Source organism: Coregonus clupeaformis, unplaced genomic scaffold (genome assembly GCF_020615455.1).
Source record: "Coregonus clupeaformis isolate EN_2021a unplaced genomic scaffold, ASM2061545v1 scaf0715, whole genome shotgun sequence".
Taxonomy (NCBI): domain Eukaryota; kingdom Metazoa; phylum Chordata; class Actinopteri; order Salmoniformes; family Salmonidae; genus Coregonus; species Coregonus clupeaformis.
In genome coordinates, this window is record NW_025534170.1 from 135,550 (window position 1) to 258,447 (window position 122,898).

Here is a 122,898-nt window from a genome sequence, read left to right on the forward strand (position 1 = left end):
AGTATGCACATCTTAAATATTTGTTCCTCTTTAATTTGCCCATATGAAGTCTGTTATGGCATAGTATCATTTTTAAAAAGAATGTCTTCGGTGGAGTAATTTGTATTACCGAAAATAAATATAAAAACTTTGAGAGCCATGCCATTCTAAAGAGGTTTATTCTACCTGGTAGATTTATGGGGCGATTGTTTCAATTAGATCTGCTTTCATGTTGTTGAGTAATGGGGTAAAGTTATCTTTATATATTTGTTGTTTGTCATCACTTATTAAGCATCCTAAGTATTTAATATTTTTGTGGTCCACTTAAATAATTGCTGTAGATCATGAGTTATTATTTTTATTTTTCCTATTGCCATGATTATTTTTTATACGTGTTAATTTTATATCCTAACATTTTAGAGTATTCCGAGTTCTCCCCACTGTATGTAACTTTCAAAATACAGAAATCATCCCTATATGATGCATTTTGCAAATACCAAAATATAGTTTTTGGGTGGAGTTTTCCTTTAATAGAAAATGACTGAAGTAAAAGTGAAAGTCACCCAGTAAAATACTACTTGAGTAAAAGTCTAAAAGTATTTGGTTTTAAATATACTTAAGTATCAAAAGTAAAAGTATAAATCATATCAAATTCTTTATATTAAGCCAACTAGAGGGCACAATTTTCTTGTTTTTTAAATTACGGATAGCCAGGGGCACACTCCAGCGTAATTTACAAACTAAACATTTGTGTTTAGTGAGTCCACCAGATCAGAGGCAGTAGGGATGACCTGAGTTGTTTTCTTGATAAGTGCGTGAATTTGACAATTTTCCTGTCCTGCTAAGCATTCAAAATGTAACAAGTACTTTTGGGTGTCAGGGAAAATGTATGGAGTTTTAAGTACATTATTTTCTTTAGGAATGTAGTGAAGTAAAAGTAAAAGTTGTCCAAAATATAAAAAGTAAAGTACAGATACCCCCCAAAACTACTTAAGTAGTACTTTAAAGTATTTTTATTTAAGTACTTTACACCGCTGGTATATCTGATGTACTCTAATGACACAGATGTCTTTGAATGGCCATTCTGTATATAGGCTACCCCACCTAGTGGTTGATTGGTGAAACAGCACATTATATTTACAGTTTCAGTACATTATAAGGAGTAATATTCAAATGAGACTCAAGAATAGGACAAAGTCTACAGTCTACCTTCGGCCCTGTGTCTGTCATTTGATGGAGGGGAGATGGGCAACTCCTGAAACCGACCGTCATGGGTGGCTGGGACATCAGGACACCTGTCATCTGTCACCTCTGAGCTTGTGTCATTTATAACAACAGGGGCCTCCGCCTATATGACAGGTGGCACAACACAGGAGCATGAAAAGTATCTTTAAAAAATATTATTATCTTTAAAAAATAAAACTGACTAAGAATGAGGAAGTTGTAGCTTACTGTAAATACTGTATCTGGGAAGTTTACCTGTTGCTGTTGAATAGTACTTCCAAGCTCAGATGGTCTGTTGATATCAGTCTCTTGTGAGTGTGAGGCAACACATTCTTCAGCTTTATCCTCTTTGAAGTCCTGGCAATTATATAATGTAATATCATATAATATTCTATAGTTGTGCACTTTTTTATTGTAAAACATAAAAAGTGTATCCGCCAAACTGATTTATTCCTATTTAGAATTCCATGTACACACAGGTGTTATTATGTCGCGACGTTGATGGTGACAGGAGTCAATAAGCATACTTTTTAACTTACCACTTCCATTTCATGTCCTTTTGTAGATTCTTCGTTGGATAAAAAACGTTTATGGTCGCAATGAACATTAACGATGTTATAAAGTGTAAAATTTCTAGGCAGTTTTAAACCTGGTTTAATTTTACCTCTGCATTGGGGACATTCCTTCTTCCCATTCGCTTTTCCACGTAGATAATCATCTAAACATTTCATACAATAACTGTGCCCACAAGTTAAAGTCACTGGATCAGTGAAAATGTCAAAGCATATTGAACATGTGAGACATTTTCCTATATCTGTAAGAAGTCCTTCAAGTAGTAACGCCATTGCGGTTTGGTGTGTAGGCTAGAATGCCTGAAATGAAACCGCAAGTAAAATAAAGCCGATTGCAGATTGCTGAACTGGATTTTCCCTCTCGAAGAAAACATATATTTATTTGTCATTACATATTGTTGTGCCGGCCTGATTAAACTGGGAGCTTTACCACTGACTACACAACACCTAATTAATACACAACACCTAATTAATTATCTTCTCTCTCTCTCTCTCTCTCTCTCTCTCTCTCTCTCTCTCTCTGTGTCTGTGTGTGTGTGTGTGTGTGTGTGTGTGTTTAAAAGCAGGGAAATACAGTGTGTGAGTGTGTGTGTGTGTGTGTCATGAGGCTGTTGCTCATTGCTGAGAGAGAGGTTTAATGAGAATGTAAATGAATGCAACTGTCGGCTTGTAGTGTATGACATCTGCTGGTTGTATTATAATTGTTTAAAAGATAGACACTTTCCAAGTCTGCCATCTTTCTGGTTAATATATTCACTCACCCCAAAATTCTCTATAACCAGAAGTTTCTCTCCTACTGAAAGCATGGTAGAATTGCCACCTGATTTTATTTTTTTGCACAACCTGGTATTCTCAAGTGTAGGATGTGCAGATCACCCTCCTTTTCTGCTTTAAAGGCGCAGTGCAGTCAAAAACGTGATTTTACTGTGTTTTATATATATTTCCACACTATGAGGTTGGAGTAAAACTGCGCAGTTGTGAAAATTATGATAATGCCCTTTTAGTGTAAGAGCTGTTTTAAAAGACCGCCTGAAATTTAAAAGACCGCCTAATTTACCGCCTGGTGACATCAATTACATTTACATTTTAGTCATTTAGCAGACGCTCTTATCCAGAGCGACTTACAGTTAGTGCATACATTATTTTATCGAACCCACAACCCTGGCGTTGCAAACGCCATGCTCTACCAACTGAGCTACATCCCCTGCCGGCCAAATCCCTCCCCTACCCTGGACGACGCTGGGCCAATTGTGCGCGCCGCCCCATGGGTCTCCCGGTCGCGGCCGGCTACGACAGAGCCTGGATTCGAACCAGGATCTCTAGTGGCACAGTTTAGCACTGCGATGCAGTGCCTTAGACCACTGCGCCATTGACCAATAAGAAAGAAAGTTCCAAATCTCTCTGCCAATAACAGTTAGTTTTCAGTTTTCCTCTCCCCACTCAGGCCACTCCCAGACAGTCCTAGCATAATTGTTGCTTGGGAAATTGCTCTTAGCTAAGAAGCTATTTTTGTTTCTTTTTGACCATTTTCATTGAAAACAATCATAGTAAGGTACTTAATTGTTATCTAGAAATGATTTGATATTGAGATAAAAACAGCTGCATTGGACCTTTAAGATAATCAGAGTGGTCTTACATTGGACCTTTAAGATAATCAGAGTGGTCTTACACATTTGGCACAGTGTTCACTTTGTGTTCACTTTCCCCTTGACAATTTTGCCATCATTGTACATTTTCCATGTTGTCAATGTCACAGTTGCCCCCCTGCTGGCTTCTTTGCCTTGGTTCTCTCACTTCTGAGTTGAAAGTCAATCAGTGATTTATTGACATGTACTGAAGTTGAACTGCTAAACCCCTTCATTTGTGGTTGAATTCTACGACATTTGATGATAAATCTATATCTGTAAAGTGACTATGAAAGTGGCTCTCATGAGACATAATTAATTATATTGTGGTTACAATGAAGATTAAAAACACATTAAAATGAAATGCAAAACAAGTTTACTGAAGACCTAAATTGATTGGTTCGGGATGGGGGGAGGTCAGGTTGGGATGGGGGGAGGGGTTGGAGTGAGAAGAAGGATGAAGAAAGGAGATGAGGAGAAACAGAAGCATCATCGTTGTGGATGACGTCAGCAGTGAGGCTCTCAACCACCTGGATGTCCTCCTTCTTGGAATCCATTTTAGCCAACAACAACAAAAAACAAGTAGAGAAAAATCTTTGAAAACAGCCGTTAACGATATCAGTATCAAAATAGTTCATATTTTTTAAATACATTTTATTTTACTTTTTTGTTGTTGACAGTAAACAAAAACATACATAGACAAAAACAATAGACAACTTAACATTTACATACATTTCAACAAACATTAATGACATCACACTTGCTCAGACCCTCATGTTCCCACCTTATCCACACCCAATGTTGTGTCCAATGCTTGTAAGACTCTGTCCCATATGACTTCAAATTGTGTTATGTTGTTTCTGTCTGTAGCCAGATTTTATCCAATATTTAAATAATAAAGCATTTGATTCTTCCATCCTCTTAACGTTGGAGTAGCATTTGACTTCCAGTATTTAAGTAATAGCTTCTTCAATATAAGTGACAAAAATAATATTGTTGAACTCATTTGGTATCTCACCGCACCCTCATTTGACGTCTTGAAATATACAGATAGACTGATTAAAAGTAAACGTCCATTTTAAAACTTCTGACAGCCAGCTTTCTAACTAACATAACTTTTGGACTTTATGGCACTCCCAGAAGACATTAATTATTGAGTCATTGTTAGTTTTACAAGTAAGACATGACTCTGCCATTGTGCTGTCGAATTTGTGAATTTTTTCTCTTGTATAATAAATTCTGTACATTAGTTTATACTGGATTAAGCATATATTTTTGTTAACTGTAATGTTCCAACACTCCCTCCATCTTGTGCCGTTATCAAGGTTTTGTATATCTTAACATATGAGTATATTTTTCTGACTCAAATAGGCTTCCCTCAACATTGCTCTGATCTCTAAAAGCTTTTAGGTCGACATTTCGTGATGTACAACATTTAAGTTGCATATACTGTATTTGAAATGGTCTACATTGGTCAGTCCAAAATTCTGTCATGGAAATAATTGTACTTCCTATTACCACGTCATTTATGTTTTCTATGCCTTTAGTTTTACATGTGGGCCTATCTATCGGCGAATTCTGAAAAGATTTCCAAGGATTGTTCCATAAGGTTGTGTTTTTAGGGAGTGATATTGGTTCTTGTAGAATCTGTTTCATTTTCGTCCATGTTGTTATAGTGTTCTTAACTATGTTGTTCTTAACATGTTTTTTTGTTTTTTTTGTTTTTTGGGGGGGTAGATCAGCTTAATATTGCAGATAGATTGTAACTTCCATCAATGTAATTGTCTGCATCACTTCCAATCCCCGATGTTTTATATATATATATATATATATATACAGTGGGGAGAACAAGTATTTGATACACTGCCGATTTTGCAGGTTTTCCTACTTACAAAGCATGTAGAGGTCTGTAATTTTTATCATAGCTACACTTCAACTGTGAGAGACGGAATCTAAAACAAAAATCCAGAAAATCACATTGTATGATTTTTTTATAATTAATTTGCATTTTATTGCATGACATAAGTATTTGATCACCTACCAACCAGTAAGAATTCCGGATTTCACAGACCTGTTAGTTTTTCTTTAAGAAGCCCTCCTGTTCTCCACTCTTTACCTGTATTAACTGCACCTGTTTGAACTCGTTACCTGTATAAAAGACACCTGTCCACACACTCAATCAAACAGACTCCAACCTCTCCACAATGGCCAAGACCAGAGAGCTGTGTAAGGACATCAGGGATAAAATTGTAGACCTGCACAAGGCTGGGATGGGCTACAGGACAATAGGCAAGCAGCTTGGTGAGAAGGCAACAACTGTTGGCGCAATTATTAGAAAATGGAAGAAGTTCAAGATGACGGTCAATCACCCTCGGTCTGGGGCTCCATGCAAGATCTCACCTCGTTGGGCATCATTGATCATGAGGAAGGTGAGGGATCAGCCCAGAACTACATGGCAGGACCTGGTCAATGACCTGAAGAGAGCTGGGACCACAGTCTCAAAGAAAACCATTAGTAACACACTACGCCGTCATGGATTAAAATCCTGAAGCGCACGCAAGGTCCCCCTGCTCAAGCCAGCACATGTCCAGGCCCGTCTGAAGTTTGCCAATGACCATCTGGATGATCCAGAGGAGGAATGGGAGAAGGTCATGTGGTCTGATGAGACAAAAATAGAGCTTTTTGGTCTAAACTCCACTCGCCGTGTTTGGAGGAAGAAGAAGGATGAGTACAACCCCAAGAACACCATCCCAACCGTGAAGCATGGAGGTGGAAACATCATTCTTTGGGGATGCTTTTCTGCAAAGTGGACAGGACGACTGCACCGTATTGAGGGGAGGATGGATGGGTCCATGTATCGCGAGATCTTGGCCAACAACCGACCCAAAACACACAGCCAGGGCAACTAAGGAGTGGCTCCGTAAGAAGCATCTCAAGGTCCTGGAGTGGCCTAGCCAGTCTCCAGACCTGAACCCAATAGAAAATCTTTGGAGGGAGCTGAAAGTCCGTATTGCCCAGCGACAGCCCCGAAACCTGAAGGATCTGGAGAAGGTCTGTATGGAGGAGTGGGCCAAAATCCCTGCTGCAGTGTGTGCAAACCTGGTCAAGACCTACAGGAAACATATGATCTCTGTAATTGCAAACAAAGGTTTCTGTACCAAATATTAAGATCTGCTTTTCTGATGTATCAAATACTTATGTCATGCAATAAAATGCAAATTAATTACTTAAAAATCATACAATGTGATTTTCTGGATTTTTGTTTTAGATTCCGTCTCTCACAGTTGAAGTGTACCTATGATAAAAATTACAGACCTCTACATGCTTTGTAAGTAGGAAAACCTGCAAAATCGGCAGTGTATCAAATACTTGTTCTCCCCACTGTACATATATATATATACATACACACACATATACAGTGGGGAAAAAAATTATTTAGTCAGCCACCAATTGTGCAAGTTCTCCCACTTAAAAAGATGAGAGAGGCCTCTAATTTTCATCATAGGTACACGTCAACTATGACAGACAAATTGAGAAAAAAAATCCAGAAAATCACATTGTAGGATTTTTAATGAATTTATTTGCAAATTATGGTGGAAAATAAGTATTTGGTCACCTACAAACAAGCAAGATTTCTGGCTCTCACAGACCTGTAACTTCTTCTTAAAGAGGCTCCTCTGTCCTCCACTCGTTACCTGTATTAATGGCACCTGCTTGAACTTGTTATCAGTATAAAAGACACCTGTCCACAACCTCAAACAGTCACACTCCAAACTCTACTATGGCCAAGACCAAAGAGCTGTCAAAGGACACCAGAAACAAAATTGTAGATCTGCACCAGGCTGGGAAGACTGAATCTGCAATAGGTAAGCAGCTTGGTTTGAAGAAATCAACTGTGGGAGCAATTATTAGGAAATGGAAGACATACAAGACCACTGATAATCTCCCTTGATCTGGGGCTCCACGCAAGATCTCACCCTGTGGGGTCAAAATGATCACAAGAACGGTGAACAAAAATCCCAGAACCACACGGGGGGACCTAGTGAATGACCTGCAGAGAGCTGGGACCAAAGTAACAAAGCCTACCATCAGTAACACACTACTCCGCCAGGGACTCCAATCCTGCAGTGCGAGACGTGTCCCCCTGCTTAAGCCAGTACATGTCCAGGCCCGTCTGAAGTTTGCTAGAGTGCATTTGGATGATCCAGAAGAGGATTGGGAGAATGTCATATGGTCAGATGAAACCAAAATATAACTTTTTGGTAAAAACTCAACTCGTCGTGTTTGGAGGACAAAGAATGCTGAGTTGCATCCAAAGAACACCATACCTACTGTGAAGCATGGGGGTGGAAACATCATGCTTTGGGGCTGTTTTTCTGCAAAGGGACCAGGACGACTGATCCGTGTAAAGGAAAGAATGAATGGGGCCATGTATCGTGAGATGTTGAGTGAAAACCTCCTTCCATCAGCAAGGGCATTGAAGATGAAACGTGGCTGGGTCTTTCAGCATGACAATGATCCCAAACACACCGCCCGGGCAACGAAGAAGTGGCTTCGTAAGAAGCATTTCAAGGTCCTGGAGTGGCCTAGCCTGTCTCCAGATCTCAACCCCATAGAAAATCTTTGGAGGGAGTTGAAAGTCCGTGTTGCCCAGCGACAGCCCCAAAACATCACTGCTCTAGAGGAGATCTGCATGGAGGAATGGGCCAAAATACCAGCAACAGTGTGTGAAAACCTTGTGAAGACTTACAGAAAACGTTTGACCTGTGTCATTGCCAACAAATGGTATATAACAAAGTATTGAGAAACTTTTGTTATTGACCAAATACTTATTTTCCACCATAATTTGCAAATAAATTCATTAAAAATCCTACAATGTGATTTTCTGGATTTATTTTCCTCATTTTGTCTGTCATAGTTGACGTGTTCCTATTATGAAAATTACAGGCCTCTCTCATCTTTTTAAGTGGGAGAACTTGCACAATTGGTGGCTGACTAAATACATTTTTTAAAAGAATGTCTTCAGTGGAGTAATTTGTATTACCGAAAATAAATATAAAAACTTTGAGAGCCATGCCATTCTAAAGAGGTTTATTCTACCTGGTAGATTTATGGGGAGATTGTTTCAATTAGATCTGCTTTCATGTTGTTGAGTAATGGGGTAAAGTTATCTTTATATATTTGTTGTTTGTCATCACTTATTAAGCATCCTAAGTATTTCATATTTTTTGTGGTCCACTTAAAGGATTGCTGTAGATCATGAGTTATTATTTTTATTTTTCCTATTGCCATGATAATTTTTTATACGTGTTATACCAGGCTCTGAGGGGTGGCCTGTCCCGTTCTGGCTGTGCCGGGTGGAGATGTGACACTCTGGCTCCGGGACTTTTGTATTTGAGCCAGGGTGTATTTGTTTTGTTGGGTTTTGTTGTGGGGTTTGTTGTATAGGGTGTATTCGGTTGGTTGTGTTTTAGGTGAGTTAATTGTGGTGTCGTGTGACTCCCAATCGGAGGTAACGAGTGTCAGCTGTCGGCTCGTTATCTCTGATTGGGAGCCATATTTAAACTATTTGTGTTCTCATGAGGGTTGTGGGTTTTTGTTCCGTTTCAGTCATAGTCACTGTTGGACTTCACTATCGTCTTTTGTTTTGTATTTACGTGCTTTATCATTAAAGTCATCATGTTCACTCAACGCGCTGCGTATTGGTCTGCTCCTGTTTTAGACGATCGTGACAGGAGATTATAACAGTACATGGCCATTAAAGCCAGATTTTTCTCCAAGATGTTCAAACGTTCATAGATGACCAGCAGGGTCAAATAATAATCACAGTGGTTGTAGAGGTTGCAACAAGTCAGTACATCAGGAATAAATGTCAATTGGCTTTTCATTGCCGGGCATTTAGAGGTTGAAATAGCAGGTGCTGTAGAGAGAGAGAGTTGAAAACAGCAGGTCTGGGACAAGGTAGCACGTCCGGTGAACAGGTCAGGGTTCCTTAGCAGCAGGCAGAAGAGTTGAAACTGGAGCAGCAGCACGAGCAGGTGGACTGGGGACAGCAAGGAGTCATCAGGCCAGGTAGTCCTGAGGCATGGTCCTAGGGCTCAGGTCCTCCGGGAGGGGAGGGAGAGAGGGAGAGAGAATTAGAGGGAGCATACTTAAATTCACACAGGACACCAGATAAGACATGAGAATAACACCAGATATAACAGACTGACCCTAGCCCCCCGGCTGAGACAGGGGGGGGGGGGTCGGGAGACACTGTGGCCCCGTCCGACGATACCCCCGGACAGGGCCAACCAGGCAGGATATACCCCACCCACTTTGCCAAAGCACAGCCCCCACACCACCAGAGGGATATCAACAGACCACCAACCTACTACCCTGAGACAAGGCTAAGTATAGCCCAGGAAGATCTCCTCCACTGCACAAGCCCCAGGGGGCGACAAACTGGACAGGAAGATCACGTCAGTGACTCAACCCACTCAAGTGACGCACCCCTCCTAGGGACGGTATGGAAAGCACCAGTAAGCCAGTGACTCAGCCCCCGTAATAGGGTCAGAGGCAGAGAATCCCAATGGAGAGACGGGAACCGGCCAGGCAGAGACAGCAAGGGCGGTTTGTCGCTCCAGTGCCTTTCCGTTCACCTTTGCACGCCTGGGCCTGACTACACTCAATCATAGGACCTACTGAAGAGATGAGTCTTCAGTAAAGACTTAAAGGTCGAGCCCGAGTCTGCGTCTCTCACATGGATAGGCAGACCATTCCATAAAAATTGAGCTCTATAGGAGAAAGCCCTGTCTCCAGCTGTTTGCTTAGAAATTCTAGGGACAATAAGGAGGCCTGCGTCTTGTGACCGTAGCGTATGTGTAGGTATGTACGGCAGGACCAAATCGGAGATATAGGTAGGAGCAAGCCCATGTAATGCTTTGTAGGTTAGCAGTAAAACCTTGAAATCAGCCCTAGCCTTAACAGGAAGCCGGTGTAGAGAGGCTAGCAGTGGAGTAATATGATCACATTTTTTGGTTCTAGTCAAGATTCTAGCAGCCGTGTTTAGCACTAACTGAAATGTATTTAGTGCTTTATCTGGGTAGCCGGAGAGTAGAGCATTGCAGTGGTCTAATCTAGAAGTGAGAAAAGCATGGATTTAGCATTCCTGCATAATTTTTGGACAAAACATTTCTGATTTTTGCAATGTTACGAAAATGGAAAAAAGCTGACTTTGAAATATTCTTGATATGTTCGTCAAAAGAGAGATCAGGGTCCAGAGTAACGCCGAGGTCCTTCACAGTTTTTTTTTAGATGACTGTACAACCATCAAGATTAATTGTCAGATCCAACAGAAGATCTCTTTGTTTCTTGGGACCTAGAACTAGCATCTCTGTTTGGTCCGAGTTTAAAAGTAAAACATTTGCCCCCATCCACTTCCTTAATTTTTGAAACACAGGCTTCCAGGGTAGGCAATTTTGGGGCTTCACCATGTTTCATCGAAACCTCTCTATCAAGTATTTTAGCTACTTTTCAGATGCATTTTATACCTCAATTCCACTGTTTTGCCCTTGTCCCTGACCCAGACTTTTGAGCTTCTACTATGTTTTTCTATGAGAAAACATGAATAATTACACATTATAATGTTATCTACTAGAGAAAGAGTCAATGAAATAAAATCTATATCAATATTTATTGTGAGCATGCCCTTTATATTGTTGTTTACACAAAATATACCTGTCCTTTGGTAGTGGTGTCATTTCCACCACTGAGGACAAATTACTCATTAATAAAGTTTTTTCAAGAGAATGTTAATTTAGTTACCATGGAAACCTATTGTGACACTGAAGCACATGGCTGCAGCAGACAGTTGTTCCAGATGTGATGTCCAGAAGTTGAAGAAAAATCTAGGTAAATATTGCTTGTGTAGAGAATATCTTTATTGTCAGTCATTTCCAAACAGGCTATAATTTGTTTAATTTGTGGTAGAATTTAGTAAAAGTTTGTCTGTTTTATGTATCTAGGGCGTTGAGTCGGGTCACCATCGAAATCCACCCTGAAAGAAACACAATGACAACACGGGGTAAACAAAACTGAATTTTAGCAACATAAGCAAGGGATATTCTCGTTTTCACTCATGGCAAACAATATGTACCTTCTCCTGAACTGTGCACTTGTTCACTATTTCCCACAAATCTAAAAACATTGGATTGGTGGAAGCATGGGCTAGTGGGAGTTTCAATCATATTTCTTATACCAGACATTTCCTTTCAAATCAGTGAATTGAAGTGAACGAGTGCTGGCTTTGGGAGGAAGGAGAGATAATTGGGACATAGGGTATTTTCATTTACAGCTGTAAAACCTAATTTTGCATGGTTACATTGCTTGGTAACTAACAACAAATGCCTACAGCCATATTCTCTTAAGATTTGTTTTATTATTTCATTTCTAAGAATGAAATCTTCAATTAATATTTGACTTTAAAGAGGAAAATGTTTTGTATTGTTCTTACCTGAATTGACTTCATTGTCCTTAAAGGAACAATGTCTGTCTTCAGTGAGGATGAATGAAAAGCTTGCCATAATGCTGTCTCTCTAATTGGTTGTCGATCAAGAAATTAAGATTTCTTGAGAGTTCTGAACATACAGTGGTGGAAAAAAGTATTTAGTCAGCCACCAATTGTGCAAGTTCTCCCACTTAAAAAGATGAGAGAGGCCTGTAATTTTCATCATAGGTACACGTCAACTATGACAGACAAAATGAGAATTATTTTTCCAGAAAATCACATTGTAGGATTTTTAATGAATTTATTTGCAAATTATGGTGGAAAATAAGTATTTGGTCAATAACAAAAGTTTCTCAATACTTTGTTATATACCCTTTGTTGGCAATGACACAGGTCAAACGTTTTCTGTAAGTCTTCACAAGGTTTTCACACACTGTTGCTGGTATTTTGGCCCATTCCTCCATGCAGATCTCCTCTAGAGCAGTGATGTTTTGGGGCTGTCGCTGGGCAACACGGACTTTCAACTCCCTCCAAAGATTTTCTATGGGGTTGAGATCTGGAGACTGGCTAGGCCACTCCAGGACCTTGAAATGCTTCTTACGAAGCCACTCCTTCGTTGCCCGGGCGGTGTGTTTGGGATCATTGTCATGCTGAAAGACACAGCCACGTTTCATCTTCAATGCCCTTGCTGATGGAAGGAGGTTTTCACTCAAAATCTCACGATACATGGCCCCATTCATTCTTTCCTTTACACGGATCAGTCGTCCTGGTCCCTTTGCAGAAAAACAGCCCCAAAGCATGATGTTTCCACCCCCATGCTTCACAGTAGGTATGGTGTTCTTTGGATGCAACTCAGCATTCTTTGTCCACCAAACACGACGAGTTTAGTTTTTACCAAAAAGTTCTATTTTGGTTTCATCTGACCATATGACATTCTCCCAATCCTCTTCTGGATCATCCAAATGCACTCTAGCAAACTTCAGACGGGCCTGGACATGTACTGGCTTAAGCAGGGGGACACGTCTTGCACTGCAGGATTTGAGTCCCTGGCAGCATAGTGTGTTACTGATGGTAGGCTTTGTTACTTTGGTCCCAGCTCTCTGCAGGTCATTCACTAGGTCCCCCCGTGTGGTTCTGGGATTTTTGCTCACCGTTCTTGTGATCATTTTGACCCCACGGGGTGAGATCTTGCGTGGAGCCCCAGATCAAGGGAGATTATCAGTGGTCTTGTATGTCTTCCATTTCCTAATAATTGCTCCCACAGTTGATTTTTTCAAACCAAGCTGCTTACCTATTGCAGATTCAGTCTTCCCAGCCTGGTGCAGGTCTACAATTTTGTTTCTGGTGTCCTTTGACAGCTCTTTGGTCTTGGCCATAGTGGAGTTTGGAGTGTGACTGTTTGAGGTTGTGGACAGGTGTCTTTTATACTGATAACAAGTTCAAACAGGTGCCATTAATACAGGTAACAAGTGGAGGACAGAGGAGCCTCTTAAAGAAGAAGTTACAGGTCTGTGAGAGCCAGAAATCTTGCTTGTTTGTAGGTGACCAAATACTTATTTTCCACCATAATTTGCAAATAAATTCATAAAAAATCCTACAATGTGATTTTCTGGATTTTTTTCTTCTCAATTAGTCTGTCATAGTTGACGTGTACCTATGATGAAAATTACAGGCCTCTCTCATCTTTTTAAGTGGGAGAACTTGCACAATTGGTGCCTGACTAAATACTTTTTTCCCCCACTGTATCCCTTGAGTTCTGGAGTTCCCTATGAAGCGTCAGCATTGTGACCATCTCGGTCGCTTAGAGATGTCATTATTTATGCTGAATGGCATTACACAGTATTTGGAATCGGACTGGAATTTACATTCTGTTTACCACACACTCTGGCCATAAACAAAATGGAAAGAATACCTAATCCTTGATGTATTTGAATTGATTATACAATATCGATTAAGCTAGTGTCTTAACAACCTTACAATGTTTTTGCATTACTGCAGAGACCTTGCGTAAAAGCGTGGCACGCGCGCACTGCCACCTAAATGCGTAGATCAACCCAATCAACCAATGAAATGTTACTCATTGTATTACAATTAAGTACAAATAAGTTATTTTCTTGTTTAAAACACACCATATGGTGATTGCAAATTTTAGAATATTTGCATGAATATTGCATGAAAATCTGTCACCAATTGGATGGAAACCTAGCTATAGACACCCTAATACTCTGGTAAGTGCTCTAGTCCAGTGTCACTTTGATTTTGCCTGCACATCATGGTTCACCAGCAGCCCCAAACATCTAAAGAATAAGCTACAGACCAGCCAAACAAGCTTGTAAGATTTGTACTTAAACTCCTCCCTCATACTCATCTGGAGGTTGAGCATTTTTTCGTCTGTATCTCTGTAATGTGTTTGTATCTATGCAGTTGTATATGTATTTATGTAAAAAAAAAAAAAGGAAAATAAATAATATTGTAAAATCCCGGTCACTTTTAAAAATATTTGTGTACATATGTATTTTTTTAACTGATCAAATCAATCAATCAATACAAACTGTGCAGTGGCTATTTTATGAATGGAAAGGGACATCTGTTACAAAACACCAAAAAGGTTAATGACATTTGGAGATTGTTACTGGGTAAGCCTACAAGGTAGGAAGTAGAGCTGTCCCTGTCTTGGTTGACCGAGAGTTGTCTGTTCTTTTGACCAATCAAATTTTAAAACGTGTATTTTTCCATAGGTCTATAAAAACACCCTATGTGTTTTAATAAAATCAACTACAGTATATAGTATGCACTGAGCTTGTCTGATACTTGAAGCACACTGTTTGATTAAATAATTAAGACACACAAATGACTCAAGAGGTAACCCCGCAGGACGCTCTCTCTCGCTCCTCCCTGCAGCAGCGACCAGGGACCATAGCATAGCAAATGTGCTTATCGCGCTGCCCATGGTGCTGAAGCTGCAACATAATTACAGCCATTTCTAGTATCTTACTTGTTTTTTCTCTCTCTGAAAAGTTCTGTTACCGAAATCCCTCATTTGTTTTGGAAAAACATTCCCTATTCCCTCAACCCTTGCTCTCTTTAGGTGACACGTGTGCATGGCATGCACGTGACCAATAGGGCCTGACCTATAACATATCATAACAGTGGCGGTTGGTGCCGTTAAAGATTTTTATGAGCATGGCCTTATTTCTATTATAGCATATTGGATGACTGTTATTCATATTCCATTCACCCAGTTCGATGTAACATCGATAGGTTTAGGCTACTACATGATACTCTAATTTTCTCTTTACCCATTATGAGGTTGCTACAACCTAGCCTATAAATGAAAGTTTACAATGTAGGTGCACACAGGTCTAGAGAAAAAATTGAGGTGACAGACAGTGACACATGGACAGACAGTGACACATTCAATACCGCCTTGCACACTCTTGCCTGCATCTAGCATCTTGGACAAATTCAGGTATGTTTCTCTGCGTTTTGTTCCGTTTGCTTCCATTTAAGAAAAGGTTTTCAACAGAATTGGCGGAATGAATAAACCCCTGATCACAGTTCACTTTCATAGCAGCCACGTTGTATTCCTTCCTGCATCTATGTGCTCTCCCCCTCTCACCTTTTCCCTTCGTTTTTGGACTTCAACGCACAACACATCAACTGTATGTGACCAGGCAAAAAAACTTTCCAATCCAAACCATATCATAACCGCTACACACAGCCTACATCGTTGTCACCATATTAGCTAAAGTAATGTCATAGTAAACATAGCTAATAGAACTGACGGGTTAGTAAACCCGCTACAATCATGCAGTAACGTTATAGTGCATAGCAGGGGCGGTGTGTTCAATAGGGCGATATGGGCGACGCACTGCCAAACGGGAAAAGGAAGGGATTTTTTTTCTAATCAATTATATCACGGCAACAGTAGTTATCAGTGTTCTAATCTGATCTGACTGCCACTAAATGTCCAATCAGGCTAAAGTTGTGCTTCAAATGGCCCCCACCCCTTTTGGGGCGATTTCAGTCAGGTTGAAAATCGCCCAGAAGTCTGTCATAGACTCCCATGTAAAATCTATTTTTTTCAAATTTCAGAGCTTTCAATACAATCTCTATGGGTTTCTGAGGGCTTGCACTTACGCGCTTTCGTCATACGTAACGTAACCATGAACGTAACTAAGAAAATAGCGGGTAGCAGCGTCTCTGTTGCGACCTGCAGTGTGGCGTTATCTTATGTTTTTAATTTGTACACTTAGTGGCGTTATTTTATGTTTTTAATTTGTACACTTAGTTTACAAACATTCTGCCAACCATGGATTTCCAGTGGTGGGTTTTGGACTGATCTTGTTGATCGTGTACATACCCGCTACGGAACGGACTAAATAATGAAAACGCTGCTGGCAGCGGAATCCAATACAGCAGAACAAACTTCCCTTACCCACCACCTTGCTGATTAATGCCCAGTCACTGAGGGGGAAGCGGATGAGTTGTCAGCGAATCTGCGCTTCCAACACGAATATCGGGAGGCCTGTTTGCTGGCATTTACTGAGACTTGGCTGGATGACAGAGTCCCGGACAGAGAAGTGGAGCCGGCCGGCTTCACCCTGGTCAGAGCGGACCGCGATCTGACAGTCACAGGGAAAATCGATCCTGGTAAGAGAGCGACTCTGTACCCCGACATTGAACTGCTTTCTGTGTCACTGCGACCTTACTATCTGCCCCGTGAGTTCCCCCAATTGTTTGTTACCGTTGTGTACATTCAACCAAAAGCTAATATAACAAAGGCATCAGAGATTATTTATAATCTGTCACAGAAACTGGAATCCATCTCCCCAGATCAGTCAATAAATGCTTCTGGTATTGACTTATATGCTGCCCCTGTCTTCATGTTGTTGCTGGACATATCTTTTTTAAAATGTGTGTAGGTCACCTAAATCATCAGAAAAATTGCCCCCCCTGAGAATTTTTTCAGGAGCCGCCACTGGTGCATAGTCAGTAAGCAGTTTAGCAGTTACACTGGTGGCAATAAATTAGTAAAACCAAAAGTTTACCTTGACTTGGAAGAGTTCCAGTGCTGTGTTGGATAGTCATAGCCAGCTAGCTAACATAGCATCCCTCTATTTGAGCAGGGTGTTTGAGTAGGCTAAACTAGCTAGCTGCATTTGCTAGCTACAGTGAGGGAAAAAAGTATTTGATCCCCTGCTGATTTTGTATGTTTGCCCACTGACAAAGAAATGATCAGTCTATAATTTTAATGGTAGGTTTATTTGAACAGTGAGAGACAGAATAACAACAAAATAATCCAGAAAAACGCATGTCAAAAATTTTATAAATTGATTTGCATTTTAATGAGGGAAATAAGTATTTGACCCCTCTGCAAAACATGACTTAGTACTTGGTGGCAAAACCCTTGTTGGCAATCACAGAGGTCAGACGTTTCTTGTAGTTGGCCACCAGGTTTGCACACATCTCAGGAGGGATTTTGTCCTACTCCTCTTTGCAGATCTTCTCCAAGTCATTAAGGTTTCGAGGCTGACGTTTGGCAACTCGAACCTTCAGCTCCCTCCACAGATTTTCTATGGGATTAAGGTCTGGAGACTGGCTAGGCCACTCCAGGACCTTAATGTGCTTCTTTTTGAGCCACTCCTTTGTTGCCTTAATGAGGGAAATAAGTATTTGACCACTCTGCAAAACATGACTTAGTACTTGGTGGCAAAACCCTTGTTGGCAATCACAGAGGTCAGACGTTTCTTGTAGTTGGCCACCAGGTTTGCACACATCTCAGGAGGGATTTTGTCCTACTCCTCTTTGCAGATCTTCTCCAAGTCATTAAGGTTTCGAGGCTGACGTTTGGCAACTCGAACCTTCAGCTCCCTCCACAGATGTTCTATGGGATTAAGGTCTGGAGACTGGCTAGGCCACTCCAGGACCTTAATGTGCTTCTTCTTGAGCCACTCCTTTGTTGCCTTGGCTGTGTGTTTTGGGTCATTGTCATGCTGGAATACCCATCCACGACCCATTTTCAATGCCCTGGCTGAGGGAAGGAGGTTCTCACCCAAGATTTGACGGTACATGGCCCCGTCCATCGTCCCTTTGATGCGGTGAAGTTGTCCTGTCCCCTTAGCAGAAAAACACCCCCAAAACATAATATTTCCACCTCAATGTTTGACGGTGGGGATGGTGTTCTTGGGGTCATAGGCAGCATTCCTCCTCCTCCAAACACGGCGAGTTGAGTTGATGCCAAAGAGCTCCATTTTGGTCTCATCTGACCACAACACTTTCACCCAGTTCTCCTCTGAATCATTCAGATGTTCATTGGCAAACTTCAGACGGGCCTGTATATGTGCTTTCTTGAGCAGGGGGACCTTGCGGGCGCTGCAGGATTTCAGTCCTTTACGGCGTAGTGTGTTACCAATTGTTTTCTTGGTGACTATGGTCCCAGCTGCCTTGAGATCATTGACAAGATCCTCCCGTGTAGTTCTGGGCTGATTCCTCACCGTTCTCATGATCATTGCAACTCCACGAGGTGAGATCTTGCATGGAGCCCCAGGCCGAGGGAGATTGACAGTTCTTTTGTGTTTCTTCCATTTGCGAATAATCACACCAACTGTTGTCACCTTCTCACCAAGATGCTTGGCGATGTTCTTGTAGCCCATTCCAGCCTTGTGTAGGTCTAGAATCTTGTCCCTGACATCCTTGGAGAGCTCTTTGGTCTTAGCCATGGTGGAGAGTTTGGAATCTGATTGATTGATTGCTTCTGTGGACAGGTGTCTTTTATACAGGTAACAAACTGAGATTAGGAGCACTCCCTTTAAGAGTGTGCTCCTAATCTCAGCTCGTTACCTGTATAAAAGACACCTGGGAGCCAGAAATCTTTCTGATTGTGAGGGGGTCAAATACTTATTTCCCTCTTTAAAATGCAAATCAATTTATAAAATTTTTGACATGCGTTTTTCTGGATTTTTTTGTTGTTATTCTGTCTCTCACTGTTCAAATAAACCTACCATTAAAATTATAGACTGATCATTTCTTTGTCAGTCGGCAAACGTACAGGGGATCAAATACTTTTTTCCCTCACTGTAAGTAAGTGAAACTGAAAAAACGATTGTCTTTCTCTCTCTTTGAGACAACTGCTCACCACATGTTATGCACTGCAGTGATAGCTAGCTGTAGTTTATGGTTTGGGTACTAGATTCATTCTCTGATCCTTTGATTGGGTGGACAACATGTCAGTTCATGCTGCAAGAGCTCTGATAGGATGGAGAACTTCCTCCGGAAGTTGTCATAATTACTGTGTAAGTCTATGGAAGGGTCCGATGTGTGGAAGACATTTTACTTAGTTGTGGAAGCTTACAATTATTTTTAAAAATGACCGTTTGGAACAGTGTAAACAACACTAAATAAATGATGTGGTACACATCATTTATTTAGTGTTGTTTACACTGTTCCAAACGGTCATTTTTAAAAATAATTGTAAGCTTGTTCTAACAAAAGAAACATTGTAAAGCCTGTAAGACTAAAAACAGTTGCATCAGGCCCAGCGCCAGAACGAATCAGTTGGACTGGCATTTGATTTCCATGGCGGGCCCTTTTCTTTTCAGGGCGGTGCCAACAGCCTTCTTTGTTGAGATGTAAAAATAAAATGTATACAATGGGTGGGGTTGGAATTCGAATTCCCATTGTTATAGAGCATTTCAAACCCGTAATATAATGCCTTGTTCCAGTGTTGACATGGCCTGTTGGTTATCAGTAGGCTTCCTCATTAACTTCCTCATTAACAGTACATTGATCTCTAACTTCAGTGCCATGGACAGCTCCATATATTTGTATCATGCATGGCCTACTACATGAAATAGCGAAATACAGTACAATTTCAATGAAATTCGAATACTTTTAATAACCACACTTCTCTTAGCTGTTCATATTGATATGGCCTTTATAATAGGCTAATACAGATCTTTGATCACATTTGCAGACCAAGGCAAGATAAATTCCGACAGCAATTAAGTAGATTGGGAAGCATCCAAAATAGAATTGCCTCTATATAACTACCTAGTTCACACAGGAATTTCGGTATGTTGCCTGTGCGCCAACGATAGGCTGAGTAAGTCTAAACCACGCTCAGTCTCTACTCTGATAGGCCAGCAGGGAGCGGGAACTATCTCTGTCAGCGTATTTAGGGAAGAACTTAGAACAATGGACCAGTTCTCTGAGTGCCCTGCATGGTATTTCAGTGGACCCGTATATACGAACATCATATTTACCATTGAAGTGTTTGCATTAATTAAAATACTAGTATATCTTAGAAGTCGTGTTGACCTCTTTTGTTCCCAATACCAGATTTGAATTGACGCAACTTAACAATTGGTGACCACCGACTGTGATCTGGTAGAAGGGACTTCGCTGGGTATTGTCCGGCCCATTGGACATCTCTGTCATTGGACGGTGTGTTTCACAAAGAGTCCGGACTACTAAAAACAGGTAAGCAGACACCTATTGTTATATAACTAAAGTTCTGCACATTGGCTTCATCCAAATTAATTTTGTGAAACACCTGTCTGATGTAAGTGAACTAAATTATGAAATTATTATGAGTAGATAAGCACAATATTGTGACATGCAAACCTTTGGTGAATGTGATGTTAAACCATGGTACCATAGAGTATTGTTCTACCGGCAAGGTCCGTAACTGTGGGGGTACGGCTAGGTTCGGGGAAAACACTGAAATCTATTGGCAAGGTCCGTAACTGCGAGGGTACGGCTAGGTTCGAAGATACAGGGAATAATTGACTTAGTAATTGCTATCGGCAAGGTTCGTAACTACGAGGGTACGGCTAGGTTCGAAGAATTACACCGGCAAGGTCCGTAACTTCGAGGGTACGGCTAGGTTCGAAGAATTACACCGGCAAGGTCCGTAACTAGTACGGCTAGGATCGTAGGAGCACTTTAAAGTACACTATAGTGTTGCGCTTCGGCAGGGAGCTGTACTTGGGGGTTCCGCCCAGATCGGAGGAGCACTTTAAAGTATAGGGTGTCGTATGCATAAGAGTGTGAATGATCCCAGTGTAATAAAAGAGTGTTTGCAGACGAAATAAAAGAGGGAATGCGGGTTACTAAAATTAATAAACCTGTATACCTTGATAGAAAACTAATTAGGAATTAAAGATGTCTGTGGCTGTCCAAACTGTATAATTTGTGAATAACTGTTGGGTTTGTGGTTGCTTAAACCGTATAACCCGTTAATAACAATTGGGAACATAAAGGTAAAATAATGAATAACTAGTATGACTAAACTGAAACGTTTGAACTGATATGATTGAACTGTAACGTTTGATGTTTGACATAGCATAATACTGGTTTTAAATAATTATGTTGAAGCAATTTGGTTTATTATTTGATTTAATGTTTGATGTTTGACATAGCATAATACTGGTTTTAAATAATTAAGTTGAAGCAATTTGGTTTATTATTTAATTTAACGTTTGATGTTTGACCCTGCAAAATACTGGTTAAATAATTAGACTGAAATAATTTGGTTTATCGTTGAAATATAAATATGCACCGACTTTAACTAATTAGGTGGGAATAATTTGATTTAAATAAATAGATGTACTTTAAATAATTAAATAACGGACGAATATTACAAATTAAAACGAAAAACAGACAAAACCTGATCCGACTGGACACAGGAGGGAGAAACGCGAGGGGAGGGGCTGGAGACAGCGAGAGTGTGGCTTTTGGAGAGTCAGGAGAGACTGGGGGGTGATTTGTGTCGATTGGGAGTTGGCTGGGAACACCACGGGGCGATTGTTTGAGAGGTACCTATACATTTCTAACGATATAAACGTATGAACTTTCTCACCCAAACGTAGACGTACGTCATGGGTGAGAAAGTAGAGAATATTTACATTTACAGTCATTTGCAGACGCTCTGGTCCAGAGCGACTTATGGGAGCGATTGGGGTTGAGTGCCTTGCTCAGGGGCACATCGACAGATTTTTTGCCTGGTCGGCTCGGGGATTGGAACCGGCGACCTCTCGGTTGCTGGCGCGGCGCTCTTGGTCACTAAGCTGCCTGCCGCCCCATATGAGTTTAAGGTTGTGCCGTTGTTTGATCATGTGATAAGGTTTAATGGGTAATCGGACCATAACTAATGTGGGTATGGAAGTAATGTATAAACAGTGGAGAGCCAATAGGGGGCTCCATTGAACTATTATGTTTTTGTAACGATCCCGGCAGTCTGAGTCGGGTCCTGTCTGTGGACTAGTTGTTATGTTCGTGATCTCCAGTTTCCCGAGGGTTCTGGAACGCTCCGGGGAGCTCTCTTGATTTCCGCACCTGCATCCCATCAGCAATCTGCACACCTGGTCCTGATCATCACCCTTCTTAGGCTCTGGCCTAACATCCATTCCCTGCCGGATCGTTGGCCATGAACAGTAGGTTTACCAGAGTATCAGTCTTAGAGCCTAGCGTTAGTTTTGTTGTTTTTGCACCTTGTTGGTTTGTTGCTTACTTACCCCGTTTTGTTCCATCTGCAGTCACCCGTCCGGAACCTTCATCCAACCTCTGCCTGGTGGTCGGCGGCTGCCGACCCAGGATGGGATCAACCACTGCACCCCCAACAACTAATCAACGCCGCCCGCTCTGTTCCCTGGATTATTCAGCATCACTCTTGAACTTGTAAATAAACACTCACCTTCGTTTCAACTTACCTTGTCCTGGTCTGCTTCTGGGTTCTGGCTTAGCAACTCGTGACAGAACGATCCGGCCAGTAATGAACCCAGCGGACCTGGACTCTGTTCGCCATGCCATTACCCAGCAGGAGAAGATGTTGGGCCATCATAGCACGGTACTACAGGAGATCGCGTTGTCAGTTCGGAACCTTTCTACCGGTCTGACGGAGGTCCAGAACCAACGCAAGTGTCCGGTGGAAGATCCACTACCGGTTTCACCCATCTCGCCTGCCGCTTCTGAAGCTGTGTCCTTCCGTGAGCCCAAGGTTCCGACACCGGATAAATATGAGGGGAGCTGGGAAGATGCCGTTCCTTCCTTATGCAGTGTGGATTAGTGTTCGATCTACAGCCCTACTCTTATGCCACAGACAAGGCTAGGATAGCCTTTGTGATTGAGTTGCTGCGTGGTCGAGCGCTGGAGTGGGCTTCAGCCGTTTGGGAACGACAGGATCCCTGCATGGCTTCATACCAGGGGTTCACGGCCGAGATGAGGAAGCTCTTCGACCATTCCGTCCGAGGGAGGGACGCAGCTAGGCGCCTGTTTTCGCTTCGCCAAGGAACTCGCAGCGTGGCCGACTTCGTGATCGAGTTCAAGACGTTGGCTGTGGAGAGTGGGTGGAATGAGGAGGCTCTGCAAGCGGCCTTTTACCAGGGTCTGTCGGAGCAGCTCAAGGATGAGTTGATCTCCTATCCGGAGTCTAGTGACCTGGACAGCTTGGTAGCCTTGTCTATTCGGGTGGATAATCGAGTCCGAGAGCGAAGGAGGGAGAAGCAATGGGCTCCGTCCAACCGATCAGCTTCTCAGGTTCCAGTCGGGTCGTCAAACTGCGCGGCTCGCTAAAGTTGGGAGGACTTTTAGCGAGCCAGTTTCGACCTCTCAATACCTCTGTCAGACCCCGTTTCCGGCTACCCTTATGAACAGGAATCAGAGCTTAGCGATTAACGCTTTTATCGATTCAGGTGCCGATGGAAGCTTTCTAGATGCCGAGTTGGTGGAACAGCTGGGGCTTTCCAAGGAGCAATTGCCGGAAGCCATTGAAGCTACCACTCTGGACGGCAGTAGTCTGGCACGTATCACGATGAGGACTGAACCGGTTAAGATGCGGTTGTCGGGGAATCATTCTGAGATGATTTCATTCTTCATTCTGCCGTCTTCCCAGGTTCCTCTGGTCCTTGGATACCCCTGGCTGAAGGAACACAATCCCACGTTCGATTGGGTGACGGGCAAGGTAACGAGTTGGAGCCTTGATTGTCATGCTAACTGTCTCAAGACTGCCTGCCCCCATTCGGTTCCCAGTCAGGTGATTGAGGCTAAACCCCCAGATTTGTCCCTGGTTCCCGAGACATATCACGATTTGGGGGAAGTTTTCAGTAAGCAGAAGGCTCTGTCACTCCCTCCCCACCGACCATATGATTGTGCCATCAACCTGTTCCCTGGAGCTGTCTACCCCAAGGGAAGGTTATACAGTATCTCCCGACCTGAACGTGAGGCTTTGGAGACCTACATCAAGGAGTCCCTAGCTGCTGGTCTCGTTCGTCCCTCGTCATCACCCCTGGGGGGCAGGATTCTTCTTTGTGGGTAAGAAGGATGGCTCTCTTCGACCGTGTATTGATTATCGGGGGTTGAATGACATCACGGTCAAGAACAAGTATCCCCCTGCCCTTGATGAGTTCTGCCTTCGACTCCTTACAGGGTGCTACGGTGTTCACCAAGCTAGACCTACGCAATGCGTATCACATGGTCCGGATCAGAGAGGGGGACGAGTGGTTGACGGGTTTCAATACACCGATGGGTCACTTCGAGTATCAGGTGATGCCGTTTGGACTGACCAATGCTCCAGCGGTATTCCAGAGTATGGTGAACGACGTCCTGAGAGATATGATCGGTCTCTTTGTGTTTGTTTACCTGGATGACATTCTGATCTTCTCGAAGGAACCTTCCGACCACGTCCAGCATGTCCGGCAGGTTCTGCAGCGATTGTTGGAGAATCGCCTGTTCGTGAAGGCCGAGAAGTGCGAGTTTCACGCCCACACGACATCCTTTCTCGGGTACATCATCTCCAGGGGAGAGATTAGGATGGACCAGGAGAAGGTTAGAGCGGTTCTGGAATGGGCCCAGCCCGGTACGAGATTGCAGCTCCAGAGATTTTTGGGGTTTGCGAATTTCTACCGCAGATTCATCCGGGATTACAGCCGTGTGGCCGCTCCGTTAACTGCCTTGACTTCCAGTATCAGGACCTTCAAGTGGAATCCGGAGGCGGATCGAGCGTTTCTGGATTTGAAGAGGCGATTCACCAACGCACCGATTCTCTCTCAACCGGACACGGCCCGTCAGTTCGTCGTTGAAGTGGGCCGCGTCTGATGTGGGAGTTGGCGCCATCCTGTCGCAGCGATGCTCCACGGACAGTAAACTCCATCCCTGCGCCTACTACTCTCGTCGCCTTTCGCCTGCGGAGAGGAATTACGATGTGGGTAACCGGGAGCTTCTCGCGGTGAAACTTGCCTTGGAGGAGTGGCGCCACTGGTTGGAGGGGGCGGAGCAACCGTTTATTGTCTGGACTGACCACAAGAATCTTGCTTACGTGCAATCGGCTAAACGTCTCAACTCCCGTCAGGCCAGGTGGCGTTGTTTTTCGGACGATTCAAGTTTTCCCTGACGTTCCGACCTGGATCTAAGAACGGCAAGGCGGACGCCTTGTCCCGGATGTTCTCCAAGACGGGGAGAGTGGGTCCAAGACCGAGACAATTCTCCCCCGGAACTGCGTCGTGGGAGCAGTTATGTGGAAGATTGAGGAGGAGGTGCTGGCGGCCCTTCGGACTCAGCCCGGTCCCGGTAACGGTCCACCCGGTCGGTTGTTTGTGCCTGAGTCGGTTCGTCCTGCTGTCCTCAAATGGTCCCACGCCAGCAAGATGGCTTGTCACCCTGGCGTGGCTCGGACAATGGCGTTTCTTCGCAGACGTTTTTGGTGGCCTGCCATGGCCGAGGATACTCGGGGTTATGTTGCTGCCTGTCCAGTGTGTGCGCAGAATAAGAGTACCAATCGGCCCAGCTCTGGACTACTTCACCCCCTTCCTATTCCCCGCGACCATGGTCGCATCTGGCCCTGGACTTTGTCACTGGGTTGCCCGCTTCTGAGGGGAACACGGTCGTTCTGACTATCGTGGACAGATTCAGCAAGTTCGCCCACTTTGTGCCTATTGCCAAGCTTCCCTCTGCCTCGGAGACGTCCGAGATCCTGGTTAGGGAGGTTTTCAGGGTCCACGGGTTGCCCAGTGATATCGTTTCCGACCGTGGTCCTCAGTTTACCTCTGCTGTCTGGAAGTCCTTCTGTTTGGCCATTGGAGCTACAGTCAGTCTCACATCTGGTTTTCACCCCCAATCTAATGGTCAGGCGGAGAGAGCCAACCAGAAGATGGAATCCACGCTACGCTGTCTGGCCTCTTCCAACCCCACCTCCTGGGTCTCTCAGTTGCCTTGGGTTGAGTATGCCCACAATACTCTCCCTACATCTGCCACTGGGATGTCTCCCCTTCCAGTGCCTGTATGGCTACCAACCTCCCTTGTTCCCTTCTCAGGAGAAGGAGCTCTCAGTGCCTTCTGTTCAGGTCCATATTCGTCGTTGCCACCGGACCTGGCATCGGGCCAGAAAAGCACTCCTTAGAGTTTCGGACCGGTATCAGCTCCAGGCGAATCGTCGCCGGATCCCCGCTCCCACCTACACCATCGGAGATAGGGTCTGGTTGGCCACACGGGATCTTCCTTTACGGACTGAGTCTAGGAAGTTGTTACCGAAGTTCATTGGTCCGTTTGTGGTGGAGAAGGTGATCAATCCGGTGGCAGTTCGACTCAAACTCCCGAGGACGCTCAGAGTCCATCCCACCTTTCATGTCTCCTGCCTCAAGCCTGTTTTCCTCAGTCCTCTGTTGCCTCCCTCCGCCTCCTCCTCCTCCTCCTCGGATGATCGGAGGTGGTCCTGCCTACACGGTGCGTCGCATCATGGATTCCAGACGGCGGGGCCGGGGTTTCCAGTATCTCGTGGACTGGGAGGGGTATGGTCCTGAAGAGAGGAGTTGGATTCCGCGGCGACAGGTCCTAGATGCTGACCTCATCAGTGACTTCTACCGCCTCCATCCTGGCGCTCCGGGAGTCCGCCCGGTGGCGTTCGTCGGAGGGGGGGTACTGTAACGATCCCGGCAGTCTGAGTCGGGTCCTGTCTGTGGACTAGTTGTTATGTTCGTGATCTCCAGTTTCCCGAGGGTTCTGGAACGCTCCGGGGAGCTCTCTTGATTTCCGCACCTGCATCCCATCAGCAATCTGCACACCTGGTCCTGATCATCACCCTTCTTAGGCTCTGGCCTAACATCCATTCCCTGCCGGATCGTTAGCCATGAACAGTAGGTTTACCAGAGTATCAGTCTTAGAGCCTAGCGTTAGTTTTGTTGTTTTTGCACCTTGTTGGTTTGTTGCTTACTTACCCCCGTTTTGTTCCATCTGCAGTCACCCGTCCGGAACCTTCATCCAACCTCTGCCTGGTGGTCGGCGGCTGCCGACCCAGGATGGGATCAACCACTGCACCCCCAACAACTAATCAACGCCGCCCGCTCTGTTCCCTGGATTATTCAGCATCACTCTTGAACTTGTAAATAAACACTCACCTTCGTTTCAACTTACCTTGTCCTGGTCTGCTTCTGGGTTCTGGCTTAGCAACTCGTGACAGTTTTGTTGGGCATTTCGGTGGCATGAGGTGAAGTCTGTGTGTATGAGTGAATTCAACGGCTGGTGTGGGTGGTGACCGGATGCTACGGAGTGTTTGGTTTGGTGATGTTGAATGGACGATTTGTAGTGTGTTTTGGGGTTAAATAGAAAGACTCACTTATTTAATAGAGAATGGGTGAAGGGAGAGATAGCATTACTTTGTGTTGCTAAATGAGGTGAGAGCTAGTGCGATTTTCATTTGGTGACGTCACTTGCTCTATGAACTGGAAGTATTTACTTTGAAAGCATCGCGGAATGTGTGGAGTGACTGGCGATGTATGTAGAGGGTCCAGGGTTCGAACACAGGTAGGGACAGTGGGTAAAGCTTTCGCATTGGGGCTATAGACCTAGATTACTACGTGGATTGAGAAATGTGAAAGGTTGAATTAGATAGCTTAAGTAGAAGTATTCTAGAAAGGTCTATGAAAATATGTTACAAGGTCCCCTTGCGCCTTCCCCGTTGTGTAGGAAGGAGCAAGGGGAGGGGTGAGAGATAGTTCAAATGATAGGAATATCATTAAATGTATGCTTATCAATGATAGCAAGTATTTGTTTTATTAATTAGGGCCTAATCAGAGAGAACAGTTAAAGAAATTGAATAGCGAACTGAAATGGCGATAGAGCTGTGAAAATTGAGTTGAGGACAAAGGAGAATAATTTATGGCTCTGGTTAGCGGGAGAAAAAAAATAGAGACAGTCAAGCGAGTTGGGTTGAGCTGTGGGATTTCAAGTGGAGGTCTGAATGCTTGACTGGAAGGCAGTGCTTTAATACATTCTAGTTGTTATTACTTTATTCGATAGGTTGCTTAACACCAGTGGTGTATGCAAATAGTTGGTAAATTCTAGAACTATAATTTATTTTCGTTACGGGGACCAGGGGATGCAAGTGGCTTTGGCTGTTGTGCTGGGGGAATAGCGCCAGCCTGTGGTGGGTTCTGGATTTGTTAAATAAACAAACTTATATTTTAAACTAAAGTAATGCAATAGGCTACAATTATAACATTATCACAAAAAGGCACAATTTAATGTGAAATAGTTATTACAATTATTATTAATAGTTATTACAGTTATTATCATTGATCCAGTAATGATAGAAGGATAGTAGAGGAAAGGCAAGGGATTAAATCTCATTTAGGGAAAGAAGAAGAGTATGAAGATATATTAGGGAGAAAATACCATTAACTGAGGGAACATTTGATGTAACCGTGATTGTATTGGCTAAAAAATGAAATATGACATTTACAGGGGGGACAGGAACAATAGAAGGGGAGACAGATTTTCCTAGGGGGTTGAACAAATGATTGATAATGGATCATTTGAGATGAGATCACATGTAGCAGATTTAGGGTAATCAATTAAATAATAATTGTATACTCGAGGAATTTTGAGTGGTTTTATGGATTAGTTATGAGGTATTAGATTGATACAAACAATTATTGATGGGTTAGGGCTGGGGATATCTGTATCATGTTTTGTGTGTACTACCATCTTTAGATTACTGATGGTAATTGAAGGTTAACAAAAATTATAACCAGGAGAAAGATAATTAGCTTATCTCATTGGAATGTTGCCCAGGGCTAGGGGGAGCAGTAGTGAAGTTAGGCAGTATTTTAGTGGGGCCTGGCTATTTGTGGTTGTTGTTTTTCAAATTGGGGTTTTCAAACAAAAAACAACACACCTAGTATGATGTTTATAAAGCCTTGTTGTTTCAATTTTGGGGGGTTTTCAGCAGGTCAAGGGTGATAGGTCTTAGAGGAGCACGCACAGTGAATTTTATGGAGTTTTTCGGTTTTGGCTGAGTTTGGGGTATATATGATTTCTTATGAGAATGAATGTCATGAGGACTTAATGAACACTTGGGATAAGTAACATTTATGAAATATTTAGAATAATGGTAATGTTTGGTATACTATTGGATGGAACAGTTCGTTGAATAATTTCAATTGCCTCTGAACTCTGTTTTTGTCATGAGCCCTCTCACTCCACCGGGTTACCACCTTAATGTGTTTCCACTATCTTCCACTCTGCTCATCTCTCTCTCTCTACTCAGCCTAACTAGCGCCACCTGTCCCTGCTCTGCTCGGCTCTAATTACTCTGCCAGCTGCGCTGCATTACCCACTAACCTCTCCCAGTATTTAAAGTCCTGTCTTTCAGCTCTCCTTTGTCAGATCGTCTGCAAAGCTCACACCCGGAACCTGTGTGCTCGCGCTTCTGGCTCACCCTTGTTTTGTGACCCCGGACCTGCCTGATTCTTGGATACTCTTCTGCCCCAGGAAAACCAGACCTGCTTTCTGCCATTACGACTCCTGACTACTCTTCGACCCCGGTAACTCTGACCAGCCTTCTGCCTTGCTACAACGTATTTGGATTTCCCTTGAACTGTACTTCTGCCTTGTTTCATCCGCCCCGTTGTGTCTGTGTTTCCTCCCCCCCCAGGACTTCTGGACCACCAACCACCGGCGTCATCGGACGCATCGCTGCCACTGGGGGGGGGCACAGATCCAGCACATTGGACGGGATAACCCCTGGAGCCTTCACTCACTCCCTACTTCCCTTTCCCCTTTAGTTTTAATAAACTTTCTGGTGTGACGCAATTGTGGTCCTCTTGTCGTCTGTCTGAACCGTGACAGTACGATCTGACCATTATGGACTCAGCGCACACTTCCCCCGACATGGAAACCGAAGAACCTGAGCAACCCACCGCCATGCTACGCCTGGAACACACTGAGAGAGAGCTAGGCCGCATGAGCGGCGACATCACCTCTCTGCTTCAGGTCGGCCACCAACAGCATCAGCAGTTCCAGCAGCACCAGCAGCAGTCCCAGCAGCAGCAACAACAACTCGCCAGGATCATCCAACTCCTCACCAACCTTACCCCAGCCAGTCTGCCCACCAGCCCTGCCTCCGAGTTACCTGCCCCGGTCATTGCAGCCGCTGCCCCGGAACCCAAGATTGGAAACCCCGAGCGGTTCAACAGCGATTCTACCCAGGTCCGGCCATTCCTGACTAGCTGCCGACTTCAGTTCTCCTTGCAGCCAAGGACCTTCGCCACGGAGGGGGCTAGGGTCGGGTATGCCATCACTCACCTGACGGGCCGAGCTCGACTCTGGGGAACAGCAGAGTTCGAACGTCAAACCCCCGCATGTGCAACCTTCGACCTGTTTGCTGAGGAGATGCTGAAGGTGTTTGACCTGGATTCACCAACCGCAGAGGCGTCTCGTGAACTGTTCAGTATTCGACAAGGCAGACGTACAGTCGCAGACCATTCCATCGACTTCCGAACCCTGGCAAGACGAAGTTCTTGGAACACACCATCGTTGGTGGACGCGTTCTTCCATAGCTTGGCTGACTATATCAAGGACGAGTTGGTCTCCCATGAACTGCCTTCCACTCTTGATGAAGCCATCGCACTGACTGTTCGGATCGACAGAAGGATACAGACCCGTCGTCGTGAGAGGGGGCGCCAAGGCCCACCAACTACCGGCATTCGGAGAGATCCGACTGGGCTCCTGTCAGCTACTGCCACTCACCCAAGTCAGCTTGATCAGTCTGAGCCTATGGAGATTGGGCGAGCCTCTCTCACTCCTGCAGAGCGCCAGCGCCGCTTCACCTCAAACCTCTGCCTCTATTGTGGAGGTGATGGACATCGTGTGGTAACCTGCCCTTTAAAAGCCGAAGCTCACCGGGCATAGGGGGAGTCCGGTTGAGCTCAATGACCATCCAGTCCTCCGACCGCAAACCCTTGCTGCAAGTTCACCTCCGCCTCTCTGACTCAACTCACACCCTGGCTGCTCTGGTGGATTCTGGGCGCCGAAGCCAACATAATGGACATCAAGCTGGCACGCCAACTGGGACTGGAGAACCTCCGTTTGACACCTCCTATTCCTGCCCGGGCACTGGACGGACACTTACTCGGATCGGTCACTCATGTCACGGCCCCGGTCTTGATGGGTCTGTCCGGAAACCATCAAGAAACTATCCAGTTTCACCTGCTCCCCTCTCCAGGCCAACCCCTCATCCTGGGTTACCCATGGCTCCGCCCGGCACAACCCTCAGCTCGACTGGGTGACCGGGGTGATCAGGGAGTGGGGAGAGGACTGCCACCGAACCTGCCTGCTTGCTGCCGCACTACCCCCTCGGCCAGTACCTACTAACTCCGCTCCTGACCTCTCCCATGTCCCAGAATGCTACCATGGTCTCAGAGAAGTGTTTAACAAAGCAAGAGCCACATCTCTGCCCCCTCACCGACCGTACGACTGTGCCATCGACCTCCTCCCTGGAACAGCCCCTCCAAGGGGCCGTCTTTATTCGTTGTCTGCTCCTGAAAGAAGGTCCATGGAGGACTACATCAATGACTCTCTGTCCACAGGATTGATCCGTTCATCTTCATCTCCGGCTGGTGCTGGCTTCTTCTTTGTGGGGGAAGAGGGACGGATCTCTTCGCCCCTGCATCGACTACAGGGGACTCAACGACATCACAGTGAAAAACCGTTACCCTCTCCCTCTGCTCACCTCTGCTTTTGAGTTGCTCCAGGGAGCCACTGTTTTACCAAGTTGGATCTCAGAAACGCTTACCACCTAGTGCGGATCCGGGAGGGAGATGAATGGAAGACCGCATTCAATACACCAACAGGCCACTACGAGTATCTGGTTATGCCTTTTGGCCTCACCAATGCTCCTGCTGTGTTCCAGGCTCTAGTGAATGATGTACTGCGGGACATGTTAAACAAGTTTGTCTTCGTTTACCTGGATGACATCTTAATCTACTCCAGAAACCTGTCTGAACACACCCGCCATGTCCAGCAAGTCCTTCATCGTCTTCTGGAGAATTCCCTCTACGCCAAGGCAGAGAAATGTGAGTTTCACGTCAAGACAGTGGCCTTCCTGGGGTACATAGTGGCAGAGGGAAGTATCCAAATGGATCCTGCCAAAGTATCAGCAGTCACTTCATGGCCAGTCCCGGAGAACAGAAAGAAGCTGCAACAGTTTCTGGGGTTTGCTAACTTCTATAGAAAGTTTATCCGGAACTACAGTACCGTTGCTGCCCCTCTCACTGCTCTAACCAGCACCAAGCAACCCCTTCACCTGGACCCCAGCAGCCGACAAGGCCTTCAGTACCCTCAAGGTAAGGTTCACCTCCGCTCCCATCCTCCAGATGCCTGACGTGGACCGGCAATTCATTGTGGAGGTGGACGCCTCGGATGTGGGAGTTGGTGCTGTGATTTCTCAGTGGGCTGCGGAGGATAGGAAGCTCCATCCCTGTGCCTTTTTCTCACGTCGGTTGTCCCCCTCTGAGTGCAATTACGACATAGGGAACCGAGAGCTGCTGGCTGTGAAGCTTGCCTTGGAGGAGTGGCGTCACTGGCTGGAGGGGTCCACCATTCCATTTCTCGTTTGGACCGATCATAAGAACTTGGAGTACATCCGCACGGCCAAACGGTTGAACTCCAGGCAGTCCCGCTGGGCCCTGTTCTTTACCAGGTTTAATTTCACTCTGTCATACCGGCCTGGATCACGCAACACCAAGCCAGACGCCCTCTCCCGTCAATTCCAGAAGGATGACAACCCCTCCAAGGATCCTGTGTCGATTCTGCCAAGTCCCTGCATCGTAGCAGCTCTGACCTGGGCTGTTGAGGAACAGGTGCTGGAAGCTCTCCGTAACCAGCCCGGTCCCAGCACTTGCCCAGCTGACCGCCTTTTTGTCCCCGAAAACCTAAGGTCCCAGGTCGTTCAGTGGGGACATGACTCCCGCCTAGCTTGTCACCCTGGCTCCACCCGCACTTACAACCTGCTCGCCCAGAGGTTCTGGTGGCCCGCTCTGAGAAAGGATGTACGGGAATTCGTCCAAGCCTGCCCCATCTGCAACCAACACAAGTCGTCCTGCCAGCCCCCAGCCGGATTGCTGCAGCCCCTGCCTGTGCCCAGACGTCCCTGGTCTCACATCGCCCTTGACTTTGTCACGGGGCTGCCCCCTTCAAGGGGCAAGACCGTCATTCTCACCATAGTTGACCGATTCAGCAAGATGGCACACTTCATTCCCCTCCCCAAGCTCCCAACCGCCAAGGAGACCGCCCAGGTGGTCCTGGAACACGTCTTCCGGATCCACGGACTGCCAAAGGATGTAGTTTCTGACCGTGGTCCACAATTCTCCTCCGCTTTTTGGAAGGAGTTCTGTCACCTGCTGGGAGCCACAGTCAGTCTGACTTCCGGATTCCATCCCCAATCCAATGGGCAGTCAGAGCGGGCAAATCAGGAGCTCGAGAAGGCACTGCGATGCATGACTTCACGCAACCCCCACTCCTGGTCGCAGCAATTGACATGGGTGGAGTACGCACACAATTCTCTGACCTGCTCTGCCATCGGTATGTCCCCTTTCCAATGTGTTTATGGATACCAGCCTCCTCTATTTGCCAGTCAGGAAGGGGAGGTTACTTGCCCATCTGCACTTGCGTTTGCCCGTCGATGTCGCCGCACCTGGTCACAGGCCCGAGCCACACTTCTCAGATCCGTTGCCAGCTACACTACCGGGGCCAACCGTCGGAGAATCCCTGCTCCCACCTACCATGTTGGTCAAAGGGTGTGGTTGTCGTCAAGGAACCTGCCACTCAGGGTGGAGTCGCAGAAGTTGGCACCTCGGTTCATTGGCCCATTCCCTATCATAAGAGTGATTAGCCCAACTGCTGTCCGGCTCCAACTGCCTAATTCCATGAGGGTGCACCCCACTTTCCATGTGTCTAAGATTAAGCCCATTCATGAGAGTCCGCTGGTCCCTGCTGCGCCTTGTCCTCCTCCTCCACAGCTCGTCGATGGTGGTCTGGTTTACACCGTCCGCCGCCTGCTTCGGTCCAGACGGAGGGGTAGGGGTCTCCAGTACCTCATTGACTGGGAGGGCTATGGACCTGAGGAAAGGACCTGGGTGCCAGCTAGTCGGATTGTGGATAGGACTCTCATCACCGCCTTCCACCAACGGCATCCTGATCAACCTGCAATCCGTAGGGGCCGCCCCAGAGGGATCCCCTAACCGTCCTGCCCGCTCGGCTTCCTGTCCTGTGCCTGATCCTGTCTCGGGACCTGTCCCATCTCCCGACCACGGCCCTCCGGCTTCCTCCGAGGATGAGGGCGTTCGCTCGGACCGTTCGGAGGAGTTCTAGCCCTCCTCCGGCTCCCCTCCTCCCGCCCGGCGTGGTGTTGCTCTTGGGACTTCTGGGGCCGTCCCTTGGGGGGTTCTGTCATGAGCCCTCTCACTCCACCGGGTTACCACCTTAATGTGTTTCCACTATCTTCCACTCTGCTCATCTCTCTCTCTCTACTCAGCCTAACTAGCGCCACCTGTCCCTGCTCTGCTCGGCTCTAATTACTCTGCCAGCTGCGCTGCATTACCCACTAACCTCTCCCAGTATTTAAAGTCCTGTCTTTCAGCTCTCCTTTGTCAGATCGTCTGCAAAGCTCACACCCCGGAACCTGTGTGCTCGCGCTTCTGGCTCACCCTTGTTTTGTGACCCCGGACCTGCCTGATTCTTGGATACTCTTCTGCCCCAGGAAAACCAGACCTGCTTTCTGCCATTACGACTCCTGACTACTCTTCGACCCCGGTAACTCTGACCAGCCTTCTGCCTTGCTACAACGTATTTGGATTTCCCTTGAACTGTACTTCTGCCTTGTTTCATCCGCCCCGTTGTGTCTGTGTTTCCTCCCCCCCCCAGGACTTCTGGACCACCAACCACCGGCGTCATCGGACGCATCGCTGCCACTGGGGGGGGGCACAGATCCAGCACATTGGACGGGATAACCCCTGGAGCCTTCACTCACTCCCTACTTCCCTTTCCCCTTTAGTTTTAATAAACTTTCTGGTGTGACGCAATTGTGGTCCTCTTGTCGTCTGTCTGAACCGTGACAGTTTTAACCTTCTGGTGTTAATTAATCATCCACACTAGTAAATTCTAAAGGCATGAGAGGAGGACTTTAAGATAGTTTATTTTACTAAGTTGAGGGTAATTTATACTACTGTGAAAAGTGTGAAGAAGATTATAATTTTGTAATAATATATATGATTTGAACCATAAAACAACAGAAGAGAGAGAGAGAGAGCTTTCCCTGAATGAGGGATACCTGTTGCTAGTCAATTGTACTAATCTTAGATTACTTTTACGGGATAGAAGTAAATTGAGGTATTATCAAATGTTGTCATTTAAATTTCATTTTTAGTATGCTTTAATAAACAACAAGTTGGTATTTGAAACTAAATTAATGCAATGAGCTGCAGTAATCAGAGGAAGGCACAATCTAATGCGAAACAGCTATTACCTAGATCATTTATTTAGTAATGAGATCAGGAAGATAGGAGCAATAAAGAAGCAAGGGACAGTCTCAAAAATAAATAAGGGATGGCAATTGGATGATAAATTACCAATATTAACTAAGTGATTGTTTAGGTAGGTGGTAATATTGACACATGGGCAAAACATGTGTCAAAGGGGGGATGGTAGGATTAAATAATAAACATATACGAAGGAGAGGACAAAATACTTTAAAAAATAAATAAATAAAAAACTCTTTTTTAGATACAGTCTAGAAAATTTAAAAAAGTCAGAAATAGAAATTGAGAGCTGAACATGTGTGAAGATAGTTTATTAACCACACCCGTATGTCAGAGGTTTTGTGCCCCACAGGTGAACTAAAGGAGAAGGTGACTCACTCTATCTAACCAGGTGACTGGTGAGCATCCAGTCCCTAAAGAAGAAAAACTGGAAGCAGGCCTGTTGGGAAGGGCCCTATCAGGTTATATTGGTCACTGCCTTTGCCATTAGAATAGCTGAGAGAGCCACTTGGGTCAACGTTACCCACTGCAAAAAGGTAGGCCCACATGCCAACACCGTTGAACACACACAGAGTTAAAGAGAAGAACTGGAACCAATAGGGTCTGGGGGTAAACTCTGTTAACGAAGATCCCCTACCCTGACCTTTCATCACTGTGGGTTGTTTATAGAGGTGTGAGTATGGGGTAGTACCAAGCAGAAAGACTGAGGACAGGAGAGGGTTGGCGGTTTTTGGGAATATGGATAACTTGAGTTGCATCATTGTCTCGGCAATGGTCTTGATATGTCAAGATCCACCACCAATTATGCTATGCCCTTACCATTGTTAAGAAGTAAAAGAGAAGAGAAGCGACCCGACATACTGACCGTCAAGGACGAGTAGCCTACAAAATAGGAGTCAGAGAAGGGCAGACTGTCAGATTCAAAATAAGGGTTGGGGACGTAGCCAATGGGTGGGGTACATGTCAATAAGCAAATTGGGATTATAAAATCCTATTATATTCGTGTTCGGACCCCACGGTGGATTGTTCCTACACTCAAGTGTTTAAATACACTTGGGGGTGGGGATATGAGACCGTGGGGGACTGAACATCCAGAAGGGGGGTAAAGAGAAATAAAGACATCACCAATTATCAATTGGAGACTTAAGTTCGGAAGTACAGGAGAGAATTCTAAACCTTACAGCCCCTTTAACCGATGTGTGGTGGGCGTGTGCCAGTAAGGGCAGTGTAAGGCAGAGAATTCCAAAGGGGTGGCTAGACACATGCGCCCTGGTTCTACTGGTTCAGCTAGTTAGAATTAGTCACCAGGAACCAAGGATTAAACAGATGTAGGAGGAGTTTTAACAAGAAGGAGAATAGCCCTATTTAGATGGATGCGATTGGGCTACCAAGGGGGGTATCGGATGGATACCGAGCTATGAAACAATTAGGGGAAGGGTTTACTACCACGTTCTTTTGGTGGGTGACAATAAACAAAATTGTGAATTGGATTAATTATATCTATTACGACCAACAACGATTTATTGGCTGGACTAGGGATGCAACAGAAGGGATCTTTTGAACAATTATCCGCCATCTCACTCTTATGACTTAGTAAAAAGAGGTCAGGCAGAAAGGGGTGGTGTCTATAGAATGGTAAGCCATTGTTGTACGTTTATCCCTAACAATACCAGTCCTGACGGGAGTATCTCTAAAGCCCTAGTTGGTTTAGATAAACTATCAGCTGGGATGAGGAGCATGGCTGGAATGGAGGGAAACGGACTGTTCTCCTGGTTGGGTGATTGGTTTGGCAAGTATTCAACTATGGTGGTTACTGGATTTCTGACCCTAGTAGTTGTGTTTCTAATATTAATGTGCTGTACTGCCTGTGTAATTCCTTGTCTGAGAAAGTCTGTTACAGATGTCGTGCATACGGCTGGTATGATGCCCCTCCTAGGGGCTTAAGCAGGAGATGCAGACACTGAGATGGGGTTGACAAAGGATGATCCTTGGTTTGCTATTGGTGAGGTGGTGGAGTGACACCCTAGAGGGTGTCAATAGGGGGAATCCTAAATTTCCCTGAAATTTCTTATTTTGGGTTTTCTTATTTTGGGTTCACACCCAGTGGGTGTGAAAAGGGGGATTGTGGGGATCTATTTTCTTATAACTAGATGTGATGCCTAGCTTAGAAAGAATGCATTAATGATTAAACATAATAGGTTTGTACTGTACTGATATAAATTGTTTAACATAACAAGCTGTGATTCATGTGAGGAATGTTAGGGAGTAGGGTGAGACAGACTTGCCTCTTTGTTAAACCGCACTCAATGACATGTGTTCTGCTACAGTGGAGAGGAACAGACTATGTCTGAAGTTGCAAAACAACTAAACACCTGGCAACAGTGAACCGCCAAGGGGCTGGGACCAGCCTGTGCGCCAACGATAGGCTGAGTAAGTCTAAACCACGCTCAGTCTTTACTCTGATAGGCCAGCAGGGAGCGGGAACTATCTCTGTCAGAGTATTTAGGGAAGAACTTAGAACAATGGACCAGTTCTCTGAGTGCCCTGCGTGGTATTTCAGTGGACCCGTATATACGAACATCATATTTACCATTGAAGTGTTTGCATTAATTAAAATACTAGTATATCTTAGAAGTCGTGTTGACCTCTTTTGTTCCCAATACCAGATTTGAATTGACGCAATTTAACACTTGTAAAAAAAAACAGCCCCATTTTTACCACATTCTTGCTGGCATAACTCTGTGGGCTATCCACATTGCCATGATCACCAGCAACTGTAGCAGTGATTTCGACGAGTGGCGTTTCAGCGGCACTTGTTGCAGCAGATTATGCAATATTTTTAAACCAATTTCTAATATCAATTTTGAAGGTAGCCAGGCCTATTGTTGTGTTTAACTAACGCCCCACCCACTAATAATTCGAAATGGCGGTAAACAGACGTGACTTCATGATGCATATGATAGGTTTAAAAACCTAATCATAATTAGTTGAACCATATTTATTTAATTTAACAATAATCCTCCCACCGGGATTTCAGAAAAAAATTGGAATTTATTGAAAGTTCCAGGAATTGTGCAACCCTAGTTGCACCATTGTTCTTACGTATTATAACCATATACAATTTCAGTAGCACATGTCTTAGAGTGATGGACTGTCCCATCCCGTGGCCTCAGCAATGGATTAGTCCACTGAGACAGGCGCGAATCAGATGGGTGTCTTGTGCACCATAAAAAAAAAAAGATATATTTGAGACTGCTCAACCCAAGAAATCTCTAAATTATAATAATTTACTTCAATGCCTTTATCAGAGACAGAACCATTTAACCATGTTTCCGAGAGAACCGGAATGTCAGGACACAAGTCCTGTACCCATGTCACGATCGTTTATAGACGGGACGGACCAAGGCGCAGCGTGATATGCATACATGTTTATTAACGACAAAACAATAAACAAACGATACGTGAAGTCCAAGGCAGCACACAGACATACCATAACACGGAACAAGATCCCACAACTAACAGGTGCCAAAATGCTGCCTAAGTATGGTCCACAATCAGAGACAACGAGCTACAGCTGCCTCTGATTGGGAACCACCCTGGCCAACATAGATCTACACATTCTAGATCTAAACATAGAAAAACAACCTAGCAAACACAACACAGAAAATACACACCCTGACTCAACAAATACAAGTCCTCAGAGTCAGGGCGTGACAGTACCCCCCCCCCCCCAAAGGTGCGGACTCCGACCGCGCCACATAAACATAACAGGGTAGGGGCCGGGTGGGCATTCCGCCTCGGAGGCGGATCCGGCTCCGGGCGTGACCACCACTTACTCTCCACCTCCCTGTTGCGCCCCTGGTCTGGTCTGGACCTCGGCGCGCTGCTTCTCCTTCCTCCCACGACGTACCAAGCCCTGTCTGGACCCTGGTGTGGGAGACCCCGAACCTGGAGAGGGGCTGACGTCTGGGTCTGGACTGGAACCGCTGACTGGAGCTGGACCTGACGACGGTGGATCGAACTGCTCTGGCTCCGGAGTGGAGCCGCTGACCGGAGCTGGATCAGGCACCGGTGGAGCGGACTGCTCTGGCTCCGGAGTGGAGCGGCTGACCGGAGCTGGACTGGACCCCGGTGGAGCGGATTGCTCTGGCTCCGGAGTGGATCCGCTGACCGGAGTTGGACCGGACCCCGGTGGAGCGGATTGCTCTGGCTCCGGAGTGGAGCCGCTGACCGGAGCTGGACTGGACCCCGGTGGAGCGGATTTCTCTGGCTCCGGAGTGGAGCAGCTGACCGGTGCCGGACCAGGCACCAGTGGAACAGGCACGGGCCGTGCCGGACTGGCGACGCGCACCACTGGCCTGGTGCGGGGAGCAGGAACAGGCCGGGCCGGGCTGGCGACGCGCACCACTGGCTTGGTGTGAGGGGCAGGAACAGGCCGGACCGGGCTGGCGACACGCACCACTGGCTTGGTGCGAGGGCCAGGAACAGGCCGGACCGGGCTGGCGACGCGCACCACTGGCTTGGTGCGAGGGACAGGAACAGGCCGGATCGGGCTGGCGACGCGCACCACTGGCTTGGTGCGGGGAGCAGGAACGGGCCGGACCGGGCTGACAACGCGCACCACATGCTTAGTGCGGGGAGCAGGAACGGGCCGGACCGTACTGGGAACACACACAACTGGCCTTGTGCGGGAAGCAGGAATGGGTCGGGCCGTACTGGGAACACGCACCACTGGCTTAGTGCGGGGATCAGGAACGGGCCGGACCGGACTGGCGACACGCACCACTTGCTTGGTGCGAGGAGCGGGACTGGGTTCCCTTATAAACCCTCCTTCTGCTGCCTAACCAGCTCCTCTCGCCGTGCCTCTGCACTCTCCTTCTCCCTTATAGCCTCCTGTAGCTCCTCCCTCTGACCAAATAACTCCTTCTCCCTCTGAACCAATAGCCCCCGTAACCTGGTGGCCTCCTCTCCTAACCTGCAGAATCGCCCTGTCGCTGCCTCCTGCTGCCTCGTCGTCCACACCGTGTGCCCCCCCCCCAACATTTTCTTGGGGTTGCCTCTCGGGTCTCCGTCGTCGGCACTGTTGGCGCCGTTTCACCTCTCCTACCTGGGCATCCTCCTTCATCGCCTTCCGGTAGCGGACGGCCTCCTCCTCCGTAATTCTCCCCCAACCGAGGAGGACATCTACTAAAGTAACCTCCTGTTTAATTCCCGGTGTTTGCTCCTGAACACGCTGCTTGGTCCTCGTTTGGTGGGATCTTCTGTCACGATCGTTTATAGACGGGACGGACCAAGGCGCAGCGTGATATGCATACATGTTTATTAACGAATAAACACAACGACAAAACAATAAACAAACGATACGTGAAGTCCAAGGCAGCACACCGACATACCATAACACGGAACAAGATCCCACAACTAACAGGTGCCAAAAGGCTGCCTAAGTATGGTCCCCAATCAGAGACAACGAGCTACAGCTGCCTCTGATTGGGAACCACCCCGGCCAACATAGATCTACACATTCTAGATCTAAACATAGAAAAACAACCTAGCAAACACAACACAGAAAATACACACCCTGACTCAACAAATACAAGTCCTCAGAGTCAGGGCGTGACAACCCAAATGTTAATTGTGTAAAAAATTGTAATCATACTTTTCACATTTAGGTGCATTAGCCCAAGCCCCCTACAATATTTAAAGTCAGAGGGGGTATTCAGCTCATTCCCATAAGAGCTAACAGGTATAAGGCCATCTGCAGCTATTTGTTGAGTGAGCTGAAACTTTACCAAGGTCCCTGGCCAACCACGTGAGAGCAGAGCAGACTGAGCATCTGACAGACGTCCCTCAAGTCGCTAGATGCAGGGGCTGGGGCGGGAACTGGGGGAGCAGTATTGGCAGAGCTCAGTCCACCCGGATGAAGCTCTCACCAAAAGAGTGCCAATTCTGGGTGTGTACAGGAGGCCTTGGTGTGGCTCCTGTTGCAGGATTGGGGCTTCCATGGGGGGCAGGAGTGTCCCAGAGTAGGGAGGGTAACCAAAACTAGCCTGGGAGGGAGGTTGTGGGGAGAATTGAGGAGGGTGGTGTGGAGGGCAGTGTGGCTGGCGAAGCTCCAAACTCTCAGCATATGAGGGCTGATGATGTGAATGATTCACGGTGTGGACTGCATCATGTGGTGCACTACCCTCAACAGTGTTTTGCCAGACCCTAGGGTAGTGGTCGGTGCTGTGTAGAGCTGGGCTGAGATGAGGTGGGCCTGGTCTGGTAGAGCTGTGCTGTGATGGGCCGGGTCTGGTAGAGCTGTGCCGAGGCGGGCCGGGTCTGATAGACATGTGCTGAGGCGGGCCGGGTCTGGTAGAGATGTGCTGAGGCAGGTCTGGTAGCATGGGAGGGAGTTGTAGAGAGAATTGAAGAGGGTGGTGTGGAGGGCAGTGTGGCTGGCGATGCTCCAAACTCTGCATCAGGCTTCTTTGACTGCGTACAGCTTGGGCATAGCTCAGTGTATCTGCATGCAGTTCCTGGTAGAGAAGTGGTGAAGGGTGGTGTGGGGGGCAGTGTTGCTGACTGTTCTCCAGTCTCTGTGAGGCGCCACCAGATGCAGATCTAAAGGAGCATCTGATTTGTCTCAGGGAGTTGGTGGCTGGTCTGCTGCTCTGGGGGGTGAGGTGGACTGGCGAAGGTGGGGACCGCCTCTTTGTACATGTATACATTGTCGTAAAGACAGTCCAGGCACATAATGACACATAATGCAATTACAAAGTAATTGCTACTGTAGTTATCACAGTGTCACAGGTATAATAACAACTTAAAGAATCTATTGCCTCTTGAGGGGTGCTCTATATGGATATAAATAACTCACTCTTCCTGGTGTGTGCTATTGGCATATGCAACAATGACACAGACAGGACATACAAAATAATTTAAATAACAGTAGGCTGCAATTAACACAAAGATAATAAAACACTGTATTATAAAATAACTGTATTATACAAAAAATGAACTCTAATAGATATGTTAAAGTGTTGTATCGCGCTCTCTCGCTTTCTATTTACACTGAGTGTACAAAATATTAGGAACACCTTCCTAATATTGAGTTGCACCACCCCCTCCCCCTTTTGCCCTCAGAACAGCCTCAATTCATCGGGTCATGGACTCTACAAGATGTCAAGGATGCAGGCCCAACATGGCTGTCCTTTGGGTGGTGGACCATTCTTGATACACACGTGAAACTATTGAGCATGAAAAACCCAGCACCGTTGCAGTTCTTGACACAAACTGGTGCGCCTGGCACCTACTACCATACCCTGTTCAAAGGCACTTAAATCTTTTGTCTTGCCCATTGACCCTCTGAATGGCACACATACACAATCCATGTCTCCATTGTCTCAAGGCTTAAAAATCCTTCTTTAACCTGTCTCCTCCCCTTCGTCTACACTGATTAAAGTGGATTTAACAAGTGACATCAATATGGGATCATAGCTTTCACCTGGATAGTATATGTCATGGAAAGAGCAGGAGTCCTTAACGTTTTGTACACTCAGTGTATATGCACATTAGTTAATAGAAAGTATTTATTACATTCCTAATGTCCCCGACAATGCCATCAGTTCCCATCTCATAATAGGCAGTCCTGTCACTGGTTTACAAGGTGCACTGGATGATGGTGGTTTGGAATGATTACCAGTGCTTATCCTCATTGGCAGCTCTTCAATTCGTTTAGCCTCTTTAGCCTCAGTTCATTTAGCCTCTCATCAGTTTCCAATAAACATGACTCCATTGAAGAGTTCATTGATCACCTCTTGTGAGAAGCCTCCGTATGTCACTGCTAGGCTTTCTGAAACAGGCAGTCAGCCCCACATATTGCCATTTCTTCCTGTAAATTTAGTTTTCCTTTCCTCAGGTTTTTACACTCCATTCATTTTTTCATCCTTCTCATGTTTGCCTCAGCTGAAATAACAAATAAAGAAAAAAATTCAACAAAAACAAATACAATCTTTCAGCTATTCAAAATGACTCTTTCCTGTCATTGACCACTTTTACAATAATCGTAAGTCTCATGCTGCTGGTACATTGTAAACACGGTGAACAGTGAATTGTCTTCTTACTGTTGTAGTGCTGTGGTAGCATAGGCTGGGAGATGACTAGTTTGAAGGCTTCTATCCACTCCCTCTGGTCCTGCTCCTGGTCACACAGGAAGACAAACTGCCTGTCTGGCGTCTCCAAGGTGACCCCGAACCTCCACCTGCCACCGCGGCTCCCCTTAGGCTGGCTCTCCCTCACAGAGTAGCCATGGCCCTCTGTGCCGATGAAGACAGCTCCCAGTTCCAAGGCATCCTATGGACGGACACACATGCATACACACAGACACAGCCAGACAAACACACACACACACACTAGTTACAACATTCTTCTCCACAAATACAAATGGCAAATAAATTAGATGAAATCTCATCTTTTGCTTATGCATATTCTCTGTTGTCAGTACCAATAAAGTTTTGAAGTAGGACAGCTTTCTGTCCGTTAAGTTTAGGATGAACCATCTCTTCTTGAATGGCTCCCATTGCTGAGAACAGACACAGAAACAGAAGACACAGAATCAGCCCTGGCTGACCATCATACAGGTTGAGTTTCTGGTGCTCCCGATATCTATCAATTGAAAACTTCACTATGTTCAATTAATTAGATGGGTTACTAACCGTTGGACCTGTTTTCTCCATGTAGCCTTCTTTAACGCTACTTCTGGTTATCAAAGGTACAAGCTGCACAAACAAAAACATAGAAGGGAGACAGATCTGTACAGAGGGAGTCCTTGAAAGGGTGACGTCACCTGTGACATATCATGTCAATTACGGCAATTACAGACTTCTACTTTGAAACAGTTTGTACTCACGTCACTGTTCCTGGCATTAGGGTAGACGTTCTTGAGGTAAGCAAACCGGGTGGCCCGAATTGCATTGAAACAGGACACAATTTCCTAAAAGTAGGAAAAAGAAATTTGACCCCAAGTCTTTAAATCTCTAGACGTCTTCATGACAACTTTTCAATTGAGCTTTGTCATTGGTTCTCACCTGGCTGTTGTCATGGTAAACAAACAGGTTTCTGGTCCGTTCTTCGTCCAGGTATGAGATTTGCAGCCCGTGGGCGTGACCTATCTTTTCCGGCTGGAACACGGCATTGAGGTCCTTTATAGAGATGACTGCTTTGGGCTTCTTCGACTAGGGTCAATAATACACAACAGGCAGCATTTTAATGAGCCCTTCTCAGGTATTTTATATTTAACATTTATTTAACATTCAACTAGGTAAGTCAATTAAGAACAAATTCTTATTTAAAATGACGGCCTAGCAAGAGGGAAAAGGCCTCCTGTGGGGACGTGGGCTGGGATAACAAATGTTTTTTGACAAAACGCATCACGACAAAAGAAACACCACAACACTACATAAAGAGACCTAAAACAACAACACAACATGGCAGCAACACAGCATGACAACAACACAACATGGCAGCAACACAGCATGACAACAACACAACATGGCAGCAACACAGCTTGACAAAAACATAGCATGACAACAACATGGTAGCAATACAGCATGGCAGCAGCACAACATGGTAGCAGCATAAAACATGACAACAACACAACATGGTAGCAACATAACATGGGAGCAGCACAACATGGTAGCAGCACAATATAGTAACAGCACAAAACATGGCACAAACATTGTTAGGCACAGACAACAGCACGAAGGACAAAATGGTAGAGATAAAAGCTTCTACCCCCAAGCCATAAGACTCCTGAAACTACCCGGACTATTTGCACTGCCCCCCCACCCCATCTTTTTACGCTGCTGCTACTCTGTTAATTATTTATGCATAGTCACTTTAACTCTACCCACATGTAGATATTACTTTCAACTACCTCAACTAGCTGGTGCCCCCGCACATTGACTCTGCACCGGTACCCCCCTGTATATATAGCCTCCCTACTGTTATTTTATTTTACCTCTGCTCTTTTTTTCTCAACACTTTTTTGTTGTTGTTTTATTTTACTTTTTTATTAAAAATAAATGCACTGTTGGTTAAGGGCTGTAAGTAAGCATTTCACTGTAATGTCTGCACCTGTTGTATTCGGCGCATGTGGCCAATAAAATTTGATTTGATTTGATTTGAAAACCCATCACGCCAAGCAGCCACCAGTGTCAGTAAGACATTCTTCCTACCGAACCACATAACCTTTGTTTTGGAGGTGTTCAGAACAAGGTTAAGGGCAGAGAAAGCTTGCTGGACACTCAGAAAGCTTTGTTGTAGAGCATTCCACACAGAATCTGGGGAGGGGCCAGCTGAGTGTAAGACTGTATCATCTGCATATACAGTGGGGGAAAAAAGTATTTAGTCAGCCACCAATTGTGCAAGTTCTCCCACTTAAAAAGATGAGAGAGGCCTGTAATTTTCATCATAGGTACACGTCAACTATGACAGACAAATTGAGAGAAAAAAATTCAGAAAATCACATTGTAGGATTTTTAATGAATTTATTTGCAAATTATGGTGGAAAATAAGTATTTGGTCACCTACAAACAAGCAAGATTTCTGGCTCTCACAGACCTGTAACTTCTTCTTTAAGAGGCTCCTCTGTCCTCCACTCGTTACCTGTATTAATGGCACCTGTTTGAACTTGTTATCAGTATAAAAGACACCTGTCCACAACCTCAAACAGTCACACTCCAAACTCCACTATGGCCAAGACCAAAGAGCTGTCAAAGGACACCAGAAACTAAATTGTAGACCTGCACCAGGCTGGGAAGACTGAATCTGCAATAGGTAAGCAGCTTGGTTTGAAGAAATCAACTGTGGGAGCAATTATTAGGAAATGGAAGACCACTGATAATCTCCCTCGATCTGGGGCTCCACGCAAGATCTCACCCCGTGGGGTCAAAATGATCACAAGAACGGTGAGCAAAAATCCCAGAACCACACGGGGGGACCTAGTGAATGACCTGCAGAGAGCTGGGACCAAAGTAACAAAGCCTACCATCAGTAACACACTACGCCGCCAGGGACTCAAATCCTGCAGTGCAAGACGTGTCCCCCTGCTTAAGCCAGTACATGTCCAGGCCCGTCTGAAGTTTGCTAGAGTGCATTTGGATGATCCAGAAGAGGATTGGGAGAATGTCATATGGTCAGATGAAACCAAAATATAACGTTTTGGTAAAAACTCAACTCGTCGTGTTTGGAGGACAAAGAATGCTGAGTTGCATCCAAAGAACACCATACCTACTGTGAAGCATGGGGGGTGGAAACATCATGCTTTGGGGCTGTTTTTCTGCAAAGGGACCAGGACGACTGATCCGTGTAAAGGAAAGAATGAATGGGGCCATGTATCATGAGATTTTGAGTGAAAACCTCCTTCCATCAGCAAGGGCATTGAAGATGAAACGTGGCTGGGTCTTTCAGCATGACAATGATCCCAAACACACTGCCCGGGCAACGAAGGAGTGGCTTCGTAAGAAGCATTTCAAGGTCCTGGAGTGGCCTAGCCAGTCTCCAGATCTCAACCCCATAGAAAATCTTTGGAGGGGAGTTGAAAGTCCGTGTTGCCCAGCGACAGCCCCAAAACATCACAGCTCTAGAGGAGATCTGCATGGAGGAATGGGCCAAAATACCAGCAACAGTGTGTGAAAACCTTGTGAAGACTTACAGAAAACGTTTGACCTGTGTCATTGCCAACAAAGGGTATATAACAAAGTATTGAGAAACTTTTGTTATTGACCAAATACTTATTTTCCACCATAATTTGCAAATAAATTCATTAAAAATCCTACAATGTGATTTTCTGGATTTACATAGATTTACATAGATTAAACAATCTGACCCAGATGTTCCTTTAGCACCTCAGACTCAGTGACCGCCTGCAGGGAGAAGCTGTGTAGCAAGGAAGGGGAAAAAGACGGAGGAGCATCAGGGCTAGAATGGCTGGGAGATGAGGAAGTGTTGGACGGGCAAGGAGGAATCCTAACTTAATGAAGTGAGGATTAAAGAGCCCAGCCATACACTCCTTGTCAGTAACAACCACATCATCCACATTAAGGGACATGGGCAACTGTGAGGAGGAAGGTTTATTCTCCAGGTCTTTCACTGTATTCCAGAACTTCTTTGGGTTAGACCCACAGAGAGAGAACGGCTCCTTAAAGTAACTGACTTTGGCCTTCCGGATAGCCTGAGCGCACTATTTCTCATTTGCCTGAACGACAGCCAGTCAGCCTGAGTATTTGTGTGCCGATCCTTTCGCCAAATAGTGTCCTTGAGGTGGAGTAACTCTGCCAGATCACGGTCGAACCATGGGCTTGTTAACAATAAAATAAGGTCCAAGCGTCTTCGACAGAGGGGATCAAGCGGATTCTGTACCAATTTACAGAGGCCAGGTCATGAAGGAAGGTTTCTCATTAAAGTTTTTCCGCAAGCGTCTATGACAAATCAGGACAGGTCATTTAACTGAGCAGCCATTACAAACACAGGCCGTAAAACAGTGATCACTAAGGTCATTACAGAAAACACCAGATGTATACCTATCAGGATTATTTGTGAGGATAACATCAAGGAGAGTAGCCTTTTCTGGGTGTTTGGGGTCATATCTCATGGGATTGGTAATGATCTGAGAGAGATTTAGGGAGTCCCATTGTTTTAAGTAACATGGGACATTCCCTGTGACTTTTCAATAACGTTCTGGGAACATCCCCAGGACTACATTTTGTTAGCTGGGTTATCTGATCAAAGAGGATGGAGAGAAGCTACTTACATCCTCATTGGTGAAGTATCTCAAGGTGAAGTCTGTTTCAGAGAGCAGGAATCTCCTTTTCAGGAACTGCTTGTTGTCCTTGCCTTTCTTCCATAGAATTCCTTCATAAATTCCTGAATGGGATCCAACCAATAAAAAACATTGATTTAGTTAGTATACGCAGTATTTTGCCACGTTTGGTTCTATGCCTTGCTCTGTAGACAGAGATGTATGGAAATATCTTATGTTCCTAGACAATTTTAATCAAATAAATTGACTTATCCATGAAGGCTTGTCAACATTTAGCACTTACCTGAACTATAACCTTGTTGAAGGAAGTTATTCTCTCCTGTGAATTCTCTCCTCTCATACTTAGCACGTATCCACTGATCTTTAAGAACACTGTCAGGAAGCCAAAGGGTGAAAGATTTAAATACAAAATGATTATTTTAAATATACAAACTCTTTGTGTTGAATATATGACTCAACTTCAACCACAAACCCTGCAATATCTGCCAACTCAATCAATTGTAGGCTAATCGACATCAAGATATTTCTTCCTCTTCTCTTGAAATAATACTACATCCTTCCACTGAATGAACAACTGTCAAGTCACCACAATTTACACCTCCTTAAATTGAGTGAGTGAATGAAGACATTGATATAGTCCCACTCACACACAGTCCTTCTCCTGTGGCCGGTAGTAGAATGGCGGAACACACTTCTCATAGAAGGCATTGGCTGCAGCGTTACCCCTTGTCTTCATAAACTACAATTAGAAACATAATAGGAACGTTATAACATAATAATAACATAATAATAACATAATAATAACATAATAGCATAACAGCAAAGGGATTGTGACTATTATTGTGTATACATGAGAGTACATCCTTCAAGGTGTAATGGTCCTTGGTCCACTACTGGGCTATGACATGTTAAACTGTACCTCCACTAGGGAATCATCCCAGAAATCCAAGCGTATGGACTTTATCCGGCTGATGGCAGGCAAGTCCCGATGTGTCCCCGAACAGTTCACACATACAAACACACCAAGTTTGTACGAGGCCCAGTCTGGCTCTGTGAATAGCAGTAATATGATACTGTGTCAGCCTGTAACCTTTGAACCATGTTGCTATAGTTTGTGAACAATGAGGCAGGCCACTATACAGTATATTGGACTTTGTAGTATGTCACGCCTTGATTGGTTGTTTTTCTCAGGTTGGCTGTTGAGCTGTAGAGAGTTACTGGAAAGGAGGAACCACTGTGATCATTGACTGAATAAACTATAACTTCCCCCAAAAGAGGTTCTTTAAAACATGCCATGGTTGTAATCATTTTACATTTGAGTCATTATCCAGAGCGACTTACAGTTAGTGCATTCATCTTAAGATAGCTAGGTGAGACAACCACATCACAGTCGGAGTAAGTACATTACCAGCAGTGAAATACAGTGAAATAAAAGCAAATGCAAATACAACTCACATGTCTTACATGGCTTAGGTATTTTCTTATGCTCCACATTCTATGAACAATAGACAACCACACTGAAATAGTCTATCATCAATATGAAATAGTCACATAGCTTCTGTCTGGGAGTCCTTCAATATTTCACTACTTTAAACTTTTGTTTTATAGGTCCTATCTGTATCATATCCTAGCCACAATGGTAGCCTGAACATGTCAAATGTTAGAGGCTATCAAACATGGTTTAACATGTATTTTATGAAATATAACTTACCAGGGGCCCCACAGTCGGCACAATGGTCGTTGCTGGGCTGTTTCACCAGATTAAGCAGAATCTGCTTATTTCTCTCCGGACTTGCCATAAGTAAATCTACTGTTCTTCTGCCTCAATCAAGTCCCAACAAACAAATTGCTTAATTTACGTAGGTCCATGCCTTTTCATTCAGTTAAAATGTATTACTTTTACAACAGGTGTCAGGACATTTTTGTCTTTGTTGTTGCCCTTGACCGCGCTCACTGGCCCGACGTTTCCTTTTCTCACTGGCATAGCAACATGAAGTTTATTGTTCTCCACTCAAACACTCACTATTCAAATAACAATGAGCAGGGGAAGTGAAAAAGGCGTTACCATATTACGTATTATTTATAAAAAGACAAGTAGGCCTGACAGAATAGTAATATCTAAGAAAAACTACCGTAATTGATTGTATGGTATATATTCCAACAAAATATATCGAGATAATATCTAATGTTTTAATAATGTCACCAACATTTATTCATATTCATATTGACATTTAACTAAATAAAATATCTTAATAAAAACGAAGTCAGCTTTGAAGAAGTTTGCACTTGAGATGAAAGTCAGTGAGATCTCACATGCAGCATAAAGAACCTGGAGAGTGGGGGAACATAAAGTGCCTAGGAACAAATTATGCATGAACCTTGTTTCTGCATCGGCGTGAGACCGGCAAACAACTAAAGGGCAAACGTTTTGTAACCTGCATTGATTTCTAGAAGATGAATTACCTCTAAAACCACGATTACAATGTGGGTTGCAAGGCGATTTACGTCTTTAGTCGCCCGGAGAGGTATGCACAAATGTTTTATTCAAGCCGTCAAGTCTTTCGTAACTTCTTAATTACAATTTTGTCCGGTGCTATTTGTTAGCTGGTTCTTGTGTTTGTAATGAGGGGTGTTCATGTCATTCGTTCAATCACTCGCAATGTATTTTCCGCACCTATTGTATGTTTCCCCTCTATTCTTGCAGGGCAGTGTGGCTTATTCTACCGACCCCAGGGCTCGCTCCCCGAACTAGAATTCCGATATCTCAACTGCACGTGCTGCTGGAGGAGTCGGATCCCAGTAGCAGGCTTTGAAACCATGAATGGCACCTTCTCTTCTTCTATTACTCCTTGCAATGATGACAACAAGTCGCTGGACGCATACTACACGTCAGAGCAGCGAGATGTCATTCTGCAGCTCCTCAACAATGCGGCAGAGTCGGAACTCGCCGCTGTCAAGCTCCTTCGTGGCCGCAAGTCTGTCAACATTGTGGAATACAGGACTAGAAATGGACCTTTTAAAAATCTCGAAAGCGTCATAAATGTGCCGCTTCTGAAACACAAAAGTGCTGTCATTGTCTTCAACTCCATCCTCAACCCTCCGGAGAAGAAGGAGAAAAGAAAAGTAAAGGTCCAGCTAGCCAAGTTCATCAGACCAGAGGTGGAAAGGACCTGGCTAGAGGTAAGATGATTTAGCTAATGATGGCCTTGAGGTCTGGACGTTGATGGCAGCCCACAGGGTCAGTCACCACTGTCTGTACCCCCTCAGTCACGGCACCACAAAAATACTACATGTCAGTGTTATTACATGTATATTAATCCACTTTTGTCTTTCTTCCAGGAAGCAAATTCCATAGTGTCCATTGTGTGTGGAGTGAATAAAATAGCCTGGGCGCACATGGATCGTGGCATGAATGTGTTGGAGTGGCAACATGAGGAATGCCACAACTTCCTGAAGGGAACCTACATGGCTTCTGCCTACTTGGATGATGTAAGTTGAATGTTTCCGACCGAGGTATTCTTGCATTTGTTTAAGTAGGTTAGCCCTGAGGCATGACTATGGTGTCAGTCTACAGCAATGTCTCAGGGCTAGGTTGCAGCTTAGTGCATAATCATTGACTGTAATATCCAAATAGCCTAACTCCTGTACTGAATCACATCTCATTATGTGCCATAACATCACCAGATTTCCAGTGTGGTATCCCACCTCCCCACGGCTGACTTCTTCGTTGTGGAAAAGCCGTCCATCTCCCTCCAGAACACCGCCCTGTACCCGGTAATGGCTCACATGCGTACAGTGGAGGCAATGCTGTTCGCCCTGCTGGAGCCCCGCTACACCCAGCCTGACATCACTGCTCCACCCAAGGTGCTCAACATGATGCGCACCGCCGTCGGCCGCCATTTTGACCTCATGGTGGGCGAGTCACGCACCAGCGGGGCCCAGACGGTGCGACATATGATGACGGAGTCAGTGACTCAGAAGATTCCGAGGGTGACATTCCCTCACAACCTGTTGGTGAAATACAGGAACTCCTTCCAGATGGGTGGACGGAGTCGGGGGGAGGAGCTGTGTGACGCCATTTTGCAGGCTGTGGCGTTTTACGAGCTGCTCAGTGAATCGAGTTAATGTTAGAGACAATTTCCATGCTCCATTTTCAGAGACAAAGACCGATTGACTAATGTGTACAGTATGTGTGACCTGGTGGGTCAAAGGTCACAGAGCTACCCTGAGAGACCTGCATATTGGAGGCTTGATGGAAGTTGATGCTAGCTTATATTTAAATGTATACTACAACACTTCCAACCTGTACACTCAGATGGTATTGCACATGAGGTCTCAGTTCAGGCCCCACAGCTGAACTCAAGCCTCCCCTCATACAGACACCACACGTCATGTTTTCTTCACTTTCCCATGAATAGAAATGTTATGTCAGGGACAATAGTAAAGCAGAACAGGCTTGAATGTGTACAGTGATATGTCACATGCGACCACCTGCACGGACAAATGTTTATAATGCCTTCTGACTGAAATACCTCTCAGATTTTAAACACCACCTCACTGAACCCGAGTGAAATAAAAAGTAACAAATACATGTTTTTATTTTGTTATGCATAAATATAAAAATATGATTTCATATTTCAGTTAATATACATTTTGAATGCATACAGTAGAAACTTTAACTTCTCACTCATTCAATTCATGTAAAAAAAAAAGCATGAATGAATGTACAGTATAATAGATATACAGCAAACTATCATCGTGGTCCTCTGTAGCTCAACTGGTAGAGCACGGTGCTTGTAACGCCAAGGTAGTGGGTTCGATCCCCGGGACCACCCATACACAAAAATGTATGCACGCATGACTAAGTCGCTTTGGATAAAAGCGTCTGCTAAATGGCATATTATTATTATTATTATGAAGACACATGGGCTACATTCACTAAATCATAAGTCATTAACATAGGGAGATGATAGCATTAACCTCCCTGTTATGCAGTGTAGAGAGCCAGAAATGTTGCCTAGTAGTTTCAGATCTGTTTGTGTAGTCTTGCTGACTTCAATGGTCATTGTTATGGGAAATCATCTGCAAGGAGTCTCACAGTGGCCTTAGGGAGGCCCAGGTGAGTACTGCTGAGGTAATGCAGAAACCTAGGAGAAAAAGAAACAGAAAGAGCATTCATACAACAAAATCGGTCATTTTAAGTAATCTAAGCGATCTATTTAATTATAACTGCTTTTGGTCCAACTTTGTTTTCTCTTGGTAGAAATGAATAAGGTGCACCTCCTGCTCTCATGCAGTGTATTGACTCACCTGCCTTGGCCCTGTTCCTGAGTTCTCTCTGATTGGCAGATGGTGCGGAGGACAGGCAGGTAGTCCACGGCAACAGCCTGCTTGCTTCCCAAGGTGCAGAAAGCTCTGCTTGAGAGGACGGTTCTGATGATGTCATATCTCCTTTGGACCATGCTGGAAGACAAACTGATGTTCAGATACCACAGTGACTCAATGGAACTGGAGCTTTACAATGAAAGTTATATATTCAGTGTAACGTAATATCAGAAGGTTTTGTTTGCAATAATGCTAATTTCTGACTAACAGCCACCAATGCATTTCTTACAGAGTGAAAATATTCCCAGATAGAACACTCAGGAGACTGCACTCACCTAGGATCACAGGAAGTGGTCTGACTGACCCTGAAACCCTGTCTGTGTGGGGCGACAGGGAGGGTGAGTTTCTCCATCACCCTCCCCCTCTGCTCCCCCTCCAGCCTCTGGGATCCAGTCCAGACCCCTGACACCCTGGCCAGGCACCTCTGGAAGCCCATGCCCTCTACTGCAGCCTTGATCTCCAATGTCCTCTCACAACCCCACCTCCAGGAGCCCTGATCCTCCTCTCTCATCTCATCTAGCAGTCCATCCTTAATCTCTGCCCCTGTCCAGAGAAAAGCCCCTGGCCTGCATGGACCTGCCTTATGTGGACACTCACTCGGTAGAGAGATATCAATGAAGGACATGAGGTCCATAAAGTCAGTTATTGCACCTAAGCAGTGGTACACCAACCCATCTGCCTTCTTCTCAGTTAGAAGTTTGTCATTAACAGTCTCAGTAATATTTGATGCACTTGGATGAGTACTCCTCAGTGACAGTGAGGCTCTGTAAGGCTTTACTAACATGCTGTGAGCTGATCTGGAATCAGATGTTGGCACACATTTCTTTCTCCTCAGCCTGGAGCCAGAGGACACCTTAACTGGACTGGTCTGATCCAGGATCAGTGGGACCTGAGGGTGGGGGTGGATGTCAGGGGGTGTTGGCTCACTCTGAAGCCTAGGGCGAGTCACTTTCTTTGCGGCGAGGAGAGGACTGGGCTGGGTCCTGACTGGTAGGGGAAGGAGGACCTCCAGGTTTGAGTAGAGCAGAGCTACACCTCTCCTCCAGCTCTCAGTAAGGATCTCCATCAGCTTGACAATGTCTGGTTTAGCCCAGGATTGGCACTGAGGAATCAAAGAGAAAGGTACCTCATACAGTTAGACTGTCATTCAATGTTGTTACCTGAATAATAGCATTGGATGTTCATCTAGTTAAAGTTCTTTAAATCCCTGTGGATCAGTATTGTGAGGCCACAGGGCCTCTGAGGTGACGTGCCTTTAGAGTGGTCTGCAGATCATGGCTGTGGTCAGAGTTCAGGAGCCCCAGCATGCTCTGAGTGCAGCCCACATCACAGGGAGGATGGCGGGGAGAAGTCTTTTCACCCACTGCACTGTCTTCCACTTCAGCAACACCCAGAGCTAGGGTTCACCAAAACAATCAAGTGATTCAATTGTAAGACTTGACAGGGACCAAGAAAACTAAGGGTTCACAATACATGTGATATACCAACACACCTAGCCATTGAAGTTAGTCAGTTAATAGTTAGTCATCACTTACTTCCATACACACCACCTGCAGGGTCCTTCAGTGGGGTTGCCCTCTGAGATACTTGTCCTCCTCCACTGCAGATCCAGAGCTGCAGCTGCAGTAGGCTACGTCTGATGTCTCCCTGGTTCACGCTCACCAGAGAGGTGATGTCCCCAGGATCCGTCCTTACGTTCTCAGCCAGACACAGCAGCTGCAGGTAACTGCAAACATTCACCTGGGAGGGGGCACGACACAGACAGAAACAAAATGGAGTAGCAGCTTCATATCATATCATGCACATTAGTTGAGGGGATGCAATGGTGCCTAGATGCTTTACTTACCACTGAAGGTGTTTTAAAAAGGATCGCTTTAAAGTCGCCGTCAAATTTTGCACTGAAGGAGGGATCTGAAGACAGTTTGTGTTATGATTCAACTTCACATTTTCAATACAGATTGAATTCATATTATTCAGTATATATACACACACACCACTAGTGGTCAGTATCACAGGTCTCTTGGTTGTCGTCATGAAGGTCTTGATTGCTGTGAGGAATCCCACATCATCATCGAATATGACATCAACCTGCGGGAGAGCAGGTGCAGCTTGGTCACTTCATTAAAACTACAGTTATGCAGTCAAGTCTGCAACCTAGAACTGCTATACAAATAAAACAACTGACTGTTGTGTGGTTTACCTCTTCAAATAGAATGAGTGATGTGGACATCCTTTTACTCTGTCTACCTGTTGGTGGTTCTTCAATGTCTGGCGACAGTTGACTGACTAACCTAGGGTTAATAATATCTGCCTTCTTCACGGTCACGGTCTTGAGAGAGACAAAGACTGTAGGAAATAATATCAACGATTAAACAAAGCCACACCAGAGGAGGCTGGTGGGAGGAGCTATAGGAGGACAGGCTTATTGTAATCGATGGAATAAATGGAACGGTATCAAGCACATCAAACATACTGAAACTACATTTTCGGCTCCGTTCCATTGATTCCATTCCAGCCATTACAAATGAGCCAGTGCTCCTATAGCTCCTCCCACCAGCCTCCTAAGATGTGTGGTTAACTAAACTTTCAAGGTGTTTCCTGTTTTTCTTAACTGTTGGGTTCATCCTGTTTTGTAGATAATGAAGGGCTGTCTATGATCTCTGGTTTACTCTTCTTCTTGAAGAAATTTGCCAGCATCATGGAGGCTGCACTGCCACCCATCTTATGGCGAGAGCTACAAGGGGGCTGAGGCCCCTTCCTAGAGGATGAGAAAATCTTTCTGGGAGAGGCCACTTTACCTGTGTGAGGAGAGCACAAAATAGGTTTAACCCACATTCTCCATTGGACAAACACTCTACAAAATAGCTCCTGTCACTTTAAATAAGTGATTTTCAGTAGATGGTTATGCTTAGACTGCAATGAAATACTTTTCAGTTGCGGGGTGTGCTGACCAGCTACTGTGTCAGATTTAGTTGAGGTGTTGTAGCTCCTGAGATGAGATGATTCGAGGGTGGTGCTTCCCTGGATCTCCACCAGGTGAGATTGGGTGGCCTCTTTCAGTTGAGTCAGGACGTCGCGACCACTGCGCTGGGAGGAAGCGTTCACTTCGAACACCTGGAGAGGCCAAGGAAATGAGCAGTCAAGACAGCCATCTTACATATATTACACTGACTAGTCATACTGCACCCACAGGTTAGAAGATGACTGCATACACCCGTATGAAAGCTAACCTGTTTCTGTGAATCATATGACTGAATGAACATGTGCAGGCCTCTCCTGGTTCTCTGCTTTACCCATCTTATCTGATTATCCACAAACTGTAATTTAAAAGTTAAAAATAGAGGAATGTATTTGTACCATATTCTAACACCAATCAGCAGGTCCTATGTGAATGGGACTGTAAGTCTTCTAAGTAGTCTCACACTGACCTTGAAGCCCAGCTCCTGAGCGCAGGCGTATACTGAGGCTGTCTTGCCCACTCCTGGAGGTCCTGTGATCAGCATGGTGCTACACAGATCTTCCTCCCCGTTCTCCTCCACTCCAGCCTCTCCCTGGAAGTCACCACAGTCCCACGAGTCTGCATAGCCAAACCGGAGGTCAACACTACAATCAATGTTATTCATGGAAGATTCACAGTTTTTTTATGATACAGTAGGTGGTTTATTTTACTATTTTTTGTTCCACCAATTTTTACCATTGCTGTTGGCGTTTTCTTCTAGCTTCCTTTCCCGCTCTTTTCTCTTCTCTTCAGAGTCAGCTCTCAGTTTCCATTTCTTTAACCAACTGCAAACAGAAATAAGGAAATGCATTTAAGACACCATGCTATAAAAGCTAAACATTGAAGGAGCTAGCCGTGGTGTTAGCAACTCACCTGTGTAGCTTCTTTACAGAGGTAGGGTTGCCTATTACCTCACTGGAGTGCTGAGGGCGGTACTTCTCTGTCCACAGCAAATCCTCAATGTTGTGAACTTCACAACAGAAAAATAAAGAATGGTACACATCTTAAAGGCCATTGGCAGATCCCAATCAATGACAGAGCTAAAGCACCTCTGTATTCTAGTGGTCTGGGGCATACACAGTTAGGACATACAAAATTGGACAAAGAAAAGTAAATACATTGTAGTTTCAACAACAATCTGTATTAGGAATCATCACCTCTCCTTTGGCATCTCTGTGGTTGGGCAGGATAGACCTTCTGAGGAGATTTTGGTGGGTTAGGGGTCAGTTCATGACCTATCCCCAGACCTTGACTCTCGTGCTGTTGCTGCCTGAGTCTTTGTGTTCGGCTCAGCCTGCTTCTTCTAGGCTGACCCCTGGAAGAGGGGATAAGAGACCCCCTGACTTGGCGTTCTAAAGAGGGACTATACCCAGTAAAGCTGGTCTCCTCTAACCCCAGGCTAGACCTTTGGCGCTTGCGTACAGTTTCAGGGTCCTCCCTCTCATTCTGATGTTTCCTCTTCTCTCCTACAGAGCTAGGAGGAGATGTAGCGCCTATCTCTGTCTCTGAAAGAAAAGGCGATCAGTAAGACTGTGTGGGCCATATTATTGTATCAGATTCAGACTGTATACATGACAATAAGAACATAACACAGATAGAATAGAGGTAACTACAGTTTCTCAATCTTACCTGGACTTTCCGACTCCAGTAAATTCTCTTTGTATTTCTTCAGCAGCATAGTGAAGACTCTTCTGACTGAGAACAGTGGGTTAGACACTTTGACCTCTTCAAGAGACCCCTTGCAGACAGACCCTGACAACGTATCTCTCCAGCCAGAAGTAATTGACCCCTTCCTCTCAGTCTGGCTGCGTTTAAGTGTTGAGCTGGACCACCAATTCAAAATCTGTCTCTGTGAGTGTTTCCTGGTGAAAATGGATGCCACCTTCTCATCCGAGACCCTGGCTGTCCCAGAGGCAGACTGCACCGCTGCTTGAATTGTGAGGGTACATGGTATTTCATTCTGGCCAGATGTAAGTCCAACTCCTGCTCCATGGCATTGGCCAGTGACTTGAGCCAGGTCCACAGACCCCATCACTGCCCTGCTCCTGAATGCTGTGTCAGCACTGGAGCAGCTTGACTCTGAAATCACTATAACATTATTAGGAGGGTCTGAGCAGGGGCTATCCTTGACGAGGCTTGTTCTTGCTTTGGGGTATCTGTTCTGCTTGAGTCTGTGCAGCCTACTGGTTGACCTTGACACGGAGAGAGGCACCTCATCATAAGACCCCCCAATATGACAAGGCGCCATCTTAGGTTTCTCTTTCACCTGCTCAGAAATTAGTCTCTTCCTCCCAAGAGGTTGTGGGGTTATACTGAAGTACTTTGTGATGTCATTGGATTTTGGGCGCCCATTCTTCTTCTCCATGGCCAAGCAGGGGTGATAACCACATCGTTCTGTATCAAATTATTTTCTGAAGACTGTCATCACATCAATAGGGCATTCATATCATTCACTAGAATTGAAAGACAAAATGAAAGTTACTTTTACGTTTGTCTTCGTAAGGTGCTGGACTAGATAGTTACCTTTAAAGTAGCACTTTCACAACCGTTGACACATTGTAAAAACACAGATTTAGCTAGCTAGACAACTTTACTTTCTGGCATGAGCTTGAGTCAATGACTGCCTATCGAGAAAAACTTTAAACATACAAAACACGTTTACGCTAATAATTTCAGAATTTAGCTTTTCCTAAAACATAAACCAGCACATGCAGCCAAATGTTTACATGTTGTGTAACTTACCACTTCCGTATGTTCACATAGACGCGCCAAACCCAGATCGGCCAATCTGACAATAATTTGAGTACTAGCTCATTTAATATTTGGTCCCACCCCTAGGCACTGTGACGTTAGTTGCAGAAATTGTATAAAAATGTTTTCATGTAAATGACTAAATCTGTGGTTGTAGGCTAACCTAAATGGACACATTTTTTAACATAAAATGTAATATATTTTTCATGAATGTTGATATTAGATTAATAAAGAAAACTGACAAGGTCAAATGTATTTTATTTTAAATATAAAATCCCCATATCCAAAGTTTATAACATAGTTCACGACTTCAACGGTGGTTTGACAATATGGTGAACTGATTGTTTTCTACCCTTATATCCAGCCGATCAAAAACGTGCATAAAGGTACGAGGGAGTAAAAGACTGGTCCATGGAGTTGATGGAAAAGGTGTTCGACGAAGCACCAAAACTACTGCTTTTGTTCAATTTGTGCACTCACACAACTCAAAAACATACAGCTAAGGCTTATACACCACTTGTCATTTAAAGATTTGAAATTATGTTTTTAAAAAATGTACGCAGAACTGAGAGACTTTACTGAAAATCACCCCCTTTGGCATTTAAACGGAACCTAATAGTAGGATAGACACGTATCAACTAGGACCCATTTCCAATAAACAAACAGCATATTGCCTTTGAAGAAAAATCCTACATGTCCATAATCAGTGATAATCAGGTTCACAATGGGATATAGCTAGATATTGACATTATTACAATGTATACAAAGTGTCTGTAAGGAGTGTTGTCCAACACGTCCTAGCTCACCCGTTTAAGAAGATAAATGAACATCAAAAACGGCTTTTGAGTTCCCAATGTACATCAAACCAATTTAACCATAATACAGGTTCCAGCATGTCATAAAACGTCCATAGGTTGTAGTCCTGTTGTCTGGGGTGCATTCATTAGTACACACAGTAGCAAAACATTTCACAACAGAAAACGTTTTGCAACAAAAACAAGAGTTTCCTATTGGACAAATGCAGGTAGGTCCCTTCCTGCTTTGTCCCGTTTGCTTCCGCTTGGTTCCTAGTGAACACACCCCTGTAGAAGAGCTAAGCAGTCTACATGAAAGAGTGAATGTGCTGGCAGTTTGTGGTGCATCTTGGCTTAATATCCTCAAGCTATGGATGCAGAGAGTAGCATCTGGTCTTCTGGAAAATATCAGAGTCCACTGATCCTCCATTACTCAAGATATTATCAACAGAAACATGAGAAACAACATACATCAAATCAAAACAAATAAAATCCCAATAAGGTTTCAGGGGATTCAAGACAGACAGACGGTGCATCTGACAATTGATGCAGTTGCGCAGAGTAAAAACAAAATGGTGATTCAACTCAAGTTTAAAACAATTCACTAATACAGATTATTACCAAGTGCTAAAACAATAGTCAACTAAAAGGATCATTAGAGCCAAACAGACAGGGTTATGGAATACAGATCATTAGGAGTGACAATGTTCTCAATATGCATGACTTACTGTATATCCACTCAATACAGTTTCTGATTACAATGTGATAACAGACAGTCAAACCATGATTACAATACCTTTCAAGTGATTCCCCCAGTTTCTTCACACCCCCGAAACCACCAAGAATCACTCAACTGGCTCACGGTGCATAATGACTTGGTATGCCTGTGTTGTGTGTGTAGCTATATTTGTATGTTTTGAGTCAATTCAAGACAATCCTCCATTGATGTCTTCCTCCCAACTAACTAAGCACCAAGGGTGACAGTTATAACAATGAAATGAATGGGTGGGATCGACTGCTGCCACCAAATGTCATCAGTTCATCAGTCAGTCACGGAGCTTTTTGTCCTCTTGCCGTGCTTGGTCCCACCGCCCCCGCCAGAGCTGCAGGCGATTGCGGTGCCGTTGCAGGCGCCCTCCATGAGGGCCCGGTCAGCCTGGTCGTCCGCCCCAGCGTTGGGCAGCTCCTCCTGGATGTGGCGGAGGCGGGACATGGCACGGTCGATGGTGGCCACGGAGACCAGGTTGAAGTCGTGCATGCTGACCAGGTGCAGCAGGAAGTTGCGGCATAGATTGCGGCGGGCGATGTAGGCGCCGCACTTCTCAACGAACTGCATGCTGGCCTGGTTCATCTGGTTGTCGGCTATGAAGCTAGATACGGACAGGAAACAGAACACAACGGGAGGAAATGAGGTTAGAATACTGATTTACTAGAGAGAATGAGTCAGATTAAGGACAACTTTTTAAATACATTATCCTATTTTATTTGTATCACATGTTAGATGTAACCTCTCAAAGTGTCATGGCTTTATGTGGATTTCTAAATGATCTAACTACAGTAACATAAGGATTACTGTTTTTATCCTTACTTAGACACACCATTTATATCACATGTTAAGAGGTAAACTCTTCAAGGTGATGTGGCTGTATGTGTATTTCTAAGTGATCTACTATAGTGCCGTAAGAGGCTAGTGATTAGAGATACATACCCACAGCTTTTAGGTACATACCCATGCTTCATGACGTGCAGGTTCCACAGCTTCATCACCTCCTTCTCGCCCTCATTGACGTCTGTGAACTCATCCAGTTGCTGTGGGCGGAACACTCATACGTTAGTCACGCAAAGACCAACATCTACCAACACAACCAGAAGGTACATTTTAGTATGAGAGAAGCAAAGCACAGCTGTAGTTCAAGCCGACACTCATTTCTGTTGGCTTCATATAGGGTGTAATCCTATCTTGAGATGCTCGATTTTCATGTAAATCATACATTGATATCAATGGGATACTCATTTGACATGCATGTCTCCCAAGTTAGGATATGGGCCATTCTTTCTAAACATCAGGCAGTCATTGTTATGTTTTCTCTTGTGTTCTACTCCATTATACATCATCTGGGTCTGAGTAACAATGTGAGCAGAGGACTGACCGTGGCGGTCTTCTCTCTCAGCCACTCTGGGTCTCTCTCGTCCTCGCTGTCCACATCCATCTCCTGGGGTCTGAGGGGCATGCAGCTGTCACTGTGGAAGTACAGACGGTTGTGTCCGCTCACGTAGGTCCTCTGCTGCTCCAGCTCCCCATCCTCAGACTCCAGGAATTCTGACAGGCTGGGCTTTGTCCGTTTGGGCCTACAAGACAGGAGCAATGCATTAGGGGTCAGAGGCTGTGGTTAGGTTAGGTACACACATGCAGGCAAGCTAGTGGACAAATGGTACACGTGTACAAATTCTCAGCTAGCTATATGGCTGTGATGGTACCATCCAAGTGAGGATATATGAAATACGTTAGCCAATCAAAATTGCAGTTGTACTTTTTAAGCATACAGCAAATACAAAACCAAAAATCCTTTCACATGATTACCCAGGAGGCTGAACATAACCAAGTTAATCTTTTTATTTCAGTGCTTTGATTCTGACATGCAATCCTTGCTACTGGATGACTGAGGGTGAGAGCCAGTGAGATGAAAGTGGAGACAGGAGACGCCTTCTTTACCTGCACACCAGTACATGTGTCACGGCAGTCCTCTTGACGGGGCCGTTGCGGCTGAAAGCGAAGCCGGGCTGGCTGTGGATGTCCTGGGGGTTGCCCACGTAGGAGCCGTCGTAGCACTCATTGATGGACACGTCTATCCTAGCACCTTTAGGGTGAGGCTGGAGACACAGGGGGACATCAATTCAATTCAAATAACTATTTATCAATATTCTTGACAACTCAAATATTCAACATACAGTATGCCAAGTACTTGGTAGTAGATGGCTTTAAAATCTCTTTACTCTTAACTATTTTTTTACCTGTATAGGGTTCATCAAAATACCAAATTAGCATAGGTTAATGGTAAACAGGAAAACGTTCAAACATGTGAATCCTGTACACCCACACACAAAGCCCTAGTCTCTCACCACGTAATTGAAAATGAAGCGGCTGTGGGACTGTTTGAGGTGTTTCAGCAGGCTGTAAAGCTTCCTACAGTTCAGAGTGCACCAGGGACAGTGGAGGTCGTCTCTAGCCTCCGTCTGCTGCCGCGTGTTGTTGTTGTACAGGAACTGCCATGGGACAAAAAGATGGAAGTTCATTAATGGTTTATTAATAAACTGAACCATTCTGAGTTCTGCTCAAACAAGATTTCGTTTTACATTTAAGTATATTACGCTACTCTTCCCCTGTACTTAGAGGTGTATCATGATAATCATAACCAGGCGTGTGCTACACATTAGTGATGGATGAGGTGAGTTTCCCCCTTACTATGTAAAGCGCTGTGAAACATTTCATATTGGTGCATGAACAGACCTGGTAAAATATACGCAGTTTCTGCCTGGGTTCACACAGGATCTGTTCTCTTTTCATCTGAATGTCTGTGCTGACAGAGGCCTTCACAGCTACAACCGGGAGGGGAGGGAGAGATGAAGGAGTCAGAGGTTAATAGATAGCACAAACCATCTTAGGGACATTATTATGCTAGTATGCTAGTGATGCAGCTGCATGTCGGTCTGGTCAATTTTATTGTAAAGTTAAAGTCATAGTATATTTATCGCTCTAGCATTGGTTAGATGACCAAGGCTCCGTTTACACAGGCAGCCCAATTCTGATTTCCCCCCACTAATTGGCCTTTTGACCAATCACATCAGATCTTTTTACATCAGATATTTTTCAGAGCTGATCTGATTGGTCCAAACAATGAATGAAAAAATTATCAGAATTGGGCTGCCTGTGTAAACACAGCCTTAGCTACACACATTTAGAGTCACGTCTAGGCAAGAGAACAGTATACTGAAATTGTTGTGAATGAATCTATTGGGAGGTTAGAATGTGTTGTTCCTTTAGGGTAAAAGCCAAGTAAGTTGCTATTGAGTGTGTTGTGTCTCTTACCCAGCGGGGCAGATTTCAGTGTGCTGGGCCTGCTCTCCATGGGGCTGGAGCCATCAGAGTTGCGTGTGGCTAGGGGCTTGGCCACGGGGGCTGTGGACTTGTCGCTGGCGTCGCCTGTCCAGCGCAGAGTGAACTGCAGCGTGGGTCCCTGAGAGAAGGTCTCGAACGGTGGAAGCCTCTGTGGGAGCAGAGCCGGAAACATTGTCGCAGTACCATCATACACACATTTCGATGTGGGGTGTCCTACTGATAGTATAGTTGTCTTCACCAACCCTGGTGCTGGAGAGCTACTGGTTGGGCAAGCTGTTGTTTCAGCTCTGCACAACAACCCCTGATTCAATTACTCAACTGCTTATCAAGACTTTGATTAGTGTAATTAAATGTTTAGTGCTGGAACCAAAGCCTGCTAGGTTGGCACACACGCATGCCTTTGGCACACTCACCTTCCCATCCAGAATGGTTTCCCATGTGGCTCGTTTTTTGCTGACGGGGCAGTCCTCCATCCCTTGCATGGACACTTCATACTCCCCATCCAGCAGCTGCAATCTCCTGCACATGACAGAGGTCCCTTATTAACTATACGCTCTAAGTAATGTATTTAACATTGAGTGTGAAGTTATAGAATATATGCAGTCATGTTTTCAATTCAGAAATAGGGGTCAGAGTTTATAGCACCTTAAAAGGCACTCACAAGCAGCTAAATATCCTTGAGGTCAGAGTGCAGCTTTAGCAGCAACTTGGTAATGACATTTGCCACCTGGGGATAAATGACTAGCATTTTGCCATATATGGTATGTTGTTTACCTGTTCTTGTCAAAGACAGTCATCTGTGCAACAAAGGTCTCTGTGGTCTCGCCATCTTCTCTGTGGGCGGAGCTTCTCTTCTTTCTGCTGGGCATTTCTGTCAGATCTGAACGATGCAAAGAAACCAAACAAACAAAAATGAGACATTTGGCTCAAGAAAATAATGCCACATCATCAAAACAAAATGGCCACCATATAATATAATATACACATATACATATATACATATATATATATATATATACATATATATATATATATATATATAAATAAAATCTCCCTACAACTAATCTGTTCTCTCTCAGATCTTCTATATCCCACCCCTACCTTGTCACAACACAACTGATTGGCTCAAACACATTAAGAAGGAAAGAAATTCCACAAATTAACTTTTAACAAGGCACACCTGTTAATTGAAATGCATTCCAGGTGACTACCTCATGAAGCTGGTTGAGAGAATGCCAAGAGTGTGCAAAGCTGTCAAGGCAAAGGGTTGCTATTTTGAAGAGTCTCAAATATAAAATATATTTTGATTTGTTTAACACTTTTTTGGTTACTACATGATTCCATATGTGTTATTTCATAGTTTTGATGTCTTCACTGTTAATCTACAATGTAGAAAATAGGAAAAATAAAGAAAAACCCTTGAATGAGTAGGTGTGTCCAAACTTTTGACTGGTACTGTATATATATGGGTATCTCCCAACAACTCATCTGTTTTCTCTCCAAACAAACAGAGACAGACATTCAATTTTAGTGAGTCATCCAACATCCCAGAGGGTGTTTTTGCAACTACTTACCTATGTTCTCGTTTGCCTCGCCGTTCACAAGGCCGTTCATGTCCCTCCTCCCGGTGCGTAAGACCCTGAACAGGAGCGAGTAGGACTTGACCATGTGGCTGTTGCTGGGCTCAAACTCGTTACTGGACACCAGCAGGGAGGGCAGTGAGCCGGGCTTGGTTTGGTTGCTGCAGTCAGGATTCAAAGGCACTTGCTTTTTACCTGTAGGCACTTGCTTCACCGGGCAGCTGACATCCTATGGAAAACAATGTTAAAGGAGAAAAGTCAGGATTTAACTAGGAGTTGAGTTAGGAGTTTGGTTTATAAACTATTTCACTTGATTGAAACAATATGAGAGAAACGAAGCGTGGTTTTTACCTTTCGTTTTTTATGGCAGACTTTGACAAGTAGCACCTCTAGAGAGACCGAGCTTTGTTCGTTTTCTGAATTCTGAGATGGCTTTTCTGTGAGAGGGAGAAAGTGAAAAAGGTGTCATGTTTCATCCTTTTGTCTCTTCTGTTTTTGTAAAATATCACACCAACACATTGGTATAAGGCATACAAATAAATTGCATTTGAACATGGTGCAAACAGGAGAGTATTGGTGGGCATACCATCCTTATGGAAGAATCCAGTGAAGGTAAGCTGCAGGTGCGAGGACAAGCTAGAAGAAAAAGCAGTAACACACAGTTAGAATAGTGGCAGAGCTGTGGTAACACTCCCAGGCAAAAGTCACATAAGGCTCCCCACCAGAGAACAGGGTTCGATCCCCACCCTTCCCACTGTTTCTCTCCTACTTGCCAGTCTCCACCTCTGATTTCCTTACTGTCTAAATAAAGTGAAAACACCTCAAATAAAACACATGAAAAGAAAACTATATGACAAGACTTTATAACTTATTATAAGCATGTATGAACTATTAAAACGTATAATTCATCTTATAATATGTTATGTCCCCTAACTGTTACCTGTGAGATTCCTGCTCTCCCTTCATCTTCTCAACTCTGAGCAGCATGTCATCCACCTTGAACGTTTTCCTGAGCACACAAGTTCAGCCACAGCACAAATTAGGCCCTTAGAAGTGGCTTTAATTTTGATGAGATAAAAAAATATAGTAGGACCTCAAAGATATGAACACGGCGGGATTGGAGGTCCGTACAATGGCCGTCCGTAACTTTGAAATTCTCTTGATAACCGCATCTACCGTTATAGAAAATATAGATTGCGTATTTACACGTGTAAGCAAGGTGTACCATTGTGTGTAGCCTACATAATTTTGTTTTTGCATTTAATACATGTCCCGGTTTGATATTGACCGTTTGGTTACCGTCCAGTCTGTAAGTTTGAGGTTCTTATCTTTAAGGTTCTACTTTATACCATTTCTTACTACCATATAAAAATCATCGGATCCCTTTCAGATCAATCAGTGAACAATTTGTTACCTTTTAGCATTTGTTCGAGTGTTTCTGTGGGTCATGAAGGTAAGAGTCCTGTGCAAGAATATAGGCTAAAATGGAAGCATTTGGAGGTTAATCATTAATACACCAGACATTGTGAAAATTAGAAAGAAATCAAGAAAATTACATGAATATATATATATTATTATATATAGAGTGCCTTCAGAAAGTATTCACACCCCTTGACTTTTTCCACATTTTGTTGTGTTACAAAATTGGATTATAAATGGATTGAATTTTTTGTCCACAATATACTATAATGTCAGAGTGGAAGAAAAATTCGAAAAAAAATAATTAAATGTATGGAAAATAAAACACGAGTATATTTTGAATAGATAGGTATTCAACCCCTTGAGTCAATACATGTTACAATGACAGCAATTACAACTGTGAGTCTTTCTGGGTAAGTCTAAGATCTTTCCAAACCTGGAATAGTATAAAGTAATCCTTCTTCCCCAACCCCCCATAAAAAAAAGGGGGGAAAAGGTGGTTGTCCCACTGGCTATCATAAGGTGAATGCACCAATTTGTAAGTCGCTCTGGATAAGAGTGTCTGCTAAATGATGTAAATGTAAAAATGTAATATTTGCCCATACTTTTTTATTTATTCTTATAGCTCTGTCAAGTTGGTTGTTGATCATTGCTAGACTACCATTTTCAAGTCTTGCCATAGATTTTCAAGCCTAGTTAAGTCAAAACTGTAACTAGGCCACTCAAGAACATTCAATGTCATCTTTGTAAGTAACTCCAGTGTATATTTGGCTTTGCGTTTTAGGTTATTGTCCTGTGAAATGTGGATTTGTCTCCCAGTGTCTGTTGGAAATCAGACTGAACCAGGTTTTCCTCTAGGACTTTGCCTGTGCTTAGCTCTATTCCTTTTATTTTTATCCAAAAAGACTCCCTACTCCTTGCCGATGACAAGCATACCCATAACATGATGCAGCCACCACCATGCTTGAAAATATGAAGCATGGTACTCAGTGATGTGTTGGATTTGTCCCAAACATAACGCTTTGTATTCAGGACATAAAGTTAATTTCTATGCCACATTTTTTGCTGTTTTACTTTAGTGCCTTATTGCAAACAGGATGCATGTTTTGGAATATTTTTATTCTGTACAGGCTTTCTTCATTTCACTCTGTCATTCAGGTTAGTATTGTGGAGTAACTCCAATGTTGTTGATCCAGCCACAGTTTTCTTCTATAATAGCCATTAAACTCTGGAACGGTTTTAAAAAGTCACCATTGGCCTCATGGTGATATCCCTGAGAGGTTTCCTTACTCTCCGGCAACTGAGTTAGGAAGGACGCCTGTTTCGTTGTATGACTGGATGTATTGATACACCATCCAAAGTGTAATTAATAACTTCACTATGTTCAAAGGGATATTCAATGTCGGCTTTTTTTCCTTTCTTTTTTTGAACCCCTCTACCAATAGGTGCCCTTCTTTGCGAGGCATTGGAAAACGTTCCTGGTCTTTGTGGTTGAATATGTGCTTGAAATTCACTGCTCGACTGAGGCACCTTACAGATAATTGTACGTGTGGGGTACAGAGATGGGGTAGTCATTCAAAAATCACGTTAAACACCACTATTGCACAGAGAGTTATTCCATGCAACTTATTATCTGACCTGTTGAGCACATTTTTACTCCTGAAGTTATTTAGCCTTGCCATAACAAAGGGGTTGAATACTTATTCACGCAAGACATGTCAGCTTTTCATTATAAAAAATCTAAAATCTAAAACCATAATTCCACTTTGACATTATGGGGTATTTTGTGTATTACATTTGTACATTTTTTGTCATTTAGCAGACGCTCTCATCCAGAGCGACTTACAGGAGCAATTAGGGTTAAGTGCCTTGCTTAAGGGCACAGACAGATTTTTCACCTAGTCGGCTCGGGGATTAGAACCAGCGACCTTTCAGTTACTGGCACAACACTCTTAAACACTAAGCTACCTGCCGCCCCGTGTAGATCAGTGACACACAATCTAAATGTAATCCAATTCAGGCCGTAACACAACAAAATATGGAAAAAGTCAAGGGGTGTGAATACTTTCTGAAAAGACTGTACATTATGTATATAATGGATATAATATTGGCTTACTGCAATCAGGTTCCTTGTGCGGAGAAATCTGTAGATTTGAGTTGGCTCTGCAAATACATCATAACAATAATCATAGCCTGCTCAATAATCTTATTTGTAATGATTTTAGTCAGTTATTGAATAGAATTGTGGTATGAATGTATTCACAGAGTTGTATAGTATTGCAGAGCCGCACAGATATATCGCCTATGCATGTTATCATTCCAGGCCCACTTTCTAATCAAATTTAGTCAGAGATAGGCCTCATATTAGTCAGTGTCATTGATATTAGTTGTGAGAAAAGTAGACAACAGTAACAAAATCCAAATGATACTCAATTGGTTATTTTCTAAGATTTCCACCTGGCTTAAAATCGTTACTTCCTGGTATAAGTAAAAAGTCTTGCAACTCACTTTCAAAGGCCTGTAGGAACAACTCATGGTCGGCTTGAATCTGCTCCATCTTCGGCTTCTTCACCGTGGTCATTACAGTTGTCGAGGCCGGGTAGACGGCGCCGTTCGCTTTACAACTGCTCCCACTCATTACTTCACCTGAATGCTGTACATGGGGCATCCATGCAGATGAAACTAACATTATTATGGTCCTTTTCAAAACAAAGGAAGCATAATCATATCAGCTAGTTGGGTTAGCAAGCTACCTAACCTACTTTAGTACAGGCTTTGTATAACATATTTTTCCATTTCAGCATCCCATAATAAAATGAAAGATCATAGCTAACTACACACATACATTTTCTTGTAAGAAAGATAGAGATAAACACATTAGTTAGCTAGTTAACTACCGTAATGTCTCAAATTCCAGCATCTGGATTTTTGTTAGCTAGTTAGCCAGCAAGGCTATCTAGCTAGCATAAACAAATGGTCAAAATTTCCTAAATTATAACAAACTAGCTAGCTAGTAAACGTGTGGGAGTGATATTCGAAACGGGTAAAACACAAAATTATTATTTGCTATCTGACTGTACAACATTGAAGCTAACCTTGTTAGCATTAGCTAAGATTAGCTAGCCAGCTAGAGACTCACCAACACAGGCAACCCATGAAATTAGCAAGGAAGCAAGCTGCTGCTAGCTAAACTAGCATAGTGGGTTAACGAGAAGAAATCCCAAATGTTGCGGTCCAGTATTCCCTCCAACTATTCACACAAAGTCGACTTGTAAAGTACATCAATCATATTTACATAAAAATAATAGATTATGTTATTGATTAAATGAAAAACATTAAAACTGCAGATGAGCTACACGTAATGCTAAAATCGTGTGGTCTTTACTGGACATCTAGAAATACTTCTCATCCAATAGAAATTCGAAAATGGAATTTGAGACTTGTGATTGGGCAGACACAACTGCAAGTGACACCATCAAGTTCGGTGGAAGAGGCAAATTGCCGCTCGCTTTCTCTTGCTTTTCAACGATTTTGCGGGAAATCGTTCCAACCACCGGGCATGATTCATGAAGCTTGTTTACTTTTCAGCCTAGACGTTCGCATATTTCTGGTGTCAATTATAAATCAATACACTTGTTGCAGAAACAGCAGTTGCCAAATATGCTCAGTTCTGAACTTGTGCAAGCCAGAAGACTAATGATAGGAAATGTACTATGTCTATGTTATGTATTGTTATGTAAATGCCGACCATTATCAGTTACACATGTTTATAATGCATGGTCTAATAATAAAAACCAATGCTAAGGTTTTCGCTTGTCAAGCCGTAATTTATTGTAAATTCACGTTTCTGCACGGACGAAGTTGAAGCACGGAACCGGAAGTACATCATTCACAACTTCCACACGTGTGAAAGATGTGATTGGGTTAATTTAGTTCACTGTTATCTTGTTTTTACGGAATACAATAAAAACATTTATAACAGAAGTCAGTCAAAATTAAAGCACCAAGTAAGTGACGATGGCTGAGATAGTCCAACAGCGGATAGAAAATCGAATCCCAGAGTTGGAACAGTTGGAGAGAGTGGGACTGTTCAGCAAAAAAGAAATCAAGTAAGATTAAGAACACCCTTTTGCTTAGCTACCTTGCAATGGTAGCAACAATCTTTGAAGTTGTATTACATCATATTCATCTCCCAATTACAGATCCATGCTAAAAAGGGCGACAGCTTTAGAATACAAACTGCATCGATTGATCATAACCAAAGTTGACTTCATTGCATACATTCAGGTGAGTGCCAAATAAAAAAAGAACAGTGAATAAAGCAAGAGAATGTGTGTATGGGCAATCAAAAACAAGTATTATAAACTGTGTGGTTCGAGCCCTGAATGCTGATTGGCACGGGTATGACCAAACATTTATTTTTACTGCTGTAATTACATTGGTAACCAGTTTATAATAACAATAAAAGGCACCTCGGGGGTTTGTGATATATGGCCAATATACCACGGCTAAGGGCTGTCTCCAGGCACTCTGCGTTGCGATTGAGAACAGACGTTAGCCGTGGTATATTGGCAATACGAGGTGCCTTATTGCTTAATTATTCAATGTATTAATCTGTGTTATTTCTTTGTTATTTCAGTATGAAATCAATGTCTTAGAGCTGATAAAGAAGAGAAGATCGGTAAGTTTTGAATCTCATATGTAATAATATATGAAGGATTTGTTTCATTGGGTCATTTCATTTTGTAGGCTACACATTCGCAGCTAAAACTTGAATTGTAGTATAGGCCTACAAATAAAGAGAATAACAATTAGGTTGATTAACAAAACAATTAAAGTGACGTTGATGAAGCCAGCTTCGGAGAGTTCCCTCACAACAGAGTTTGCCAGCTCATGGCAGAGGCTAGTGTTTCTGACAACCCACTGAAATTAAGATAGATTATTTGATGATGGTGATACCTGATGATGCATTTCATTTGGCTTGCTAGCTCTGATGTTGTCCTCAGCCTCTCTGTAGCCTTCCTGTGATGCCAGGTGATGGAGTTGGCTTGATGGCCCTGATGTCATCCTTAGCTCAACCTCTCTGGATGTGCATCCACTTGGGTGATGTCTCTGCAGTTACTATAGCACAAAAAAAGCTCACCACACATCAGTCCAGAGCAGTAGTCATGCTCACTACGAACTCTTTGCCATTTCCACAATGCAGTCAGGTCTCATAAGGCAGGGGTCTATATAAGCCTAGCTGTATGCCTGTCCGACCTCAGAAACAATGTTCCACTTTTAAATTTCGATCTCTGTACAATACTAAGAACAATGCAGTGTGAAAAGGCCTATCATAGAAGCCGGTGCTGAGTTTGATGCGTCTTTTAAATACAAACGTTAGCCGGCAACTAGCAATCTAGCTAGCCTAGCCAAACATGCAGACTTGCCATCAGTCCTTCAACTCCATGGGTAAAAACAACCAGATATATCTAATCAACACTCAATGACTTATCAAAAAAAAGGATAGAAAAAATATATATTATTAAAATCATCTAAATTATGTACAAAATATACAGAGCTCTCTGTTTAGGCTGCCTTACGGCACCATGGCAACCACAGAATCCAGTAATAATAATAATATCCACTTTCAGTATCATGCTAGAGTTTACAACCAATGAATGACTACAAGTCCATTGAAGTTCTATGAAATATTGAATATCTGTATCAGGAGTTCATATTTGTTCCTCATGTTTCATTTTTAGCGCATCGGCTATCAGTTCAAAAGAGAGGAGATTGAGTTTTCCATCATCTCGAGGATCAACAACATTTTCAGAAGGGCCACAACTAAATGGAAGGTACTATACAAGCCCTATATGACATAGCTATTAGCTACGGGATGTTGAATATTTCAAACAGCGCTATGCAGAAGGCACCAAAGAAGTCAGTGGACAGACCAATAATAAGACATCCTCTTTTTGCAGGATGATGTGCAGTTGTGGCTCTCTCACATTGCTTTCTGTAAGAAATGGGTAAGTTTAAGTTATCTTGGGTTCTTAACTGATAAACGTTGAATAAATGTTGTGTTCTGGTGCTGAAACTGTACTTTTTGTTATCATCTCAAATAGAACACAAAGGGTCAACTCAGCAAGGTGTTCTCCTCCATGCTTGCCATTCATCCTGAGAAACCAGGTAGATTTCTCATTATACTATGGTGACATACCACATCAATGGCATATGTCATTGTAATGCACACTGAGTGTACAAAACATTAGGAATACATTCAGTTGCACCCCTTTCACAACAGCCTCAATTCGTCGGGGCATGTACTCTACAAGGTGTAGAAAGCGTTCCACAGGGATGCTGGCCCATGTTGACTCCAATGCTTCCCACAGTTGTGTCAAGTTGGCTGGATGTCCTTTGGGTGGTGGACCGTTCTTGATACACACGGGAAACTGTTGAGCGTAGAAAAACCCAGCAGTGGTGCAGTTCTTGACACACTCAAACCAGTGCGCCTGGCACCTACTACCATACCCCATTCAAAGGCGCTTAAATCTTTTGTCTTGCCCATTCACCCTCTGAATGGCACACATACACAATCCATGTCTCAATTGTCTCCAGGCTTAAAAATCCTTCTTTAACCTGTCTCCTCCACTTCACCTCCACTGATTTTGAAGTGGATTTAACAGGTGACATCATTAAGGGATCATAGCTTTTCACCTGGCCAGTCTGTCATGGAAAGAGCAGGTGTTCCTAATGTTTTGTACACTCAGTGTATAATAATATTCAATTTAGCATACACTTTTATCCAAAGCAACTTATTCATGCATGCATACATTTTACGTATGGGTGGTCCCGGGAATCGAACCCACTACCCTGGCGTTACAAGCGCCGTGCTCTACCAACTGAGCTGCAAAGGACCACTATATACACGACATATCCTATCATTGCTCCAGTTGTTTGAGTGGAAGACAGTGCCTAGTCAGCAGAATCATTGATTGCCTCTCCAGCCCTCTGGATCATGGCTGCCAAGAGCGAGCTGGAGGACAGAAACTCTTCAGAGAGCGCCAGACACCTGTTCCTGCGTGCTCTACGCTTCCACCCGGAAAGCAAGAAGGTCTACCAGGAGGTAAGGAGTTGGATGGCATTTGATTTTCAATTAATTGAAGAATTACCACATTAGGCTTGAAGCTAAAATGCTATGGAAATCTAAGTGCTGTGGCAGCAAACACTGAATGCACACAAAGCTGAAATGTAGCAGGACCACTGTTTAAAACCCCCAGGATGTTTGATACCCATGTCTCTACCTGAACAGTACTTCCGTATGGAGCTGTTGCACGCTGAGAAACTGAGAAAGCAACAGAAGGAGCTGGAGCAGGCTGAGATAGATGTGGTGAGTACACACACACACACACACCTTTTGAGTTTCTTCTTTTTGTACTGGGTCACTGATTGTCCTCTTCCACTCTACAGGGAGAGTATGAGTTCTCCCCTGAGATCATGAGTGGCAAACTGGCCGAGGTGGTGTACAGAGATGCTACTGGGAAAATCCAAGGTGAGCTGTTTTACATTGCATTGTATTCTATGCCATTGTATTGCCTAACAGTCATCTGTATGCCTACTTTGGTTATTAAGAGAGTAGAGACAGTGTTTTGGAGATGTTAATGGATTTCTCTGTGCTGTCCACAGGAGCTGATTTCATCCTGTCTCTTTTGACCATCGCCGCCATCTTTGACTTCACTAAAGAACTACAGGACACCATTATACAAGAGTAAGGCTCATCTTTGCTTTGTTCATCAGTGTTGGCTTTTCCCTGTGACATTTAGCACAAACACTGAGTGTGATAGCTTCTATAACGTGCCTGGTATTCCATAAAACAAACAGCGTCATCTAAAACAATTTTTGGTTACTGATCTCTGTATTCATTATTCAACAAGACACAACACACACTGACCATGCTGAATGTCCTGTCCCCAGCCTGCAGAGCAAGTACACAGACGACTCAGTGACGTGGGACTTCATGGCCAAGCGGGAGCTGGAGGCGACGGTGGGGGAGGAGCTTCAGTCAGCCAAGGGGCGGGCCTCTGACATCGCCAGGAGAGAGGAGCGCTGCTGCCAGGTCTACGAGGAGGGCCTCAACAGCCTCAACACAGGTACGTACACACAACAAACAGAAATGCACACATCAACACAGGTTAGACAAAAACACAACACATTACAAACACACAGGTAAGACGCCACACAAAACTTAACATAGGTAGACACAACACAATGCAAATAAAGACCTCGACACGTGTAAACGCGATACAACTCAACACAAGTGACGAGTTGGATGAAGTGTAATGGAGGAGGTTCGGGGACTACGCTCACGTGATGGGTAACCTTGCCTGAGACCTGAAAAGTTGCATTTGCATCCCAAACCTAGGCTTGGCAGGCTAATAGTGTCGTCTGGGTTCCAGGAGACACTGCTTTGATTCATGTTGGTCACAAACAACTAGGGATGGGCATTTAGACTTTTTTCTTTTTTACTGTTCGAGTACTCACATTCGTTTTTTTCTAGTACTCAAGTATTTAAATAAATATATATATTTTTAGAACACTGGAAATGTTTTTTTTGTGCCATTTATTTATATACCAACAGTGCATTTTGAATTCGTTGAAACCGTAATATCAACTGGTCATATTATATCGTGGAACACAATGTTAAAAAAGGTAGTTACGTCAGCAGTGGCGCTTGCTTGTAGAAGCCTTCTGTTAGCAATCAAAAGGACTACATAAAGGTAGGTTAAGTAATTAAATATGAACTGAAATCAAATTGCCCCATTTATATATTCAGTCAACAAAAAACAAGCCATTTGAGAATCATTCATTGAAACAGTAATTAGCTGTTTTAACTGCTCAGTTCTGGCGGGGTCACAGCGGCGCTTTTCAGTGGCAAAAGATGTGATGCGAGATTGTTGCTACTTGTCCCCCTCCGATATCGTTTCTTTGCGCTTGATAAGCATATGATTTATCATGGAGCTAGTTGTGCTATGATAGGAGAGCTTGATATTGCTTAGTTTGCCATTGCAAACCATGCTGATAGTGCTCATTTCACGCTATGTGCCTGAAACATCAAAATCAACAAAACATATTTCATTAAACTGCTGACAGCTCCTCTCTCTGCGTGCTGGAGAAAGGAATGAAGGAGAGGAGGAACTGGAAACACATGGTGGTGAGATTCTGTAGCTAAAGGCCATGTGTCAGCCTATTAATTTTATTAGGCTATTCAAAATCGAATGTAAATTCACTATAATTGTAGGTTCACTACTCTGTAAGCCGCCCTGCACAATCAATGAACCAACACATCGCCTAGGCCAGTGTTTCCCAACCCTGGTCCTCCAGTACCCCCAACAGGACACATTTGTATTTTAACCCTGGACAAGCATACCTGATTCAACTTGTCAGCTAATCATGAAGCCCTCAATGAGTTGAATGAGGTGTATTTGTCCAGGGCTACAACGAAAATGTGTACTGTTGGGGTTACACGAGGACCAGGGTTGGGAAACACTGGCCTAGGCCTATAGGTTCTCTCCCAGACTGATGGATATAAAGCAGGGTTCTTCAATTCCGGTCCTGGAGGGCCGAAACACCTCTGTTTTTCATCCTCTCCTTCTAATCAGGGGCTAATTCAGACCTGGGACACCAGGTGAGTGCAATTAACTACCAGGTAGAAATAAAAAACAGAAATGTTTCGGCCCTCCAGGACCGGAATTGAAGAACCCTGATATAAAGTTTGGAGCGTAGCATAAAGTAACCAGTCCATCCAATATGCATAATAATACAGTCCACACTCAAAAGGTGATTACTAGAGTTTGGAGCCTACACCAAATTATGTACCAAATAAATCTTTATATTTTTTATTATATATATAATTTGTTTTTCTGCTGTGCTTAATATGCAGTAGGCTATGTATTGTATAACTGCACAATCATTTTAATTCAGGCTTTTTTTCAGGCTTGGGCTCATATATAGGCCTATAACTGTAAGTCGCTCTGGATAAGAGCCGTCTGCTAAATGACTAAAATGTGAAATGTAATGTGTATGCATAAGCTCTAATATGCGTATAGTGTTCTACAAGCGACATCTTAAATGCTTTGAATTAATCATCACCTTAAAATGCTGACCCTTTATATGTTTGGCTTTGAAACAAGATCCACAACGACCATGTTTTCCACTCAGTTTTAATCTGTTGTTGAACTTCTTTCTTGAAATTGATCGATCATAGTGGGGTCAAACAATGTAGCCTTCATTTGCATTCATGTCAGAGTGATTAGAGGGACAATAGAGCGCTTAGTACCAGGCCATTAGCGACCTGACATCGTTAGCGAGTTGGGTACTACCAACACATCGATGCCTTTCATGTACAGAGAGCATAGGAGGAGATTACCATGACTGAACGTTCATGTGGAATTTGACTGCCGTCATGACTCATGACTGCCAGTCACCGCAACAGCCCTAGTGATGACTGGTCTCTCTTTTCTGTGTTCCAGAGGCCATGTGGGCGTGCTACGTGTCCTTCTGCCTGGAGAGGTTCAAGAGGAAAACCAATGTCCAGGAGCTGAAGGAGAAGGTCAACATTTCAAGCCATGACTAATTGCTGATGAGCACTTTTTAGTGAAGAATATTGATAGGTTATTGATGATCTAATGTTAATATGACTAGTATATTAGTGAAATGAGTGTAGGGTTCTATAAGACAGAAATCTGACCTGTGTGTGTGTTGGCATCCCTCAGAGGCAGGAGAGGCTGCTGGCAGTGCTTCAGCGTGCCCACGACTCCTCACTGCTGAAGGAGGACTTCTACAAGAACTGGGTAAGAAGATTTCTTATGACGAGAGTAAATCTAGGACAGTAATTGTATCAACATAGGCTATCTAATGTACAAACATACAGCATAGCAACCAATAGGATACAACATGTAACAGTTTCCTGTGGGTGTGTGTCCCTCCGTCCGTCTGTTCAGCTGCAGGTCTTACTCTCATCAGGAGACTCAGAGCAGACTGCTGCCATTGCCATGGCAGCCACCCAGCGCTACAGACAATCTGTGGACGTGTGGTGCCTGGCCCTGCAGACGATGGTGCATCTGGGGAGTGGCGCCACGGGCAAGCTATTCCAGGATGCCCTAACACACGTGAATCCCAAGGTACACACACACACAGTCATTAAGTGCTGCTGTGAAAGTGGGGCAGCTCCAACTCTGTCCCAGATACTTTCCTACAGCATATTAACTTACTCAAATGACTGGATGGGCTCAATTCAATCAAACCCACAGTGCAGTATTTACGTGGTAGTTCCAAATGACATGACAGAATTGCTTCAGGTACTGTTAAATCCTATTACTAATACCAGGTAGACTTTCCTCACAGAAATTCTTCAGGTACTGTAAAAACCTATTACTAATACCAGGTAGACTTTCCTCACATGTAAATTCTTCTAGTTTTAAGAATAAGACTCCTGCACGGGCAGTATTAGTTACAAAGACACTGCATTAACATTGCTATTGTGGGCTTAATTGAATCCAGCCCACAGTCAGAGGTTTTTCCAACGCTTCGCCGTGTCGTGTTTGGAGGTCAGCGCGCAGAGCTTTGTACCCACTGGGCAAAAACTGGTTGAATCAACGTTGTTTCCACTTCATTTCAACAAAAATATTCTATGTGATGACGTTGAATCAACATGGAACACTGGTTGGATTTGAAAAAAGTAATCAATGTGAGGGAATTTTGCCTTTTTTTTCACCCAACTTTTAACCTAAATCCATTTTGTTGATTTCACGTTAGTAGACGCTGAACTGACGTCTGTGCCCAGTGGGTAGTATGTAGTAGAGCTGGGATGATAAACCAATTATCGACACTGACCATACCGATCACTTATCGCAGGCATTTTGCTGATATCGTTACGATAAGTAGCCTATACTAGAGAAATGTGAAGTTTGAAATGAAATAAGTTTGCTAATATGGGTGATTGTTTAGGGGACAACTGATGGCTACAACCATCAAACTAGTAGTAGTAGTATAAAGGATCATTAATAAGACTGTGGTGCACATTGTTGTAAACATATCGTTCTATTCATTATCGCATCAATTCAGGTAGTTTATCGCGAAATAGATTTTGTAGCTAGTCATTCATTGTTATGATGGGTGTTGCGCAATGTAAGGGGCGGCTCACGAGAAGGGTCTGACTGTGTGAGGGGGGAGTATGTTCACCCTCCACTTCGTTTTGTAATTATGTAGTCACAAAGACATTGTTGATCCGGGGTGTGAGTTGCGAAATAATATGGGCCCAATGGGATTGTCTCTGGAATGTAAAAAACATTCTAAGATTTATGGGAAAATGAGTATCTTACAAAAATGTTTGGAGCATCGGAGTGTGCAGGCCGTACTTACTGGTAACACTTTTTCCAGCCCAGCAACCCATGAAAATATTTTATATGTAAAAGGAGCATCTTACCTGATGTTAACCACCCTGTTCTTGTCTGTTGACAGTTGAGTTTGCCCCTGTGGCAGCTGCAGGTGGAGTGGAGCATGACATCACAGAGCCCAGAGGAAACTGAGGCCCTGTTTCAGGTACAGAACCAAACCCAACCTCTCAAATTACATTAGTCTGTTATGACATTTCAATACAATGCCAGTTTACATTTGTCATAATTCGAATCTCAGTCCAGACAGTGCTTTGACCAAGCTTTTTCTGGTTCTATGTCATTCTTGGCCTCCATTGTGTCATAGTGCAAAAGCAGTAGTGCCTCATAGGCTGTGTTTACACAGGCAGCTTAATTCTGATCTTTTGACCAATGGCATCAGATCTCTTTCAGAACTGATCTGATTGGTCAAAACACCAGTTTGTGTAAACGCAGCCATATTTGCTTACATACAATGTTGCCTGGTTGGATGAGAATTAGTTGTAACAGTTTGTTTTTCCTCTGCTCTCAGAGAGGTCTGCTGTCTGTGGTGCCTGCCGTTTCCATGGAGATAAAGGAAAAGTACATTGACTGGTCCTACAGGGCCGGAGGCTACAAGAAAGCCAGGAAGACCTTCACAAGGTACTGAATATTAATAATAATATTATATTATTCATTTTTCTCACCAGTTCTGTATTGAAGGCCAAATCATTACAATGGTGATTCTAATTCACAGTACTTATTTTGTACAACGTATCCTCGTTTTAGATTTGTAAGTCGCTCTGGATAAGAGTGTCTGCTAAATGATGTAAATGTAGATGACTTATTACTATGCATTTACTAAGTTAAGCATTTTGACAATTTTTTTTAATGTAATTTTACCTTCTCTTATTTTCCAGTTTGCATGAGAGCCGGCCCTTCTCCAAGGCCTTTTTCACCAGAATGATCCAGATTGAGAAAGATCAAGTAAGTGTGTCAAGTCACAATGTATGAGGAAACAAGAACCCAAGTCCATGCTCAGACAAATGCATGTGGCAACCAACCAAGTCTCAAACTAGCCTGTTGTTCCAATATCAACACATGTTGTTGTGGCTTCATGTAGAACATGTTGTATCAAGGGTTTAACTATTCACACTGTTAGGATTTTGTAAGCCTGTTCCCAGATCTGTTTGTGTTGCATAGACAACTCTTATGGTCGTTAACAAGGCTGGTGTACTAACTGGAATGATGTGACTGTTCTTTTAGGAGACTCCCAAGATGAGCAACCTGAGGGACTTCTATGAGAGAGCCCTGAGGGAATTCGGCTCCACAGATGATGGTGAGATTCTGAAAACACATTCAAAGCAGCCCATTTAAAATAAGTCCCACAGGGATTCTTTCATGTCAGTTGTTACACTAACAACTAAAAGACTTCCAATAGGCCAGTAGAAGAATGAACAAGACATACATGGTCGGAACTACAGGGTTTGCAGGCTTTTATTAGAGCCCAACATTAACACAACTGATTCAACAGGAACTTTTATTAACTGATTGAGGTGTTTTAGTATGGCAGGAATATAAACCTTTACATCCTGTAGTTTTCTGGGACCAGAGATGCTGAACCTGGTCAAATTAAGTTCAGATGGTCACTCAGGACTGTCTGAATGGCTTTTTCCCTCCAGATCTGTGGCTGGAGTACATCAGAGAGGAGCTGGGGGCAAGCGGCCAGCCAGAAAACTGTGGGAAGATCCACTGGAGAGCCATGAAGCTGCTGGAGGGGGAGAGTGTGGAGAGATTCACTGCCCAGTATACCCTGCTGCAGACTGGACACATCTAGAACACACATTACCCCCCTCTGTCCAAGAAGTGGACTGTTCCAACAGTGTTGTGGGAAACAGCTTACTGTGCAACTGAAGTTCAGATGAGTAGGTAGAAGTTGCTCCTAACCACTGATACAGGGTCAGAACTATTTGATCATCCTAATGGTTAAGGTTAGGATTGGGGATAGGGTAATCTGATCCTAGATCTGTGGTTAAGGGCAACTAATACCTAGAGACGGTAATAACAAGCTGTTCTGTTTATATGGAGAGTTAAATTTGTACTTTACATTTCCTTGCATTTAGTATACAACGTGGTGTTTCATGCAAGTTTACAACTTCCATTTTTGAAGAGTTATGTTAATGTACACATCAGTAAGGATTTAATATTTTATGTATTTACAAACATTAACTTTGTCGCTGTAAACTTTAAATAAAACCATCCCAACAGTCTCCTATTTCTATTGTGTTCTGTCTGTAGGTCAATATCACACTTTGTAGCACATGGGATTATCGTTTCAATAACCAGTGCATCACATGACTACTTACATACATGTGAGTATTATGACCCTGTCCCTGAACGACCCCTGACTTGCTTCCTCAGACTGGAGCCTAGGGATGGCAGTAGGTCCACTGACCAACCAGTGCTTTGTGAAACCTTTTCTTGATTACAGAGTTAACAGATTCAGCTCTATACAATACATTTATCTGCAGTCAGAACATTGCACTCTCCTGATCCTTATAGTACACATACAGTACCAGTCAAAAGTTTGGACACTTACTCATTCAAGGGTTTTTCTTTATCTTTACTATTTTTTACATTGTAGAATAATAGTGAAGACATCAAAACTATGAAATAACACATATGGAATCATGTAGTAACCCAAAAATTGTTAAACAAATCAAAATATATTTTAGATTCTTCAAAGTAGCCACCCTTTGCCTTGATGACAGCTTTGCACACTCTTGGCATTCTCTCAACCAGCTTCATGAGGAATGCTTTTCCAACAGTCTTGAAGGAGTTCCCACATATGCTGAGCACTTGTTGGCTGCTTTTCCTTCACTCTGCGGTCCAACTCATCCCAAACCATCTCAATTGGGTTGAGGTCGGGTGATCTGATGCAGCACTCCATCACTCTCCATGGTCAAATAGCCCTTACACAGCCTGGAGGTGTGTTGGGTCATTGTCCTGTTGAAAAACAAATGATAGTCCCACTAAGCCCAAACCAGATGGGATGGCGTATCGCTGCAGAATGGACAGATTTCCACAGGTCTAATGTCCATAGCTTGTGTTTCTTGGCCCAAGCAAGTCTCTTCTTATTATTGGTGTCCATTAGTAGTGGTTTCTTTGAAGAAATTTGACCATGAAGGCCTGATTCACGGTCTCCTCTGAACAGTTGATGTTGAGATGTGTCTGTTACTTGAACTCTGTGAAGCATTTATTTGGGCTGCAATCTGAGGTGCAGTTAATTCTTATGAACTTATCCTCAGCAGCAGAGGTAACTCTGGGTCTTCCTTTCCTGTGGCGGTCCTCATGAGAGCCAGTTTCATCATAGCGCTTGATGGTTTTTGCGACTGCACTTGAAAAAACTCACGATTGACTGACCTTCATGTCTTAAAGTAATGATGGACTGTCGTTTCTCTTCGCTTATTTGAGCTGTTCTTGCCATAATATGGACTTGGTCTTTTACCAAATAGGACTATCTTCTGTATACCACCCCAACCTTGACACAACACAACTGATTGGCTCAAACTAATTAAGAAGGAAATAAATTCCACAAATTAACTTTTAACAAGGCACACCTGTTCATTGAAATGCATTCCAGGTGATTACCTCATGAAGCTGGTTGAGAGAATGCCAAGAGTGTGCAAAGCTGTCATCAAGGCAAAGGGTGGCTATTTGAAGAATCTCAAATATAAAATATATTTTGATTTGTTTAACACTTATTTGGTTACTACATGATTCCATATGTGTTATTTCATAGTTTTGATGTTTTCACTATTATTCTACAATGTAGAAAATCGTAAAAATAAAGAAAAACCCTTGAATGAGTAGGTGTGTCCAAACTTTTGACTGGTACTGTACATTCACAAGTGATTAAATGTTTTGTTGCCATGGAGGCCGTTTGTCACCAGTAAGTCACATTTGATTTACCTGAAACATTTCACTGAGGCCCATTTTGGCAATCTGAACAAGATGATAGGGCAAACATTGTGCATTCATCATATATTGTAGCAAATGTACAATTTAAATGGATTATATAACATTGCACTTTTATAAAAATGGCCATAAATATGTTATTAAGTCCAACAATGTGTTTAATACCTTTTTAATGATAAGAGCTAGCATTACTGAAACTGAAGTATTTATAACCAATGTGCCAAAATACCAAAACATTCAGGTTGATTCACATTTTACAGTTAAGGATGCTTCTAAATACTCTTTCCAGTGACGTAACTGTCACAGCTGTAGCCATGTTCAACTAACGCCATGAAATGCCCCTACAAAGTCTTGCATTACAAGATTATCTACAATTATTTAAAGTAATCAAATAAACATGCTTTAAAGTTGTTTTATCAAAGAACATGTACTGTACTAAATGGCATTCATGATGACTAGTTTATTGACCTTTGAAAGTTTCACAGAAACTCTCCTTCTCCTACAGAGGAATTCATAGGAGAACCTTAAGGCCAGTTTTCTACATCCAACAAATATGGCTTCTTGAGAATACATTCAGTCCGTCCCATGATATTCCACTCTCCCTCACTGGGTGATATAATAGTTAACCTCTGAGTGAATGCTTTCATCTTCATGACCAAGACTTCAAATTATAGACCAGTGTAGACTGTTGGACTGGCACCTAGTACAATCATGGTTTTGAAGAGGGAATCCCCAGTTTACAGCTTTCCAAAGCATCATACAAGAGGGTATAAGCAATTAGTGCCAACATGAAAACCTAACTAACTAATGTTGTTATTCCATCTGGGGAGTGAAACCACTTGAGGCATATTAAGGCAGGCAAACCATTGAGGTGCAGTCTAATGATAGTTAGCATCCCTTTAGTGCGTTATTAGATTACAGACTGCAGGTTGATGTGTGCTGTGGTTTTAGCTCCCCATGTCAGAGATTAGACCCAGCAGATGGGCAGTATTTCTGTTGCATGTATTTGAAATTCATATTTCAATTACTTTTGAGTAATTTGTATTTCACCGGCCTGAACTACAATCCAATGTAGTTTGTAACAAGATACATTCGAGACCTGTAATTTGTATTTTCAAATTACTTTTCTATACCATTTCTATTTTATAGCAGTTCAACATTTTGTGGCCCCCTTTCACCCTGCACTGGTATCAGAAGTCATGGCACTATGGTGTGATAAGAGTGTCTGCTAAATGAACAACATGTAAATGTAAAAATGTACGCTTGCAAAGCATGCTGGGTATTATTCTAATGAGCTCCTCCCACAAAACAAGGCCAATAATAATACCCAGTGTGCTTTGCGATTGTTCATTTTTACATTTATCCACAGTGACTTTTTTTGTTACCGTTACTAAGAATGTTGTTGTAGTGGAGGCGTGTAGTTGCAAATTTATTTTGTATAAATAAATAAAAACATTCTAAATACAATACTTTGCAAAAGTATGTTGTATTTTAGTTTGATACATTGGTCTTTAGAGTATCTTGTATTTGTAACAAGATTCATTTTCATGCATCTTTTGCCCATCTCTGCCCATGTCTTCCTCTTCCATGGGTGCAAAGTGAGTGAAACCGTTGACTCACTGAGACACACTAAGTGTCCGGCAACACCTCTGCAGTAGAATGGTAGAATTGCCAGTCGAGCTAAAGGCCAAATAGCCAAAAACATTGCAAGTAGCCAAAATCTCTTATTAATCAAGTCCTGCTCCATCTCATCCAATAAGGCCTCTCCAGGGCTCTGGATGACTTTCCAGCCCCAGCCCCACACTCTCAATGCTTCTGATCACTATGGTAATCCAGTGTTGTCCTCACAACTTGCCTCCTGGGCACTGATCGGCTTCTCCTTCCTCACTCCCCCTCAGTGCTTCCTCAGCAGTATGTAGGTGAAGAGCACCACCACTCCAGCGGTCAGCGCGGCGATGACACACTGGTGAATGGTGATGACAGTCTCCAGCGTGTGGATGCGCTCCTCCATGGCGCATGTGTGGATGTAGTCATAGACGGAGGCGCCGATGCTCCACATCGCCCACACGGCATCCACCAGTGCCTTCATGGTGGGGGAGACCATTGGGGGACCACAGGGCGCCGCTGGAGCTGGACCCCAGCCTCATCTGCCGCTCACGGGCCCCACTACACGGCCCTCACTGCGGGGGAAGGAGAGATAGGTACACACAGGGCACAATATGGTGACCTCTGACCCCTTAAATGGAGGTCATATGGCTAGTTGAAGAGGGGAAACTGAGTTTAGTAGCACAATCAATATGATATTCATTCATCATCCACAACATGTTATGATTGCTGTTTTCTTTTTAGAATAGGTATCATTCTCATCTTTATCAGAATGTCCAGCTGTTGCCTCCTAGACTAACACCAGCTGACTGTCTGACATCAGCGCGCAGAGATAGCCTGTTGGACCCTCATGACAATCTTCGTCTTAGTAAATAAGGAACTTTGGCGATAGAATAAAACGATGCATGTGAAACTCATTTGATTAGTGATGAGTTCCCCACGAGAAAACCATTCGAAACTGGTACCAATTTGAATAGCCTTTGTGCGCAAATCGAGGCACCATATTCATAAGCTTCTATGGCCTTGTAACCACTGGCATTGAGCAAATATTTAACAGGAAAGGACAAAGGAGGGAGATAAAATAATATTGATTGCGATAATTTACTTGGCCAAAACAAGAGCTTTTTTAAAAACAGCTTAATCAACATCATCCTTCGGTCGAAACTCGAGCCAAAGTTCGCCAGCGCGACATCATTCGACTATTAAGCACAAACGAATAATACTCACCGAGGGATTGGCAATGTTATGCAAATCGTTGTTGGAATAAGGATGAACATCCGTAGCTGTGGTTTATAAAAATCATAATACAGTTTAGAATAAGTCGGTGGCGCTGTCTTGGTGTTGCGACTGTGACATTGCTCCTGCACAAAGTGCGTCATTACGCACAGAAAGTAGAGCGTGCTCTATAGGCCTTTTCATTCTTGCTGCTACAATAATGCCCAATTTATTGCCACGAGGAGTCGCACCACACCACCAAAAGAAAAAGGAGCGCAAGGGAAATTATGGGCCAATATAATAATCATATAAAATCATAATATTGGCTCCTGCCATGCTTACATTAAATCTAAAATGTTTCTTAATAACGGACACCAGGGCTATTACTCTATAATATGCCAATTTGACGACATTATTATGTGGGCAAAATAAATGTATAATTCGTATAAGAGAGAAACCACAGGAATGTGTCCACTTTTCTTTCATTGTGTTGTCAATAGTTTGCCGATTTCTATGAATGTCTATTCCATCAATAAGTAGCCTATAACAATATCAGTACAATTGCTGCGCCCAACCTTGGCAATGGAAACCTATAACTTGGAGACGAGTCGAAGTGACGCGCTCAAAATAACCAGGTTACCACTTAGCAGAAGTCCATTTTGGGGAGGTCCCAGCACGAGGACGCAACACCATATATCAACACCTTCCAGCTCTTGGCGATGTCGTGGTCATATAGCCTACAACAGGGCAATAACATCAGCAAGTCCGTTTCCAGAGAATGGATATTTTGAGGACAGTCGGCGGTGCGTGAGCACCGGGGTCTCTCAGACTGGAAAACATCGCATTTATCCATAGAAAAAAAAGCTTTGGGGAATCACTGGCACCGTGGCACGAGGGCTACACTGTTGCGTAGTTCTTGTTTTGGAGAAAACAACATTTCAAGTTATTTTGAAAGGAAATGGTGCAATTCGTCCCAAAGGATATTATTTCTAAATTTGGGGATTGTGCAATACCAGCGCAACTGATCAAAAATAGGGGCGGTGGTGGCGAACTTCAACTTCGCACGCATCTCCAATCTCTCCCATACACTCCTCATCAAGCGAGGGTTTTGCGCGAAGTCATCTTGCTGTCCAACGGATGCGGACGAGAGACATCACGGATCCTACCGCGTTGCGCGTTTATGCTCAACATGTTTGTGACATTGAAGAATATCAGGTAAAGACAACGTTAGCTCAGTCAAACAGTGAATATGAATATCCTATTATGGTTCTGTAGATTTCTTTGAATTTATTGTTGCGCCTTCTTGTCTGGATAGGAAGTAGTCGACATTATTGGGACAATTAATTTGTGCCAACTGCGTTTTTGAATAGGATATACTGAATGAATGCTAAAATACCAGGATTTAGCATATTTTGTTCATCATTATGCATCATAATACACTTTTACAAATCAAGGACAAGCCACAATTAATTCCTCACACAATTATAGAGTGCTCTGAAATCAGTGTGTGCCAGAGGCTGGGTCTTTGCGGGCAAGGTGAGTCCTCATTCATTCAACTGGCCTACAAAGTCCCAGTTTCTGGCTCATGTGACCAACACGTTCAGAATATATTGCAAGTGGACTGACAAAATATAGGTTCTGTACTTGTGAACTATCTTCGCACTAATGCAATTTGGGGAGACGACATGCACTGCACACTGCCCTGAACATGGGCAACCAAACCAAGTGTAACTTTTGCGCAAAACGCACAGGCCTAGTTTAAGGGCCTCACAGGGATTGATATTAAAATATCAATTATAACACACAATTAATATATAGCCTATATTGTTCCTTATTCTAGAAGTGAGGGGGTCAAATTGAGCTTTTTATTCATTGTTGTAATAAGATTGTCCTACAAATGATGACAAGTCAGCAGCAAAACTATTTAATACCCTATTACAACACTGATCTATAACTGCTTTTAGATTATATCCTATCAAGTCCATATGTTTTATAAATGTGAAATGTGGGCTTAAATCTCTATGACAGGCCTAAATGTGCTCATCTCAACATGTATCAGACCTACATCTTGGAAATAGTATTTGAATGGCCCATAAAAAACGTATTCATGCAAAGATGCAATAACTTTTATGATATCTCTTAACAGTCTACTTGACCATACTTTCATGTCTAAGATAAAAGTTGAAGCAACTGAGGGGGAGAAAAGTCCATCTTCTAATCTGCTTAAAGTGTGTTGAAGTCATAAAGGTAGCATTGAAGTCAGTTACCAAATTAGTCTCAGACATATTTTCGCTAGCCGAATGCCATAGCCTACATACCCCAGTAATGTATTTAGCATCTATACCCTAAATGCTTTATGTAATTAATATTAGGCATGCTGATGGTGACATCTACATGCTGAAATGACACATAGGTAAGACCTATGCTAAATCATGTGTTTTATTTAAAGCTGAATGCAATAATACCTCATTATTATATATCTGATGATCATTGTCATAGTACTGTATTACAACCTCTACTATTTAGGCCTATTATCCCACCATCTGACTAAAATGCATGTCATCAATACATTTCTTTCTTTTTATTCTTTTTTTACAGTTTAAGTAGGCCGTTTTCTTCTCACTCCTTTAACACAGACTTTGTTTATACAAGCCTGCTGTTTTAAGCTACAGTTGTGATAAGCTGCAATTGTCAGATGTGTCAGCTCTGTTTAACTATTTTTCACATCAGTGACCTTATTTTAACACTTAATTAGTTTATCATCAGTATAAGCATAAAAGACAATAGACCTATAAGATTAGCATTTGTCAAATGTATCATCTTCTAACTGGAGAAATGATAATCATCATAAAAATTCACATCAAGAGTGAACTGAGTTTCAAGTTTAGATCGATTAAAAACTGAAACACATAGCTTCTCACTTAGTTTGAGGGCGTAATCTATCATTAACTTTCCTATTGCTCTGTTTCAGGTCATTTTAAGATATATGTAGGACTATGCTAATTTACATCCTACTACCATAAAGATTAAATGACTCAGTACAAAAACTAAACCAAAAACACTGCATGACACAACAACTCTTCAATACCAACCAGGAAAACAGCCAGTATGAGTATGAGAGAGTAGAGGGCCTAAGTAAGAAGGCTTGTGAGGCTGGTGACACGGGCCTGGGCCTGGATTGAATAAGCACCATGGCTATGCTAGATATCTGGGATATCCACCAAGAGTACTGATTAAAGTTGGGATGTAAACAGTGCTCACTCCTACCGCCTGCCAAGCCTTTCTCAATGGCATTTTACATTGTTCCAGGTCCAGTCAGGCTCATCTCGCCACTTGCAATAGTCCTTGTAATCACTTTAACCAGACCATATCAGTCTCTAACACAGACTGCAGCTGTATCTAGGCCTGGGCCTACAGTACATTTGTGAGTATATGCCAGGGAATGCTTGTTCAAGGTATGTCAGGTCATTGGATTTGTTCGTCGAGTTTCCAACTTAAATACAGCAATTCAAAAGACATAACATATGTAACATATTGTCATTACGTAGTAATTGTGAATACAGCAAACTCCTCTAATTCAACTGGCCTAGGTTGTGTTTACATTGTCTGCTACAGTAAAGCTGAAGAGCTAATGAACTAGACTAGGGACCCTCCTGAGAAAGACTGAAGCTCTGAAGTTCTGAACTCATTCAACTCCTTTTAAAACGCCTACGCTAATCCTAATAAAACTCAGCCATTATAAATATACAATTCATAAATTGCTTTGTGTGAAATATGCAACCCTCTAGCCCCATCCATCTAAACCCAAAAGTCTAATGTGTTGGCCGACCGACCGGCCGGTTGGTTTTTCTTTCACCTCTGTTGTTCCGAATGATCCAGCCATATTTCTGCTAGTACCCAACTAATCGAAGCTGTGAACCCACTCCTCAGCCAGTCCACAAGCCAGTAAACGCTACAGTTCAATCTCAAAAAGTTTGGAAGAGACATAAGAGAGAGAGGGAGAAAGAGAGAGAGAGAGAGAGGGAGGGAGAAAGAGAAAAAGGCAGCAAGAAAAGTGAGGGACTTTTAGGGGCAGCTGTGTTTTATTAACCCAGTCATAATGCCCCTAAAAATCCTTATTGCTCTTGCAATGGTCAACAAAATCTCCTATTAGAACAAGTCTCTATGTTATGGGCGAATCACTCATACTGACACATTACAAGCTCTATGAAATCCATTGGTCACATTGTCACGTCACTGAAAGATGTTCAGACAGTCTTGGAGCAAGTTGGAGGGCATTGAAAATGGAATAGAAAATGCTTATTTGTTATTCTCAACTGACGCATTTCGACATTACGACCGTCGTCAGGGTGCTTTCCTAACTTGTCAATGAATTAGTCAAACAAATCTAGTTAGACGCAACTCTGCCCTCAGATGTTCTTATCCGAAGTTCACTGCTCGTTCAAGGTGCTACGTTCAGCATCACGATACTTTAGATGAGTGGGATGATTCGAGATCAGAGCACACTTTGGCCAGACAGAACTATAGACATCTTCATCCTCACTAATGACAGCTATGTACCCTGCAGGCTGGCCTGAGGATGTCATTATCACCCCAGTCTCCATTGTTTAACATGCAGACAAGTGAGCTATATGTCCTTCAGTGTCTTGACTTTGCGCCAAGGGTCAGACAGAGAGACGGACAGAGGATTCTGATCTGATCCGGGTGGGGTGTGGTGGGGTTGGAGAACTCTCTGAGAGGGGAGGCTGGCTGGAGGAGACGGAGAGGAGTGCTCCGCCGTGGGGGTGACTCATCACCTTCGGAGGCTATTCAGTGATCGTGAATCTTCGGTTGGTCGGTGAATCCGCCGTCCTCCTTGCCACAGCCAGAGAGGGGCTGGGAAGGAAAGTGTGGGGTGCCTGGCTGGGCTGATGACTCAGGGCCACGCACCGCACAAGGAGTGTGGGAGGAGGGGGGAGGGAGGGGGAGGAATTACTCAGAGCATGTGGAATCTCATACAGCTATCACAGGACAGACACTGTGCTCTACTAGGTTCAGAGGCTCTGTAGAAGTCTGTCCTTAGACACAATGGTAATGGCAGTGGTAAGATGGCTAAGGGCCATTGGTTTCAATTGAAGAGGAACAGAACAGAGTAGTATCTTCTTGTCCTCGCACTGAAACAAAGTCATGCCCCCCTTCCTATTTAATTAATTTTGTATTTCTATTACAGCAAGTCGGTGCAGGTTTGAAGTTCTGCAACTCCAGCAAAGTAATTAAGCATTGCATGCTGTCAAAATATTCCATTACAAAAGTCTTGAAGATTTGGGAAGTGTCTCCGATGACTATAGATGGGAGGGGGAGGTGAGTTGGGCCGTTTAAAGTCCAGTTCTTCCTGTTTCTTTCTTGAGGGATGATGCTCCTCCATCTCTGTCATTGGAGAAATCCTTTCGAATAACAAAGGTTCCTTTGAGTGATGATGACAAACATTTCCAGAAAGAGAAGGTGAATGGTGAGAGAACTACCTGTATGACATGCACCATGGGCTCTCTATGCACCCCCTCTAGTGTGAGTCATCAGGCCTAAAGAAGCCAAGCTGTGAGTGGTGATTCAGGTGTTGATAATGGCCAATGGTGGAGGGCTGGTCGGCCGACAGGTGGGGGCTGGTGTGTGTTGGGTGAGTGTATTGTGTGCCGTGTGCATGTATTGTGATGTGCATTGTGTGCATGTATTGTGTGATGTCAGTGTGGAAGGAGGTAACATGTGGGTGTGTCTCCATGGAGGGTGGTTGGTGTTGTGTGATGTATGACTCAACAGGAGAGAAGGGCACACCCATGGGACGAGCCCAGGCTCCCTTCAGCGGCGGCATGGGCCCAGATCTCACTGACTATGGGTGCCATGATTAAGGTGTGTGGGCCTAACAGATGGAGCTCCAACACTTGAAGAGCCACTCAAATCCTACACAAACACACCGACACAAAGGCAGAGACGCCGGGCGAGAAAGTGGAGCACACCTTCACCCTCTGCTGTATCCCCCTTTATAAATAAACTCTTCCAACCTGATTTCAGCCAACCAGCTACTGAGTGTCTGAGACCTGGGCACGTATTCACAAAGCGTCTCAGAGTAGCAGTGCTGATCTAGGATCAGGTCCCCCCTGTCCATACAATCATATTCATTATGATCTAAAAGGCAAAAAACGGATCATAGATCTGTACTCCTACTCTGAGACGCTTTATGATGGGGACAACCCAGAGTAAATAGAACGACTTAGCTATGGCTTAACCATGTGTTGCATCTCCACAATGGTAATTTCCTCCAGTAACTACTAATCATTAAAGGTCTCACTCCCAATCACCTGGATAGTGTTTATAATACTTGGTAAATTCCCATCATTCTGAAATAGCCTGATTGTGTTTAATTGGAGAGTTCACTAAACAGAGTCCACCCACCAGCATCAACAAATCCAATGTATTTTAACAGCAGGCAACAATTTAATCCGCCTGTGCTCCATATATCGCCATTGTAAACAACCAAGATGCCGAGCCCAATGTTGCACAATGAGCCTAAGTTTAGGAGGAGGAGTTGAAAGGTCAGCTAAACAGTTCTCCTAGGCTTTCCCTGCCTTTTAAACAGGAGTCCTGTCAATTTTTATCTTGGTCAGATCTCTTGACTTATGGCTGTGTACACTAATGCTGCACTTCTGGCGGCTCCTTAACCCACTGTTTGCTTTGTTTCATATGGACTGGAATGTCAAGTTGCTTGTTGGCGTGGAGGCTTGTGCGCTGAGTCGCCGACAAAGCATGGAATGAATGCTTTGCAGGCTAATGGGCAGGCTAACCTTTTCCAGTTTGTCATGGTGAGTTTGTTTGCGTATATGCATACCTCATATTCATATTCAGTGCTAACGTTAGTGCTTATGTGTTTCCATTCTGTGAATATAGGGCCAGTTTTTCAGAGAAAACTGCCTCATTCAGCACAAATATTATGGAAGACCATTTATACACTTCTCTTCACTCCTTGTCCTCGCCAACCAGCCATTGGAGAGGTGCTGAGAGATTTGTAGTTGTTTTCTGGCAATTTGGGGTCAACGATGCATGTTAGCAAACCTTTCCGACTCTCTTAGTTTGCATTGCAAAACCAGGAGGCCCCTGACGTGCATTGTGCAATGTGTCCAGCACTCCGTTGGGCGATTGGCATGTGTCTGATGATGCTTGATGCTTTAGATATGGTTGTGGCCGTTGAATTAAGCGTTCACAGTAAACTAATGTTGGCAGGGGGTCTGTATTGGCAAGAATGCACAAAATCCCTGTCATTCAGTAACTAATAGACAACTTTTACGCTAAAAAATACTTTGTAGAATAAGCCACAGATGCTCAACCGTTCAAATCTCTGCACAGTACGATGGAAAGGACTAAAGGGAGACCACCTTGCTACCTCAAATGGCCTCCTGTAGTCTTCTCAAGGACTGAGTGGGGCTGGTGAACTTAATGAGATTTTCATGGTTTCCGAAGTATCTTTGGGTTCTCTCAGTCGGTCTCAACAGCACAGCATGAAGCTACAGCTTGAAGACCCACAGTCTAGTCCTCCTTGTCCAGCCTGGCTCAGTTGATAGGACGACATGACCGTAAGGGGAAATCCAATTCTTCCTCAAAACCCCTCTAATATGACAGTTGAACTGTTTTCTGCCCCTATCAAAACTGTCAATGGAGCTCCTTCAAATCAGAGAAAACATGATTGTTCCTCTTTGGTCTTTATGTTGGCAAACCCCCTTCGTCTTGAAGGCAAAGCAAAATCCATTTATAGTACATTTCAGGGGGAAAATGTGTGTGTAGCATAACCGTTCTAATAATATGCCATTTAGCAGACGCTTTTATCCAAAGCGACTTACAGTCATGTGTGCATACATTTTTACGTACAGTGGGGGAAAAAAGTATTTAGTCAGCCACCAATTGTGCAAGTTCTCCCACTTAAAAAGATGAGAGAGGCCTGTAATTTTCATCATAGGTACCTGTCAACTATGACAGACAAAATGAGAAAAAAAAATCCAGAAAATCACATTGTAGGATTTTTAATGAATTTATTTGCAAATTATGGTGGAAAATAAGTATTTGGTCAATAACAAAAGTTTCTCAATACTTTGTTATATACCCTTTGTTGGTAATGACACAGGTCAAACGTTTTCTGTAAGTCTTCACAAGGTTTTCACACACTGTTGCTGGTATTTTGGCCCATTCCTCCATGCAGATCTCCTCTAGAGCAGTGATGTTTTGGGGCTGTCGCTGGGCAACACAGACTTTCAACTCCCTCCAAAGATTTTCTATGGGGTTGAGATCTGGAGACTGGCTAGGCCACTCCAGGACCTTGAAATGCTTCTTTACGAAGCCACTCCTTCGTTGCCCGGCGGTGTGTTTGGGATCATTGTCATGCTGAAAGACCCAGCCACGTTTCATCTTCTATGCCCTTGCTGATGGAAGGAGGTTTTCACTCAAAATCTCACGATACATGGCCCCATTCATTCTTTCCTTTACACGGATCAGTCGTCCTGGTCCCTTTGCAGAAAAACAGCCCCAAAGCATGATGTTTCCACCCCCATGCTTCACAGTAGGTATGGTGTTCTTTGGATGCAACTCAGCATTCTTTGTCCTCCAAACACGACGAGTTGAGGTTTTACCAAAAAGTTCTATTTTGGTTTCATCTGACCATATGACATTCTCCCAATCCTCTTCTGGATCATCCAAATGCACTCTAGCAAACTTCAGACGGGCCTGGACATGTACTGGCTTAAGCAGGGGACACGTCTTGCACTGCAGGATTTGAGTCCCTGGCGGCGTAGTGTGTTACTGATGGTAGGCTTTGTTACTTTGGTCCCAGCTCTCTGCAGGTCATTCACTAGGTCCCCCCGTGTGGTTCTGGGATTTTTGCTCACCGTTCTTGTGATCATTTTGACCCCACGGGGTGAGATCTTGCGTGGAGCCCCAGATCGAGGGAGATTATCAGTGGTCTTGTATGTCTTCCATTTCCTACTAATTGCTCCCACAGTTGATTTCTTCAAACCAAGCTGCTTACCTATTGCAGATTCAGTCTTCCCAGCCTGGTGCAGGTCTACAATTTTGTTTCTGGTGTCCTTTGACAGCTCTTTGGTCTTGGCCATAGTGGAGTTTGGAGTGTGACTGTTTGAGGTTGTGGACAGGTGTCTTTTATACTGATAACAAGTTCAAACAGGTGCCATTAATACAGGTAACGAGTGGAGGACAGAGGAGCCTCTTAAAGAAGAAGTTACAGGTCTGTGAGAGCCAGAAATCTTGCTTGTTTGTAGGTGACCAAATACTTATTTTCCACCATAATTTGCAAATAAATTCATAAAAAATCCTACAATGTGATTTTCTGGATTTTTTTCTCCTCAATTTGTCTGTCATAGTTGACGTGTACCTATGATGAAAATTACAGGCCTCTCTCATCTTTTTAAGTGGGAGAACTTGCACAATTGGTGGCTGACTAAATACTTTTTTCCCCCACTGTATGGGTGGTCCCGGGGATCGAACCCACTACCCTGGCGTTACAAGCGCCATGCTCCACCAATTGTTCTACAGGGCGAACAAAGAGCTGTTTTATGTTGGCACTAGATTGATGTCTGTGGATCACAATGTGACAAGGCAGACCTCAGAAGACCCTTGCCCAGCAGTTAGTGATGTGCCTTCTTATTCTTGGAGCCGCCCTCTCATTCCAGGACATAGAAACCCTTGGCCTGGCCATCCATAGCTGCCCAACTCCAAAACCAACAGTGCTGCCCATGTTTTATAATATATTTTACATGTGTAACCAAAGAGGGCAAGTGTTTTTTCATGACACCTAATGTCTTTTATTTTAGTGGACAGCATCTTTCATTGCCCCTTTTGCTTTTTGTTATTCCACAAGTCTTTGTCTTGGCCAGCTCCAAGAATAAGAAGTGTACATAGCACTGCGGGATCTGAGGCGTCACACACTGTGGGGATGTTCTTTTGGTCATGTGACGTCTGGAGTTGACACTGGCATCAAACCTCCGGCCGTCCGTTTCACACTCCAACACTGCAAGTAGGATCTTTTGACTTCCTTGACTTCCCTTTTAGCTTGCAGTGGAGCAAAGGGGCTTTAAAAAGGGGCTTTACAGCGCTTCGACATCGAAACCCTGTTTTGGAATGCTTTGTTTAGATCAGTGTTCACCAACCGGTCGATCGCGATCAACTGGTCGATCTCCAAGGCATTCCTAGTCGATCGCCAACATTTCTTATTCAACTCGTGCTGTTGGCGGTAGGTGCACCCGATTTAGCTACCCTGCACGCTGGGTAGGCGATGTGTTCCCATTTTGAACCATTTCATATGTCTGAAGGTACAAACCCTGCCTTCCCGGACGGAGCAAATCAAGTGCACTATAGGCCTACCAATCGAATGGCTCAGATTACTGTGTCTGCAGTAACGTAGCAGGCGTGAAAGAAAGCTACAGCAAAGTTGATACTGTGAAATATTTAAACTTTTAAAACCATGACTAGAGAGAGACTGTCAATCGAATACAGCAAAGAGCTGCTGTTTTTATGAGTGAGTTCATGTTTAAGTTTTACTCAACACTTTCTATTCAACACTTTTATAAGCCATAAAATGCACGTTTCCCTACTTCCACTAGCGCTACAACCAGCACTACAGCTGCAATGAATGAGTAGGAAAGTGTATCAATAGGCTTGCGTTGTTATTATTAACGGCTTGGGTCTTTTTTAATATTGAGGAATATTTCACTTTCTCTGGTCATAGGAGTAACAACATTAATTTGTGCATGAGCCAGAAATGAGCCAGAAATAATGCAATGCCACTCGGGTTTCGCCATCAGCTGGAAGACGGTGTCACTTTTTGGTCAGTGTCAGCAGAGGACTCTCAGTCTGCTGCTCTCTCCCTCCGCAGAGACTGACCATCAGATGCAGGCTCCATCAGCCCAGTAAAATTTTAAAAAGCAAATTATTTAAATGTATGCTCACTCAGCTGTCTCTCACAAGTAATACAACAACTGGGCTGATATTTATATTTTAAAAAGATATGTTGGGGGGGCGCTGTTGGAAGCCAAGGATGTAGCACGCGTCTCCCTATCGCTCCTGAGTTAGTGACCAAATTTATATATTTAACTTTGCAAAACTGCATACATTTCTGTTTGCCCAGGCGTCTGAAGAGACCCATAAACAACTCAGTTCAAGTTTAATAAATTTAAATTCGTAATGACATCAACCCGACCAAAAACAGAGTCTGCAAGAGCAGGCCGCAACAAGCCTGCAACTTCTCCCGACTCACCCCCGCCACCGAACGCTACCAATGCCGGCCCCACGGAAACACTGACTGTGGAGATGCTACAATCCGTGATAGGCACCCTCAAAGCCGACATTTTCGGAAAAATTGACTGTCTCTCTACCAACCTCAGGTCAGAGATATCAACGATCAAAGACGAGCTTAAAAAATCTATCGAGAGTATACAGAATAAGCTCGACGCACATGGGGTGACTTTATCGGATTTGGAGCGAGGGGCTACAGACCACGGCACTCGCATTAGCGAGCTAGAGGCTAGCGTCGGCTCATTGACAACTAGGGTGGCATTCCTCGATAATAGATGCGAAGATATGGAAAGTAGAATGCGGAGGGAACAACATTCGTCTACTGGGAATACCGGAGGGAGTGGAGGGCCCAAGACCCACGGAGTACATGGCCCAGCTACTTCAGGAGCTGCTCGGGCTAGAGGAGAAGCCATTGCTAGACCGGGCTCACCGCACTCTGCGTAGCCGACCCAGGGATGGAGAACCCCCACGACCATTTGTCATCAGGGTGCATTTCTTTCACGTCCGCAACGACATACTGAGAAGATCGGGAGAAGCATCCCCTCTTCTACATAAGGGTAAAAGAGTCTCGATATTTGCGGACTACACAACAGCTGTGGCTAAGAGGCGGGCTAGCTTTGGAGCTGTGAAACGCCAACTACACACCTGCCCGGGCGTGAAGTTCGGCCTCATCTACCCTGCGGTTTTGAGACTGACTTTACCGGACGGGTTCCATGCACAGATTCGAGGACCCGGCTATAGCGGCAGATTTCATCAACAAGAACGTGAAAGCGGCTGTTGTACCGCATGGTTTGTAACAAATGGTTGGCTAGCTGGTCTTCCTAGCAGGCTAGTTAGCAGGCCGAATGGGTGACTAACGAAGCCATCTCTGCTGGGTTCATCGACATATGAATGTCATTCTCTTCTTTATCTTTTATTTCCAGCCCAGGTTTGCCGCCTCTAATGCCAATATCTGGGGGTCTGCATGGCTGTTTCAGTCTGATTATTTACCATCTGCGTCGAGGTTAAACCTCTCTTAATCGAGGATAGTTTTCCTTAGACTCTATTGGGGACCATTCTATTCATGTTTGGCTTACTCTAGTTAAATGGTCACTAATCTTAGGTAGCACAGAGTAAGAGTTATCATGCTTAGCTCTAAACTTTCTTCGTATTTAGGGTTTTGCTTGCATCTCATTTGGGGAGATGTTCGGCAAGGCGGGTGTGAGGAAGGGTTTGTTCATGTATATAGTTTGTATATGTTTTTTGTGCCTCTTCGTTTGTCTTTGTTTTTTACATTTGCGCTTTTAGGTTCAACTAAGATCTTCAGTTTACATTGTACCTTGTCCTTTACACATCCTCTCTCTCTTAAGATATGACTCAGCCTAGTGTAGCCCATACTGCTGGAGGGAATGGCTTTAATTTTCTTACTTGGAACTGCAGGGGCATAAATAACCCAGTTAAACGTAGTAAGGTACTACACCATCTTCATCATTTGAAAGCTCACATCATCTTTCTCCAAGAAACTCATCTGAAGGTATCACAACACTCAAGTCTTAGGTGCAGATGGGTGGGTCAGGTGTTCCATTCCTCATTTCAGAGTAAGGCGAGAGGGGTGGCTATTTTACTTCACAGATCGGTACCTTTTACATGTTCTAAGGTGATCGCAGATCCCCATGGTAGATATATAATTGTCAGTGGTAGGCTGCTCAATACAAAGGTTCTTCTTGTTAATATCTATGCTCCTAATTGGGACAACGGTGATTTTTTCAAATCGGTTTTCTCTACACTCCCAGATATGTCCACCCATATGTTGATTTTAGGAGGTGACTTTAACTGTTGGTTAGACCCACAATTGGATCGATCCTCCACTAAACCTACCACCCTATCAACCTCAGCTAGAGTTGTTCGAACCTTTATGTCTGAATTCGCAGTCTCAGATCCTTGGAGAATGGTTAATCCAGCTGGGAAAGCATACTCTTTTTTTCTCATCGGTCCACCACACTTTTACGCGCATAGACTACTTCCTTGTTGATGACCGGCTCCTCCACTCCATAACTTCATGTTCATATAACCCAATTGTTGTATCTGACCACGCCCCTGTTACTATGGAAGTAGCTTTTCAAAATGTTGACAATCAGCGACCGCCTTGGCGACTAAAAACCCAACTGCTCAGTAATGAACACTTTGTCAACTTTGTTTTGAGTCAAATCGACTTTTTCATGATTACAAATAGAACCCCAAACATCTCTGCGTCTACTCTCTGGGAAACTTTGAAAGCTTATATCAGAGGTGAAATTATCTCCTACACCGCACATGAGAACAAATTGAAAAGGAATAGGTTATCTATGCTAACACGCTGTATTGCCCAATTAGATGACATTTATGCCGTTTCACCATCCCCAGATATTTATAAGGAACGTTTAACTCTGCAAGCAGAATTTGACACACTATTAACAGACCAGGTTACTGAAATGCTTGTCAAGTCTAGGAGCACTTACTATGAACAAGGAGAGAAAGCCAGTAAATTATTAGCTCACAAGTTACGTCAACAATCATCATCATCTCAGATTACAAAAATTCGTACATCATCTGGGATATCATTAGATCCTGGGGGATCAATGAGGAGTTCAAGAGATTTTACCAGTCTCTATATACCTCTGAAAGTAAAGCGGATACACTGGAATTGGATAATTTCTTCCACTCACTATCTGTGCCTTCGGTCGGCCGGGATTTGGTAAAAAAAATTAGAGCAGCCGATCACTGTTGAAGAACTGTCTAACGCTGTCAAATCCCTTCAATCTGGGAGAAGCCCAGGGCCTGATGGCTACCCGACAGAGTTTTATAAAAAGTTTATCACCAAAATAGCCCCTATTCTAATTGAAATGTACAATGATGCATTTGTAAATGGTGCTCTCCCACATACTCTCACTCAAGCAACCATTTGTGTTATTCTTAAAAAAAACAAAGACCCTCTTGACTGTGCATCATACCGTCCAATTAGCCTGCTAAATGTGGACTATAAAATTCTAGCCAAAATTCTGGCAACGCGGCTAGAAACAGTCCTCCCATCAATTATCTCTCCGGATCAAACAGGATTTATAAAAAATAGACACTCATTCTTCAATCTCCGAAGATTATTTAATATTATATACAATCCTTCTGTCAACAATACCTCTGAAGCCATTATATCCCTGGACGCGGAGAAAGCGTTTGATCGGGTGGAATGGAAATACCTTTTTACACTCTAAATAAATTTGGCTTTGGCTCCAAATTCATGACCTGGATAAAACTTCTGTACTCATCCCCCCAAGCCTCTGTCAGGACTAATAACACTCAATCAGATCGCTTCCCTCTGCAAAGATCGACACGTCAGGGTTGCCCTTTAAGTCCCTTACTGTTTGCCCTCGCCATAGAGCCACTTGCAATAGCACTTCGCTCCAACCCCCTCATCAAAGGCATAGTCAGATACGGGCACGAACACAAACTGTCTTTATATGCAGATGATTTATTAATATACACATCCAATCTTTCTGTCTCTGTCCCTGCTGCCCTTGCCACTTTCGCATCCTTCGGTCACATATCAGGGTATAAACTAAATCTCAGTAAAAGTGAATTGATGCCACTTAACATGGCTGCAAAAAAATCCCCTTTACATAACTTGCCATTTAAAATAGCACACAGCAGTTTTATTTATCTCGGGGTACATGTCACAATTAGGTTTGAAAACCTTTTTCAAGCCAACTTTGCTCCTCTCTTAACCCGTACTAAGGACGATTTGGAACGGTGGTCTTTGCTACACCTCTCCTTAGTTGCTAGAATTAACTCTATTAAAATGAATACTCTCCCTAAATTCTTATACCTCTATCAGTGCCTTCCAATATTTCTACCCAATACATTTTTCAAAAAGATCGACGGCCTAATTCTACCCTTTATATGGGACAAAAAGCCTCCTAGGATGCGAAAACAGCTCTTGCAGAGGCCCAAACCAGACGGCGGTCTAGCTCTACCAGATTTCAGATTCTATTATTGGGCCGCTAACCTTAGGATCATTCAGTACTGGTTGCAGAGCAGAGTAATATTCCCACCCCCAACTTGGCTGGAGATGGAGGCTGCCTCGTCTACACCGGCATCACTGTCTTCCTCGCTCACTCCTCTATTACAGGCCCTTACTCCTCCTTCACCAACAATACATGTGTCAAAACAACATTGAAGATCTGGAATCAATTTAGGCGCCACTTTGGGTTTCAAACAACCTCTTCCTTGGCTCCGGTAGCCTCAAACCCAGCTTTTCCCCCATCTATGATTGATGGTGCTTTCTCAACATGGTCTAATCTCGGTATTAAAAGATTCAGAGATCTGTATACTAACAATACATTTAGTACGTTTCAACAACTATCAGCTAAATTTGGTCTCCCCAGACATCATTTTTTTAGATTCTTACAAGTCCGGAGTTACATCCGCAGCATAGATCCAGGATTCCCCAACCTTTCTAGTGGAACACAGTTCGACACATTTCTCACCCCTCTTCCTAATCAGAAAGGCACAATGTCAATAATCTATAGTCAAATTTGCTCACTACAAGCCATCTCATTAAACAATATCAAATCCTCTTGGGAGGGAGGAACTGGGTGAGGAAATATCTGATGAACTATGGGAAGAGGCACTCAAAAGGGTACATAGCTCTTCTATTTGCGCTCGACACGGCCTCATCCAATGCAAACTCATTCATAGGGCCCACTGGACCAAAGCAAGACTATCAAAAATTTACAAGGATGTGAACCCTAATTGTGTTCGATGTAACCAGTCCCCTGCTAATCATGTGCACATGTTTTGGTGCTGCCCATCTCTGGTTGGTTTCTGGAAAGACATCTTTAACACACTCTCAGAATTAAGCGGCACACAGATCGAGCCAGACCCTCTCATTGCATTATTTGGAGTTTCCTTACCCACAATACAATTGACCAAAATGAATAAGGATGTAATTGCCTTTGTCACGTTGTTAGCGAGACGATTAATTTTACTTAGATGGAAATCCTCTGCAGCCCCTTCTCATGCTCTTTGGATTAAATCTATTTTGAATTGCATAAAGTTGGAGAAAATAAAACAGACACTCAATGGGTCTGTAGACAAATTTTATGCAAAGTGGGCTCCCCTTCTTTTCTTATGTCAAAAGAATACATTTCCCTGCAGTTCCAGAGTGATGTATATTTATATATTGGTGATGTAAGAAGCCTGGTATGTGCATATACGACATCTCGGATGTTAAGGACGGTAATAACTGTGCTAGCTGACCTATAACAACTGGATCAAAACAGATATTCTTCCTTTTTTTTTTTTTTTTTTTTTTTTTTGTGTTTTATCTTATTTATGTACTTAATGTCTATTTTTTCTTTCATGTCTGTCTCTTCATGTTTTGCTGTATCGTTGTCTTCAAATTGTTGTTCCATATTCATACCAAATAACTTTCAAGTGCAATTATTTACTAAATGCTGGTACTGAAAATTCAATAAACAAAGTATATAAAAAAAAAAAAGATATGTTAATATATAAGTATGTGTATGTATATGTATGTATATTTATATATACACTACCAGTCAAAAGTTTGGACACACCTACACATTCAAGGGTTTTTCTTTATTTTCACATTGTAGAATAATAATAGTGAAGACATCAAAACTATGAAATAACACATATGGAATCATGTAGTAACCAAACAAAGTGTTAAACAAATCAAAATATATTTTATAATGTATATACAGTACCAGTCAAACATTTTGGACACACCTACTCATTCAAGGGTTTTTCTTTATTTTTACTATTTTCTACATTGTAAAAAGCATATGTGTGAACTCCTTCAAGACTGTTGGAAAAGCATTCCAGGTGAAGCTGGTTGAGAGAATGCCAAGTGTGCAAAGCTGTCATCAAGGCAAAGGGTGGCTATTTGAAGAATCTCAAATATAGAATATGTTTTGATTTGTTTAACACTTTTTTGGTTACTACATGATTCCATATGTGTTATTTCTACAATGTAGAAAATAGTAAAAATAAAGAAAAGGCTTTGAATGAGTAGGTGTGTCCAAACTTTTGACTGGTACTGTGTGTGTGTGTGTGTGTGTGTATATATATTATATATATATGGGGATTGGAAATGATGCAGACAATTACATTGATGGAAGCTACAATCTATCTGCAATATTAAAGCTGATCCACACCCTAAAATAATAATAAGTAATACAACAACTGATCTATTACCGGTGTGATCATATAGCCTACCTCAAATGTTGAAATATAATTGTAAAAAATGGTCTGAGAAGAAAAGCCAATATGCAGTGATAATGTTTTGGGCCTATAGCCTACTGCACAAACCTCATTACTACAGTACTGTTGCCTAGGCTTACGTTTTTTAAATCATGTAAAAAAACGAATATGAACGGTAGATCTCGGCTTGCATTTTGACTCAGAATGTGACCCCTGCTTTAGATCGTTCCAGGTGGTTCCTGCCTTCTTCGTCTTTTATTATTCCTCTTAATCTTCTTCATTGTCTTCGTCTTCTTCTCAATAAATATATTTTATTCAGTAGCCAACTGTTGCATCAATGCTACCATTTATAGAACTTGGCTGTAGATTTCTTCTAAAGTCGGGTAATGTTTATAATTTAACACACCACACAACTGCAGTCTTTTGAAGCTTTAGCAACTTCTGCCACGGCCATTTTATATATCTAAATTTGTTAATAAAGAAGTTGTATTGGAGTAAACACTCGTCTCCATTCCCAGAGCGAGAGAGAAGAAAATTAATGTAATGCAGTAAACTGAACTCAACTTTGCCTTGTTCATGAACTCCATTAAAAATAACCTGTTCCAACAAGTGAAACACTCTCCAGCTAAGCTAACACAAAGGCCCTTTAACATAACATAAGATAATTGGTTTTCAATTATGAGATACCAATAAAAACCAGGTTAAAGGCTGAGAAACGCTTGAAAAGTTTCGGCCATAACCATATAAAGGCATTTTCTCTAAATACTTTGATACATTGCCTTCAGAAAGTATTCACACACCTTGACTTTTTCCACATTTTCTTGTGTTACAGCCTGAATTTAAAATTGATTAAATTGAGATATTGTGTTACTGGCTTACACATAATACCCAATAATGTCAAAGTGGATAAATGCTTTTCTACATTTTTACAAATTAATTAAAAATGAAAAGCTGAAATGTTTTTTGACAATAAGTATTCAACCCCTTTATTATGCCAAGCCTAAATAAGTTCAGGAGTAAAAATGTGCTTAACAAGTCACATAATAAGTTGCATGGACTCACTCTGTGTGCAATAAGTGTTTAACATGATTTTTTTATGACTACCTCATCTCTGTACCCCGCACATACAATTATGTGTAAGGTCCCTCAGTCGAGCAGTGAATTTCAAATACAAATTCAACCACAAAGACCAGGGAGGTTTTCCAATGCCTCACAAAGAAGGGCACCTATTGGTAGATACATAAAATTAAATAAAAAGCAGACACTGAATATCCCTTTTTATGTATTATTTTTTACATTATTAGTTTTGTATCATTCATTACTTGTCCATATATGTATATATTCTTAAATTCCATCCCTTACTTAGATTTGTGTGTATTGGGTATATGTTGTGAAATTCTTAGATATTACTTGTTAGATATTACTGCACTGTTGGAGCTAGAAGCACAAGCATTTCGCTACACCCACAATAACATCTGCTAAACACGTATGTGACAAATAAAATTTGATTTGATCAATACACCCATTCACTACAAAGACCCAGGTGTCCTTCCTAACGCCATTGCTGGAGAGGAAGGAAACTGCTCAGGGATTTCACCATGAGGCCAATGGTGACTTTAAAACAGTTTAATGGTTGTGATAAGAGAAAACTGAGGATGGATCAACAACATTGTTGTTACTCCACAATACTAACCTGAATGACAGAGTGAAAAGAAGGAAGCCTGAACAGAACAAAAATATTCCAAAACATGCATCCTGTTTGCAATAAGGCACTAAAGTAAAACTGCAAAAAATTTGGTAAAGAAATTAACTTTATGTCCTGAATACAAAGTGTTACGTTTGGGGTAAATACAACATCACTGAGTACCCCTCTTCATATTTTCAAGCATGGTGGCTGCATCATGTTATGAATATGCTTGTCATCGGCAAGGACTAGGGAATTTCTTTAGGATAAAAATAAACAGAATAGAGATAAGCACAGGCAAAATCCTAGAAGAAAACCTGGTTCAGTCTGCTTTCCACCAGACACTGGGAGATGAATTCACCTTTCAGCAGGACAATAACCTAGAACACAAGGCCAAATATACACTGGAGTTTCTTACCAATACGACATTGAATGTTCCTGAGTGGCCTAGTTCATTTTTTGACTTAAATCTGCTTGAAAATCTATAGCAAGACTTGAAAATGGCTGTCTAGCAATGATCAACAACCAACTAATTTTTTTTTAAATATGCAAATATTATACATTCCCGGTGTGCAAAGCTCTTAGAGACTTACACAGAAAGACTTACCGCTGTAATCGCTGCCTAATGCAATTCTAAGATGTTCTGACTCAGGGGTGTGAGATGTTTCTGTATTTCATTTTCAATACATTTACAAACATTTCTAAAAACATGTTTTCACTTTGTCTTTATGGGGTATTGTGTGTAGATGGGTGAGAATAAAATCTATTGAATATATGAATACTTCTGAAGGCACTGTGTACCCAACAGAAAACACCTTCCCACACACATACAAGTTGACCCTGGGTGTCTGCTGAGGTGTTGACGGGGGATTGGCTGCCGAGTAACAGACGCTGCAACCAATTAGCATACAGAGTAGTGATGTGTGATGTAGCCTCGAATGCCCTCCGGTTAACAGAGAGGATAGCATGAACACACCGCACTCTCTCTTCTCTCTGTCTATCTCTTAATCTGTCTTCCCTTTTCACTCTCTCTTCCTCCCCTCTTTCTCTCTCTTCCTCCGCAGGTTCAGACCGTCTAGAGGCCTTGTGATCCGACTGAGCCCTGGCTTTGTGGGATAGTCTAGGACTCCAGCATAAAGATAATGAGACAGTCACGGTGGGTCTAGTTTTCCAGGAAGTCAACTGGAGTAGTGAGAATCTTTAAACTACTCTTCTCTCCCACTGGGGACAATGAGTCAAGTCTCATTCAGAGAAAGAGAGAGAGAAAGATAACCCTGTGGTGGGCGTAAGTAAGAGGATGGATGGTTTAATTGGGCGAAGGGAATGAAATGGATTCATTTCTGGTTTGTTTAAAAGGCGTAGTAATTAGAGGCGGGAATAGAACAGTATTAGCAGCAGAGGTGAGAGAGAAGTAAAGTGAATGCTTGACATTTCCCATTAGAAACTGCATCTAGGCCGGTCATATGTGTTAAATAGCCATCTGTATAGGTCTGTTGTACTGTACAGAGCATTATGTGGTCATGGCCCACTGAGCTTAGAGAATCAACTCTCTCAACTCCCTTGTAAACCAGATTACCATCTGAGTGGGACTCGCCTGGTTAAACAAAGGATAGATCAAATAAATAAAGGCAGAACTTTCACCTCATGCAGGCTGCGGTTTACAATGGTGTGGAGTGGGACATGGGATGGGATGGCTGGGTGAGATTTACTACACTAGTAGAGTCACAAGGGGCTGGAGTGAAGTGGTTCTCTCTGCTCTCCTCTCATCCCTTTTTCTCTGCTTATTAATGCAGTTGCCTGGTATGTGGGCTACACCATGATTTTGTGTGTGTGTGTGTTTTCACACACCTGTGTGTATGCACTTCTATTTGTGTGTGTCCGTGTGTGTACCTCGGTGTGCACCTGTGTGTATCTGTCTGTCTGTCTGTGTGTTCCTATATGTGTATGTACCTCTCGCCAGACGGGGAGATATTTCAGTGTGACACGCTGCTTGGCCTGTTTGCCTTGCTCCCAGCCATCAGGAGAAGTGTACACATCCCTCATCCAGGCTACGGAGGAAGGATGTTTTTGATGAAGTGGAGGGCTGAATTTAGGCCCAGGCATTCTCAGTATCTGTCACCCAACTCCAATAGATCACTGTGCAGTGTGCTGCCCTGAGGAAGTGTGTGTCCGTGTTTACTCCCTCCCTCCTAGGTTCAGGTTGCTTTGAGCTGAGCCCAGTAAATATACACAGTGCCTTTAGAAAGTATTCATACCCCTCGACTTATTCCACATTTGTTGTGTTACAGCCTGAATTTAAAATGGATTAAATCGATTTTCTTCTCACCCATCTACACAATACCCCATAATTACAAAGTGAAAACATGTTTTTAGAAATGTTAGCAAATTTATTGAAAATGAAATGCATGTTAGAATCACCTTTGGTAGTGATTACAGCTGTGTGTTTTTCTGGTTAGGTCTTTAAGAGCTTTGCACACCGGGATTGTAAGCAATATTTGCACATCATTCTTTTTTAAATTCTTCAAGCTCTGTCAAGTTGGTTGTTGATCATTACTTGACAGCCATTTTCAAGTCTTGCCATAGATTTTCAAGCCAATTTAAGTCAAACCTGTAACTAGGCCACTCAGGAACATTCAATATAGTCCTGGTAAGCAACTCCAGTGTATATTTGGCCTTGTGTTTTAGGTTATTGTCCTGCTGAAAGGTGAATTGGAAAGCAGACTGAACCAGGTATTCCTCTAGAATTTTGCCTGTGCTTAGCTCTATTCAGTTTATTTTTATCCTAAAAAACTCCCTAGTCCTTGCTGATGACAAGCATATCCATAACATGATGCAGCCACCACCATGCTTGAAAATATGAAGAGTGGTACTCAGTGATGTGTTGTGTTGGATTTGACTCAAACATAACGCTTTGTATTCAGGATCTTTTTGCAGATTTACTTTAGTGCCTTATTGCAAACAGGATGCATGTTTTGGACTATTTTTATTCTGTACAGGCTTCCTTCTTTTCACTCTGTCATTCAGGTTAGTATTGTGGAGTAACTACACTATATATACAAAAGTATGTGGACACACCTTCAAATTGGTGGATTCAGCTATTTCAGCCACACCCATTGCTGACAGGTGTATAAAATCAACTGACCTGCCCAGAGCCCTGACCTCAACCCCATCAAACACCTTTGGGATGAATTGGAACGCCGACTGCGAGCCAGGCCTAATCGCCCAACATTAGTGCCCGACTTCACTAATGCTCGTGGCTAAATGGAAGCAAGTCCCTGCAGCAATGTTCCAACATCTAGTGGAAAGCCTTCCCAGAAGAGTGGAGGCTGTTATAACAGATAATGGGGGACCAACTCCATATTAATGCCCATGAATTTGGAATGAGATGTTTGACGAGCAGGTGTCCACATACTTTTGGATATGTAGTGTACAATGTTGTTGATCCATCCTCAGTTTTCTCCTATCACAGCCATTAAACTCTGTAACTGTTTTAATGTTACCATTTGCCTCATGGTGAAATCCCTGAGCCGTTTCCTTTCTCTCCGGCTACTGAGTTAGGAAGGACGCCTGTATCTTTGTAGTGACTGGGTGTATCGATACACCATCCAAAGTATAATTCATAACTTCACCCTGCTGAAAGGGATATTCAATGTCGGCTTTTCTTTTCTGCCAATAGCTACCCTTCTTTGGGAGGCATTGGAAAACCTCCCTGGTCTTTGTGGTTGAGATTGACTGCTCGACTTTGGGACCTTACAGATAATTCTATGTGTGGGGTACAGAGATGAAGTAGTTATTCAAAAATCATGTTAAACACTATTATTGCACACAGTGTGAGTCCATGCAACTTATTATGTGACTTGGTAAGCATATTTTTACTCCTGAATTTATGTAGGCTTGCCATAAAAGGGGTTGAGACTTTTCAGCTCAAGACATTTCAGCTTTTCATTTTTAATTAATTTGTAAAAATGTCTAAAAACATAATTCCACTTCGACATTATGGGCTATTGTGTAGGCCAGTGACACAAAATCTAAATTTAATCCATTTTAAATTCAGGCTGTAACACAAGAAAATGTGAAAAGATTCAAGGGGTGTCAATACTTATTGAAGGCAATGTACACAGTGACACTTGCTTTCCCTTCCTAAAGTTTCACTACATTTATTCCCTACTTAGTTTTGAGTACATCATTTTAACTTACAGTATGTATTGAGATGTTTGGATGGACTTTAAAGTCATCAAGTTGTGGTGCTCATGTACTGTATTCTCGGTCGACTACAAAGTACTATGAATATGGTAGGGAAACTCACGTGCTGTATGTATTTTTGAACAATGCCATAACAATGTCATCTGCCCTGTTTAGAGTTGTTTGCCAGATGGCTTCCATGGAGTTTCTCAGCCTCCACCAAATAGGGAATTGCCATTGACAGCAAGTAAACAACCAGAACACCAACTGCCGCCAATGTGAACGTCTTAAGGTAGGAGCTATCTTTGGTAGCAAGCGTCTCTGCTACATTCAAAACTACGGATGCAGTTATCAGGTAAAAACGACATCCTCCTTACACTACCTCTCAAACTCTTTCACAACCCAAACTCAACTCTTACAATCTTTATCCCAAATGTTGAATTAACATTGAATGAATGTATTCTCACTGTATACATATTATCCGTATAGGCTGGGTTAAAGGTCATAAAGCATCCAGTGACAGGTGGAAATGAAGACCACACAGCCTGATGAGATCAAGTTGAAGAGGGAGGACATATTGAACTTGTGGGTCATAGGTCAAAGGCTGAACTCTCTCCCTCTCCCCCGCTCTCTTTCACTCTCACCTTTCTCCTTCCCTCTACCCCACTATTTCCTTATTTGCATCTCTCTATCTCTCTCACACACACACACACACACACACACACACAGCCTGGCAGTTAGTTTCTCCATATGTTTTGACTATGTGCTACCTGAGCTGGTCTGTGCTGTGGGCCTGTGGGAGGTCTCTGGCAGGCAGCAGTATCAGGTTGGAGGGAGGCTTGGTGGTCTGTGTGTGACATGGAGAAGGGCCCACCGGCACCGCAGCAGCACCACTGAGGCCACCCTGCCAGGGCCTCTGCTTACAGTCACTGTGAGTTACGACCATTGCTCCTCACTCACTCACTCACACACACACACGATACACGCTGACAGTCGCATACACACACACAGAGGCGAATGGCCCCCCCTACTAGCAGCCATACACACCGCAGACACACACACGCTGAGGCGAGACATACTCCTACCAGGAGCTTAAGCCCTCTCTGAGAAAGCCCATTCCCACTGGGCTTGTTAAAGACAGGCCATGTAGAAAGAGCACATTTAAATCCCACACATCAAATACAGGGGCAATGTAATGTGTAGCTAATAGCTCTCTGTGCATTTACACACACACACACACACACACACACTGAATAACCCCCACCAGGGGCCAGACACACACATAGATGAATGATCCTTAACAGAGGACACACACACAAACTCCCACTCCCAAAGCCCTTAATCACAGGCGTGTACAGGCCCAGCATACATGTTTATGTCCACAGATCAATCCAGCTGATCCAGCAGCAGCCCGACCTTTACCTGACAGATCAACAAAGCTCTCTCTCTCTCTCTCTCTCTCCCTCTCTGAAATGCTTTACTTTAAAACGTAAGCTTTTGCTAATTAAATCAATGCAATTGTCTTGTTGTTTGTTCTACAGCAAGGAGAAAATCCCCTGAAGGTGTATATGTGTTTTTAGTGTAGTCGCGGGTGTTGTGTGCATATGTGTATTTGTGTGTGTCTGAATGTAATACAGTATCTCATGCAACAATCACAGGATGGAATGCTCCTTGGTCCACAGGAGAGGATGGATGGAGAGTGGCTGGATGGAGAGAGGCTGGATGGAGAGAGGATGGATGGAGACTAAAGATGGATGGATGGAGGATAAAGACTAGAGATGGATGGAGAAAGGATGGATGGAGAGAGGCGTGGGTGTGGATGAATGGTCCCAGGGAGGTGAGCGGAGGCCCTGCAGTACTAAAAGCCGGCGACCCAGACCATACACACCCACTCACAGGGACCTAACACCACTCACAGGATTGCTCCCTGGTCCACTGCTCCCACATGCTAAAACACTTACATACAATACACACACACAAAGATGGCAAAATGCTAAATGTGAAGTTCCAAGCACATTCAAAATACATTCCCGAGACACAGACTACCAGTCAGTCAGAGACATAAACACACGTTCTTGTGTGTGTGTTGTTGCCATGCGATGGTGATGAGCAGCACATGACATGAATGGGGCGTGGAGCTCAACCTCTTATCAGACAAAGGAGATACACAGAGAGGAGGGGGGAGAGAAGGGTGGGAGGAGGAGGGAAGGGGAGAGGAGGACGAGAGGGGAGGAGAGGAGAAGGGAGTGTAAGGGGGAGGAGGAGGGGAGAGGAAGGGGATGTGCCGCCCCAAACTGCAGTCATGAGTTCTCCATCCCGTTCGACATGCCGAGTCCCGTGGGGAAAAGGCCATAAAAACTTTGAGCTGGAGCTAAAACCACCCTCACACACAGTCAAGAGTCACAACACACACACACAGGAACGGGACTGCGTAAATCAATGCCATTCGCCCCGGGAGTACCCCTTTTGCTTTGAGTTGAGGAAGTCCAGACAAGTTATTTCCACACACACGCTGTTCATGTGACCCCACAAATTCACTTCCTTTTCTGTATGTCTTGACCGAAAATGTGACTGAAATGTTGCGTTTGTCAATAAAATGATTGATTTGCAAGTATATAGTGTGTGGGAGTCATTATTTTTGTTCACTTAGGGGGGGAAGTCATGTTAGAGTTATGCGTGCGTAAATTGAACTTTATTCCCTTTCTATGCACTCCTCTCTATTTGTATTCTGACATTGAACTTAAGCATGAGGAAACGCATGTGACAGCCAGCTATTCATTTGGGCTGGAGATCATAGATAGAGGTGTGGCAGAGATGTGTCTATAGATACGCCGTATTCTGCCCTTGACTTAATTACCTCATAATTCCACCGCCTTTAAATGCGAGGAAACCATGAATAAGGTCGAGCACCTGTCGGTTCCAGGTGGAAAAACCTATTTCCAATAGAAATAACACCATTCTCCATGCATGTATTAATTGATAAGAGCTAGGTAAATGAGTAATCCATTTGGAGAAGGGGATTGTAATTACAAATAGCAATTGCTTTAGATAATTTTTCCTTATGATCGCTGGAGATGAATGTGAAACCAGTCAAATGGAAGCAAACTGAAAATCATATTAACATGATATGCATTTTGGCCCCTTTTCCACAGTGAAGAAGGCTATAAATAGCTGTGCCATTACTCAACATTTTTATTGTATGTCCTCATAATTTGCCAGGATGAAATTTGGAGACCCAAGCTATCAACTTCTGTAGCGCCGGACCTACGAGTTGATTTATGCACTCTAGAATGTTTTAATTATATGGCCGGGCTTTTCTCAGTTTTCATATACAATTTGTATCATGTTAAATATTAGCCACTGTTGGTAGCCACCATCCGTTTTTTCCACAAACATTTATAACTGTCACTTTAGTGTTCGTTTCCTTTAATATGTAGCCTACATTTGGTATCATTCCTTTCCATTCCATTCCGTTGACCTTTCTTTTCTGTTCCCGAGGGTTGCTAGCAATAGTGGATCATATTAGGCTAATGCTGTACAATAATGTGAGACATGTAGCCTACAGTGTATTCGGAAAGAATTCAGACCCCTTGACTTTTTCCACATTTTGTTACTTTACAGCCTTATTCTAAAATTGATTTTTTTTTATGTTCCCCTCAATCTACACACAATACCCCATAATGACAAAACCAGAAGGACAACCATCTCTGCAGCACTCCACCAATCAGGCCTTTATGGTAGAGTGGCCAGACGGAAGCCACTCCTCAGTAAAAGGCACATGACAGCCTGCTTGGAGTTTGCCAAAGTGCACCTAAAGGACTCAGACCATGAGAAACAAGATTCTCTGGTCTGATGAAACCAAGATTGAACTCTTTGGCCTGAATGCAGCGTCACGTCTGGAGGAAACCTTCACTACGGTGAAGCATGGTGGTGAGCATCATGCTGTGGGGCTGGAAAATTGAACGGAGCAAAGTACAGAGAGATCCTTGATGAAAACCTGCTCCAGAGCACTCAGGACCACAGACTGTGGCGAAGGTTCACCTTCCAACAGGACAACGACCCTAACACAGCCAAGACTGACACAGGAGTGGCTTTGGGACAAGTCTCTGAATGTCCTTGAGTGGCCCAGCCAGAGCTTGGACTTGAACCTCATCGAACATCTCTGGAGAGACCTGAAAATAGCTGTGCAGCAACACTCCCCATCCAACCTGACAGAGCTTGAGAGGATCTGCAGAGAAGAATGGGAGAAACTCCCCAAATACAGGTGTGCCAAGCTTGTAGAGTCATACCCAAGAAGAGTCAAGGCTGTAATCGCTGCCAAAGGTGCTTCAACAAAGTACTTAGTAAAGGGTCTGAATACTTACGTAAATGTGATATTTCCGTTTGAATTTTTAATACATCTGCACAAATTTCTAAAAACCAGTTTTTGCTTTGTCATTATGGGGTATTGTGTGTAGATTAATGAGGGATAAAAAATATATATATCAATTTTTAGAATAAGGCTGTAACTTAATAAAATGTGGAAAAAGTCAAGGGGGTCTGAATACTTTCGAATGCACTGTATTTGAATCATTATGGAACTCAGACCACACTTAGCAGTTTAAACCTGGAGCCTGGCGCACGGTTCATGACAACTGGACCGATGTCATTACATTTCCACGATTAGTGAGGAATAGGTTATTTATAGAACTTTTCTTCAACCCCTATTGTACACTTTTCTCACCTTCCAATATTTCATGGTTTGAACAATTGAATATGGCAACTTTCAAGATGAATCAAACCAATGTATTTTTTATTCATCAATATATTTTGTTCGTAAAGGCTCTCCAAATCAGTTTTGTTATGATTCATAAATACTTTCCTAATCTTAAATTATCTACAAGATCAGAGTATTTTTTAATCTACTAATTGGTGCAGAAATGGAGAGGAATGTGCATATATTTAGAAGGCTTTCTGTCATTGATCCCTAACATTCTGAACCCGTTTCTCGATTATAATGAGTATGTCGAGAAAATTCTAATTAAAAAGGTACACCGTATTTAAAGAGATGGCTTTAGATAAATGTACTGAAAGTCCCATTGAATGAAAACTCCATGAGGAAACTTGTTGGCCAGCAAGTGGGAGGTTTTTCAACAGTTGAATTAAATGTATTCAGTGCAAATAAGGGAGCCACTCCCAAAGAACTCCTTGCACACCTGCATAAGGTAAGTCTGAATACCAAATACTGCAAAGTGCTTACGTGAAAATGCATAGGAAAGCCATATAAAGTCTGAATCTGAATGTGTAAATATTTTTCTGTGTGTCTCAGTGAGTGTGTTTACGTGCACAAGTAATAATTCCATATTAAAAAAGGTAGAGATGCAAGACTTCGGCTCTCACACAGTCACACACAGTATCTGGAATGATCGCGGTTCAGCTTCACGCTGTTACAGAAGTTGAGCCTCGCGCTTCACGCTCTTGGTTGTTGTGAGAAATTGACCCGCTATGCTGTTTACTTTCTGCATCTACGCAGTATCGCGAGTCTACCTTTAAGCTGCTGTATGGCAATACTCCGAGTTTGGCATAGGTTACTCTGATTATCTTAAGCCTAATGCACACGTTTTATCTCAATATCAAATCATTTCTGAGTAACAATGAAGTACCTTACTGTGATTGTTTTCAATTAAAATAGTCAAAGGAAACAAAAGTAGCATCTTAGCAAAAGAGCTAAGATGCTACTCCCCCAAAAAAAAAAAAAAAAAAAAAGAGCAATTTCTGGGAGTGGTCTGAGTGGGGAGGGGACTGAAAACTAGCTGTTATTGGCAGAGAGGTTTGGAACTCTCTTTTTTATTGGTCTATTAACTAATTTACCACCTGGGGATGTCACCAGGCAGGCCAAAACTCCATCCCACCAAAACAGACTGATATTTCAGGCAGTCTTTTCAAAGAGCTCTTAGACTAAACTGCATTGTGTATTCACAGTATTGTGGTGAGGGAAAGCGTCACTAAATCATTAACTAATTGCTCGCACCTGTGCCTGCTTGCAAGAGCTCTGCCCGGGACGCTGAGAAACTGATAAGGCAGAGCCGAGAGCGCAGGCTGTGCTGATGAACGTTGGGCTTGTAGCCTTTGCAAGTATCCACATTGCACTCACCTTAACGGAATGTTGTCGTTCGCTGCTGGGTAGGGCAGCCGGCGACTGAAGACGGTAGTGAGGGGAATTTGGGTAACCAGATTAGATAGTGGGATTGCTAGCAGTGCAAGCCATCTCCTGGCTTTTGAAACAGAGACCACTCTGCTCGTTGTGGCATGTTCTTGGACATGCAAATTAATTAGCTAAGCTTTATCAGTGTTTGTAAAACAGAGCACGCTGCGAGTGTAGTGCGCTCCTCTATTCTACGTAATTAAATCAGGCTAAAACCTACGGTGATCAACATGAATCCGAGTATAGCCTAGTTGTTGTTCCTGTCCATTTTGCAGCCTATTTTTGTAGCCTATTCAGTGCACCGAGGAAACATATCCAGTCCAATGGTGGTGCAAAGGCCCAGAACCCATGGTGGGGGTGTCCGTCACCTGGGAGAGTTAAGTGTTTATTAAATGTTACATTTAAATACTTAATGTTATGTCTCTTTCGTTGGCCTAGTCTTGTTAAATGTTTTTAGAATGTATCGCTTTTAAAATACAGCGTGGGTTATGTGGGCGCGAACAGAACGGGATTGCAGACTGCATAGCTCAGTGGAGGGTTTCTATGACTATCACCTGTGGGTCTCTAGACAGTGTGTAGGCTATTATACCCCCTGCAGTGAACTTGCATGTTTGTACAATTGCGTTTCATTGGGCTAGGCCCGGTTTGCGTGAAGTGGTAGTAGAACCTTGGATGTTCAGTTCTCCTTAACCGTATATCTCACTAGTGTGTGTGTGTAGTGTCACTTTTTTAGCTCGTTATCACACTTAATAGCCTGTGTGCCTTACACCTTCAGGTCACTGCCACACTCCTGATTGGTTCAGAGACTGCAGGAATTTAGTAGGTCGCCTAGCATTTCATGCACGTCGTGTTATGGAATGGTGTGTTTAATAAAGATCATTGTTTGCTTTATCTCTGAGTTTTGGTGTGTCCTATCCTCTGACACCGGCCATACCCGGTCAGACAAGGTGGTGGCAGCATCAAGCTACCTCTGCTCAATCCAGTACTTGCTCCCCCTCTCGGGAGGTCTGCAAGCTTTATTACAATATTATTCCAACTGCATAATGTGGAAATATAAAAGACAGGAAAATCATGTTTTTGGCTGCACTGGGCCTTTTATCTGGGTGAGGTCATAAGCATAAACTGACTAAAACACCTCGATGTTTGACCAATGTTTGTAATTATTAGGACATGTGAACACCTTAAATCGGTGTTCCTGCTGTGTATTTTAGCTGTGCATGTGCTAGCATGTAGAGCGTGAGCCTCCCTCTTTGGCGCTAGTGAAGTGAGTTTGGGAAATCTAAAGTATGCATCTTCGAAATGTCTGAACTCAGAATATATATGTTCGATGGAACATTTATTTTGATTTGGTGAGTTCCATCAGGTAGTCTGATTATCAGCTGTCCATGTCAACCAGATTATAAGGAAATCATTCTTGCAAAGTATGTAAACATTTTAATCAAACTATTATATTAAATCAGGAGTATTCACAATGACCGTATTATTAAATGCATGTAAAATGTACCCAATGAGAGGACATAGCCTACATCTCAGTATGCCTCAATGAGACGACTCAAAAGTCAACTACACAATATATTTTGTGCGTAAATGCTCTCCAAACCAGTTTAATGATTCATAAATCTTTCCTAATCCTAAATTATCTACAAGATAAGAGGTATTTTTAAATCTACCAATTGGTGCAGAAATGGAGCGGAATGTGCATATATTTAGATGGCTTTCTGTCATTGATCCCTAACATTCTAAACCCGCCTTCTCTCGATTTATAAGGGAAATCATTCTTCTTGCAAAGCATGTCAACATTTTAATCAAACTACTATATTAAATCAGAGTATTCACAATGACCGTATTATTAAATGCATGTAAAATGTACCCATCTCAAAAGTCAACTACACAAGTGACTGTCTTTATGAATGTGTCTGCTATAGGCCTAGTGGTGCAGCAGAAGGAATTGAAAGGAGGGTCAAAATCTAATTGAGGGGAAGGGAAGTATACAGTTGACTGGCTGATCACAAGGCAGAGTCATTGGGAGGATAATCCCCAGGCAGGCAACCCAAGCTGGCACCAGGCCATCCACCCAGAGTCCTTTATATTTAAGGAATACTTAAGAAACTCTTTGTACTGTACAGGGACTGGGTTCACCAACAGACTGATATGAAAAGGCCCGATTGTGTCTGTTGTAACTGTACTAAATGGGATTTAACATGGTGGAATAACTTGTCTATGGTAGCTTCTAGCCAGGTGAAATGTGACAGAAGCAGCTAATGGATGTGTTAATGTGTCGTTAGACACACTACGTGTCATGATGAAGTTAGGGAATAAAGAGTGTGTTGGAGTCCAGTGTGTACAAAGGTGAAAGGCCTTGAGTGTCACGTCTTGAGTTTTATATTATGGGACAGAGCACTTTGCTCTCACAGTAATGCATCTAGCCACTCTGCATGAGGTTCCTTAGGCGCCACGCAAATGAAATGGGGGTTGAATTAGCTTATCGTAGTTACCTCTTGAAGCTCAAACACACACAGTAAACCGTAGAATAAATGACAGTCATGGGGATCTGTGAGGTTTAACAGGGGAAGTGTGAAGAATCGCTGTCTAGGTGAGGATTAAGACACCTGCTTCTATGACACACACACACCTGGCAAAACCTGAGATTTCAGCTGCTATGTAAAACCAATGACACTCCATTTCCCATGCAAACGCTAGAGAGAGAGAGAGGCCTCTAGGCTCTGAGGGAAAGCAATGTGCAAATCTTCTAACCTTGTTTACCTCTCCATCTCTTTGACTGGGTGACTTCTTCCTACTTATACAGACAGGAGGACTGCACACACACACACACACACAGCTGATGAGTCACCAGCATACCAAGCATGACACGCACGCTGCTTTCTCAGACTACCAAAAGGTCTATCACTTCAGAGGAGTTGGAGTGGTGCATTAAGTCATGTTTAAATGCATTTCAGGCGACGCGCTGTTACCTTAGAGTCATCTTCCTGGTTCACACAGAGGCGAAACCATCCACTGAGTCCCATTCACAGTGCTAACTTAGCCTAACTTATAGTGCAGTGATACAATGTGGTCTGTTGGTATTCACCAAATGGCCATGCTGAGTCAACTATAGACTCACAGATTTTGTGATAAAACCTACAGTACTAATAACTCTTAAATGAGTGGGAGGCTGACGAGGAGAGCCCCACCCTGGAGGACCATACAGACAGTCCACGAGCCCCACCCTGGAGGACCATTCAGACAGTCCACGAGCCCCACCCTGAGGACCATTCAGACAGTCCCACGAGCCCCACCCTGGAGGACCATTCAGACAGTCCCACGAGCCCCACCCTGGAGGACCATTCAGACAGTCCCGAGCCCCCACCCTGGAGGACCATTCAGACAGTCCCACGAGCCCCACCCTGGAGGACCATTCAGACAGTCCACGAGCCCCACCCTGGAGGACCATTCAGACAGTCCACGAGCCCCCACCCTGGAGGACCATTCAGACAGTCCACGAGCCCTACCCCGGAGCTGCATCAGAAGGCCCACTCACTCCACACAGCCCAGTGGGACCAGCCCAGGATTGTCAACCATGCAGACACTCCTCATCTGTACTTCCCCTAGCACTACTGCCAGACACAGAGCAGGGGCCAGCCCCCCTCCCCCACCCCCACCCCCCTCAAGCAGAGAGCTCTAGGATAAAGCAGATAATGCGAGGCTAAAACAGAAGTAAATTCTAAAAACACACACCCTTTGAATTAAAACACTCTGCTCCATTGACATTACGTAGGTGGACAACAGGCTTGAGTCATTTCCGTCTGCCTTCTCTCCCTCTTCCCATGCTAATGCGTCCAGGATATGTGAGCTGTGTTTATTCTTGATAAGTGCGCACAGCTGTGTCAGCGTCCAGCGAACAATGCCGGCAGTTCCACATGTACAACAACAAACATATGGATACATTAGATCCTTTTCTTAGAGAGGAACTACACTAGCTATCTATTCTACTGCATGCTTAGCACGACCAGTGTGTGTGGTGTGGCGTCCCAGCCACATTAGTGTGTGTGTGTGTATACGTGTGTGTGTGTGTGTGTGTGTGTGTTCGGAGGATTGGGGTGAATCTCAGCAATCATTCAATGGTCATATGATGTGTCTCCACAACTCAATGCTACATTTTGTTTATATATGCACTTGTAGAATGTAGATTGGCCTACAGATGTAGGATTTTTAATTTTAGAATAGAATAAAACTTTATTGTCCATCCAGGATGGTCAGTGTTCTTTGGCATCACCTTCAATTAAAAGGATCACATAACATTCTCACATCATACATATTTAAACCAGTCAGTCCATCACATTGCATAACACTAAAAAACAGAAGACATTGATCCATTCACTCACAACTGAGCTGCTGTCCCAACTGCACTGCATAGATAAGTACATTTACTGATACAATTGAAGTTGCATTTTTAGTAGTCCAACAGCACAAGGCACGAATAAATGTTTGAACACATTCTTCTTGGCCCTTAGGGCATTCTGAAGCGGCCGGCCAGAGGGGAAGCCTCTGGAACTGAGGGTGCTATAGGGTGGGAGGGGTCACCAGTTTGCTTCAGCAGGAAAAAGAATCCTGCAGCAACAGGAAATGTGAATTATTCTGTGGATTTTAGTTGTGGACTATTTTTGTAGGGGGTTGATACATTTGTCATAAGGGAAAATAAACATTTCAAAGTGGAAATTAAACTTCTGAAGCCTCTTTTAAACCTCAAATATACTACAAGTTTTTAAATGTTCTGCATTGCAGGAAAGTTCTCCTGCAACAGTGTGATCAAGTGAAGATGTTAGCTATACAGTATATGAAAATATATACAAAACCATTTGAATGGAAAGATCATCATCTAAGCCCAATTAAGGACAAGAAAACAAAAAATATTATTGCAACATTATTCCCACAAAATCTCTGCCTACTATCAATCTCAGCTCGCCTCAAAAGTAAACATTGTAATATTTTCCAAATCCCACATAAATATTACTGTGATTCTGTTTTTGTTCTGTTAGTAGCTGGCATGTTCCTGCTGAACCAGTTGATCAGGAACATTAGAGAGGAAGGTAGCCTCAGACTGCATCTCCCAAATTTTAACATTCCTATAAAAAGTAAAATACTTTTGACCAGGGCCCATAGGGCTCTGGCTAAAAGTAGTGCACTATAAAGAATGGGGTGCCAATTGCTTCAGTGTGTACTCCCGCTAGAGGATTTCTGTCTACCTGGTAGGAAAGCAGACTGTAAATCAGACAGTAAAACAGCAATGCATGTGTTTAGCTCTTGTGAGGTTCGTGCCGACTGTAGAGCTAAATAAAATGAGAAGTGAAGTTATAGTGGTGATGATCTAGGACTTGTCAGGGTGGTATTTAAAGTCATACACACTCAACAACTACATCTTATGTAGGCTATACGTTTTAAGATGAGCAATAGTTATGTTGATGACGAAAGTGAAAGGACCTGTTTCACCGCCACTGGCTCTGATTGCGGGATTCAGGCATTGTGCCATGTTTGATGTCAATGATGATGAAAGTGACAAGATAGGCTACTGCTCCATTGCCCGAGAACTGTGAAAGGGACATTGTTCTGTGGACATCACTGTTTTGCAACGTGAAATCTCCTGTTCCAACACAGTCCCCATTACCCCCAAAAGAAAAACACAACTTGATCCCAAGACTTAACTGGGTCACAATCTTCAAACAAACACCCATCTCCTCTCCAATCTGCATACGCCACACCTCTTCGCACACTCTTTCACACACCCAGGACCCCCTACTCAATAGTCCTATTTTTTTCAGGCCAGCCACTGCATTACACGCAGAGAGCAGACAGGCGTGTTTGCCATCCCTGCTCTCAAAATGGCAGTTAGCACACCAGGGTCAGATGGTTTTGAAATGCTGCCGGGCTGGAGGGCTGGAAGGGACACGTGGAGGGGGCTTGGGTGACCACGAGGACTGGGGCTCAGGATATCACGCCCGTTGACAATGAGAGAGAGACAGAGAGGTGGTGAATAGGGAGAGAAGAAGAGAGAGAGAGAGGGTGGAGAGAGAGAGAGGAGTGGTAAATTGGGGGAGGGAGAGGGAGGGAGGAGGGAGGGGAGGGAGGGAGGGGACAAGGGGAGCTAAATAGCCGACGGAGGGAGGGTGAGCGAGGGAGACTCAGGAGGCTAAGAAAACACCTGTGGCTTTCTCCCTCGGGAGACACGAGAGAGCACTAGAGGTCTCGTGGACTAAATATACAACCCACCAGTGGAAACAACATGGCCACTGGTGATCTGATGAGATGGGGTGAGGGAGAGGAGGAGGAAGGGGGACGCCGGCAGGTGGAGAAGGCATTTGCTTAGTGGATTATTCATTAGCTTGTCCGATGGCCAGTGGAATACCTTTCATTTCTGCTTACTGATAAGATCAGACAGACAACATACGTAGATAAGTTCCATGTGATGTTCTGAATAGAGTATCATTCTGGACAAACAAAACATGCAATGGTGTTTGAGAAAATACTCAGAGGGTGCAGAGTGTGTGTGAATTAGCTACA

General features: G+C 43.5%; 6 protein-coding genes and 2 long non-coding RNA genes across 15 annotated transcripts in view; 3 read left to right on the plus strand and 5 right to left on the minus strand.

Moving 5' to 3' along the window:
* LOC121563510 (E3 ubiquitin/ISG15 ligase TRIM25-like) overlaps positions 1 to 2,191 on the minus strand; it is a 5,391-nt gene extending 3,200 nt beyond the window's left edge. For both annotated transcript variants that reach the window (XM_045216469.1, XM_045216468.1), the window contains exons 1-3: positions 1,743 to 2,191; positions 1,459 to 1,560; positions 1,189 to 1,327 (exon numbers count right to left, since the gene is read on the minus strand). In XM_045216469.1, the coding sequence (XP_045072404.1) occupies positions 1,189 to 1,327; positions 1,459 to 1,560; positions 1,743 to 2,048 (547 nt within the window). In that variant the 5' untranslated portion in view covers positions 2,049 to 2,191. The remainder of the gene's footprint in view (positions 1 to 1,188; positions 1,328 to 1,458; positions 1,561 to 1,742) is intronic.
* Positions 2,192 to 43,176: 40,985 nt separating this feature from the next.
* Positions 43,177 to 50,459, minus strand: LOC121563508 (arf-GAP with dual PH domain-containing protein 2-like). Its single transcript, XM_045216467.1, has 11 exons — positions 50,209 to 50,459; positions 49,417 to 49,547; positions 49,145 to 49,236; positions 48,781 to 48,869; positions 48,489 to 48,601; positions 44,764 to 44,910; positions 44,586 to 44,669; positions 44,392 to 44,454; positions 44,181 to 44,258; positions 43,801 to 44,029; positions 43,177 to 43,642 (listed from the first exon to the last, which is right to left on the minus strand). Exons 1-11 carry the CDS (start codon positions 50,294 to 50,296, stop codon positions 43,611 to 43,613), a joined length of 1,146 nt encoding a protein of 381 aa, XP_045072402.1. The 5' UTR covers positions 50,297 to 50,459; the 3' UTR covers positions 43,177 to 43,610.
* A 405-nt stretch (positions 50,460 to 50,864) lies between these two features.
* On the plus strand, positions 50,865 to 53,086 carry LOC123485510 (transcription elongation factor, mitochondrial-like). The gene is made up of 4 exons (XM_045216457.1): positions 50,865 to 51,022; positions 51,202 to 51,677; positions 51,837 to 51,986; positions 52,182 to 53,086. Exons 1-4 carry the CDS (start codon positions 50,980 to 50,982, stop codon positions 52,620 to 52,622), a joined length of 1,110 nt encoding a protein of 369 aa, XP_045072392.1. The 5' UTR covers positions 50,865 to 50,979; the 3' UTR covers positions 52,623 to 53,086.
* Positions 53,087 to 53,342: 256 nt separating this feature from the next.
* On the minus strand, positions 53,343 to 59,679 carry LOC121532641 (ATPase family AAA domain-containing protein 5). 3 transcript variants are annotated; one of them, XM_045216459.1, is made up of 17 exons: positions 59,623 to 59,679; positions 58,510 to 59,333; positions 58,038 to 58,385; positions 57,754 to 57,850; positions 57,577 to 57,665; positions 57,311 to 57,459; positions 57,113 to 57,199; positions 56,834 to 56,996; positions 56,495 to 56,680; positions 56,083 to 56,228; positions 55,877 to 55,970; positions 55,729 to 55,793; positions 55,418 to 55,622; positions 55,136 to 55,278; positions 54,158 to 54,984; positions 53,808 to 53,960; positions 53,343 to 53,644 (listed from the first exon to the last, which is right to left on the minus strand). In XM_045216459.1, exons 2-17 carry the CDS (start codon positions 59,243 to 59,245, stop codon positions 53,566 to 53,568), a joined length of 3,567 nt encoding a protein of 1,188 aa, XP_045072394.1. In that variant the 5' UTR covers positions 59,246 to 59,333; positions 59,623 to 59,679; the 3' UTR covers positions 53,343 to 53,565. The 3 variants fall into 3 exon arrangements, with proteins under 3 accessions (XP_045072394.1, XP_045072393.1, XP_045072395.1); XM_045216458.1 differs by having other exon boundaries at positions 56,810 to 56,996; XM_045216460.1 differs by lacking the exon at positions 57,113 to 57,199 and having other exon boundaries at positions 56,810 to 56,996.
* A 193-nt stretch (positions 59,680 to 59,872) lies between these two features.
* LOC123485511 (polycomb protein suz12-B-like) lies at positions 59,873 to 70,946 on the minus strand. Of its 3 annotated transcripts, XM_045216462.1 has the most exons (17): positions 70,681 to 70,946; positions 70,050 to 70,194; positions 69,658 to 69,704; positions 67,537 to 67,601; positions 67,063 to 67,131; positions 66,709 to 66,758; positions 66,474 to 66,559; positions 66,117 to 66,351; positions 65,317 to 65,422; positions 64,956 to 65,061; positions 64,513 to 64,690; positions 63,934 to 64,022; positions 63,546 to 63,689; positions 63,139 to 63,296; positions 62,576 to 62,774; positions 62,134 to 62,234; positions 59,873 to 61,795 (listed from the first exon to the last, which is right to left on the minus strand). In XM_045216462.1, the coding sequence occupies exons 2-17, from the start codon at positions 70,177 to 70,179 to the stop codon at positions 61,468 to 61,470; spliced, it is 2,091 nt and encodes a 696-aa protein (XP_045072397.1). In that variant the 5' UTR covers positions 70,180 to 70,194; positions 70,681 to 70,946; the 3' UTR covers positions 59,873 to 61,467. The 3 variants fall into 3 exon arrangements, with proteins under 3 accessions (XP_045072397.1, XP_045072396.1, XP_045072398.1); XM_045216461.1 differs by lacking the exon at positions 70,681 to 70,946 and having other exon boundaries at positions 62,155 to 62,234; positions 70,050 to 70,209; XM_045216463.1 differs by lacking the exons at positions 67,537 to 67,601; positions 70,050 to 70,194; positions 70,681 to 70,946 and having other exon boundaries at positions 69,658 to 69,676.
* A 457-nt stretch (positions 70,947 to 71,403) lies between these two features.
* On the plus strand, positions 71,404 to 81,781 carry LOC123485512 (U3 small nucleolar RNA-associated protein 6 homolog). The gene is made up of 19 exons (XM_045216464.1): positions 71,404 to 71,650; positions 71,744 to 71,828; positions 72,181 to 72,222; positions 73,286 to 73,378; positions 73,505 to 73,552; positions 73,649 to 73,712; positions 74,531 to 74,649; positions 74,836 to 74,913; positions 74,994 to 75,075; positions 75,210 to 75,291; positions 75,498 to 75,673; positions 78,053 to 78,132; positions 78,296 to 78,373; positions 78,524 to 78,703; positions 80,043 to 80,123; positions 80,487 to 80,596; positions 80,854 to 80,920; positions 81,200 to 81,272; positions 81,616 to 81,781. Exons 1-19 carry the CDS (start codon positions 71,559 to 71,561, stop codon positions 81,768 to 81,770), a joined length of 1,785 nt encoding a protein of 594 aa, XP_045072399.1. The 5' UTR covers positions 71,404 to 71,558; the 3' UTR covers positions 81,771 to 81,781.
* Positions 81,782 to 85,323: 3,542 nt separating this feature from the next.
* Positions 85,324 to 87,040, minus strand: LOC121533189. The gene is made up of 2 exons (XR_005994424.2): positions 86,744 to 87,040; positions 85,324 to 86,091 (listed from the first exon to the last, which is right to left on the minus strand). It is a non-coding gene; the product is annotated as an uncharacterized LOC121533189 (long non-coding RNA).
* A 395-nt stretch (positions 87,041 to 87,435) lies between these two features.
* Positions 87,436 to 112,773, plus strand: LOC121533188. Of its 3 annotated transcripts, XR_006659036.1 has the most exons (3): positions 87,436 to 87,946; positions 107,042 to 107,133; positions 110,337 to 112,773. It is a non-coding gene; the product is annotated as an uncharacterized LOC121533188 (long non-coding RNA). The 3 variants fall into 3 exon arrangements; XR_005994423.2 differs by lacking the exon at positions 107,042 to 107,133; XR_005994422.2 differs by lacking the exon at positions 87,436 to 87,946 and having other exon boundaries at positions 106,680 to 107,133.
* The last annotated feature ends 10,125 nt before the right edge of the window (positions 112,774 to 122,898 follow it).

What these genes read in the sequence shown, in the direction of transcription:
- LOC123485512 (XM_045216464.1), top strand. Translation starts at nt 71,559, where the DNA reads ATGGCTGAGATAGTCCAACAGCGGATAGAAAATCGAATCCCAGAGTTG. An exon ending in TGATAAAGAAGAGAAGATCG is followed by an intron (nt 72,223 to 73,285) that starts GTAAGTTTTGAA and finishes TTTCATTTTTAG; the next exon opens with CGCATCGGCTATCAGTTCAA. An exon ending in TAACACACGTGAATCCCAAG is followed by an intron (nt 78,704 to 80,042) that starts GTACACACACAC and finishes GTCTGTTGACAG; the next exon opens with TTGAGTTTGCCCCTGTGGCA.
- LOC121563508 (XM_045216467.1), bottom strand. Translation starts at nt 50,296, where the DNA reads ATGGCAAGTCCGGAGAGAAATAAGCAGATTCTGCTTAATCTGGTGAAA. An exon ending in TCAACAAGGTTATAGTTCAG is followed by an intron (nt 48,602 to 48,780) that starts GTAAGTGCTAAA and finishes GATCCCATTCAG; the next exon opens with GAATTTATGAAGGAATTCTA. An exon ending in CTAATGCCAGGAACAGTGAC is followed by an intron (nt 44,455 to 44,585) that starts GTGAGTACAAAC and finishes TTGTTTGTGCAG; the next exon opens with CTTGTACCTTTGATAACCAG.
- LOC123485511 (XM_045216461.1), bottom strand. Translation starts at nt 70,209, where the DNA reads ATGCCCCATGTACAGCATTCAGGTGAAGTAATGAGTGGGAGCAGTTGT. An exon ending in GCACAAGGAACCTGATTGCA is followed by an intron (nt 67,602 to 69,657) that starts GTAAGCCAATAT and finishes CTTCCATTTTAG; the next exon opens with CCTATATTCTTGCACAGGAC. An exon ending in TCTGCCATAAAAAACGAAAG is followed by an intron (nt 66,352 to 66,473) that starts GTAAAAACCACG and finishes TGTTTTCCATAG; the next exon opens with GATGTCAGCTGCCCGGTGAA.
- LOC121532641 (XM_045216458.1), bottom strand. Translation starts at nt 59,245, where the DNA reads ATGGAGAAGAAGAATGGGCGCCCAAAATCCAATGACATCACAAAGTAC. An exon ending in TCTGTAAAGAAGCTACACAG is followed by an intron (nt 57,666 to 57,753) that starts GTGAGTTGCTAA and finishes TTCTGTTTGCAG; the next exon opens with TTGGTTAAAGAAATGGAAAC. An exon ending in CATATGATTCACAGAAACAG is followed by an intron (nt 56,997 to 57,112) that starts GTTAGCTTTCAT and finishes TGGCCTCTCCAG; the next exon opens with GTGTTCGAAGTGAACGCTTC.
- LOC123485510 (XM_045216457.1), top strand. Translation starts at nt 50,980, where the DNA reads ATGTGGGTTGCAAGGCGATTTACGTCTTTAGTCGCCCGGAGAG. An exon ending in GTCTTTAGTCGCCCGGAGAG is followed by an intron (nt 51,023 to 51,201) that starts GTATGCACAAAT and finishes CTATTCTTGCAG; the next exon opens with GGCAGTGTGGCTTATTCTAC. An exon ending in CTTCTGCCTACTTGGATGAT is followed by an intron (nt 51,987 to 52,181) that starts GTAAGTTGAATG and finishes TAACATCACCAG; the next exon opens with ATTTCCAGTGTGGTATCCCA.